Consider the following 125,493-nt stretch of genomic DNA (forward strand, 5'->3'; position numbering starts at 1 on the left):
AGAAAAACAAGGAAGAATTCAAGCAGGGGAATCAAGAAGACAATACCAATGAGCTGTAGTGAGGCAAGGAAAGTCTACAAGAGACAATCTGGCAAATGGAGTAGCTCCAAAACAGTTCTTAAAAACCCCTGGCTGATGGGAGAGGAGTGGAGTGGTAGCAGGTGTGAGTGCTGCTTCAGGAAATTGCCTTTAGCAAGGCAGGACTGAATTCCTGTCCTGGATCCAGCCTGGAAGTCCCACAATCTAAGGCATGGGTGGACTTGACTGACAGTACACCCCATTCAATGGGCACCTCCAGGCACCTTAGAAAGTGCCTCAGAGTGTTGTTGGTGGAAGTCCGTAATGAGGGTCGGACCCATGATGAACCTGGCAAGAACCCAGCTCCTCTCCTCAAGACCATACCCCTCCCAATTGACCAGGTACTGGAGTCCTCTGCCTCGGTGTCATACCTTCAGCAAGCTCCTGACAGTGAAGACCTCACCACCATCTGTGAACCTGAGAGGAGGGGGTTTGGAGGGTGGGGACAGGGAAAGTTGGGTGAATACGGCACATGGTTACAGGCAGAGACAGTCTTACAGAGCAGGGATTAAATTACCTTGGAAACAGGGAAAGGTCCTATGAACCTGGGAGCCAATTTGTGGGAGACCGTTTTGAGGGGCAAGTGGCAAGCATTACCCACTACCCCACCCAATAGATGGGAGCTCCCGAGTGGTGTGTCAGCTTGCTCTTTAAACCTCTTGATAGAATGTAGGAGCTTTTTCCTGGTCAATGCCCACATTCTCCTGCAGTGGTGCACAAACATCTGGGCAGAGGGCATGGTGATTTCTTGGACAGGGAAGAGTGGTGGCTGGTAACCCAGAGAGCACTGGAAGGGGGAAAAGACCTGTAACAGAGGTGGGTAAGGAGTTGTGAGTGTACTCTATCCAAGGAAGGGTCTTGCTCCAGGAGGCAGCATCCTTGGACACCATGCACCTGAGAGCCACTTCCAGCTCCTGGTTGGCCCATTCCATCTGTTCATTGGTCTGAGGGTGAAAACCTGAAGACAGACTGTGAGAAGCACCGATGAGTTTACAGAAAGCCTTCCAGAACTGGGAAGAGAACTGGGATCCATGGTCTGATACAATGTCTGAAGGGAGTCTGTGTAGGTGGAAAACATGGAGTATCAGCAATTCAGCGGTCTCCTTGGTGGTGGGAAGCTTGGGCAGAGGGATAAAGTGAACAGCTTTAGAAAAACAGTCAACAACAGTGAGGATACAAGTATTGCCACCTGAATTAGGGAGTCCTGTGATGAAATCCAAGGCCATGTGTGACCAGAGCTGGTGGGGAACAGGAAGGGGTCTCAGCAGGCCAGCAAGGGGTCTGTTGCCAGTCTTGTTCCTGGCACAGATGTTGCAAGCTGCCACAAACCTCTGGACATCCTCCTTGATGGATGGCCACCAAAAACATTGTCAGATGAGTGCCAGAGTCCAGGCTGCTCCTGGGTGGTACACCATTCTGGAACCATGACCCCACTGCAACACCTGTGCCTGCACAGAAACAAAAAGATGGTTAGGAGGTGCATTACTGGGCCCTGGGTCCTGCTCGTGGATCTTCGGGACCAGGGTTTCCACCTCTAACAGAGCAGCCCCCACCAGGCACCATGGAAGAAGGATGGTCTCAGGGGAGGTCGATTCCTCCTGGAGGGGAGAGAACATTCTGGACAAGGCATCAGGCTTACCATTCTTAGTGCCTGGATGGAAGGAAAGTGTGAACTTGAAGCAAGAAAAGAAGAGACCATCGGACCTGATGAGAATTGAGGTGCTTGGCAGTCCTGAGGTAGTCGAGGCTCTTGTGATCTGTCCATATGATGAAGGGAAAGTCTGATCCCTCCAACCAATGCCTCCATTCTTCCAAGGCCAGTTTAACAGCCAACAGTTCCCTATTGCCAACATCGTAGTTTCTCTCAGAGGGGGAAAGACAATGAGAGAAGGAGCAAGGGTGAAGCTTGTCATCACTAGCTGATCTTTGGGACAACATGGCCTCCACCCCTGACTCCAAAGCATCAACCTCAACCACAAACTGCCAGGACAGATCTGGAATGGTGAGTATAGGTACTGAGGTGAACCTTTGAGCTCAGAGAACACTTTCTTGGCCCCTTCCTCCCAGCTGAAAGGGACCTTGGTGGAAGTTAGAGCTGTGAGGGGCCCAGCCACCATACTAAAGTTCCTGATGAATTGCCTGTAGAAATCTGCAAACCCAAGAAACTGCTGGAGTTCTCACTGAGAGTACAGGGTGGGCCAGTGAGCAACTGGCTTGAGTATCAGGGGGTCCATCTGAATCCATGCAGGGGAGATAATGAAACCCAGAAAGGAGACAGAACTTCTATGGAACTCACATTTCTCAGCCTTAACAAAATTTTCCAGGAGTTGCTGAAGGACCTGCCTGATGTGGATATGGTGTTCATCAAGGGAGCAGGAAAAACAAAACATCGTCCAGATGAACAAAAACATTAAGGTAGTCCCTCAGGACATCATTAATGAGGGCCTGGAAAACCACAGGAGTGTTAGTCAGGCTGAACAGAACCACGAGATATTCGTAGTGGCCTAGGGGGGTGTTAAATGCCATCTTCCATTTGTCCCCTTCCCTGATCCTCACGAGGTGGCAAGCATTACGCAGGTCTAGCTTGGTGAAAATCTGGGCTCCCTGGAGTAACTCAAACACCATAGACATGAGAGGTAAGGGGTAACAGTTCTTGATGGGGAGGTCATTTAGCCCACAGCTAGGGCATAATTTTGGGTAGGGACGTGTCCCTACCAATATTCAGCCACTACTGTGTAATCAAGATCAATAAAACCGATGTCCTAACCTGAGCAATGATTAATGGTACACAAAGGGTTAAATGTAGGACACTGCTAATAATCCCCCTTCTAATGTAGATATTCTCTGATTAGCTACCTGTTTCTCACTAACTTACATGGTTGGCTATCCCAGCTGTCACTCCACCTGCTGTAAAAGCAGCACACTTCCCACACCAGCACAGAGAGTGATGGTGTAGGCCACTAGGGAATGCTCTGTAGGGAAGGCCAGTGGTTGAAGCTCAAGGGTTAGCGAGCATTGAGATAAAAATGATCTGCAGGTACCTGGTTCTCCGTCATATGGCTGTGAGGTGGGAAGTCTCGGCTCTCTGAAGAGGGCTGGAGCAGGAGGAGCGGTAGGTGGAGGGGGTTGTGTAGGAGCAGACATTACTTGAAGCAGTTGTAGCTGAGTGGCAAGAAGATTGAGGGTGTCAGAGATGGCAACAAGGTTTTGATTCACCTGTTGGATGTCCTGTTGGTGGGTCCCAAGGACAGCTCCCCATTTCTGCACCGCTGCTCTTAGCTGGGTGAAATCTGCTGGGTCCATGTTGGCCAGACTGTGCCGTCATGAATGGTGAGCTGAGGTGAAGTGAGGACCCAAGAGCAGACTCAGAAGACAGGCAACGTAAAGAGAAAACTTCTTTAATGAAGTAGATGGCAAAAAGGCAAAAGGTACAGTAGGGCTCAGGCAAAAATTGGTAGTCTAAAAACAGGCCAGGAGGTCAAAAACACAGGAGCAGGTAGACGCGATCAGGGACAAAAAAACAGGACAGAAAAACCTTCACAAAAAAACCCCCCAAAACTGATGAACACAGGGACAAGGGAAATCCAGGCAGAGGTAACAAAAGACACAATCCAAAAGAACAGGCAGGCAAAAACAGGGACAAAAAAAAAACAGACAGAAAAACTTGACAAAAACCAAGGAAAAATTCAGGCAGGGGAATCAAGAAGACACAATACCAATGAGCTGTAGCAAGGAAAGTCTATAAGAGACAGTCTGACAAATGGAGTAGCTCCAAACAGCTCTTAAAAAGCCCTGGCTGATGGGAGAGAAGTGGTAGCAGGTGTGGGAGTGCCACTTCAGGAAATGGCCTTCAGCAAGGCAGGACTGAATTCCTGTCCTGGATCCAGCCTGGAGCCGGCATGGAAGTCCCACAGTCTAAGGCATGGATGGACTGGACTGGACTGTGACGCTCTCGGGTTGCTTATCTCTGCTCATGGTCTATCATATCACTGCTGTGCTGATGACACTCAATTATTTCTCTCTTTTCCTCCTTCTGACACACAGGTCTCCACTCGCATCTCTGCTTGCCTGCATGACATCCAGAGCTGGATGGACAACCATCAACTGAAGCTCAACCCAGGCCAGATGGAGGTGATGTACATTCCTGCTCTATCTTCTCCGCCCTAGACTTTGCCATCTCCTTGGGGGACATCTCTATGTCACTTTCACCCAGTGCAAAGAACCTAATGGTGGTGTTCGATGACAGACTCTCCTCTTCAGCAAACATCACTGCTGTGGCCCGGATGTGCAGATTTCTTCTTTACAACATCCGAAGGATCTGCCCCTTCCTCACCACCTACTCTATTCAGCTCCTGGTCTAAGTGCTGATCCTCTCCCACTTGGACTACTGCAACTCTCTCCTTGCTACCCTTCCAGCATCTACCACCAGACCCCTGCAGCTCATCCAAAAACAATGCAGCCCACCTGGTTTACAACCACCCTTGCCCCTTCCACATTACCCCTCTGCCTTTCACTGGCTGCCTGTTGCGGCTCGCATCAAATTTAAGACATTGGTAATAGCTTACCAGGCGGTCAAGGGGTCAGGTCCAGCATACCTCCAGAGACTGATCTGACCCTACATGCCAGCCAGATCCCTATGCTCCACTGCTACTGATCACCTGGCCCCTCCTCCTCTCCTCTCCTCTCCTCTCCTCTCCTCTCCTGCCCAGCCCACTCAAGACTGCTGTCTGTCCTAATTCCCCATTGGTGGAATGAGCTTTCCATTGAAGTCAGAACTGCCAACTCCCTGACTACCTTCAAGTGCAGATTGAAGACCCACCTCTTCAGGCTGCACCTCTCCCTTGCTTTCCTGCCCACTGTGTAATCACATAGTGGTCTTGACCAACCCAGGCTGTGTACTATCAGCCTTGTCATGATGACTTAGTGTTGGGGTTCCATACCATCCCACTTGTTTCTGATTTGGGGTTGTACATTATAGACAGATGTGGACAAATTTGTTGGTACCCTTCATGAAAAAAGAACCCACAACTATTTCTGAAATAACTTGAAACTGGCAAAAGTTAATGGCATCCATCATTGTTTATTCCATGTTTAATACGAATCAGACTTTGCTTTTGATTTTTGATTCAACTGAATATTTTACATAACAAAATACAAAACAAATGAAAATGGCATGGACAAATATGATTGTACCCTTAACTTAATATGTTTTTTTTTTTTGCACAACCTTTAGCAGCAATCACTGCTAAAAAGTGATCTCTGTAGATTTCAATTAGACTTCTGCATCTGCCAACAGGTGGTTTGGCAAACTCTTCCTGAGCAAACTGCTCCAGCTGTCTCAGGTTTGAAGGGTGCCTTCTGCACACTGCATGTTTCAGCTCTTTCCAGACATATTTGATAAGATTCAGATCAGGGCTCATAGAAGGCCACTTCAGAAGAGTCTAATGATTTGTTTTTTGCCACTCTTGGGTGCATTTAGCTGTGTGTTTTGGGTCTTTATTCTGTTGGAGGACCTATGACCTGTGACTGAGACAGAGCTTTCTGACACTGGGTAGTATGTTTTGCTCCAGAATGCCTTGATAGTCTTGAGATTTCATTGTGCCCTGCACAGCTTCAAGACACACTGTGCAAGCTGCAGCAAAGCAGCCCTCAATCATAAACAAGCCTCCTCTGTCTTTCACAGTAGGCATGGTGTTCTTTTCTTTGAAATCTTAATTTTTTTCTTCTGTGGACATAGAGCTGATGTGACTTGCCAATAAGCAAGAGTTTTGCCTCATCTGTCCAAAGGACATGCTCCCAGAAGCATTACAGCTTATCAATATGCATTTTAGTAAATACCAGTCTGGCTTTTTTAAAAAGTTTTTTTTTCCAACAATGGAATCCTTCAACTGAGTCCACTGTCACTCAAAAACTGACAGATGGTGCAATCAAACATTGATGTACCTTGACCTTGGAGTTCAACTTTTATCTCTTTGGAAGTTGTCCTTGGTTCTTTGTCTATCATTGGCACAATCCTTTTGTACAATCTGTGGTCGATTTTTCCTTTTGCAGTCACGTCCAGGAAGGTTGGCTCCAGTCCCATCGAACTTAAACATCTTAATAATATTTGCAACTGGAGTCACAGGAGCATCAAGCTGCTTGGAGATGATCTTATAGTCTTTGCCTTTAACATGCTTATCTATAATTTTCTTTCTGATTTCTTCAGACAACTCTGTCCTTTGCTTTCTCTGGTCCATTTTCAATGTAGTGGACATGACGATACCAAATGGCAGAGTGATGACTTTTCTCTATTTAAATAGACTGAATGACTGATTACAAGATTGAAGACACCTGTGATACTAATTAAGATTAAACATTTAGTTTGAAATATCACTATAACCCAATTATTTATAATTTTTTCTAGGGGTACCAACAAATCTATCTAGGCTATTTTAGAATACTTTTGTAAAATAAATAATAAATCATTTCTGTTCACACTTTTTTTTTTTGCTTTACTCTTTGACATACCAAAGACATGCAAGTGTCCATGAGAAAATTGCTTTTTATTTCATCACATTTCAGGAGGAATAAAGTGTTGTTTCAATGAGCTGTAAGGGTATCAACAAATTTGTCTATGTCTTTATTGTTACAGACAATTACTGCAAGCTGGCCTAATGGTTAGTGTGTCCGCCTCCCAATTGGGAGCTTGTGGGTTCTACTTGTGGTTGGGTCATACCAAAGACCATCATAAAAATGGTACCTACTGCCATCTGGCAAGGCACGCTGCAATACAGATGCAAGTGGCGAGTCAAACTCTCACAGTTACCAGAGGACTAGCCCCCCACTGCAACCCTAGGTGAGAGGCCGAGGGCTATGGAAACAGAGATTGGTGCCATCCTATGCGCCTCAAGGACCTGGTTAGTACTGGGATGGGAAACTGCCTGGGAAGACCAGGTCCTGGCATGGAAAGGACTTATCTTACTATATTGTTGTAAAACCAACACAAAAATATTATGATAATTATTATATATTATATTACATATGTGGGGCACGGTGATGCAGTGGTTAGCACTGTCGGATCACAGCAAGAAGGTCCTGGGTTTGAGCCCAGCGGCTGGCGAGGGCCTTTCTGTGTGGAGTTTGCGTGTTCTCCCCGTGTCTGTGTGGGTTTCCTCTGGGTGCTCTGGTTTCCCCCACAGTCCGAAGACATGCAGGTTAGGTTAACTGGTGACTCTAAATTGACCGTAGGTGTGAATGTGAGTGTGAATGGTTGTCTGTGTCTATGTGTCAGCCCTGTGAGGACCTGGCGACTTGTCCAGGGTGTACCCCGCCTTTCACCCATAGTCAGCTGGGATAGGATCCAGCTTGCCCACAACCCTGCAGAGGATAAGCAGTTACAGATAATGGATGAATGGATGGATGGATATATTACATCTTATCAGGTTTATAAATGGCCAAAAAAAGGCATTCTTGCTTCAACAGAGACTGTGGTTCTTCTGAAATTTGCTTCTCAAGCAGAAATGTTAATCATTTTAGAATATTTTACTGAATCAGAAAGGAATGAAACAGTATTTCTAAATTAAAAGGCAGTGAGATATGTACATTATTTACATGCTGAGAATTTACATTTGCTCATTTCTGTGATTTCTGTGATTCGGCTGGAATTACTGATTGTCACTGTCAAAAAAAAAAGTGACGTCATGGCGCTGTTCTATGGTGACTCGGCATTACTCCCTGTTTTGTTTGTTTGTCTTGCGTTATTTTGTTTGTTCCTGGATCCCAGTTCTGGCATTGTCCAGTATGACAGATTTGCTCTACTTCATATCCGTGACAACATGCCCACTTTTCGGCCTGATCTCCCACTGGACTTTCAGCAACACAGGGAGCGGCAAAAGCAATTCTGGAAGCCTCGGAAGCGAGGTGCGAGAGGTGGCACACTTGTCCGGCTACGGCGCCGCATCCACCGCCCGGCTCTTCCAAGCTTGGTTCTCTCCAACGTCCGCTCCCTGGTGAATAAAATGGATGAACTTTCCCTGCTCACCCGCTCACAGAGAGACTTCAGGGATGCTGCTGGTATCTGCCTAACTGAAACCTGGCTCGATGGAAGTTTCCCAGACTCTTCGCTACAACTACCCGGCTTCTCTTTTCATCGTGCAGATCACACCACAAAATTCACTGAAACAACGCGGGGGTGGTGTTGGCTGCTACATCAACAGCAACTGGTGTACTGACTACAAGATCTTGTCACAAACCTGCACCCCAGAGTTGGAGTCTCTCACGGTGATATGCAAGCCCTTCTACTCTCCAAGAGAATGCTCTGCCATTGTCCTGATCATTGTTTACATCCCTCCCGACGCCTCTGCACCCTCTGCCTTGCAACAACTGGCGGATCATATAATGGAGGTGGAAAACAGCAACCCAGATGCGGCTATGATCGCGCTGGGTGATTTTAACCACGTCACCCTGAAAAAAGTCTTACCCAGATACAAACCCCACATCCACATCGCCACCAGGTTGGATAAAACACTGGATCAGTGTTATTCTCCAATCCCCAAGGCTTTTCATGCTGTGGCCAGGGCCCCCCTGGGTAAGTCCGACCACAACTCTATTCTCTTGATTCCCAAATACCGTCAAAAACTGAAGGTATCAAAACCAACTGTCAAACACTTTAAGTGCTGGTCCCCACAGGCCATAGAAACATTACAAGACTGCTTGGACTCCACTGTTTGGAGCAACTTCTGGTCTGACGGCCAGGATGATATTGACTCCTTCACTGATACTGTCACAGCCTACATCCAATTCTGTGAGAGTGTCTGCATTCCTGTGAGAACTGTGACTGTCTTTAATAACAGTAAGCCCTGGTTTAATAATGAACTAAGACTGCTCTGTAGGAAGAAACACTCTGCCTTCAAATGTGGTGACATGACTAATTACAAAAAATTGAAATATGATTTTCAGCGAGCTGTGGTGAATGCCAAAGCTTCCTATAAAGCTAAACTTGAAAAAAAATTACAGGCAAATGATATTAAAGGTGTCTGGCAAGGGCTGCAGGACATCACTGACTTTAAAACAAAACATCATGCTCCAGTCAGCGACCCAGCCCTCCCTGATAAGCTTAATAATTTTTACTGCCGCTTTGACGACGGTGTTCAGCTGCCTGCCCCCTGTTACAAAGAACAAGGTGGCCCTCCACCCACTGTTTTTGAACATGACATCAGAATTTTGTTGCGCCAGCAAAACACCAGGAAGGCATCTGGGCCTGATGGTGTGGCATCTGCTACACTTAGACACTGTGCTGACCAACTTACCCCTGTCCTCACTTGTATTTTCAACTGGTCTCTCCAACTTGCTATTGTGCCTGCCTGTTTCAAATCTGCTGTGATTATCCCAGTCCCAAAGAAACATAAAATCACTTGTCTTAATGACTATAGGCCTGTTGCCCTAACATCTGTCATTATGAAAATCTTTGAGCACCTGTCCCGCATTACCTTAGACCCCCAGCAATTTGCCTACAGAACAAATAGAAGCGTGGATGATGCAGTATCCCTCTGTTTGCACTCCATCCTCCAACATCTGGAATCGAAATGTACATATGCCCGTGTTCTCTTTGTTGATTTTAGCTCTGCGTTCAACACCATTGTACCTGTAAAGTTGATTAACACTCTGCAAGAGCTGGGTGTCAGTACATCACTTTGTAGATGGATTTTTAATTTTCTGTGATAGAAAGCAGGTTGTTAGAATTGGTGACTACTTTTCACAGCCCATGCTCCTAAACATCGGAGCACCACAAGGTTGTGTCTCATCTCCTCTGTTGTAGTCCCTATACACACATTTCTGTCAGTCTCACTCCAATTCAGTTTTGTTGTACAAGTTTGCAGATGATACATCAGTTGTTGGCCTCATCACAAACAAGGATGAATCTGACTACCGCAGGGAAGTGGACGAGCTGGTGGGTTGGTGTGATAGGAACAACCTGATTCTTAACATCTCTAAGACCAAGGAACTGGTCGTTGACTTTAGGAAAACCTCTGGCCCCCTCTCCACTCTCTCTATCAAGGGGGTGGAGGTGGAGAGGGTCACTCACTTCCAGTTCCTTGGGACTACTATTCATGAATCCTTATCATGGGACCTTAACACCAACATCAAGATCAGCAAAGCCCATCAGCGACTTCACTTCCTGTGGCAGCTCAGGAAGTTTAAAGTCAGTCAGACAGCCATGATTCATTTTTACAGAGCTACAATTGAAAGTGTTCTCACATTCTCCATCCTTGTCTGGTTCAGTAACACCACCTCATGGAACAAGACAAGGCTGGAAAGGGTTGTACGCAGAGCATCCAAAATCATAGGCGCCAACCTCCCCTCACTTTCCTCCCTCTTTTCATCGCGGTTAATTAGAAAGACAAGAAAAATCATAGTTGACCCCTCCCACCCAGCACACCATCTTTTTAATCTCCTCCCATCAGGAAGGAGATATAGAAGTTTGAGAACCTCAGCATCATGGTTTAGGGATAGCACATATCCATTAGTCATCAGACATCTGAACCTTCTCTGACTGCCATGATATGTAGCACTCTATATGCATGGTATGCACTTTACCATTGGAACACTCTAAGATGCACTTTATCACGCAACTTTAAATGCAACTTATTTTTAGCCATTATTGCTGTCCAATGACTACTGGGTACCCCACTACTGTTCACTGTCTTTGTCTGTTTTACCCATGGCTGTCTGCCCTTAGGTATGTGTTCTGTTTTTTTTTTTTTTTTTCATATGTATTTGATGTTGGGGATGTGCCAAAACAAATTCCTATCAACTGTGTTGACATGGCAATAAACTATTGAATCTTGAATCTTAATACTGTAACTATTTCATGTAAACTTTTACTTCCAGATTTCTCTGTAATTCATGCACATCGAGTAAGATGTTTTCTTATTCCGATAAAAAACAAGCACAATTCTTAATATACAGAATGAAATATAATTTATGCTGCAAAAAGACATTATAGTAAGTTTAAAAAATCTTATAGTATAAATACGATCAAACTTATCTATTTCCTAACAATAAACCAAATACAGTGTGAGTATTAAACCTATTTATACGTTACTAATTTCAAGCTTTTTTACTCCATTGGTAGATAATTTTGCTTTACAGAAATAAATGTTTATAATTAACAGTAGTATCAGACAGTAGAACAGAACTACAGTGTTCTAAGCTTGAAACAATAGTAATAATCTTATTTAATATTCTTTTGCAAGTTAGTAATCTTATCATGGGAAATGCAAGATAAACTTGGAGGATATACAAGATATTTTTATGATATGACTTGCAAATAAGGGTTTTTTTTGCATTTTAATGAGTTTGTATAAGAATGTAATTGAAAATGTTCTCTCTCTCTCTCTCTCTCTCTCTCTCTCTCCTCGCCTTGTTCTTGAGGACGGTTTGACGTAACAGTAGATTGAGGGGAACATGATGACCCTCAATCTGACAAGGACTTCAGCCATATCTTCAATTTTGTTGTATATTTGTGTTCAGCTCACTGACACTGGAGATACAGTGACATGTAATAAATGTCCATTAAGTCTGATGAATGAGAACTATCATAGGAGATAACTCATGGGAACAGTTCAGTATTTTCATCAAGCTGTATCAAGTATGCATACTACTTGGCCATATAATCGTGATATAATCATACTTTAACATCGTTTTGCCCACTTTTCAGGTTTCCTCACCTCTGACATGTGTGATCTAACAGAAAACATGACCTTTAAGACCTTTTCTTCATAGGAAGAGGTTTGAAAGCAAAAAATATATAGCCGCAAGTGGTGATGACGGGCCCTCGCACCTTTGGTGCTATCACCAGATTAACACAACATAAAAAAATTAAGAGTTAATTTTTTTTGGAAGCATACAAAATGCTTCCTGACATCAGTCAATTAACAACATGGCTAACGTGTCCTAACTGCAACACCCAACATGGTGACCCTTGTCTGGAGCTTATAAAGGAGAGTAAATTATTATGTTCAATTTTTCCCAGATACATCACACAACATACCCAAATCACTTGCTGAGATTTTTAGCAAACAAAAACAAATATTATTGTTAAATTTCCATGTGTGTGTGTGTCTTTAGACATGAACGTGAGTGTCATGAGTCTAATGAAAACGACAAAAAAAGGAGAACATTTTAACATATAAATCTGATTATGCTCAATGAATGCAGACACTGACACCTCATCTGGACACTTCACCTGTTCAGGTAACCTGCAGTAAGACCATAACCACTTTAATGTGCTGTGTAAATACGCATCTGATAAATTTATGATATTTCCATGTCTAATGGTAAAATGCACGTAATCTCATTTTCAGACATTGCCTTTACAGTCGAGTTTTAAACATTGGAAGTATCAGTTTTTGGATATCAACTACTTGGGCACGGTTTAGGTGTAAATCCTGTTGCTCAAATTCTAAACATTTTGTGCAACTGAACCCTTTGACCCTAACTAACACCTCTTCTGTGTGCCACATCATACTACATATCAAAAAGTCTAGATTCTCAACCATGCTTACGTCAGGCAGATCAAATTCTGCATTGTCGTCATCACTGCTGAACCTGATCCGGGCTTGAGTCAAGTCAAGTCAAGTTTATTTTTATAGCACTTTTAACAATAGACATTGTCTCAAAGCAGCTTTACATGACTTTAAACATGAGCTAATTTTATCTCTAATCTATTCCCAGTGAGCAAGCCTGAGGTGAACTACATTTGATTGGCTTGGCCAGAATTGCAGCAGTAGGGTGGCCGGTTCCTTTCTGCGCACTCACACACTCACATTCACACCTGGGGCAATTTAGAGTAGCCAGTTAACCTAACTGCATGCCTTTGGACTGTGGAGGAAACCAGAGTACCAGGAGGAAACCCACACAGACACGGGGAGAACATGCAAACTCCACATATACCCCTTTTCCACCAAATCAGTTCCAGGGCTGGTTCGGGGCCAGTGATGGTACTGGTTCACAACTCGTTCAACTTGAGAGCCAGCTGAGAACCAGTTTGCTTTTCCATAGCTTGCGGTGCTAAGGGAAGCCACGTCATTACGCCGCTGTATACGTCAGTTACGTTGTTGTATACGTCAGTTACGTCACTACGTTTGCATAAACCTTGGCGCGAATATCGAAGCAAAAACAACACGGAAGAAGCAGCAGCAGCAACAACAACAACAATAATAATAATAATGGATGACTTCGCGTTTGTACAGCTGCGGCTTCTCGTCGCTTAAAAATGCGATCTTTCGCGGTCTTGTTATTGTTGTTGGTCTTAACAACCCCCCCCGCTGCTGACGTAAGCAGTTCTTTCCTCTGGCCCGGCAAAGAGTTGGTGCTACCCTGGAACCGGTTTTTCTGGCCCCAGAGCCAGTTCTTTGTCAGTGGAAACAGAAAACCTGGTTCCAAACTAAGCACTGGCCCCGAACCAGCCCTGGAACTGCTTTGGTGGAAAAGGGGCAATAGAAAGGCCCTCGTCAGCCACTGGGCTCGAACCCAGGACCTTCTTGCTGAGGCAACAGGGCTAACCACTACACCATCCAAATTCTATATCAAAAAAATCAAAGTCTTCCCATGCCCTTAAGGTGCATTGGGTGGCGCCGATCTCTGCTTCTATAGCCCTCGGCCTCTTGCCTATAGCGCTAGGGTTAGAGTGGGGGGTGAGTCCTCTGGTAACTGCAAGAGTTTGATTTCCCACTCACATCTGTATTGCAGTATGCCTCGCCAGACACCAGTAGGTACCGTTTTTACAATGGTCTTTGGTATGACCTGACTGCAAGTAGAACCCATGATTTCCTGATCGAAAGGTGGGCACACTGACCACTAGGCCAGCTCGTGGTCAAATTCTATATATATATTTAATAAATTATCTAGTTTTTAGTAGCATGTATGGATACTTTAGATGTGTGTGGGAAAGATCATGAGTTTTTAATCATTATAAGCATCAGATTTTGTCTGTGGCTTTATGGTATGTAAGTCATAAAGCTCAATGTGTAAATATTTTGTGCAGTTTAAACTTCATGAGCTGGTTTTGAAAGCATTACTATCCTACTTATGAAGAATGTTGAAGATTTTGTAAATAAACTGTAATAGATGCAACTCATATGAGTTGAGTGCTGTAACCTGAAGAGAGAAAATGTAGCGTTTGAGACAGATCAGGACAGTTCGTCAACCTTCATCCCTGACAATCGTTAAATTAATACTGTACCACAAGGGGAGGGGGGCAGCCATGACCTGACGGTTAGAGAAGCAGCCTTGGGCCCAAAGACTCACCAGTTTGATTCCCAGGACTGTCAAGAAAAATGTGAGGGGAGTTGAGTGAATGAACAGCACTTTTCCTCTATCTGTATCAGTGCCCTTGAGCAAGGCATCGAACCCCCAACTGCTCCCCAGGTGCTGTAAGCATCACTGCCCACTGCTCTGGGTGTGTGTGTGTGTGTGTGTGCTCATTGCTCACGTGTGTGTTCACTGCTTCAGATAGGTTCAATGCAGAGGAGGAATTTCACTGTGCTTGAGTGTACATCTGAAAAATGAAGGCTTCTTCTTCTTCTTCTTCTTCTTCTTCTTCTTCTTCTTCTTCTTCAATTAACCAAGCTAACAAAATACAATACATATATGCTATGATATTTGATTATGTAATTAAAAACATATCAATTTATCCGTTTTACATTCCTATATATCAATTCTTTTTATCAACTGTTTTTAATTTAATTAAATAAACACTAATGATAACTAAAACTAGACAGATAAGGTGAGGCATCTGATGCGTAATGTACAGTGCAAGGCCAGAAGAAATGATACAAAAGGGTGATGCTCATAAAACACATTTTGCACCACTAAGAAACATATTTGGGTGGGGTTGGAGTTAATAAATATCACGAGCGCTCGAAGATCATCTTACCTGGTATGATCGTGCTCGATTCATTTCTACGATGGGCCCTTCTAGAGTAACTTTTGCACTTTTTCTGCTTTTTGCAAGCATCATAATACAAGCAACCTTCATCTACACGTCCCGGTAAGAGCCTTTAATATTTCTCTGATTTTCAATTTTTATTATTATAGACATTTATAGTGCAACTGTATAAATGTGTATGATTAATAATACTGTATGAATGAGATTTTTACTGAAAAATTTGAATGATGAAGGGGATAAAAAAGACTTCCAAAAATAATAATCTTTTACTAAGCTATCAATCTTCAGATTTATTAAATAAGGTCATTAAATTAAAAAAAAATTAGGTTTGGGAAAGAAGCTGAGAGTGGGTTATTTTTGGAAAATTGCTCAGAAATCTGTTTAAAAAAATGTCTGGAGTCCCATTTGCTCTATATACTTATTTATTTATTTTTTTGGATCTTAATTTAAATGCAGATCCATCTGAATAAATTACATTACATAAAAGCAATTTGTTATTGTACATACAATGAAATTTGTAATTTATTTTCATAAATTTAGTAAGTTATAAGCAATGAAATAACATTATAATGAAAATCATGTATGTTATTTATGTACTTTAGTTCTAGCAACTGGGTTTTGTTCTACAATTTAAAAAAGTCATTATAATGGTTTGTGATTAATATCAAATGCTTGAGTACTGAAACTTGCCCTGAGACTGAACACATATTGAACTGTGCTAGAATATCTAGTCATATTCCTTAACAGGCATCAATCAATCAATCAATCAATCAATCAATCAATCAATCAATCAATCAATCAATCAATCAATCAATCAATCAATCAATCAATCCAAATAATGATGTCTGCAATACAGAGTAGAAAAAGTGTTCGATGTGAAAATAGAGAAAAGTATCTAAAGATTTTTATAAAAAAGATGACCTGAGGTAAGTTTAAAGGTAGACTGACTTTCAGATTTTTCAAGTGTAGGTCATAAAAAGAATTTTCCCTGATACTCAATTATTTTTGTTCAGTGGACCAAAAGCTACTGAATTCGAATCACAGACTTCCGATTTTATTCATTTTTTAAAATAGAACAATTAATGAATTTATCTCCACGTGGCCCTAAATTCTCCGCTATTTTTCCTGCTTCACCATGACCTAATTCAAGATACTATGTCATGCATTATGTGGTGGGCTTTCCCTGTTCAGGCAAGGCATTGTGGGATACAAATTTGAAACAGGAGAGAAAAATGGAGGACGTGAGTGTGCGAATGAAACATGAAAGAGCGACTACAGTAACGGAAAGAAAGCGAGAAGAAAAGACGTTATGTTCTATACGAAGGAAAGGAAACGCAGGACCAAACTAATAAATATCGGTGGTCAGCGAGCACCTCGGTGTGATCAGCTGTTCGTTTAGCGACAGAATGATGGAACTGTCAGTGCACGCTCAAAAGTAAACCTGTAGATGGCAGTAATGCAACACTATGGATGCCAGCTGCCATAAAACCCAAAAGAAGAAGAAGAAGGTAAACCTGAGCACGTGCATATGGCCTTCCTCTGTCTGCTTGACTGTGCGAAGCGAGCGATTGCGTGAACATTACTTGCTTTAATCCCCTCAAATTAAATAACTTCCCAGCCACAGAATGGCCTGATATTTTGTGAGATATTAGAGAAATAAACAGATATCACAATCACCACATTTCAGACGGAACTAAATTTCACTGATTTTATGAAATCGAAAGGCCGTCTAGCTTTAAAAACTTACTAGTACTAGCTAGGTAGCTAATAACCAAGATGTTTTTACCTCATTTGTTGGTTTTTGCTAAGTAACACATGATGTCAAAAGCCATGGAACTATATATTTTAGGAATTTTGTCAAAACATGGATTGCATGTTAGAGGAAATATTCTTACCTGAAAATATAGTCCAAATCCAGAGTAGTTAAGTTGATGAGTAGTGAGTTTGTGAATCGATGAAGATTGAATAAATGTTGAACTGTAATGTAATGTAATATCTGCTCATATGTCTTTACAGCTTGGGACCCGTCAACAGTGAACAGGCCATGAGCCCAGAAGATATTATTGAAGAAAGGTCAGTGTTTTTCTGAGACTCTTTCATCGAAGCTATTCAATAACAAACTGGAAGCCGAGACAGAAATCCAATGTTATGTTGTCCATAATGTTTTTCTGTTACCATGACAACTGCCATGCCACAACACAGTAGGAATTCAACAAATCATCAATCAAATGATTTGTTTTTCATTGGATGAGCTGTAGCTACAGTATTTAATAATGAAATACATTAACTGGCTAAGTGGACGTGGTGGCTCATAAAAGACCAGAAGTTTACTCATGTACTGTGGTGCAAGATCAGTGCTTTGTAGGTCAATAGGAATATTTTGTAATCAATGTGAAATTTAATGCATTGTGGATAAGATTGGGATGATGGGGTCATATCTTGTGGTTCTAGTGGTAGGTATATCAGGTGAAAATTCAAATTCAGTCCAAATTGCTTGAAACTGCTCTCACTGAATCCAGAATTGAATGCAGAACAAGATATTTTAATTCTGTAAAAAGTATGTTTATCCGTTCTTGAGATATTACAAATCAAAGGTTGAAAAAACGGCTTAATTTTTAGAAAACTGGCATAATATTCTGTATGAGGATTACATGGTCCAAAATGGGCCTCATTTGCCAATGACATCAAATGTACGTATTTTCTTCATAGCTTTTTTATTTTTTAAGATATTTACATGGAAATTGGCAGGAACATAGACGGTTGTATACTGAATACAAAGTTTGAAAAATTAGTAAAAATGAATGATGCAAATTAGCATTTAATTAGTATTAATTATGAAAACGTTAAACCTCTACACTCAATAAAAAAGGAATAAAATATTATTTCTAATCTCCTTTTTGTGTTCTGTAGGCCGTTGTAGTTCTCAGTAGGGCCTACTAGTGTTTATATGAAAGAATATAAATGATTATTTCAATTAATATTCACAGCTTTCAAGGTGAATCTCGAAAAAACCGTCTGATCCACATCCAATAAACAATTCACATTGACTGAACTGAAATTGACCAACTACTAAGATCGCAATATTTTTCATCAAAACAACTCCAGTTATATTCTACAATAGTTATTCATTTATATGAATCAGTTTGATTTGAAAAAAATAAGTAGGTAAAGCTCTGAAAACTCACTTCAATGTCTCCCGTGAATCAGAACATCAAAACTAGCAGAGGGAAAATGCTGCTGAATCCTTCATCAGAAACAGTGAGAGTGAGAGAACATCCCTATAAAAGTGATCTGATTGATATTGACAAGTAATTCAGTGGGAAACTGATCAGAAGAAAAAGAGAGAGTCTGACCGCTTTCCCATGACTCAAAAAGAAAATCACTGGCAGTTTCCCGACGTCACGCGAGCAATTTTTACTCTGTTGTACCGACTTCAACCTGCCGTTACTCCCAAAGTACTGAACAGATCTTAACCAGATACATTTCTGTGGAAAGCAGAGATTATACAATTTTTAATGATCATATTCATGATAGAAAATATTCAAGAGTTAAGCAATGACAGATTTGGAAACTTAGATGAGCGTCTGCATGGAGAATTTTCACAGCACGGCGAGTGATCGTCTGATATGCCGACTGGTAAGGACTCTGCTGCTATGTATCAAATGATTTTGCATTACTGTGGCTTTGTACCTGTACTCTGCACAATGACAATAAAGTTGAATCTAATCTAATCTAATATTCATAAGAAAGACAACCTGAGAAGTTTAAAAACCTCATAGTACTAGCTAGATAGCTAATAACCCTGACATTTTATGTCATTTGGTTGTTTTAGCCAAGTAACAGATCATGTAAAAAGCCATGTAACTATATAACATCTGCTAGAAGGGGATTTTTGTAAGAACGTGTATTGCGTATTCGAGGAAATAGTCTTACTTGACAATGCAGTGCAAATCCAGAGTAGTTAACTTGTTGAATAGTGAGTTTGTGAATTGACAAAGAATGAATAAATGTTGAACTGTAATGTAATCTAATGTCTGTTCATATTTATTTACAGTTATAAACTTAAAAAAGAACGAGAGAAACAGGGCCCTCAAGACAGCTTTGAAGAAAGGTCAGTGTTCTTCTGAGACTCCTTCATCAAAGCTATTCATAAACAAACGGGAAGCCGAGACAGAAATCCAATGTCATGTTGGCCATCATGTTATTCTGTTACCATGACGATTACTCTGCCACACCACAGCACAGCAGGAATTCAACCAATCATCAGTCAAGTGATTTTTTTTTTCCATTGGAGATAAGCTGTGTGGCTACGATATTTAATAATGAAACAAAAAAAAAAAAAAGATTCCTCATGCTCCCTGAATCACTTTTTCACAATTTGGGTAAAATCTGGACTAATCACACCATGTGACCTTTTTTCATTGCTCCAGAGTCCAAACTTTATGCTTCCTGAAGCTTTTTCTTTTTTTCTGACAAAACAATCCAATCTCGAGTGATTTATTTATTTAACTAGTTAACTTCCCTTATCAAAAAGAAGTATACTTCAAGTTTATTTTATTAAGTATACTTAAGTAAAGTTAAAGTATATTTCCTTAAGTATACTTTTGTGTACCAAGTATACTGATATCAATGTACTTACAGTATACTTGTAAGTAAACTAATCTAATACTTCTTGGGACTAAATTGGCCGACTTTTAGTTTATAAAAAGTATACTTTAAGTCTAAGAGAAGTAAACTTTCAGTATACAACTAGTATTTTTATTGTGTACTGCAAGTATACCACAAGTAAACTTAGATACTAATAGTTTGCTAGTTCTATACTTGTAGTCCACTCTTTAGTTTACAAACACATACTTCATAGTGTACTGAAAATATACTATGAGTTTACTTGTTTTATACTTCTCACCCACTTTTTAGTTTACTAAAGTATACTTTGTACTATACTGGAAATATACTATTGGTTTACTTCTAGTCCACTTTTTCGTTTATAAAAGTATACTTTACAGCATATTGGAAATATACTATTAGTTGCTGGTTATATACATCAAGTCCACTTTTTAGTTTTGAAGTTTACTGCAATTACCCTTCTAGGTATACTATTAGTTTTCGAGTCCTATCCCTTACCTCATGCACACTACCAGCAGACAACTTAAGTGTTTTGTACCTTAAGTTACAATGAAGTTATAAAAGTAAGAATTCACAAAATAACAACAGATACTCAGGATTAAGAACATATTCATTTTCTTTAAAAATCAGAAATTGAAGCAATATTGTATCAAGTGCCAAAGTATAAAACATGGCAATGACAACTGAAATAGACATCCAAGCTCTAAAGATAAATAAATAAATAAATAAAAATTAATTATCCCACTCAGGAGAAATAAAAACAACAACAACAACAACAACAACAACCTTATATGGAACCACAGACATACCTAAGAGTCAACAATGCTGAAGCACAACTACAGTAGGATGCATCAGTTGCCCTCACTTTCATAAAATCTGATGCATTTTTGTTTGGGTGTTCCTTTTCACCAATAAAGACATCCTGTAAAATTTTTTGACCATATTCAAAAGTCTAATGGTGGCACCATGAGGTTCATTTTTTGCCAAAAAAATGCTTATTTTATGTTTTCGCGTAAGGTTTGAATCACAATGTTGGACTCCATTTATTGATTTCTTGTGGCCCAGAGATCATGTTAAGAACCTTTGCAAGGGATTGAGAAGCATTAATGTGATTCATAATACATTTGTATTGTTTAAAAGTAGTTGAACAATGATTCAATGAACAGCTAAAACTCAAACTGTGCTTGATAATATATTTAGAATATGGACTAAAAATGTGTATCTAAGATATTTGGTATACTCTATAAGGTGCCATAATGTTTCATGAAAAGTGATCGAAATTTTGTCATAAAAGTCATAAAATACAGTGGTGCTTGAAAGTTTGTGAACCCTTTAGAATTTTCTATATTTCTGCATAAATATGACCTAAAACATCATCAGATTTTCACACAAGTCCTAAAAGTAGATAAAGAGAACCCAGTTAAACAAATGAGACAAAAATATTATACTTGGTCATTTATTCATTGAGGAAAATGATCCAATATTACATATCTGTGAGTGGCAAAAGTATGTGAACCTTTGTTTTCAGTATCTGGTGTGACCCCCTTGTGCAGCAATAGCTGCAACTAAACGTTTCCGGTAACTGTTGATCAGTCCTGCACACCGGCTTGGAGGAATTTTAGCCCGTTCCTCCGTACAGAACAGCTTCAACTCTGGGATGTCGGTGGGTTTCCTCACATGAACTGCTTGCTTCAGGTCCTTCCACAACATTTCCATTGGATTAAGGTCAGGACTTTGACTTGGTTATTCCAAAACATTAACTTTATTCTTCTTTAACCATTCTTTGGTAGAACGACTTGTGTGCTTAGGGCCGTTGTCTTGCTGCATGACCCACCTTCTCTTGAGATTCAGTTCATGGACAGATGTCCTGACATTTTCCTTTAGAATTCGCTGGTATAATTTAGAATTCATTGTTCCATCAATAACGGCAAGCCGTCCTGGCCCAGATGCAGCAAAACAGGCCCAAACCATGATATTACCACCACCGTGTTTCACAGATGGGATAAGGTTCTTATGCTGGAATGCAGTGTTTTCCTTTCTCCAAACATAACACTTCTCATTTAAACCAAAAAGTTCTATTTTGGTCTCATCCGTCCACAAAACATTTTTCCAATAGCCTTCTGGCTTGTCCACATGATCTTTAGCAAACTGCAGATGAGTAGCAATGTTCTTTTTGGAGAGCAGTGGCTTTCTCCTTGCAACCCTGCCATGCACACCATTGTTGTTCAGTGTTCTCCTGATGGTGGACTCATGAACATTAACATTAGCCAATGTGAGAGAGGCCTTCAGTTGCTTAGAAGTTACCCTGGGGTCCTTTGTGACCTCGCTGACTATTACACGCCTTGCTCTTGGAGTGATCTTTGTTGGTCGACCACTCCTGGGGAGGGTAACAATAGTCTTGAATTTCCTCCATTTGTACACAACCTGTCTGACTGTGGATTGGTGGAGTCCAAACTCTTTAGAGATGGTTTTGTAACCTTTTCCAGCCTGATGAGCATCAACAACGCTTTTTCTGAGGTCCTCAGAAATCTCCTTTGTTCCTGCCATGATACACTTCCACAAACATGTTTTGTGAAGATCAGACTTTGATAGATCCCTGTTCTTTAAATAAAACAGGGTGCCCACTCATATGTACCTGATTGTCATCCCATTGATTGAAAACACCTGACTCTAATTTCACCTTCAAATTAACTGCTAATCCTAGAGGTTCACATACTTTTGCCACTCACAGATATGTAATATTGGATAATTTTCCTCAATAAATAAATGACCAAGTATGATATTTTTGTCTCATCTGTTTAACTGGGTTCTCTTTATCTACTTTTAGGACTTGTGTGAAAATCTGATGATGTTTTAGGTCATATTTATGCAGAAATATAGAAAATTCTAAAGGGTTCACAAACTTTCAAGCACCACTGTAGCAGCTTTTTCCATAACTTTGAAGCTCCTGGTGCCACCATTAAACTTTGGAATTTTGTCAAAATATTTCACCCAGTGTGTTTTCTTACCAAAAGGAACATAAAAACAAAAATGCATCATGATCGGAGGAACTTTTCATTTTTAGGGGGCAACTGATGCACCCTAAACTACAGGGCAAGTCCACTTAAACATAAGGCACACATATTTTAATACTTTATTACACTTTTGCTAAGTATATCTTGATCAAAAGTTTAAGTATAAACTTAATATACTTAGACTTTTCTCTATACTTTTCAGTATAAGCCAAGTATACTTATGTATAACTTTATTAAGTACATCTCTGATAAGTAAATAAAAAGTAAACTGAATGCACACTTGTATTTTTAATTTAAAAGAAGTATACTAGAAGCACACTTGAATAAACTTCTTTTCTTGTAAGGGTTGTTGAGTTGGTGAATTGACAAACTCTGACTAAATTTTGAACTGTGCTTTATTGTCTGCTCATATTTCTTTACAGTTATCCATCTACATTAGACAAAGAAAGGTCAGTGTTTTTCTCAGTCTCCTTTATCCATGCTATTTAAAAACAAACTGCAAGTCTGATGTTAAACAAGACATAAATCTGATGTCATGAAGCCAGGTCGTTTGATAACTGAAGTGAATTGTGTAAATTCAGACACTACTCTGATGTACAGTACTTAATCCAAATAATGAGGTGTGTGATTCATGGTAGAAAAAAAATGTGAAATTATAGAAAGCTATCTAATGAGTTTCATTAAAAGGCAGCCTGAGGTGGCGTTAAAAACTACTAGCGAGGTAGCTGATTACCGAGATGTGACCTCATTTTGTGTTCGCACATTAAGTAACACCTCGCGTGTCAAATATGAACATAAAACACAAGTAATATTCAAAAATTGATGAGACGTGTGTTGAACTGTGTTTTAATGTCTGCTTATATTTCTTTACAGGTCTGATTATGAATCTGATTATGATGTTTCATGATGTTTAATATCAAATTCTTGAGCAGTGAAACTTTCATTTGCATTTTTATGGTTAATGAATTTGAAATTGCTCACATTTCATTACCTCCGCCAGCTTTGTTGGAGGAGGTTATGTTTTTGCCTCCATTTGTTTGTCTGTTTCCAGTGTAACTCAAAAAGTAGTGAATAGATTTGGATGAAATCTGGAGGAAAGTTGAGCCATGGGCCAAGGAACAATTGATTAGATTTTGATGGAAAGCCAGATATGTATGTTGATCCAGCCTTCTTTTATTTTTTTATCTGTTCCCAATGTAACTCAAAAAGTAGTGAATGGATTTTGATAAAATTTGGAGGAACGGTGGGCCAAGGGCCAACTGGCTAGATTTTGATATAAGTCCTGATATGTACGTGGATCTAGGCTTTTTTTTTTGTCTGTTCCCAACGTAACTCAAAAAAGAGTGAATGGATTTGGAAGAACAGGTTTTGATGTTGATCCAGATCGATTTTTTTTTATCATCAAGATAACACGAAAAGTAGTGGATGGATTTTGACAAAATTTGGTGGAAAGTTGAGCCATGGGCCAAGGAACAGTTGATTAGATTTTTGCTGGAAATCCTGACATGTATGTGGATCCAGGCTTTTTTTTTAAATTTGTTCCCAATATAACTCAAAAAGTAGTGAACAGATTTGGATTAAATTTGGTGGACAGCTTTTGTATTATCCTACATTCAAGTGATTTGATTCTGATGCCGATCCAGATCAAGTTTTTTAATCACCAAGATAACTGAAAAAGTATTTGATGGATTTGGATGAAATTTGGTATGTAGCTTTGTCCTAACCCAGCTTCGAACTGGTTAACTTTTGGAACTGATCCATGGCTGTATCCAAAATCACTCACTCATTCACTACTCCCTTCTCACTATCTAGGGAATTCTATATAGAGGACTATATAGTGAGTTCATTGGTAAAATGAAAAACACTTTCAGATACTACTCCACCATGCCGTTATTTACATCATTACTGTCGCACAATTAAAACATACCAGATCAGTCAGCTGGTGGGTTTTCAAAATAATAAATACATGCATGTATTTTTGTGATAAATCCATATTATACTGAGCATATTTCCTACATTAATAAATATAAACTACTTTATGTCTGCTGCATCTTTCAATTCTTTTAAATCAAGGCTGAATCCTTTCTTTCTTCTTTGCCGCTGCCTTTTATTAAATCAAATTCGAGGCTATTGATTAATTCCTCAGTCTGCACTGTAACTTATTTTTGTATTTTATCTTTATTCTATTTTAGCTTATTTTCTATTCTCTTACTATTTTTAATTGTACTCGAATGTCCGTTTATAATGTGTTTCTTCCTCCGTCCGTTCACCCCAACACACTTTTTTTTCAGCACAACTGCAATGCGGGTGGCACGGTGGTGTAGTGGTTAGCGCTATCACCTCACAGCAAGAAGGTCCGGGTTCGAGCCCCGTGGCCGGCGAGGGCCTTTCTGTGCAGAGTTTGCATGTTCTCCCCGTGTCCGCGTGGGTTTCCTCCGGGTGCTCCGGTTTCCCCCACAGTCCAAAGACATGCAGGTTAGGTCAACTGGTGACTCTAAATTGACCGTAGGTGTGAATGTGAGTGTGAATGGTTGTCTGTGTCTATGTGTCAGCCCTGTGATGACCTGGCGACTTGTCCAGGGTGAACCCCGCCTTTTGCCCGTAGTCAGCTGGGATAGGCTCCAGCTTGCCTGCGACCCTGTAGAACAGGATAAAGCGGCTACAGATAATGAGATGAGATGAGACAACTGCAATGCATGATGGTATATATTGCTTGGTTAGTGCCCATTGGTTGCACACTACTTTTCATGGTGCATTGTGGGATATTATGAGTGCACTATATACTGTAGGGTGCAATAATTCTCACTATACATTTGGCCAGCACTACAAAATGGCGAACTCGCTATATAGTCCACCATAGAATGAGTAGTGAGTGATTTTGGACACAGGGTGTATCTTTTTAACACTGTAACAGGGTAAATATTGGTCAGATTTCACTGTAAAGGTGGTGAGTTGGTGATACTAGAAGGAAAAATGTCAAGTTTGATGATTCAAAAATATCAAAATGTTAATGCACATAAATATTGGTCTATGTATAATTTGGACCCCCGAATGATCAGTTTAAAATTGTATATTCAGGAGGTCTATAAATATATGCACCCACTCCCATATTAGTAAACATATGGATATTCGAATATGTGGCTTATCGGAGGTATGGACTCTACTGAGTGCCCTTCTAGTTACTACAGCATTTACAAAAAGGTGATTGATCCAATATTAAGGGGAGTATTTCATGAAATATAAAATAATAGCGATATTCAGCACTATTCATCATTTGACTCCACTTATCAGTTTATCACATACACTCAAAACAAAACCCTACAGTCTTTCACTACTTACGATGATGTAGATATTGCTGCCCTGTGACTGATTAAATGTTGAACTGTGCTCTAATGTCAGCTCCTATTTCGTTACAGCCTTCAAGGATATGAATACGGGTCAGTGTTTATCTGAGACTTTGAAAACAAACTGCAGAAATCAGATGTCATGTTATCCATCATGGTTTGCGATGAACATGAGGACTGCCGCAGCACCACAGCAGGAATTCAACCAACCATTAATCACATTAATTATGTTTTTCTTTGGACACAAGCTGTGTAGCTACAATATTTAATTGTACACATCTTAGCCAAAGCATCGACATCTACTGCGAGCGCAGGAATGCTAATCCGCCAGCTAGGAACATAAACGAGTCATGTAAATGCAGAGAGTTATATGATGTAATTAATCAAAATTATGTTCTTTGCGAAAATGTACTCTGTGAAAATATAGAAAGCCACCCAATGATTTTCGTTCAGAAAGACGACATGGAGTATTGCTATACAAACAGGCCACTTTTTCCATGGAATAAAAATATGTATTCTATTCCTGGCGGCACGGTGGTGTAGTGGTTAGCGCTGTCGCCTCACAGCAAGAAGGTCCTGGGTTCGAGCCCCGGGGCCGGCGAGGGCCTTTCTGTGCGGAGTTTGCATGTTCTCCCCGTGTCCGCGTGGGTTTCCTCCGGGTGCTCCGGTTTCCCCCACAGTCCAAAGACATGCAGGTTAGGTTAACTGGTGACTTTAAATTGAGCGTAGGTGTGAATGTGAGTGTGAATGGTTGTCTGTGTCTATGTGTCAGCCCTGTGATGACCTGGTGACTTGTCCAGGGTGTACCCCGCCTTTCGCCCGTAGTCAGCTGGGATAGGCTCCAGCTTGCCTGCGACCCTGTAGAAGGATAAAGCGGCTAGAGGTAATGAGATGAGATGAGATTCTATTCCCCTCTCATGGGTTTATTGATAGCATGCAATATTGTTAGCATGTCGCTTATCCTATGTGTATTACATCACTCTACACAGTGACGAATGAGCGTTGAATATGGCTTACGATACTGCATGGTTGTCAAGACAACATGACATCACACGTTGGAGACGTAAACCTTCCATGCTAGTGAGCAGCTGGGACAATTTGTAAATAAGCATGGCCGCCAGGTTTGCTTTGTTAAAGCAAGAAGCAGAAGATTTTGAGAGAATTTTGCCTGGCAGGTCGCTCTATTGTGTGTAGTTCTCAATGTTGATTTTAAAAGTAACCAAGTAAATTACACAGGGAAAAAAATTAATAATATTCAGCTTGACTGCACTAGCATTGGCCTTCGCTAACACTACACCAGCTGGACGGTAACTGGACTGCCGCACTAACAGCACCAAATCACGGGTAAGCTCGTGTTGGTCTTCGAGAATGCTGATATGAAGAGAGTATGTGTATAATAATAATAATAATAATAATAATATTGTCTAGCTTTTTTTCTTGGTCTATCAGATATATTCCATTCAGCTACTTGTCTACGACTTGTTCAGTATCATGCTAGCTGAATGGAATATATCTGATATACCATGTAAAAAAAATCCAGCCGATATTATTTAAATGTTACAAAACATATTACTAGCTAGGTAGTGTAGCTAATTACTGAGATGGCGTTACCTTGTTTGATAGTTTTAGCCAAGTATCAGGTAATGTAAAAAGTAGTGCTGTCAAGCGATTAAAATATTTAATCGCGATTAATGTCGCGACTGTCATAGTTAACTCGCGATTAATCGCAGTTTAATCGCACATTTTTGTCACATGAAAAAACATTGTAATTCTCTTATCAGCATAAAAAAGTGAATGGGCTTGCTCACCGTTCGAACTACGGGGGTACTCGGGGGATCCGAAATCCCCTGAAACAGACATGAGATCCCTTGAAAACATGATTTGGGAAATGTTGGATGGTCTCTAAAATATTGGCAAAATGATGTTTATTGACATAGCAATCGTGTGTAACGGGAAGCATTTGCATATCCGAAGTGAGCGCGCGATGGAGATCCGCGCTCTGAGACAAGCGCAAGCACCCCCCCAAGGGAAAAAAGGGACCCCCCGAAAATATCGGCATAGTTCGAACACTGGTTGTACCAATGTTTTTATTTTTATTTTTTTATTGCAGAGCATAACACGTTTTGTCACAGCCACTGCAAAGTCAGGCTGGAGCCGCCGATGGGAAAACGAAACCTAAGCCGAGCACCGTGGCTCTTCGGGGGAGGGCAGAGGACTCTGGCTGTGCGGGGCGCGGCATTACAGTCTAGCTGCTATCGTTTTTCTAAGCAAAGTCTCTGTTCCAAGTTCCTGGCAGTTTCAAAAGCTTATGAAAAACCTACATCATGTCACAGAGCGTTAATCTCGCGATAAAAAAATTATCGCAGTTAAAATTGAGTCAAGTTAACGCGTTAATAACGCGAGATTTTTGACAGCACTAGTAAAAAGCCATGCAACTACAAGGGATTTTTGCAAATAACACACAATGTGTTAAAGGAAACACTCTTACCTGACAAAACAGAAACCCCTGAGGAATTAATTTGTTGTGTACCGAGTTGATGAATCATGAACCAATTTTTCAGGGAAAATTCTGTGCCAACTTTACATCAGCTTTCATCCAAACGATTAAATAATATTGTCTGGCTTTTTTTTAATGGTATATCAGCTATATTCCATTCAGCTCGCATGATACTGAATGAGTCGAAGACGAGTAGCTGAATGGAATATATCTGATAGACCACGAAAAAAAGCCAGCCAATATTAATATTATTATACATGCACATTCCTTTTGGGTGTTCAACGTGTCTTTCTCTTTCAAAATTCTCTTAAAATCTTCTGTACTTTGTAACAAAGCAAACCTGGTGGCCATGTTTGTTTACAAGTTGTCACAGTCACTTGAGAGTGCGGAAGTTTTATGTCGCCGATGTGTAACGTCATGTTGTCTTGACAACCATGCAATATCATAAACCATATTCAGTGCTCATTCTCCACTGGGTAGAGTGACGTAATACATGTAGGATAAGTGATATGCTAACAATATCGCATGCTATCAAACCAAATGAATGACACCTGCTAGAAGGGAATAGAACACGTTTTTATTCCATGGAAAAAGTGTCCTGTTTGGATATTAATTGTATATATGAATGTGTAATATAAGCATTATTCAACAGTTGACTACTCAACAATTTAATACTTACTATTATGTACATATCGCCATGAGGCTTTTTAACTGTTGAACTGTGCTCTAATATCTGCTCATACTTCTGTCCAGGTATCCGTGTGATTCCGAAGAACAGAAAAAAAGGTCAGTGTTTTTCTGAGACTCCTTCATTGCAGCTATTCAAAAACAAACTGCAAGTCGAGACAGAAATCAGACGTCATGTTTTCCATCCTCTGTTACCATACGGACTGCGACGCCACAACAGGGAGTCAACCAATCAATAATTAAATCATTTTCTTTTATTGGATACAAGTTATGTAGCTACAATAATTAATAAGGCAAAATTTTAGCTAAAGCATCTACATCTGTTGAAGCTGTAAAGTGCAGGTTCGAAGGCAGAAACTGGAATTAGTAAGATAGCTAGCCAACTTTAAAGAATGATGTAAATTCAGAGACCGGTGTGATGTACAGTATTTAGTCCAAATACTGCATTGTGTGACACAGAGTTAAAAAAATGTAATAACTTTCATAAGAAAAACAACCTGAGGTGACTTTGTGTACATTTACAAATTTAATTCACTGTCATAGCATGGATATTATATCAATATATAAAAGTGACATGAGGCCATAATGACTTTGTAGAGTTCATTGATCCATGACTACTTCATAATTGAGGAAAACAGGCTTTTAATAATAATAATAATAATAATAATAATAATAATAATAATAAACTTGATAGTGTTTATATGTGTAAGGCTTTCTTGAATTTGGAAGATATTTAACTGTTATTCCACAAAATTGAGTCGTAAATGAGCTGATAGCTGACGAGGTGCGTAGCACCGAGTCATCTATAATCCATGTACGATGAAACTGAATAACGCTTTCATATTGCTGTTTGGGCTCATTTTTGCCTTTGACTTGAGCTTCCATCAGGAACTGAAATAATAAGAGTTTTTTTTTTTTTTATTGCTACAAGCTCATCTGGAATCTACAACAACTCAAGATCAGGAAGTTTGCATAAGATGGATGGAACACATCTTAAAAATCCATTGTCAGAAGTTTTTTTCATATATGACACTATCATGTTTTGCAACTAGAATCACTCAAAATAATAAAATATTCATGGTATATTTTTCATGAACGTGAAAAATCTAAGCCCTGTGATGACCTGGTGACTTGTCCAGGGTGTACCCTGCCTTTCGCCTGTAGTCAGCTGGGATAGGCTCCAGCTTGCCTGCGACCCTGTAGAACAGGATAAAGCGGCTACAGATAATGAGATGAGATGAGGTGAATAATCTAAACTGTACATGTGTGATATTTATCCTAATGCTAATTAGCTATACCTCATTTTTCCTAATTTCAACTAAGCTTTTCGTCTCTTGGTCAAAAAGGTTGAGACCTTAAAATGGGGTCACTGGCCCCCCCAAAAAAATGCTTAGTATTTTTTTTCTTTACCAAATAAATAATGCAAATTATTCTATCCACATTCATTGGATATGAACAATTGCATGCTCCGATTGACTACTCTACTACTAGGATATCAGCTCATATACCATGAGTAGAGAAAAACAAAATGGCAGAGCGTGTTACTGAAACAACCGAGGACGAAATAAAAACTCTACTCGAAAACAAAACCCCCCACAAATACAAAAAAATCAACAAAATATGGAATAAAAGTATTTGATGGTAAGAACGTATCTTTTGTTTTACAATAATTATTATTAACGCATTTTTCACAAATTGCTCCTGTCATTTTGCTGGTTTGTTTACATTCTAAGTGGGAATGATTTTGTCGAATCTCATCTCATCTCGGTTTCTCAAAATCCAGTGAATGTGGATAGAATAAAACAGTTATTCCACTCAATTTCATCATACATGGATTATCGCAAGTTGGTGCTACGCGCTTCGTCGGATATCAGCTCATGTACGACTCGACTTCGTGGAATAAATGTTAAATATGTTCCTCAGATCTGTGATGTATTTCGTATGAAAATTGTGAGTTTTTCAACATGAGAAGATAAACTTCATATCTTCAAGCCAATGTGTGATTTTCTTTTTATTATATCGACACATTCACAAACAAAAAGTCCCCATATTTATCAAAACAATTAATTGATTTCCTCACGGGTGACAGATAGAGATTTATGTCATGGTTTTGGTTCTGCATGTCCCGGATGGAGCTCGTATGAAAAATATGAGTATTTCCCAATAAAATACTCGTGTCCATATAATGTATATGGATATGTATATATGTGTGTATATATGTGTGTATATGTGTGTATATACACACCGATCATCCATAACAGGGTAGATTTCAGTACTTACTATTGCATACCTTTTGTCCTGAGATGGATTAAATCTTCATCTGTCCTCTAATGTTTACTTTTCCTTCTTTACAGAAGTGAAGCTAAAGAAGACATGGAAATGTCAGTATTTTTACTTCAATTCAATTCAATTCAATTTTCTTTGTACAGTGACTTTAACAATGGACATTTTCACTAGCAGGTCTACAGAAATAACTAAATTCTGTATATAAATTTTATGTATACTGTATGAATTTATAAATTTATCCTTAATAAGGAAGCCAGAGGCTGCGATGGTAAGGAAAAATTCCCTGAGACGGCATGAGGAACCTTGAGAGGAACTAGACTCAATAGTGAACCCATCCTCATCTGGGTGACACCAGATAGTGTGATTATAAATAACTTGCATCTATAGCTGCGTGCTATATGGTCAAAAAGTGCAGGAACTTCGTTATAGTTTTAACATTAAGTTTATTTTGATGGAGATTTGAGTGCAAAACTGTTCATAGCAATTGCAGTCCTAAAGAGAGAGAGAGAGAGAGAGAGAGAGAGAGAGAGAGAGAAGTCTTTAGCAAAAAGAAACTTGAGACTCTCCCACCCCACAGGCACATGATCGTGCCAATAGCCTCCTACCAGGGACCTGTCCACCACATGGCGGCTTATTCTTCTGCATGGACCCCACTGAAACAAAAGCAGTGGCCATTTGGCTGCCTGATGTCACTCAGGTTGGTCCAAATCTGCCTGAGCTTTGCTAATTTTCTCTGATGCTTTGTCTGGAATTTCATGGCTCCTATTACTGTTCTTACTTAGAAGACCCAGAACCTGTTCCACTGGACTTCAGAGATCCAAACGGTCTTTCAGGATCTGAAATGGCACCTCACCACTGTCCATTGTGCTCCACTTGCCTGATCCCAGTGCAAATAGTTAACTTTGATGCTTCTGATTTAGGGGTGGGGGCCATCCTTTCACAGCAGGGTAGTTCAGACCAGAAGCTCTGTTCTTGAATGACTCACCACTACAGAGCACAACTATGATATTGGGAATCGTAAGTTGCTAGCAATCAAGTTGACACTGAAGGAATAGAGGCACTGGTTGGAGGGATGAAACACGAGCTTTTGGTTTGGATGGACTGCAAGAACTTGGCATATATCCAAAATGGCAAACATCTCAAACCTGAATGGGCCAGGTGGGGCATATCTTTGTAACAGATTAAATGTCATTGTTTCCTCCTGGCTGGGGTCCAAGAATTTGAAGCTTTCAGGCAGTAAGATCCCTCTACTCCAGATTGAAACCCTAAACCTGATCTCCCAAGCTTGTGCATTGTGGCAGCAGTGCACTAGGAGATAGAGACTGCTGTCTCAGCGAGACCCAGGCAGGTGACCACCAGGGAAACTCTGTCCCTGCTGCAGTCAGAGCCAGGACCATGCAGTAGGGGGATGTCTGCGGTAAGAATACATATGATCCCCAGGACTTTTTAAATTGGAGACAAGCTATGCAGCTGCAGTATTTACTTATGTAAATTTTAACCAAAGCAATAAGCTGTGAAAGTGATGGTAAGAGGTCAGGGACTCTAGTTAGCCAGCGAGCTATCTTGCGTAAATGAATCTTGTAAATTCGGAGGCTATTCTGATGTAATTAATGTACATAATGTGTTGCGCAATTTGTTTCAACCAAATCCAGATTTAAATAAACAGTTATTCACAAAATTCATGTCAGGTCAAGATCACCTCAGTTTTATGTCATGTACACTACCGTTCAAAAGTTTGGGGTCACTTTGAAATGTCCTTATTTTTGAAAGAAAAGCACTGTTCTTTTCAATGAAGATCACTTTAAACTAATCAGAAATCCACTCTATACATTGCTAATGTGGTAAATGACTATTCTAGCTGCAAATGTCTGGTTTTTGGTGCAATATCTCCATAGGTGTATAGAGGCCCATTTCCAGCAACTCTCACTCCAGTGTTCTAATGGTACAATGTGTTTGCTCATTGCCTCAGAAGGCTAATGGATGATTAGAAAACCCTTGTACAATCATGTTAGCACAGCTGAAAACAGTTGAGCTCTTTAGAGAAGCTATAAAACTGACCTTCCTTTGAGCAGATTGAGTTTCTGGAGCATCACATTTGTGGGGTCGATTAAATGCTCAAAATGGCCAGAAAAATGTCTTGACTATATTTTCTATTCATTTTACAACTTATGGTGGGAAATAAAAGTGTGACTTTTCATGGAAAACACAAAATTGTCTGGGTGACCCCAAACTTTTGAACGGTAGTGTACGTTTGGATGTGAAGCACAGAAAACAGTCAGGAAAGCATGACGTCAGCTTTCATCCAAACAACTTGAGGGGATTTGTTCTAGAGTTGTAGAAAAATTGTCATTATGATGGTTATGTTTTATATCAATTTCTTGAGTAACTTGCATAAAACTTGCAGGTTCAGTTTTATGGTTAATTAATTTAAATTTGTTCAAATTTCATTACTATTGCTCAAAACAAACAAACAAACAAACAAACAAACAAAACCCCACAAAAAACCCACCTAATATTAAGGGGAACGTTTCATATATGAACGTAAAATATAAATAACGTTCAACAACTGGCTACACGTGTGTGTTAACCAATACATTTTGGAAAACAAAACAAACACAAAAATAATATTTCAAAATGTATAATAATAATAATAATAATAATAATAATAATTATTATTATTATTATTATTAATAGTAGTAGTAGTAGTAGCAATATTAGTATAAGTACATGGATGATTAGAGAAAATCACGTGCGCTGATTGGTCAAGAAATTCAGACTATTTCTCAATAATCACCTCGAGCGACTCGGCAAAATGGCGTCCAATCGCTTCGTCACCGTAAGTGAGGAAGAATTACAAATGATGAAAGAAAATGCTGTTCCTCAAAGCACTAAAGATGCTCCAAAGTTTGGTCTAAAACTATTCAAAGGGAAGGTGGGACTGGGATTTATTTTATTGATTTCAAAACAAAGTATTTTATGTGACTCGGCGTAGATCAGTGACACAAGTCTGCGCCACACAGTTATTACATTTACATGCTGCTTTTGAAGTCTGAAAAAAAAAATTAATACGATTTTTTAATTTTTAAAAAAATAATCAGCCGTGTATTTGTACTAAAACAATTATCTGCCTCAGGCTCAGTGAACATCGGTGAATAATAATCAAGACGAAGTCTTACAAATTCACCGATATTCACACCACCTTCGCAGAATAACTGTTAATTATTAATGCATGCTCTGAGACTTTTTAAGTATTAAACTGTGCTCTAATATCTGCTCATACATCTTTACAGAAATTCGTGTGAATCACAGGAGGAGGAAAGGTCAGTGTTTTTCTAAAATTCCTTTAATGAAGCTGTTCAAAAACAAACTGCAAGTCGAGACAGAAATCACGTCAGGTTGTCCATCTTGTTTTCTATCACCATCCGTTCTGCTGCACCACAGCAGGAATTCAACCAATCAGAAATCAAATGCATTGTTTTTATTCATGAAGCTACAAAATTTAATCATGCAAAATTTTAGCCAAAGCATCTATGAAAGTGTAGCAGGTGTGAGAGTAGAAACGAGCTGGTGAGCTACATTAAAGGTGCATAGTTACAACCTGCATACAGCACTGCGTCCATCTCTACACCCATTACTCTTACTTGAATTACTCATAAAGTCGTTGCTGCATAGATATGAAACACATATCAGAAGAAAGAGCACAACCGGATCTTTGGTCACATTTGAACATAACGAAGTAATCATGTTACGATAACAGATGCTTCACAATGTACCACATATCAAAATAAACAGCAGCGCTTTCTCTTTCCTGTGATACTGATTGTTTGTCTGAGCGACAGACTTTTTCAGATAATAATCCGGCCTTGAAATCACAGCAAATAAAACAATAGAACAATGACACTTATTTTCCAGTAGGGTCCCTTAAGTTGGTCCAGATAGCATTGCTTGGCACTGTAATTCAGTTTCCATACATGTCAACCTTTCGTCAATCAAATCTGTATAACCAACCTCCAAAATCCGTATTTCCCTTATAAAATCCGTATAAGATGCAAATTAAAATAATTTACCTAAAATTTGAATGATAATTAACAAATGATATATCCCAGTTACTTTTTATTCAATATTAATAACAATAAACCTTCAGAATGAATACAAAGCTCCAATGTTTGACAAAAACACAAAGTGTTTTCAGCATATTAGCCAGGAAAATCTGTTCGTAAAATTACGTTATAATGACCAAATAGAATGAAAAGTATTTTTCCAGTCTCACCTGTGAAAGGTAATCCCATGTGATCTCGTTTGGACGGTAAACCTGTTGGTACAGTTAAACGCAGCACATGAATGAGGCATCTTTATTCTCAGCTACTGTCTAGACGCTATACCAGAGACGGTTGAAGAATCTCCACTTTGCCACATCCAATATGGCGGCGAGGACGACGTATGATTCTACGCAGAAGGCGGCGTCTATGTTTATATGTCTATGACTTCCCGGTTGGCGGGATTCTCGCAATGCGGTGTGCGCATGATCAGTGGAACGAAGTCTCGCTACCACAAGATAATGCGCGATTTCATAAGACTCTTTACTGGCTGTCTGTGGTGTACAGTAAATGTTATGCGCTCTTTTATCATCGTGGGAATTAATTATAGCTCTAAATAAATATTGAAATTTTTTTAAAGAATCCGTATAACTTTATTTATACGCCCGTATACTACGTTTATTGAATCAAATCCGTATAAAATACGGACATTCCGTATAGGTTGACATGTATGAGTTTCTCCCAGTCAGTCTTTCTCTTTTCCCTTCTCCAAAAATCCAACACCTGGATTCCAGGTGTTTCTCCGAATTCCTTGTTGAACCTGTGTGTAGATTCAACTGCAAACTAGCTCTAGCTCTTTCCCACTTTAGATGAGGTTTTTTTTTTTTGCGTGTGTGTGTTTTCATGATATTTTTTGTGCATTCATGACTCAGTGGGTTTAACCACACAGTGACATCAAGTGCATGACTTATTCTTCTTTCATATTGAACTGAGGGCAGACTGACGACACGGTGACTCACTATCACCTCTTGAGGTACAAAGTGGTATTAGGGGATGGACAGTGCATCTTGTTTTGGAGCTCGCTAGGTAGCATGCTAACTTCAGGAGATATCTCTGTAACACCATACATAGACGTCTTTGACATAAGCCTCTACCAGTACAAGGTAGATTTTGGCCCTGAAGAAAGATTGTGGGAACCAGCTTAACACATTTCTGAACTCATTAAAGCCTTTTGGTGCCAGCATTCAGCCTCTGAGGGTCGAACTAGTCAGAAAAGCATAACATTTTTTTTTTTTTTTTGTCTGAACAACTATGGTTGATTTACCTGATATTAAGGGGATCATTTCAAATATATTTAAAATGCAATAATTTACTCCACTTAGTGTATATTTCAATACTTACCATTATGTAGAGATTACTAAATAATAAGATACTAAATGAACTTTGGACTGTGCTCGAACGTCTGGTCATATTTCTTTACAGTATTCTGTCTGCATCTAGTAAAGAAAGGTCTGTTTTTCTGCGACTCCTTCAATTCAATTTTCTTTGTACAGTGACTTTAACAACAGACATTTTCACAAAGCAGGTCTACAGAAATAACTAAATTCTGTATAAAAATTTTATGTATACTGTTTGAATTTATAAATTTATCCCTAATAAGGAAGACAGAGGCTGTGATGGTAGAGAAAAATTCCCTGCGACGGCATTAAGAAAGGTTGAGAGGAAACAGACTCAGAAAGGAACCCATCCTCATCTGGGTGACACCAGATAGTGCGATTATAAATGACTCATGTCAATAGCTGCGTGCTATATGGTCAAAAAGTGCAATTGTGTAACCAGGAACTTCGTTATAGTTTTAACATGGAGTCTATTTTGTTGAAGTTATCAAGTTGAAACAGTTACGTGAAACCTTAGTGAAATGTCTGTGAAATTCTTTGGTCTCACCCTGTCTGAAGGGCATTGTTCAAAATGGCTGATTTGAGTGCCTTTTCCTTTAAATGATAACGATCCACTGCTCACCTCACCCCACCCCCTTCCCCTCTTCCACTGGCCAATCAGGTAGCACTTTCCTCATGAATATTCATTCACAAAGGTAGTTCTCAAGCCATGAGTGGAGATACTGAGATGTGTACGTGGTATAATTCTAATGAGCTCCCCTTGTGACATAGAAAGGTGGAGCCAAATTTGCACAGCTTGTCCAGGCACATGCTTGCTGAAATAGGCAGGACTGGGTTATTTTATTTCAGAGTTTGTTGGTTGGTAGGCACTCCAGATACACAAATGTATGTGTACAAGCAGTTTTTATAATATGCCCCCTTTAAGAATGTTGTCCAAGCAGAGACTCCAGCAAGACTAGTTATGACAGTATAACAAAACGGAAGAGCCATAAGGTAACATGAGGGCGCCCTGGGATATAAAGCAGCCAGCCACTCCACCATCAACAAACCTAAGTGAAAGTGTGAGAGTAAGCACTGAGACCTGGTTGAGTCCCGAACACTACTGTTCCATAACCGTGGGGCTTTGAAAAGGCTCCACCCCCTGATGTAGCCTTCACTATATGAGGTACCAACAAATATCCTGCACCTTTTGATCTAAGTAGGCGTGGTGGGTCAGAAAAGACCAGAAGTTCACTCAGGTACTGTGGCACGAGATCTTTCAGTTCTTTACAGGTCAACAGTAGTATTTTATAATCGATGCAACATTTGATTGGGAGCCAATGCTGCGTGGATAAGACAGGAGTGATGTGGCCATATCTTCTAGTTCTAGTAAGGACTCTTGCTGATGCATTCTGGACTAACTGGAGCTTGTTTATGCACTTATTAGAACATCCAGACAGTAAGGCATTACAATAATCCAACCTAGAGGTAACAAAAGTATGAACTAGTTTTATTTTTGCATTATGCATCAACATTATATTTTTTATCCTGGCAATATTTCTGAGATGAAAGAAGGCTATCCTATTAATATTATTGAGATGAGTTTCAAATGAAAGACTGGAGTCAATAATCACACCAAGGTCTTTTACTGCTGCACATGATGAAACAGAAGGGTCATCCAGAGTTACTTTACCAACAGCAATAAATAACACCATTAAAGCTGTTCAAAGACAATCCATGAACCAAGATGGAAATCAGATGCCGTGTTGTCCATTGTGTTTTCCTATTACCATGAGGACTGCTGCTGCAGATGCTAAACAACGTGAAAAAATACAAACAAGAAAACTGTCACTACTTACTATTACATACCATTTACCCTGAGATGGATCAAATATTAATCTGTTGTCTAATGTCTGCCCATGCTTCTTTATAGCCCTGCACCTAAAGAAGAGAAAGGCAGGTCAGTGCTTTTCTCCTTTACTGAAGCTATTCAAAAACAAACTGCATAGATAGAAATTAGATGTCATGTCATCCATCATGTTTTTCTATTACCATGAGGACTACTGCAGCAGAGCAGGATGTCGAGCAGTCAATCATCAAATGTAGTGTGTTCATAGATCCAACCTGACTTGTTAAGTAAGGAAAATAACTGACAGAGTTACTATATATAAGAGTTTCTTGTTTTTAGAAGATATTTCTCACATTTTTGGCCAATGAATGCATTTTAAGGTGCATATGAATGCATTTTGGCCAATGAATGCATTCATTGATGCATAATTTTGTATTATGCATCAACATTATATTTTTTATCCTGGCAATATTTCTGAGATGAAAGAAGGCTATCCTATTAATATTATTGAGATGAGTTTCAAATGAAAGACTGGAGTCAATAATCACACCAAGGTCTTTTACTGCTGCACATGATGAAGCAGAAGGGTCATCCAGAGTTACTTTACCAACAGCAATAAATAACATCATTAAAGCTGTTCAAAAACAATCCATGAACCAAGATGGAAATCAGATGCCGTGTTGTCCATTGTGTTTTCCTATTACCATGAGGACTGCTGCTGCAGATGCTAAACAACGTGAAAAAATACAAACAAGAAAACTGTCACTACTTACTATTACATACCATTTATCCTGAGATGGATCAAATATTAATCTGTTGTCTAATGTCTGCCCATGCTTCTTTATAGCCCTGCACCTAAAGAAGAGAAAGACAGGTCAGTGCTTTTCTCCTTTATTGAAGCTATTCAAAAACAAACTGCATAGATAGAAATTAGATGTCATGTCATCCATCATGTTTTTCTATTACCATGAGGACTACTGCAGCAGAGCAGGATGTCGAGCAGTCAATCATCAAATGTAGTGTGTTCATAGATCCAAACTGACTTGTTAAGTAAGGAAAATAACTGACAGAGTTACTATATATAAGAGTTTCTTGTTTTTAGAAGATATTTCTCACATTTTTGGCCAGTGAATGCATTTTAAGGTCTCAAAATTCTTCAAGAAAAAAAAGAGAACTTTAATGGGCATTAGTAGGGCATTAGGATAATTAGAATGCTGCAGTAGGGCACACACTTAAGGTTATTAACATTCCTAAAAATATAAAGATTATCACTGAAAAGAAAGTTTAAAGAGAGTTTGGTACTACAGTTTTATTAAAATGAAATAAAAAGAGACTGAACAGAGCGTTACTACATAGAGATCAAGATTAATTTGCTTTCTTTTTGTTTCTGTTCAGTATTTACCTGCTGACTGTGACCTCCCAGATTGTAGGGGGCACCACTGAGACGTTGTGTGTCCTGGTCAGACCCTTTGCAAATGTTTCTGTGGAAGTAAACTTGAACTATAACAAAAAAAGTCTCAGTGTTCTGAAGAAAGCGAATATACAGGAAGAATACTACAGCTGCGTCCAGTTCAAGGTCAGACTCCTCATAATGACATCATCATGGTATCATCTTCAAGATGCAGTCTGTAGTTGGGGGTGAACAAGCTGTTCATTGTGTTTCTAACTTTTTCTTATTCTTGTGCATCATAATCTTCCTCTCAGTCTTCTTAATAGCTAAGGTGTCAATGGCAGTCCATAGAACCATATAGTTTTGAAATGTTTTGAAATTTGGCACACTGATTGGATCCAGTCCCCCCATTATTTTCACCAAGTTTCATGTTTGCACCGTGAGTACTGTAATACCACCAATGGGTCAAACTTGTAGGTGTCACTTTAGAACTGTATACATGATTTTTAAAAGTGAGGTACCATTGGATTCCTTGGCTCAAGCCGAGTTTGGTGCACCCCATGGTGTCAATTTTTGCCATATTGGATTTTCTGCCATATTGGATTTTCTGAAAAAGTTTCAAAAGTTTTCACAGGCCACAAAGTTTGTCCAATTTTCAACAGATTTTGTGCATGTGCTGTTCAGACCAAGCCTCACAAAACTTGTGATATGCATTTTTCATTTTCACCACCAAAACAGAAAGTGAGGTCATGTCTTAGCAACTCTTTGATGTATCAAGACCAAACTTGGTACACAAACTCAGAAAAAAAAAATCAAAAGCACATTTTTGCATCATAAGTGTTGATGTATTTACCTTAACAAAGGTGATTTTTGTGACAGGTGATACTTTGGGAGATTTCAAAAAGGAAACATGACAACCTGTTGTACTGTTACTCCTCCTCCTCGTGCTACTACTACTAATAATGATAATATATTAGATGTAAAATAAGTAAATGGTTTCATTAAATAGATGTTCATACAAACGTTTGGAATTATTATTATCCATCCATCCATCCATTATCTGTAGCCGCTTATCCTGTTCTACAGGGTTGCAGGCAAGCTGGAGCCTATCCCAGCTGACTATGGGCGAAAGGCGGGGTTCACCCTGGACAAGTCGCCAGGTCATCACAGGGCTGACACATAGACACAGACAACCATTCACACTCACACTCACACCTACGCTCAATTTAGAGTCACCAGTTAACCTAACCTGCATGTCTTTGGACTGTGGGGGAAACCGGAGCACCCGGAGGAAACCCACGCGGACACGGGGAGAACATGCAAACTCCGCACAGAAAGGCCCTCGCTGGCCACGGGGCTCGAACCCAGAACCTTCTTGCTGTGAGGCGACAGTGCTAACCACTACACCACCGTGCCACCCCTATTATTATTATTATTATTATTATTATTATTATTATCATCATCATCATCTCATCCGGCCAACAGGTTTATGCCATTGTGTGTTGTTTGTTGTCCATCATCCACAATTCATGAAAATTGCTTCTTCTCTCTCAGTTCTTCACTGATTTTAATTCTTTCTGGCATGAAGGTAGGTCTGCCTGGGGTGCATATAGATTCTACCCAAATTTGCATAATTGCAATTAATATTTTAGATATGGAGTAATTAAGCCCTAACAAGCAGTTTCCACACAAATCACTTCTCTCTCAATTCTTCGCTGATTTTGATTCTTTCTGGCATGAAGGTAGGGGAACCTAGGGTGCATATAACTTCTACCCAGATTTGCTTCATTACAATTATTAATGAAGTCATGGACTAATTAAGCCTTAATGAGCAGTTCAACAAAAATCGCTTCTTCGTGGTCAATTCCTTGCCGTTTTGGATTCTTTCTGGTAAATAGGTTGGTATTCCTAGGGTGGATATCGCTTCTATATATAGCTTGTATATAGTGTATAGAGCTTACAACATTTATTGTGCACAGTGGCCCACTTTAGATAGTTCCTTCTGGACTAGAGGGTCCAGAATGAACTACGCCATCATTGACAGTCTCATTTTTGTTATTATTATTATTAGTAGTAGTAGTAGGAGGAGGAGGAGTTACTCATGAACCACCATTGTGTTTTGTCGTATTGTTTTTATCAGGTTCCTGTCGTAACCATGAAGGTGGTTGCATCCTTTGATATTCAGATAAAACAGTTAACAAAAACCCAGAGCAACTCAACCCAGATCCTCATCGTACCTCCAGCATCCCTGATCATCATTCACACAGACAAACCCATCTACAAACCAGGAGAAAATGGTAAGAATCCCTAAGCACTTTTCCACACTTCCTGCTTTCCTTAGTTCTTGCCCCAGCACCACCCTGACCATGTCTCTAATCACCACGCACATGTTCCATTTTTGTTTCATATCTTTGCCTTGTAATATAACAAGAAGTATATACTGTGTGCCATGCTTTTATAGAGAAATAATCCATTGCAGTGTGGTGTAAGCTTCACAGCGTTACTTTCACCACCACAAAACTGATTATTTCCCCACAACATTCCTCGTATATCACAGCAATCTGCCAACAATTATAATTTATTTGTTCAGAAAAGACATGCCTGTAATATTTGGTGAAGAGGTAAAAGTGCAGGATGCAAAAGTATGGCAAATGCAAGTGCAGTACAGTATCATTGTCACCATTCCAGGAATGGGTGAAAACACAAGCAGGCAGAGACAATCTCGGATAATTCATGATAATCAAAGCAGAAAAGGGACGCGAGGTCAAAATCAGGAAGACAAACAAGAAACAGGAGATGAGGAAAACAAGGGAACATGGGTAAACTGGGAAAAAACAAGGAGGGAAACTGAGGCTTCCATGGGGGAAGCCATGGCCTAAAGGTTAGAGAAGCAGCTTTGGGACCAAATGGTTGCTGGTTCAATTCCCTAGACCAGCAAGAGTGGCTGAAGTGCCCTTGAGTAAGGCACAGCTAACCTCCAACTGCTCCCCAGGCTGCTCTGGGTGTGTTATACGTCGCTCTGGATAACAGCATCTGCTAAATGCCTGTAGTATAAGAAGGAATCATGGAAAAAAAGGCTTGGACTTAATGGACGTAAAGCACTCTAAATCTTTCATCAGCCCACTGCAGGGAGAAGGCCTCCCCAAGTTGGTGCTGAAGATGTCTATCTTGTGCTGATGCGATCCACTTGTTATTAATGAGCTTTTTGAGTTCATCACTCCATCTGAGTTTCTGCCTTCCCTTTTGACTTGAGCCCAACCAAGGTCTCCATTCTGTGACATATTTAGTCCACCTATTGTCAGATGTTCTTGCACAGTGGCCAGCCCATCTCCACTTCTTTCTACATAAAAAGTGGACATTTGCTGGACACTCGGGGAAAGGAGGAGAATAGTATTGGAAGGGTGGCTTTCTTTGTTATAAGACTTTACCCTGAGACAAAGAAACAGACAGGATTAAATTGATAAACTGATCAGAAGGTAACTGAAAACAGATAAACACAAGAACAACACACAAGAGAAACACAACCAATGACAAGACAGGGATGGAGAAATGACTCGAAGTGAAACAAAACGAACACAGATGGTGATAAAATCAAAACAAAAGACACAGAAGCGTGCTCACACTGGAATATCTCATGCAATTTCCCCAGTGCATGCTGAGTTGGAATTCCACGACAATGTCTTACATCATCAGACTTTTTTTATCCAGCTATACAACCCCAATTCCAAAAAAGTTGGGACACTGTGTAAAACATAAATAAAAACAGAATGTGAAAATTTGCAAATCTTTGGACCCGTTTACTTTTTCGTTCATTCATTATTCTATTTTGGAAGTCACATGAGAAATGAAAAAGGACTCGTTTATGAATTTTTACACTTGTGTATGACTTGTGAAATGGAATCCAGAGCCATGTTTTGATGTATTTTTAGTTATTGAAAATGAGTCATTGAACAGCAGAAAAAGGGAAAAAACAATTTTGAAAAATGCCATTCTGAATTGCGTTTTAGTTTATTTAGAACTTAGGTTTTGGGTGACCTGGAAGCCTAAGCTTGTGGGCGGGTTGGGAGCGTTATGATTTGTTTATTCTCATCCGCGTGACGTCTTTGGAGGCATATTTCAAAAATAGTTGCAATTTTGTGTGTTGACATGTCTTCTTCACGTAGATTCACCCATTTAGGGCCTTTGAAGAGCATGTACTGCATAGCATCCATGATCCATGAATTCGCTGGAGGTCGATCTATCGTCGTCATCGTGTGTTGTAAGTGAGACATGAGTGAGCGCGAGCCAGGCGGTGTAATTTACTTCCGGGTGAAATATAGGATCAGTCAAATGAAATTCAATAAAGGAATAAATGAATATTACAAAATAAGAAAATGATCAGAAATGTTGTCCACTTTTCTAATACTACTATTTGATGATGACAATACATTTCAAAAACAAAATAGAGCCATTTCTGCTTGTATTGTTTTAAATAAAACACCAAGCTGCACCCTTTTTTAACTTTCATCTTTCATTCCAAAATAGAATAATGAATGAATGAAAAAGTACACGGACCTCTTGGAAACCCAATATTTCATTGTAAATAATGCACATAATTTGATAATTACATATCAAATGTTGAAACTGATAAATTTAATTGTTTTTTGAAAAATATATGCTCATTTTGAATTTGATGTCAGCAACACGTTTCAGTAAAGCTGGGACAGGGGCGTGCTGACCGCTGTGTTGCATCACCTCTACTTTTATAACAACACTCTGTAAACATTTGGGAACTGTTGTTTATATAAAACTGCTGTTATATAAAAATAAAAAAAAAACTACTCATGAATACCTTCTGACCAATCAGAATCCAGAATGCAACAGCTTCATCTCTTGCATGTGTCACTTTCCTCACTTCCTAGTTCCCTTTATTCTCCCAATCCTCCAGCCTTTCTCGCCTTGTTTGTATTTTTATGGTTATATTAGTATGTGTCAGTGTTTTAACCTGATTTGTCACATGACCATCTGCCTTTAATGACCAGTTACTCTGTAAATTATTTCAGCATGTGTTAAAATCAAATCAGATTTGAAATGCAACAAAATTATAGATATAATACACATAATTTTTCCCCCCGCAGTGAAGTTCCGCATCGTCTCTCTGGATATCGATTTCTTCACCTACAATCAGACGGTTTGTACACTTTCATCAGTTGATCACCTTGAAAATACAGGAGCACTTTCTTTGAAGACGTTAAAGAACCAAAGTCTAGATATATAATTTGCAAATTGATAAAATTGCTTTGTAAGTATTATTAACACAACAATTTTACAAATATTATTATACACTGCTTGGGAATTTAAACTATTTGTGGCTGTTATTTAATGATTATTCCATGAAATCAAGTCGTACATGAGCTGATAGCCAATGAGGCGCGTAGCACCGAGTTGTCTATAATCCATGTACGACGAGATTGAGTGGAATAACTGTTTTATTCTCTCTACAGTCACTGGATTTCTAGAAACAGAGCATTTTTATTTTTATTTTTTGCAAATTCGATAAATAAAAACTTTATACAAAACGTCCAACAAAATCATTTCCGCTTAGAGTGTCAACAAACTGGCGAAATGACAGGAGCAATTTGTGAAAAATGTGATAATAATAATAATTGTTGAAAAAAAAATAATAAAAGAGATTAATTTGTATTTTCTCTTCTAACATTAATTACATTACACAAATTGGAAAAGAATGACGTATTCACAGATTTCTGCACACAGATAAGAAATTCAACCCAACAGGTGTACAATGGAACAAGAAAAAAGTTCATATTTAATAAAACCTTACATAATTTAACAGATGAATTAAAGTCTAGTGGATGAACAGGTTCCTCGGTGAAAAATCAAAATGAGAATTCATGGTCGGAATGGGCGGCACGGTGGTGTAGTGGTTAGCGCTGTCGCCTCACAGCAAGAAGGTCCGGGTTTGAGCCCCGTGGCCGGCGAGGGCCTTTCTGTGTGGAGTTTGCATGTTCTCCCCGTGTCCGCGTGGGTTTCCTCCGGGTGCTCCGGTTTCCCCCACAGTCCAAAGACATGCAGGTTAGGTTAACTGGTGACTCTAAATTGAGCGTAGGTGTGAATGTGAGTGTGAATGGTTGTCTGTGTCTATGTGTCAGCCCTGTGATGACCTGGCGACTTGTCCAGGGTGTACCCCGCCTTTCACCCGTAGTCAGCTGGGATAGGCTCCAGCTTGCCTGCGACCCTGTAGAACAGGATAAAGCGGCTACAGATAATGAGATGAGATGTTCTTACCATCAAATACTTTCATTCCATATTTTATTGCTTTTTTCGAGTAGAGTTTTTATTGCGTCCTCGGTTGGTTCAGCAACACGCTCCGCCATTTTGTTTTTCTCTACTCACGGTATATGAGCTGATATCCTAGTAGTAGAGTAGCCAATCCAAGCACGCGATTGCTCATATCCAGTGAATATGAATAGAATACATACAGCTATATATTGTTGGGTCTGTAAAGAAACTTTTCTTTATCTGGAAGAAAATGTCATTATTTGAAATAATTATAGATATAATAAACTTTCAGCTTTAATTGAAGTTGTTTAACAAAAAAAATGAATATTGCATTAATGTTTGGATTATTTTTTTTTAGTGAGCCTATGCTCATGGTAGCCTCAGATTCCTGATGTTACTAACATACCCTCACTGTATGTTTAACATGATTATCAGAGCTCTTTTTTTCTTCTTTTTCAGTTTCCAACAATAGTAGTGAAGGTAATGTTCCATGTGAAAGATTCAACACTTACTGTCTGGGCTCTTTTGACATGCTTTGCCTTTAAAATAACATTTCATCTGAAACTCTTATGTTCTTATTTTAAGGTCTTGGGGATGACAGTATAAACATTCAAACGTTATTTGTTCATAAATAATTATTTTTACTTTCATGACCATATTTTACGACTGTGATGCAAGAGCAGTGTGTATAATTAATTAATTAATTAATTAATCATTTTTTAATTTCAGGACCCAAGCTCGAACCGCATCGGTCAGTGGCTGAACATCTCCACAAACAGCGGTTTTGTGGATCTGTCATATCCCCTAAACTCTGGGGCCACAAAAGGAGTTTATGACATCATCGTTACGGACAAGAACAACAACGAGGTCACACAATCCTTTGAAGTCAAGCACTACGGTCAGGCCCAGTTTATTAATGTCCTGAGAATAACAAATACAGTATATCTAATCTATATTTTACTGATAGTATTATGGATGGATTACTACTGATAAAATCTACAAGTTATTTGACGTGATTATTTTTATATAACTCTGAATACAATGTTTCTGACATAAATATGAATTTTAAAAATGGATGATTAAAATATTCATGACAGTATTTCACCTAAGGTTACGCTTTGTGTAGGTCAGATAGATAGATAGATAGATAGATAGATAGATAGATAGATAGATAGATACTTTATTGACTAAAACATTGCAGCCATTTGCTGAATTACAATTAAGTTAACAAATGCATAAAAATGAAAAATGATATTAAAAAAATTTTAATTATTGATTTAAAATTTGAAATTTAAAATTTAACTAGAATTGAAATATTAAAATGTAAATGCAAAGTTAATTATAAAACTATTCTTAGGATGTTCAGTCTTGCAAGGCGGGCAAACAAAATATTGTTGCACGTTTAGCAAAAAATGTAAAAAACTGAGCATGAATTAAAAAAAAGCTTCTTTAGCTTATTTTTCTTTAAAATCACCAATTCTAACTATTCTTTAATAACATTGCTCTGTGTGTTTATTTATTTATTTATCTATTTATTTATTTATTTGCTAGTCCCAACACAGTAAAAAAAAAAATCAGTCTCGATGGGGTTTATCAGATACAAAACTTTGACAAAATATGTACCTTATACATACATACTCAGATTCTTGATAATTCCTGACCATCAGGTTATTTAAATGTAATATAATATTAAAAATTGTGCCCTTTAAGTGGACCCTTTTGTCAGTGGTTATGATGATATTATAGGCTGCACAGATTTTGCTTTAGGATTCTTTGGTTACTAAAAGGTTCCTTGTTTCTTGGAAACCTCTGTGAAAGAGAAATCATTTGTTGTAAGATGATTGATTTGTTGAACCCTAAGGGACAAACTGAAGCAGGCTGTAGGGTTCTAGACATAACTCTTGTTTCTAAGAACATATTCTGACCTTACCTACAAACATTATGTACTTTCACATAAATGGTTCACACTGGAGGATCTAAGACTCTGATACATACCAGAACAACTGCCAAGAAATGGTGCTTGGACCCCTTTGATTGCTACACATTACACAATAATAGATAGAAGCAAGTAATAATTTCACATCTTTCTGTTATCATGAAAATATCTTGCGAGATAACAGCAGCTGTATTTTCACACCGTGTTCCACCATTTGTTACAGTTCAACCTAAATTTGAAGTTACAGTCCATCTTCCTCCAATCATAACCATCCTGGACACAGAATTCACAATTAAAGTGTGTGCACAGTGAGTGTTCACTTCATAATAATGTTCTGTTTTAACGCTCCAGACTTGGGTTTTTCTAACAGTACATTTAACATATCTCATCCCACCCAGGATAATGTCTGAACTGTAAATCTGATATTTAACAGTTATTCCACGAAATCGAGTCGTACATGAGCTGATAGCCAATGAGGCGCGTAGCACAGAGTTGTTTATAAGTCATGTATGACGAGATTGAGTGGAATAACTGTTTTATTCGATCCACATTCACTGGATTTTGAGAAACAGAGCATTTTTATTTTTATTTTTTACAAATTCGATAAAAAAAAAACTTTATACAAAATGTCCAACAAAATCATTTCTGCTGAGAATGTAAACAAACCGGTGAAATGACAGGAGCAATTTGTGAAAAATGCAATAATAATAATTCTTGAAAAATAAAATATATGTTTTTACCATCAAATACTTTTATTCCATGTTTTGTTGCTTTTTTGGTATTTTTTTGGGTTTTGTTTTCAAGTAGAGTTTTTATTTCATCCTTGGTTGTTTCAGCAACATGCACCACCATTTTCTTCTTCTTCTTCTTCTTTCGAGTTTTTTTTGGGGGTTGGCAAACCAACTTAAAGGTGCATTACTGCCACCGACTGGGTTGGAGTGTGGATTCGGTTTCTGTTTCTTTTAAATACTTGATAAAGTAATATATCTGACTTGATGCACTCCGCCATTTTGTTTTTCTCTACTCATGGTATATGAGCTGATAGCCTTGTAGTAGAGTAGCCAATCAGAACGCGTAATTGCTCATATCCAGTGAATGTGGACAGAATAATTCTCATTATTTAAAACCAAGCTCCAAAACTTTATGTTGGAAAAGTAATTTTTGGGTTGCTTCACTGAAACATTTTTAAAATTAGCCATTTTAACCCAAATGTATGCCAGTATAAAGCTACACAATCAATATTTCATAACTTTTTTTTCTTTCAATTTTCTGCAGTTATATATACGGGAGGCCAGTGAATGCATTAGTGAGGGCCACCGCATGCCAGAAATCTTCTGGAAAGGAACAAGATATCTGCAAGAAAGTTTCCATGGCGGTTAGTCATCTTATACTTTCCATGTACCTTGAACATACAATAGAAAAGTGTGAGCACTTCTAGAGTGTCTTTATACTTAAAAAAAAAAAGGCACAACAATCATACCGTCATAACAGCATGATCCATTCGAACAGGACCAAAACCTTAGTGATATTCCTGTACTCATTACCCGACACACCTCCATATGGAAAACTAATCCAGTTCAAAAATAATACAAAACAACAATAAAGCAGTCATTTATAACCACGCCAGCAAGACCAGGATAAACCGAGTGATTGTGATGAGTTTTTCTTTGCGTAGTATTTCTTTGAGTAGGATTTCTTGCTTGCCTTCTAGTCGTTGTTGCTCACTTTTTCATTAGATAAAATATTTTTGCTTTAGACTGACAAGACAGGCTGTGGAGAAAAGGTCTTAACATTGAGTGACTATGTATTTGGCAATTCACGCTATGAACCGTCGATTAAAGCTGAGGCTGAAGTGGAAGAAGACGGCAGTGGTAAGAGCTTATCAGTATCGAGCTGCTCATATTAATGCTATTCTTATTATGTGAATAAACATTTTGTTATTTTTCATTGAAATTTTTATTATTAGTGCTTTTTAAGAATTGTTTTGAAGGCTAATATATCCTCACCGGCCACTTTAATAGGAATTTGTTGATTGTAAGATTCCTGTTCTTGGCTGCAGGAGTGGAACCCAGTGTGTTCTTCTGTTCTACTGTTGCATGCTGAGATGCTTTTCTGCTCACCACGGTTGTAAAGAGTGATTATATGCGTTACTATATCCTTCCTGGACAAAAAGCTCGAACCACCTTGAATGTGGCCATTTTCCTCTGACCCTCTCTTATCAACAAGGCATTTGTTTTTTCCACCCACAGAACTGTCGCTCACTCATTCGATGTTTTTTGTTTTTGGCACCATTCTGTGTAAACTCTAGAGATTGTTGTGTGTGAAAACCCCAGGAGGAGATCAGCAGTTTCTGAAATACTCAAACCATCTGGCTCAAACCAACACCCATACCACAGTGAAAGAAAGTCACACTTCACTGTGAGATCACAATTTTTCCTGTTCTGATGTTTGAACATTGTGAACATTAACTGAAGCGCTTGATTTGTATCTGTGCGGTTTGATCCATCAAGGGATCGGATGATTAGAGAACTGCAGAGTATATATATGGGTGTTCCTAATAAAGTGGCCGGTCAGTGTACGTAGTTAACAAATAATGGAAGTTTATAGCTCCCAGTGTCGGCACAGTGCTGTTCATAGCTTTCACACCTCCATCTCAAAGGAAAATCAGTTTTTTTTTCACCTGTAAAATGTCTGAAGGTGGAATTGTGTTTAATGTTGCCTACTAGATTAGATTAGAATAGATAGGACTTTATTGATCCCTGTGGGTGGGTTCCCTCAGGGAAATTAAAAAAAAAAAAGTACAAATGCTGTTACAATATCTTCTGAGGTGGTGCATGTGTGTATCGAAGGCATGTTTCCGTTACCTGTTATCTACATTTGCTTCTTAGCTCCATTTTAACCGTCACTGTACTTTAGGTTTGTGTTAACACTGTGTTTATCCTGTAGGCGTGATCGTGACCGGTTCAATCAGCTCTGTAATAACATCTGATGTCCTCATACTTTCATTTGAGGATTCACCAAGAATATTTAAGCCTGGAATGACATATGAAGGAAGGGTAATTATGTTGTTGACCATTAAAATAAATTAATGGCTAACAAGAACTTGTTGTTACCTTGCAAGTCAAAGGAAGTGCTAATCTTAACCTCAATATAAGATCATTTTCTTAAAAACTAGCCAAGTTTCCAACATCAACAATTTAATGTTATGAACAGTAATAAATGACTATGCTACCAGAGGTGGACAAAGTTCCCAACGTCATTACTTAAGTCAAAGTCCAGATCCCGCTGGCCAAATGTTACTCCAATACAAGTGAAAGTTGGACAGTCAAATTTTTACTGAAAGTGCACCTGACAGCAAAATTATGTTCTAAAATAGGTTTCTGTAGTAAAACTACAAACACCACTGATCTCTTTCATGATAGAGCTAACCACCAACAGACCGAAACTCTTTGTGCGCAGCTGCATTAATCTGGCCAAGCACCAAGCCACTGTCAGTGGCCGCCATATTTGCCGTGACGTCACATGCAGAACGACTGCTCGGCCTTCAAGGCAGCTATGGCCGACAAAACAGAGCGATTTTCTGACCAATCTTCAGAAACTGAGGCCCTTTTTGAGGTTGACACTGGACATGTCGGATTACATGAAGACGAAGCAGTGGGCGGCATTTTGCCTTATCGTTTTGAGCCATATCTGGATGATTTGCCTGCAGAAGGCAAGATTTCCGACTTGGATACAGAATACATGTGAATAATACCTCAGACTTCATTCAATCTGTAATTTGTGACAATATAACAGGATTACTATATATAATAAATATTTTGGAGTATCTTTCATTATATTTTCGTGACCAAAGGCTCTGTATACAGTTCAGTAAAGTTGGAAAGATATTGGCAGATTCGAACTTCCGGGATCAATAACTCTGAAGTGAAACGTTGTTAAAACACAAAACACGCATATTTTCAACCGTAGTAAGATAGACAACGAGCTACAACCTAACTTTCATCAAAACGAGCCATCCTTGGAGCCACACCAACAACATTAGTGTTTACGAGCAGCCGGCTGTGAGAGCAGCGCGCAACACCGAAAAGAGACATTACAAAAAATATTCAATAACTTCACTATGATACAGTGTAGTGTCACCAAACTCACTACACACTTCATTGGTCTCCTACAGATTACACTACAACACTTGGCTTGAAAGAAAGGCATAATTTTCATAATTTCTGGGAATTTTTAATAGGAATATTAATCAATAACTTCACTATGATACAAGTGTTGTCGTGTAATCTGTAGGAGATCAATGACATGTGTAGTGAGTTTGGTGACACTACACTGTATCATAGTGAAGTTATTGATTAATATTCCCATTAAAAATTCCCAGAAATTATGACAAATGCATTATTTGTCCAAATAAGTGTTGTAGTGTAATCTGTAGAGCAGGGGTGGGCAATTATTTTTTCCATGGGGCCACATGAGAAACAGAAAATTTTGTGGAGGGCCGGACCAAAAGGCTGAACTAAATTCTGCATAATATTAATTGTATTTCTTTATATAAAGCAGTAAATAACATTGTTTTTACAAGCTGCTAAGACTGGTAAGAGTATGGAAGAAACGAGGTTGCCTTACAAAAAATGTCATTTATTCAATCAAATTTCCCAAAACAATGGTTAACAAAATGTGAACATTTGTACCATTTTTTTCAGTCACATTCGCTCCAAAACACAATAAAGACATCACAATATTGTCTTTCTACTCCAAATATCAAGCAAGATACATCATATTATAATAATGATGCCCACATTTGCAGTCTAATCACAGTGAGAGAAATCTAGTTTGTTCAGTGAGAGAAATCTCGTCTCTGTTGGTCTTTAACGAGTGCATCAAAGTCAGGCTGAATGTCTGAGGTGGAGATGCGAAGCACAGCTGACAGATGATCATCGGTGAGAGAGGATCTATACCTGGATTTGTTAAACTTCATCACTGAAAACACCGATTCGGTGTAGGTATCAGATCTACAGATCGGCTCGGGCTCCGGCGCCTGCTGGTGATGTCACACTATGTGATTGGCTGGACCGTTTGAAGGATGACGTACAAGTTTGTGGTTGGTCTGGACAAATTACGGAAGTAGTTATCGCGGGATTAGGTTTCGTGGGATTTCATGTCATGTTCATGTCGCGCGCATTGCGTTTTTGTTGAAGACAACTTCAAAATAAAAGCAATGCACATTCAGTCCATGCATGAGGTAAAATTAGAAAATACGTTTATTTTGTAATTTCTAATTAACCTTACGCAGGCCGGTCAGAATGAACCAAAGGGCCGGATGCGGCCCGCTGGCCGTAAAATGCCCAGGTCTGGTGTAGGAGGTCAATGAAGTGTGTAGTGAGTTTGGTGACACTACACTGTATCATAGTGAAGTTATTGAATATTTTTTGTAATGTTTCTTTTCGGTGTTGCGCGCTGCTCTCACAGCCGGCTGCTCGTAAACACTAATGTTGTTGGTGTGGCTCCAAGGATGGCTCGTTTTGATGAAAGTTAGGTTGTAGCTCATTGTCTATCTTACTACGGTTGAAAATATGCATGTTTTGTGTTTTAACAACGTTTCACTTAAGACTTATTGATCCTGGAAGTTCGAATCTGCCAATAACTTTACTGAACTCTGTATACTATAATATTATGTACATGTGAATAAAACCTCAGACTTCGTTCAATCTGATCATGTTCATGAAATTCCTACTTTACGCTAATATCGTCGGTGATTGGACATTTTAGATGATAGACTGATTTTATACACAAAGCTATCCTGACATCATTTCCTCCCAAGATACGGTCTGTTTTCAAATGAAAATATAATTTTGTTGTTATAAATATTGATACACAAACAGTTCTGGTGTCCGGCGCACTTGTTTTGCCCACTCTTCATGTCTGATGGGATCCTTGGGAAAGGTGTACAGACTATACCCGGCTTCCCTGGTGTTGGAGCAAAACCCAGCCACACAATGAGCAGGCATATTCACCAAAATAAATGACTCAGATGCAAAAAATATTCACTTGCAAAAGCACTGGTGAACAACGAGAAGCTGAGAAAATGTCTGTCAGCGGTTCTGCATGTGACGTCATATCCGCCTTCTTCCTCAGCTGTGGGTTGGCTCGCCATGATATTGATTTATCTGCGTGGCGGGCCATTCAAAACCATGTTTCTTACTATTCTGTCGTGCGATGTGTGAAGTAAATCTGTCATTTTATTCAACTCAATATGGCAGAAATTAACAAATTAACATGTTTTTTGCTGTCAGGTGCACTTGAAGTTAAAGTACTGAAGTACTCGCTTTTAAAAATACTTAAGTATTAAAAGCACATTTTCTGTCAACGCATCGTTCTATTATTGCCACAGCGCTTACAAAACCTAATGCTGTTACCAAAGACAGAAATGTGAATTCACAAAATGAACACGTGCCGTGCCATCATGGTGGTTTAACAGTAAGCTAGCTAGTCAGTGAAACTCGACCTGACATGCTAGCAAACTCTTTTCAAACTCGAAATCATGTTGGGTAGCTAACGCTACTAGAAAAGAAAGATTTCTACATTCTGTTTATTTGGCAAGATTATGCTAAACATATTTCTGAAAGGACTTCAGATAAGTTAGCATTATTCATGTTAGCGTAACTCCATGTTTACATGCTAACTAACAGTGTCCAAGTTAACTAGCTATGTGTTAACGTTAGCGGTGGACAAGGTGATGGCAACTTGGCGGGCAAATCCATAGAAAGTCATTTGACTAACCAGACTGCACACTGTAGCTATTGCAACATTATCGCTAGCTCTAAAAGCACAGACAACTTTGTTGCACGCTTTCTCTTGGAATAAAATGCTTACAGACCTCAGTATGCTTCCGCAGGTTGGATGGTGAGTTTTTGTAGGCTGTGATGTGGTTCGTTTTCAGCAAACATTTAAAATGAAACGAATCTTTAATCCTTTCAGAACACTGAAACATGTGTTCTACGAGGTCACGTGATATTCATTATCCGCCATTTTGGACGGCAAGGCCGCGCATAGAACTTAGATGAACCCGTTCTAATTATCAAGTGTGTGGGAGTAGATCTTTCGAGAATGGTTATATCTTGTTCAGCATTTGGTGTAATCTTCTAATTCAATACTCCGAGTACATCTGTTAAGTTGATTTTTGGATTGAATGATAACTGCATACTTAGAAACTAGACAGTCTCTAACGTTTAAAATGGCTATGCCGAGCCCTACTACCCTGGCCTAGTCTATGACAATGTTTTATCTTTTTGGCTCATATATGCCTTTGAAAGGCCAATCCATAGTAGGGATGGCGAAAACTAAAAAAAATCTTGACCGACCACCGAGCCTCATTAGCCAGTTAAAGTCGGTTAACCTATGAGTTTAAACAGGGATGCAAACGGCGGATGCGCCTTTTTCACGGCTGAAACGCGCAGATCCGATGTTTTTCTTTAGGGGGGCGTTGGAGTGTCTGAATAATTTCATCAGAGTAAATTCTGTATTAAAATTACTAAATAAGCAAATGCCTTACAGTCCATGAAAAATAGGAAGTATGAGAAGAAAACTGCCCACGTTTTCGCGGAAGCTGCGCAGATTTTCTGTTTTTCAGACAAAAACATACATATTTACAACCCTGTCATTATCTGGAACCGAGTTTAAATTTCGAACATTCTTAAGATAAAACGTCCTGCATAGTCTCTTTATGATAAACGTCTTAATGCCACTTACCCGTGAGGTTATCAGGTAGACATTCTTCTTCGGAACCTTCCAGAGGTATAGTTGGGATACCCATCCCGCAACAAAATATTTATAAGCTTCCAGGCTCTTGTAAGCTTTGAGGGCTTTGCCAGTGTAACACGATTCACGATTAACGAGAAAATTGTAAATGTCGTGGTAGGCCAGATCGGGCAAATCGCCGGCACCGCAGCTCCGAATTTCCCTGAACAAGGATTGCGGCAAGTTGTACGGATCTGCAATCCCCAACCTGGAACACTTTTCCACGTAACGCTGCCTCACGTCACCTTCAAGATGCTGAACAAACTTAGACAAGTAATCCCGCGATGTAGATGGGGTATTTTCCGAATTTTCTTGGGGATTACTGCCTGGATCCATTACGCTCGCGCAAGGTAAACTATCCTGATGCCGTCCAATATGCCGGAGTGGGCGGAGTACACACGTGCAAGTCACATGACTGCACATCCTCTATAGAACCATGAGTGCGTGCGTTCCCCAGAAGAACCGCCTCCTTCCATTCTGCCATCAACTGATCGTGTTAAATAACGCTGCTGAGAAATCACTGAACTTGATTTTATACAGTCTATGGACGTGACGTGACCCGAGTGATTACTGATAGACTGTCTCAGTGTCACCTGTGAAAAAAAAATCACGTTTTAGAAAAGAAAAGAAAAGAAAAAAGCATCCACTTTCAAACCTGCTTCATGGTAACGAGTAATGAGGACCTTGATAGAAATGTAGTGGAGTGAAAAGTACAATATTTGTCTTTCAAATGTAGTGAAGTTAAAGTCATAAGTTTCCAAAAAAATAATACTCATGTAAAGTACAGATATTCAAAAAGTGTACTTAAGTACAGAACTCAAGTAAATGTACTTTGTTACTGTCCACCTCTGTTTGCTACCTAGCAAGCTAACATCAAGAAAGCTATTTTACTCAGGAATTAAATCCAGTACACCAGTGTCTATTTATTACTTTAATAATTAAAAGCCTTATTTAGTGCGAAGTCGAGGTCATTCTCTTCTTTCTATTACAGGATAATTAATTTGATGTTGTTGTTTCTGACATTGCCCTCTGATCTTCCTGTCCTTCTTCATTAGGTTAAAGTGACCAGCCCAGACTCCACTCTTATGAAAAATAAACAAGTGACTGTAACTGTAACTTATGGTGATAATAAAAAAAAAATCCTTAAGCTGGTGACAAATTACAAAGGCATCGCAAAAATTTCCCTCGACACAAACCCATGGGGTCTGAATCAAGTCTTTCTTCATGTAGGTGAAGTCTATTTTCTTCTTTTCTTTTTTTCCCCTTTTGAAAAAAAATTTCATATATACATACCCACCCACTGCTTAGCAATTTTTTTGACAGTGGAATTTCTCTATTTTTTTTAAGATCATCATAATATGTATTAATAACATGTTGATTTTGTAGGTCATGTCCACCATAAAAGTCCATATGAGTGAGTTGTTACTATAGAAACAATAACATAACATGTTAGGATAAATGGGCGGCACGGTGGTGTAGTGGTTAGCGCTGTCAACTCTCAGCAAGAAGGTCCGGGTTCGAGCCCCGTGGCCGGCGAAGGTTTCCTCCGGGTGCTCCGGTTTCCCCCACAGTCCAAAGACATGCAGGTTAGGTTAACTGGTGGCTCTAAATTGAGCGTAGGTGTGAATGTGAATGGTTGTTTGTCTCTGTGTGTCAGCCTTGCAATGATCAGGTGACTTGTCCCCGCCTCTCACCCATAGTCAGGCTCCAGTTTACCTGCAGCCCTGTGCAGGATAAGCAGCTATGGATAATGGATGGATTAAGACGACCACATTAACCTAAAATGCGATATGTTACAGCCGGGATTAGTGTTAAAGCTGTGTACAAAATGAATAAACACAGCTCCACCCCCCCATTATACTATCGCTGTTACTTTTACACTTTTTGTTTATCAATTCCATAATTATATTGTTTAATTCCTTCACTTTGTCTCAGATAATTTTTCCTCTATTATTATCATAGTACTGCTCAAATTTTAAATTTGACTTATTTTTCATATATTTCCAATATTTAGTTTTATAAGTTTAACAATTAGTATTTAGGATTTTTTTTAACATTAGTAGAGTGTGTATATTTAGCTTTTATATCAGGTGAAGAACCATATTTGTGGAAACTCTGATATTATTATTATTATTATCTCATCTCATTATCTGTAGCCGCTTTATCCTGTTCTACAGGGTCGCAGGCAAGCTGGAGCCTATCCCAGCTGACTACGGGCGAAAGGCGGGGTTCACCCTGGACAAGTCGCCAGGTCATCACAGGGCTGACACATAGACACAGACAACCATTCACACTCACATTCACACCTACGGTCAATTTAGAGTCACCAGTTAACCTAACCTGCATGTCTTTGGACTGTGGGGGAAACCGGAGCACCCGGAGGAAACCCACGCGGACACGGGGAGAACATGCAAACTCCGCACAGAAAGACCCTCGCCGGCCACGGGGCTCGAACCTAGACCTTCTTGCTGTGAGGCGACAGCGCTAACCACTACACCACCGTGCCGCCTATTATTATTATTATTATTATTATTATTATTAATAAACACATTGAGTGGATTTGAGAATTCAACCACATAAAGTAAAATTAACCAAGATGAGTATAATGTATATGATGGGTTTTAAAATAAATTTAAAAAATGACTAGATAATAAATAAATGTAGATTTTGACTGAAATAATGATGTAATAAAACCCTGTGTGTGGTGCTGTTGTGATAGACTCGGATGATATCTCGACCGTGTGAATGTTAGATTTGTTTCTAGTGCTGAAAGACATAACGATAACACTAGAAACAAGTCTAATGCTCACATGGTTGAAATCTCATCTCAGTCTGGTTACACACCCTTCAAATATTCTGCTGCTAAATTTTTCACCAGTCTGTATTTTATAGTTAGAGACTCTAAGTGTGTTAAATCATTTTGCTGAAACTCTTGGTTATGTATATCACTAAAAATGCCATTAATGTCATGTAATGTAATGAAATCTCTTTCCCTGGAGCTTCTCTCTGGTCCAAAGAGTCGCATTCAGCTAAATAATTTACAGAAACAAATGTGATTGGAAAAACCACAGAACAAGCTCATTTTTAAAGGTACTTTTCAGTACAGTATATATATTTTTTTCCAAGTACTCCAATCTAAGCTACTACAATACTTTGCTGGGACAGGCAGCTGAAAAGCAGATGTAGAGTCATTCTGTTCTGTTGAAGATCTTCAACTTTCTGTTGAAGATTATATGGAAAAAAATCTTCGATGGAAATCATCGTTGCTTTATTTTTGTTTTTCTTCATTGTTTCTTTTACATAGGTACAGTATGAAATGGATAAATCAAGTTCTGTATACCAGAAGAAGTACTACCCCACAGCTGACCTCGTCCTTCAGCCGTTCTCCTCCAAGACCAAGAGTTTTATTGAACTGAAGAGCTGCAGTAAGGTTTGGAGCTGTGGGAAAAACTCCATCGTCCAGGTTCAGTACATGATAGAGAAGAGTGAGCTCCCGTCAGAGCAGAAGCCCTTGGCCTTCTACTACATGGTGTGTTTGGCTTTCATGATAACATGGGATCATAATCAAGAAACATTGCAGAATGAAAAATACTTCCACTGTATTAATTTAAGTGATGGTTATACAAGTATAACTCAAAATGAGTGAATGAGTACTTACTCAAAAACCTATACTTTATATGCTTTCTTTTTTCCATTTAGAAGTACTTTTTATAAATTTCAAACATCATTACTAATTTTTTTCCTTTTACCCAGTGCATTACAATTCATGCATCTTCATTTTCTTAAAAAATTGTTTAGGTCATGAGTAAAGGACATTTGGTTCACGAAGGAAGTATCCTAGAAACCATAAACCCTGAAAGAGGTACATTAATGTCACGCCATCCATAAACTCCAAACTCCACACAACTTATACAACAAATGTAGTTTTCTCATGAAAAGTGATGGAAACCATTATATTATATTAGCTATGTAGCTGATATTTTTATTGGGGTGTGTTGTAAAGTTTTTTTTTTTTAATTCCTGTCCCACTTATATGGACCCATAGATGGATCTGCCTTGGTCGTTGATGTACTGACAGTCTTAATATAGTTCTGTTTTGGAACAGAATGCCAGGGCACCCTGGTGATTACTCTGCAGAAGACGCTAAAGTTGTCCCCAGTTGCTCAGGTGGTCGTGTACACAGTCCTTCCCAGTGGTGAGGTCGTGGCAGGCAGCAGGAACTTTGCAAGTCAGCTGTGTTTGGATAACAAGGTCAGAAATCAACCCTCAGAGGTCTTTGCCTATTTTTGACTGAGAGAGAGAGAGAGAGAGAGAGAGAGAGAGAGAGAGAGAGGCACAAGTGTTTTACTGAGAGATACAGCACTTGTATTTTTCATCCGAGCTCCATCCATCCGGGACATGGAGAACCAAAACCATGACATAAATCTCTATCTGTCACTTGTGAGGAAATCGATGAGTGAGTTGTTTTAATAAATATGGGGACTTTTTGTTTGTGAATGTGGCGATATAATAAAAAGAAAATCACACATTGGCTTGATGATATGAAGTTTATCTTCTCATGTTGAAAAACTCTCATTTTTCATATGAAATAGATCACGGATCCGAGTGACATATTTAAGTAATATTGGGTGGCTTTTTTTCATGGTATATCAGATATATTCCATTCAGCTAGCATGACACTGAACAAGTCAAAAACGAGGGGCTGAATGGAATATATCTGATAGACCAAGAAAAAAAGCCATTATTATTATTATTATTATTATTATTATTATTATTATCCATACACATTCCTTTTGGGTGTTCAACGCGTCTTTCTCTTTCAAAATTCTCTCAAAATCTTACGTATTTTGTAACAAAGCAAACCTGGCAGCCATGTTTTTTTACAAATTGTTACAGTCGCTCAGTCATTAGCACGGAAGTTTTACGTCTCCGACGTGTGACGTCATGTTGTCTTGACAACCATACAATATCGTAAACCATATTCAACGTTCATTCTCCATTGGGTAGAGTGACATAATACACATAGGATAAGCAATATGCTAACAATATTGCATGCTATCGAACCAAATGAATGAAACCCACTAGAAGGGAATGTGTCCTGTATGTATATTTCCTGATATTTCACTCTGATGACATCACTCCCAGTGTTTTACTGCTGATTAGACACGCGTTGTCACAATGGCGAACCGGTTCAAAATTAAAATTCTTTTAATTAACTTGTGTATTTTTTTTTTGTGTGTGGATGTGTCCATAGAATATCAAGAACATTACACTTCTTACACTTCTTTATCTCTCTCTCTCTCTCTCTCTCTCTCTCTCTCTCTCTCATATATAATACACACACACACACACACACACACACACACACACACACACACACACACACACACTATACAGTTACTGGCGCCCCTTTAATAATAAGGGTTGGTGAAGTCGCTTCATCTCACACTGAAAAAACAATGAAAAAAATTCCAACCTTTAATTGAAATAAATTTATTCAGAAAGCAAATCTCTCACCAAGAAGTAATTATTTTCAGCAAAAAACACATGTGTCGCAATTACAGGTCTTGGCTGATTTAATTAATGCTTGATTAAGAAAGCAAGAAATTCCATCAATGAACTTTTGACAAGACACGCCTGTTTCTGAACTCTTTTTTGTTTCCCACATAATTCCATATATGTTCCATGCGTTATTTCATAGTTTTGATTTCTTTAGCATTGTTCTACAATAGAGAAAATAGTCCAAATACAGAAAAAGCTATGAATGAGTAGGGGTATACAAACTTTTGACTTGTTTTTATACATACATAATATGTAACATACACATGTTTTGCGCCTTCACCATCACTGGCTGAATCTCATCTGCCTTTGCACTTTGTTTTTTCTCATTTAACATCACAACCAGCCGTCACTGTGAATTCTTAAAAAATAAAATAAAAAGGTCTTAAATTTACCTTGATGATATCTACAGATCCCCCGTCCTGAATGACAAATAAAATGTTGGAATTGTTTTTGATAAATGAACACTTCTTGGTCTAACCTCAGGCTTTATTTATTTACTTATTTACTCGTGATTTATTTTTATTTTGTTTTGGTCTTTCAGGTGTTTGTAGAACTTCAACCTTCTACGCAGATTCCTGGTGGTAACGCAACACTGACGCTGACAGCTGTTCCATATTCGCTGTGTTCAGTGAAGGCGATCGATCAGAGTTTGCTGCTGCTGCACCCAGAGAAAGACGTCAGCCTCGAGTCTGTACGTTCAAACTGACAAAATGTCCTTGCGTTCACTCATACAGCTCATTTACAGTCTGTAACCAGGCGTAAAATGTATGTTTTCAAAAATATTTGGTACTGGTCCACTGTATCTGGATGGGTCCTGAGCTAAAGCGGGTCTGTATTTTATCTTTTGCTTTAACAATTACAATACACTTAAATATGTTTTTGTCTTTGCTTTCTGCCACAAATTCCCACTACACTTACTTTCCATCTAAGTGCATTCGAAAAGAGACTTGATGTTTTATAATCTTTGTTAGGGCCGCTGACAGCTTTGGCTGGGCCCGGGACAAAATGCTCTGAATGGGCCCCCCCCTGGGCCACCCCCCACACACACACCTCTCTTATCCCCAGTGTTGGGCACGTTACTTTCAAAAAGTAATTAGTTATAGTTACTTTTCCCAAAAAGTAACTGAGTTAGTAACGGAGTTACTTTGTCATAAAAGTAACTAATTACCAGGGAAAGTAATTATTCCGTTACATTTTGTTCCCCCTCAAAAAAAAATCAAATTCAATTAGTGTAATCATAATAAAAGTGAATGTTAAATGTGTTTAATGACTGAAATGGACACTTAACAGAACCAATTAGTAACGTTATCTACACTATATTAATATTTTTGTGGGACAATGTGAGATAAGACATCTATCAAATTTAATATATTTTTGTAGTTATTAAAATTGTTACTAATTACTGGCCACTGACGAGGACAAACGCTTTGTTCCTCGACATAATGTGCATTGCACGTAGACATTTTTGCCTTTTATTTCAAGTAATGAAAAGTCCTGGCTGTATTTCCAGTGTGAAAGCGCAGTGCTGGGCTGACCGCTCACCATCGCTGGGTCTTCTGATTGAAAGTGTGCGCAGTAGTGCAGTAGGCGTGGCCTACCTACGTATGTTGTCCAAATCTACTCTGATTGGCTTATTATGCCGTTGTCTCACATCTCCCCGCCCCACACTAAAGCAGAGTAAAGAAAGGCTGAACGAGCAGCGTGCCAGATGAGAACAGCTTTAATAAAGTAACGCATAGTATTTTATTGTAAGTAATGGGAACGGCGTTATAACGATGTAAAAAGTAATTAGTTAGATTACTCGTTACTAAAAAAAGTAATGCCGTTTATTTCTAACGCCATTATTCCCATCACTGCTTATCCCAGTCTCTACTCACTCCAACCCTTAAAATGACAGGTATTCAAAAACCATTCAACCGGTCAACAACCATTTCATTTTAGCATTTCAACATTTTTACAGTTTTAACATTTCCTTAGGGCCCTGTCACACTATAGCGTTTTGTTCGACGTTTGGTTGCGTTTTTAAAAATTTGAGAAACGCCGGGGAACGTCGACGTTCTTCAAATTAAGTTTCTAGGTCAACGATGTTGTAACGTTCTTGTAACGCTTGGGTAACGCTCAGCCAACGTTCCCTCAGTGTCAGGCGACGTTTGTGGTCCAAAATAGCAGCAAAACCTAGCGTTCTCATAGCGTCCACAGCGCTTTGATAGCGTTATCATAGCATTTGGGTAGCGTCTGCCTTGCGTCCAGGTAATGTTCTGGACGTTACACAGACGCTGGAAAAATTCAGAACGCTGACAGACGTTAGAAAGATGTTGAAAGAGCGTTACATGAGCGTTAAGAACGCTCGGCGAACGCTGACGAACGCTGAAAAACGTTGGCGACACGCTGGACAGACGTTCGATGGACGTTACACAGGCGTTAGGCAAGCGTTACCCAAGTGCTAGGCACGCGCTGGACACTCGACCCTGATGGGCCGGCGTCCGCCTAGCGTCCAGGGAACGTCCTGACTTTCGAGTAACGTTCGAGTAACGCCCGCAAACTTTCGTGTAACGTTCCTCTAACGTGTAAGTAGCGTTTTGATAGAACGTCCTGAATTTTTGTGCACACCCAAAACTATTTTTCACCCTCAGCGTTCGCCGACGTCCCTCGACGTTCCCCAACGTTTGCCGACGCTCGTCTAACTTTCTTGTAACTTTTTTCTAACGTTCTCGACGTTCCTCTGCGTTTCGCAACACGTTACTCGAACGCTGGTGAGAACGTCGTAGTGTGACAGGGCCCTTAGTCTGCAACTATTCAGGTGCGAAATGCAATGCGCCGGACTTTTGTTGTGCGTGCGTGCGTACTGTGGCACGCACGCTGATTGTCGAAGCGCTATGATCGAACGATGTCGTTTTTTCCCCCTTAATCAAAGAGTCAGACCAAACCATTTTTGCATTAGGGGTGGTAGGGGGTTCTTGACGCCTTTTTCAAAGACAATAAAGGCAAAAGATCTAGAAATCATTTACTGAATGCAAATATAGCACATTTCTCCCCCAAATCAACACATTTTGAAATTAAATAAAATAATCGCAACTTCATGAGAGCCCAGTTCTGGGCCCCCCCCCCATTCCTGGGCCCGGGACAACATACCCGTTTGTCCCCCCCTGTCGGCGGACCTGATCTTTGCAGAAAACTATTTTTTATTCCGTTTTATTTTTTCAAGGATGTGTTGTTTAATTTTTTTTCAAGATTGAATACTATTTTTGCATCCATTGTGAAATAGAAATGACTATATTATCAATACATCCCTAGTTGACAGTCAAAATATTCAGTTCAATATCAGTATTCAGTAATATTCAATAATATTTAAACTCTTTATACAGGAAATTAGAGGTGCATTTGCAAAAGCGTTCACTATTTATTTCAAATATCTCATTACTTTATAAGAAATGCTGTCCTCAGAAAAAGGAGGCATTAGAAGAGTTTCTTAAATGTTTATTTTATTTTGTTATTTTAGTTTGTTAAACATTTTAGCATAATTACCTTGCTTATTGCGAGCAATATCAGAAATCAGTAGATGCTGATTGTACGATTCGAATTCTGTATTGCATTCAAAACCTTAAATCAACCTGTCAGACAAATATCCAAATATATTTAACAGTTATTCCACGAAATCGAGTCGTACATGAGCTGATAGCCGACGAGACCTGTAGCACTGAGTTGTCTATAATCCATGTACGACGAGTTTGAGTGGAATAACTGTTTTATTCTATCCACAGTCACTGGATTTTGAGAAACCGAGCATTTTTATTTTTTGCAAATTCGATAAATAAAAACTTGATACAAAACGTCCTGACAAAATAATTTCTGCTGAGAATGTAAACAAACCGGTGAAATGACAGGAGCAATTTGTGAAAAATGCGATAATCATCATAATAATTCTTGAAAAAAATTCTTACCATCAAATATTTTTATTTCATATTTTGTTGCTTTTTTTTGTATTTTTTGGGGTTTTGTTATCAAGTAGAGTTTTTATTTCGTCCTGGATTGGTTCAGCAACACGCTCTGCCATTTTGTTTTTCTCTATTCATGGTATATGAGCTGATATCCTAGTAGTAGAGTAGCCAATCAGAGTGCACGATTGCTCATATCCAGTGAATGTGGAGAGAATAATCCCACATAATGTAGCTTAAAATGCTAATCAAAAGCAAAGTACGATGCTGACATTTAAATGCTTTTTTTTTTTTTAAATCAGATTAAATATGCATCCTGTTGGTAATTATTAATAGTGTTGGGGATCAGAGAGATCACAATGCCAGTACTTCTGAAGAATGATGTCACACTCCATTATTCCAGGTGCTCGACATGCTGCTTGTCCAGCAATCATCAGGCTATATGTTCAACTTCACTGAAGATGATCCATGTTGGACGACCTCATCCACCCTGAATACCGCATCATCAAAATCAAATCTGATTCCTTCTTTTCCAAACTTTGGAAAAGTGGATATTTACCACATCTTTAAAGTAAGCCATCATTCATCCATCATAAAAGTACACTCGTGCACATTCTAATAAATTATTGTTTCTATACTTATTGAATTGTAGGGTCGATGCTTTCCATAATCGAAGCCTAACGATAAATGGAATAGAAGTGTGTTGCTATTTAACAAAGAAAACAGTATAATCAGTGATTTTTTTTAAAGAAGACATTAATTGAACATTTATAGAAGGAGTTTTCAGAAATCTTCAGGACAGACAGGAGTTTAGATACATTTTGTTTATCAGTCACATGACAAGTTGTGTTCTTGTCTCGTTAACGTCAAGAGAGAGAAAAAAGAGAGGATAGTGAGGGAATGACAGTTGATAGCTGATATAATGTCAGTAAGAACAGGAACTGAATTGTTTCACAGACAATCCACAACAGTAAATATAATTATTAATGGATAAAAAGCACACAGATTCATTCTTTAATGAATTAAGAGGAATAAAACACCAGGAAATGTGCTGTTATTGGAAAATAATCAACTTCAGGGGAAAAGTACCTCTGCTTTATCACCACACTGTTGTTAATTATCTTCCTCAAACAGCAGGATATGGTGCATTTATTTTGGAGTTATTCATCACTCACAGTGCTTTTGTTGTGGCCAGTTCCACATATCATTCATCTCTTTACAGTACAATCAAGAGCCTCGTTCAGTAATATTCTTGTGCAATATTCTTGTATACAGACAGACCTAGACGTGTAGTTATTGCACAACATGATTTTATGATAATAACAGAAACCTGGTTTTAAAAAATTGGCCAGATGTGAAAATGTTTTTGCACATGCAAAAATGATTTAGTGTTCCCTTTTTCTCAGTATATTGGAGTTAAAACCCTCACCAATCTAGACATAAGGAACTCTTCACAATGTACAGACATGGTGAATGGTAAGTGATTTTCCCCGGTCACATGTTCTTTTTGACTTGATATGTGTAAAGGTCAGTTCCATCAGTATCATACTCGCCAACTCTACCGATTCACACAGGAGTCTACTGATTTTGACAGGTGAATCCCACCTACTGATTTTAGTTCTACAACCCCGATTCCAAAAAAGTTGGGACAAAGTACAAATTGTAAATAAAAACAGAATGCAATGATGTGGAAGTTTCAAAATTCCATATTTTATTCAGAATAGAACATAGATGACATATCAAATGTTTAAACTGAGAAAATGTATCATTTAAAGAGAAAAATTAGGTGATTTTAAATTTCATGACAACAACACATCTCAAAAAAGTTGGGACAAGGCCATGTTTCCCACTGTGAGACATCCCCTTTTCTCTTTACAACAGTCTGTAAACGTCTGTGGACTGAGGAGACAAGTTGCTCAAGTTTAGGGATAGGAATGTTAACCCATTCTTGTCTAATGTAGGATTCTAGTTGCTCAACTGTCTTAGGTCTTTTTTGTCGTATCTTTCGTTTTATGATGCGCCAAATGTTTTCTATGGGTGAAAGATCTGGACTGCAGGCTGGCCAGTTCAGTACCCGGACCCTTCTTCTACGCAGCCATGATGCTGTAATTGATGCAGTATGTGGTTTGGCATTGTCATGTTGGAAAATGCAAGGTCTTCCCTGAAAGAGACGTCGTCTGGATGGGAGCATATGTTGCTCTAGAACCTGGATATACCTTTCAGCATTGATGGTGTCTTTCCAGATGTGTAAGCTGCCCATGCCACACGCACTAATGCAACCCCATACCATCAGAGATGCAGGCTTCTGAACTGAGCGCTAATAACAACTTGGGTCGTCCTTCTCCTCTTTAGTCCGAATGACACGGCGTCCCTGATTTCCATAAAGAACTTCACATTTTGATTCGTCTGACCACAGAACAGTTTTCCACTTTGCCACAGTCCATTTTAAATGAGCCTTGGCCCAGAGAAGACGTCTGCGCTTCTGGATCGTGTTTAGATACGGCGTCTTCTTTGAACTATAGAGTTTTAGCTGGCAATGGCGGATGGCACGGTGAATTGTGTTCACAGATAATGTTCTCTGGAAATATTCCTGAGCCCATTTTGTGATTTCCAATACAGAAGCATGCCTGTATGTGATGCAGTGCCGTCTAAGGGCCCGAAGATCACAGGCACCCAGTATGGTTTTCCGGCCTTGACCCTTACGCACAGAGATTCTTCCAGATTCTCTGAATCTTTTGATGATATTATGCACTGTAGATGATGATATGTTCAAACTCTTTGCAATTTTACACTGTCGAACTCCTTTCTGATATTGCTCCACTATTTGTCGGCGCAGAATTAGGGGGATTGGTGATCCTCTTCCCATCTTTACTTCTGAGAGCCGCTGCCACTCCAAGATGCTCTTTTTATACCCAGTCATGTTAATGACCTATTGCCAATTGACCTAATGAGTTGCAATTTGGTCCTCCAGCTGTTCCTTTTTTGTACCTTTAACTTTTCCAGCCTCTTATTGCCCCTGTCCCAACTTTTTTGAGATGTGTTGCTGTCATGAAATTTCAAATGAGCCAATATTTGGCATGAAATTTCAAAATGTCTCACTTTTGACATTTGATATGTTGTCTATGTTCTATTGTGAATACAATATCAGTTTTTGAGATTTGTAAATTATTGCATTCCGTTTTTATTTACAATTTGTACTTTGTCCCAACTTTTTTGGAATCGGGGTTGTAAAAACTACCACATTAACACTGTTGGATTTGCTCTTCAAATCTCGCTTCAGCTATTTTCAGTACAGGGACTACAAGTCTACAGCCTCAAAAAGTCATATGAAGTGAAATGAAGCCAAGCACCAGTGGAATGGCACGATAATGATAAGGATGTTGAATCTAAATTGTATCGCTCTATCCTATCACAACATTCCATTAGCTCTTGTTATGGTTCTAGCCAATCAGCAATGAGCTCACATATTACAACAAATTGCACCAGTATTTATGTGTAAAAACCATCCACTCTGGTGATCACGAACAATCAAAACCCCAAAGAAAAAAAAAGATTTGCTATGACAACAAGTTCAAGACGACTTGGTCATCGGATCGTTCAGCATCAAAGCATCGAGGTGAGGAGCAGCGTTCTGTGACGTATAGTATGTCAGTTAGGGTTATGACTGTGAAAGTGTTTTCAAAATTTCTACTTTCCTGATGTTGCATTTGGTGAACTTTTTACTCATATATTACTTTTTTGAAGTTATTTTTATTGGGTCATGCAAAAACCTCCCACACCCAACATCACCTCACTTTTGATAAATACATGTATATTAAATAAATAAATCATGATTATAAAATAAATTCATTGAAAGATGTGTAAAGTACTTTTATATAACAATAAATTGCTTAACAATTGTTATAATAATATAATTGTTAATTAATACAAATTATTATTAAATTTGTATTAATTAACAATTATAATTATTATTACAACAATTGTTAAGCAATTTATTGTTATATGTATAAAAGTACTTTACACATCTTTCAATGAATTTATTTTATAATCATGATTTATTTATTTAATATACATGTATTTATCAAAAGTGAGGTGATGTTGGGTGCGGGAGGTTTTTGCATGACCCAATAAAAATAACTTCAAAAAAGTAATATATGAGTAAAAGTTCACCAAATGCAACATCAGGAAAGTAGAAATTTTGAAAACACTTTCACAGTCATAACCATAATGTCAGTCCAATTTTCCGATCAATTTTCTTCAAATATGGCACTCAGAATTCGGGAGAGTGCACCGTTTTACATTTTTTCAAAATTTCCCAGGGGGGCATGACTCCAGACCCCCCATAGAAGGACACAACTGCATCACACAATCTGATCTACCGTTGTTAATTCTCAGGGGGTTGGCAAGTATGCAATATCTAAACACTGACACTGTTATTATTCTTTAAGCTGTCTACCACACTATATTGGAGTTGAAATTAAATAATAAACATGAGCTCAAAGGCATGCCTTTTTGTTTTGTTTTTTTAACAAACTAATTTGAAAACTAACATAATTGTAGGGCGGCACGGTGGTGTAGTGGTTAGCACTGTCATCTCACAGCAAGAAGGTTCTGGGTTTAAGCCCAGTGGCTGACAAGGGTCTTTCTGTGTGGAGTTTGCATGTTCTCCCTGTGTCCGTGTGGGTTTCCTCCGGGTGCTCCGGTTTCCCCCACAGTCCAAAGACATGCAGGTTAGGATAATTGGTGACTCTGAATTGACCGTAGGTGTGAATGGTTGTGTCTCTTGATGTGTCAGCCCTGCGATGATCTGGCGACTTGTCCAGGGTGTACCCCGCCTCTCACCCATAGTTAGCTGGGACAGGCTCCAGCTTGCCCATGACCTTGCACAGGATAAGTGGTTATGGATAATGGATGGATGGATGGATGGATGGATGGATGGATGGATGGATGGATGGAGCATAATCATAAATAAAACTGCCTGAAGCCTGGAACTCACAAACGCTAAGGTGACCAGATTTATGAGAAGAAAATCGGGGACATTTTTGGTTTGGCAGTGAAAATATCATTAAAACAGCTAATGTTTTCATCTTTGTAATAAAAAGGGGGGAGGGGGAATTCTGGTTTTCATATATTTTGATCATGCATTGCATAAAAAGTAGGATTTTCCTCACTGAGTGTGCTGTAGGCCGATTCTACAACTGCTTTAGGTTCACATTAATTAAAAACAATGTGAAAATCTCTGGTCTGGGTACACAGTTTAGATTTATAGACTCTTAAATTGTAGGCTTGCCGAAATAGATGTTTTAGACCCATGAAAGTAAATATATTAAATGAATTACCATATATGCCACTAGTAATGGACAATGTATTTAAAATAGTGCTGTCAAGCGATTAAAATATTTAATCGCGATTAATGTCGCGACTGTCATAGTTAACTCGCGATTAATCGCAATTTAATCGCACATTTTTGTCACATGAAAAACCACTGTAATTCTCTTATCAGCATAAAAAAGTGAATGAGCTTGCTCACTGTTCGAACTACGGGGGTACATGGGGGATCCGAGATCCCCTGAAACAGACATGAGATCCCTTGAAAACATGATTTGGGAAATGCTGGGGGGTCTCTAAAATATTGGCAAAATGATGTTTATTGACATAGCAATCGTGTGTAACGGGAAGCATTTGCATATCCGAAGTGAGCGCGCGATGGAGAGCCGGGCTCTGAGACAAGTGCAAGCACCCCCCAAGGGACCCCCCCCCCCCGAAAATATCAGCATAGTTCGAACACTGGTTGTACCAATGTTTTTTTTTTTTATTGCAGAGCATAACACGTCTTGTCACAGCCACTGCGAAGTGGGGCTGGAGCCGCCAATGGGAAAACGAAACCTAAGCCGAGCACCGTGGCTCTTCGGGGGAGGGCAGAGGACTCTGGCTGTGCGGGGCGTGGCATCATGTCACAGAGCATTAATCTCGTGATAAAAAAATTATCGCCGTTAAAATTGAGTCAAGTTAACGCGTTAATAACGCGACATTTTTGACAGCACTAATTTAAAAATATACAAAACACACAACACAAATAAACAGTTTATATCAATCCAGGCAATTTCAAGGTATGTTATTATTATTATTATTATTATTATTATTATTATTGAGGATACAAATGATTCCCAATCTCCCATAGCCTAAATTGTAGCCATAGCTGAACTGACGACCTCGCCTAAATGAGTAGCCTTAATGAAAATGCATAGTCCACTACACATCACGACAAATTATACAAATTACTGACACTTTGGTAAAATTACCATGAGCCTACAGCTTTACAGAGCCAGCTACTCTGTGGGATAACACACCAATTTGTGTGTGAGTTAGCTTATACCGTTGAACTGTAACAATTTTACCTCAGCTGGATTTCTGTTACAGCAACGCTACATCTAGCAACAACTTCAGCTGACTGACTGGTGCTGCGCTGAGCTTTCTCCTGCTAGCATTAGCCACAGTAGGCTATGGTTTATTCGGTCAACCGCTACATCTCAATACAGTGTGACAAGCAATGTTATGTCATACACCACATCGCAAAATGTAGCTTACACATTTAAAGGCTAAAAAACATAGATGACAAACAATGCCACTCAAGCCTACAAGAAAAGACGATGGTTCACCTGTCCAGGAGCGGATGAAGCGATCTGTCAAAGCTGAATGAGTGACTTAGTTTAGGCAAAGATTCTAGCACTCCACTAAAAAGTTGTTCCTCAGCTCCACCAATCAAAATACTGTAAAGGCTATCACCAGAGGTGTTCTAGAATACCTCTGCTATCAGCCTGAGCCTGTCTTAAAGTGATCCACAAAACAATACACGAGGTGTCTGCTGAAATCTGGTCGATGTTTCGGTCTGTTTTTTTTCGGGTCTGTCGATCATGGTTAAAAACTGTGACATTTCCGGGGACAACTCAAGCCGGGGACAGGCCACCAAAAATAGGGACGGTTCCCAGAAAATGGGGATGTCTGGTCACCCTACTGTACCAGACACTGGGTTCCTTCAATTATGATGCTCTGCCAGACTTTTTCTGCAGCCGTCTTCACTTCCTGCTTGTTCTTGAGGTGTTTTATCTTCAATTTTACCTTCAGCAAGTGAAATGCATCCAGTCAGGTGATTGATGTGGCCATAGCAGAACATCCCACTTCCTTTTCTTAAAAAAGTCTTGGGTTGTTTTTGAAGTATGCTCTGGATTGTTGTCCGTCTCCAATATGAAATACTGTTCAATGAGTTTTAAATCATTTGGCTGCATGTGAGCAGATAATATCGCCCTATACACTTCAGAATTCATCCTGCTGCTTTATCCAACAGTCATATCATCAACAAATACAAAGGAAACCATTAAACTGGCAGCCGTATGCGCCCACACCATAGGATGAGTTGGTATGCTTTGGATCATGGGCAGTTTCTTCCCTTCTCCATACTCTTCTTTTCCCATCATTCTGGTATAAGATGATGTTTGTCTCATTTGCCCAGAGTATTTTGTTCCCAAAGTGATTTTTAGATGTTTTTGGCAAACTCTAATCTGACCAGTGGTTTGCATCTTCTTGTAAACCCTCTGTATTTACTCTGGTGAAGCCTTCTCTTGATTCTTGACTTTGGATGTTCTTGTTCTGGTCAACTGTTACGGAGTTTTCCTTGTTGAGGTAAAGAAATCTTCTCTCATCCACTATAGTTGTTTTCCATTGTCTTCCAGGCTTTTTTAATGTCCCTGAACTCACCAGTGCATTCTTTCTTTTTACAAAAGGTAAAAATAATTGATTTGGCCACACCTAATGATGTTGCTGTCTCTCTGATAGGTTTGTTTTGATTTTTCAGCCTAATGATAGTTTGCTTCATTGCCAGTGACAGCTCTTTGGACTTCATATCATGAGCTAACAGAAATACAATGGTGCTTGAAAGTTTGTGAACCCTTTAGAATTTTCTATATTTCTGCATAAATATGACCTAAAACAACATCAGATTTTCACACAAGTCCTAAAAGTAGATAAAGAGAACCCAGTTAAACAAATGAGACAAACATATTATACTTGGTCATTTATTTATTGAGGAAAATGATCCAATATTACATATCTGTGAGTGGCAAAAGTGTGTGAACCTTTGCTTTCAGTATCTGGTGTGACCCCCTTGTGCAGCAATAACTGCAAACATTTCCGGCAACTGTTGATCAGTCCTGCACACCGGCTTGGAGGAATTTTAGCCCGTTCCTCCGTACAGAACAGCTTCAACTCTGGGATGTTGGTGGGTTTCCTCACATGAACTGCTCACTTCAGGTCCTTCCTCAACATTTCCATTGGATTAAGGTCAGGACTTTGACTTGGCCATTCCAAAACATTCACTTTATTCTTCTTTAACCATTCTTTGATAGAACGACTTGTGTGCTTAGGGTCATTGTCTTGCTGCATGACCCACCTTCTCTTGAGATTCAGTTCATGGACAGATGTCCTGACATTTTCCTTTAGAATTCACTGGTATTCCTTTAGAATTCGCATGGCATTGTTCCATCAATGATGGCAAGCCGTCCTGGCCCAGATGCAGAAAAATAGGCCCAAACCATGATACTACCACCAGCATGTTTCACAGATGGGATAAGGAATGCTGGAATGCAGTGTTTTCCTTTCTCCAAACATAACGCTTCTCATTTAAACCAAAAAGTTCTATTTTGGTCTCATCCATCCACAAAACATTTTTCCAATAGTCTTCTGGCTTGTCCCCATGATCTTTAGCAAACTGCAGATGAGCAGCAATATTCTTTCTGGAGAGCAGTGGCTTTCTCCTTGCAACCCTGCCATGCACACCATTGTTGTTCAGTGTTCTCCTGATGGTGGACTCATGAACATTCACATTAGCCAATGTGAGAGAGGCCTTCAGTTGCTTAGAAGTTACCCTGGGGTCCTTTGTGACTTCACCAATTATTACACGCCTTGCTCTTGGAGTGATCTTTGTTGGTCGACCACTCCTGGAGAGGGTAACGATGGTCTTGAATTTCCTCCATTTGTACACAATCTGTCTGACTGTGGATCGGTGGAGTCCAAACTCTTTAGAGATGGTTTTGTAACCTTTTCCAGTCTGATGAGCATCAACAACGCCTTTTCTGAGGTCCTCAGAAATCTCCTTTGTTTGTGCCATGATACACTTCCACAAACATGTGTTGTGAAGATCAGACTTTGATAGAGCCCTGTTCTTTAAATAAAACAGGGTGCCCACTCACACCTGATTGTCATCCCACTGATTGAAAACACCTGACTCTAATTTCACCCTCAAATTAACTGCTAATCCTAGAGGTTCACATACTTTTGCCACTCACAGATATGCAATATTGGATCATTTTCCTCAATAAATAAATGACCAAGTATAATATTTTTGTCTCATTTGTTTAACTGGGTTCTCTTTATCTACTTTTAGGACTTGTGTGAAAATCTGATGTTTTAGGCCATATTTATGCAGAAATATAGAAAATTCCAAAGGGTTCATAAACTTTCAAGCACCACTATAAATTATAAATGCAAATACCACACTTGAAATAAATTCTAGATCTTTTATCCTGCTAACTTGCAAGTGAAATAATGAGGTAATGATACACCTGGCTAAGAAACTGCTGAGCAGGGAGACCACATCTATAAAGAGCTGCAAGTCTCACACTGTTCACCCATTTTGAACATAAATCCCCTCAATATCTCACATAATTATTATTTTTTTATTTAAACTCCAATATACTGCCATAGACAGTTAAATAACAACTTCATCAATGTCCAAAAACTTATGATCCTGTCTGTATGTTGCAGCCAAGAAGGAGAGCTTCACTGAACAACCCACTTCAGTTGGCCAATCAGCCAATATGATCCACAGACACTTCCTTGATACATGGATTTGGGATCTTGTGACAGTTAGGTGTGCATGGTTTTGTATGTTTGTTTTTTATTTTTATTTTTTTTTCAGTCTGTGTTGTCGAATCAATATTATTTCTTCTACAGCTTCTCTGGAAAGATGACCATTAATAAAACAGTCCTGGACCCCCTCACTACATGGCAAGCTGGCGCATTTTGTACATCGCCTGCTGGATTCGGAGTCGCCCCGAAAGCTGAGCTCACTGCCTTCCGACCTTTTATTGTGAGCATCACCATGCCAAGCTCCGTCATTTACGGAGAAGTGTTCACACTCAAAGCCACTGTCTTCAACTACCTCCAAAAGTGTATCATGGTGAGTGAACATGTTTGAGCTAATTATATTTTCTGAAACCAAATATTTATTTCCTCACATGCAGTATGTGTACTATTACGTCACAACATTAAGAACATGACGTTCAGACGGGTTCCGATTTCCTTAAAGGTTTCAATACAGGTTTGCCAGCTTAACTTTGTTACTATGTTTAGGTTAGTATATTTCAAACATGTTAAAAAATGTGTGTGCATATATGGGTCCATCTCAGAAACTGCTCTCTCATTTGGGACATTATGGTCAAAAAATAAATTTTCTAATTTTACTGGGTTTTTTTTTGCATTGACCTAACACTCAATGTTTCTTTTATCATGTTTAATAAGAATAAAGATAGCATCTTGCTTTATCTGGCCTCCACTGTGGAACATTTTTTTGATTACAATCCAAATGCTTTTGTAAAATTGATTTACATATAAAATAACGACATCATGAAGAATTAAAGCCCCTCCTTCAAAGATGAGTGAAATATTGAATAAATTTCCTCTTTTTGATTGCTTGGGTTAAAAATGCCAAGTTATGATGACTGAATTGATTATTCACTTAAATATGAATAATATGATGGATTTCGGGTATTTGATATGGCAAAATAGGACACGATGGAAAAATCAAGAACACACCGGAAAGATGAAAATAACAGCGGTGGTAAAAGAACAGCGACTGTACCAGCTGAAGGTTGTGCAGGTCTCTGCTGAGGTGCGCGAGCAACGGGACATCACTACTGCACTGGACGGAGCGCGAGGCGGGGCGGGGCAAAATGACTGGCTGTAGATTTTATCAAAAGTTCGATCTAAATTGACCATGGTTGCAAAATATTGGCCAAAAATACGCAAACACTACGAAATATGAAAGTAAGATGAAAAAGAAACAAACATTCTATTGCCTTATACTGCAAGACTAAAACAAAATAAAACTGTCAAAACTCACCTTTTCAGTGACAACGTCCGAACAGATCACCCGCGTAACAGAAAGACTGCAAATGGAAGCACGATCAACTTCTAACTGTTGGAGTGGAAAATTCCATTCTACACATGCAAATTGTTAATGTGTGTCCTTCCCCGCACAATAACACGCTACGGTAAAAAATAGACCACAACTCATTTTATAGCTCAAAAATTCATATAAGACCAGCTACCATCGTAACATATTCTGTAAGAAACATATTCTATACCTAACTTTCAGCTTTTGTTTTAAAAAACAAAATCGCAGATTTATAACTAAATTTTTATATGGCGTAGTGATTTTAAGTTACTACTTTTGGTGAGGTAGTGATCTCGACCCTGAGGCTTTCTGTTTAGATCAAAACACAGGATTGTATTGGTTTTGGGTATGCGGAAAATGGAGTTACAATGGTGATCAAATATTTTGCATGATGTTTTATTACAGTTATGATTATTCTGTGAGCGCACCAATCCTAAGGTGTATAAAGTTACAACCAATCCTTAGGTGTAAAGTAGTATATTTACTGGGGTACCCCTACAGTACCCAGTTTCTGAGACATATATCCCATTCTCTAATTGTGGGTACATTTCAACCGTTGACTCTGTTAGTCATTGTCCACTATGTTATTGTTAAACTGGGCAATCCATTAACAGAATTGATAACAGAGTTGACATTTTCTCCCATTTTGTGTCTTAATTCCACATGCTAACCTCAAACTAGCCACCACATGGCATGTATAAAAACAGAATTTTATGGATTTTATGGATTTTTAAAAAAATGAGAGATCCACTCTAATATCATAACAGATTTGATGAATAATTAATCTACTGTTGGTATATCCTCAACATTTGTTCAGATTAATGAGAGAATAAACATACCTCACTGCCTTTCTGAAGTTTCCTGCCAGAGGAAGTGACATCACTCGGTGCAAGTGTCATGTGTATTATTAAGTCTGTGGATTTTATGCAGTTTTAGAACAGAGTTAACAGAGCTTATGTCCCTGAGGGAACCCACCCAAAGGGATCAATAAAGTTTTATCTAATCTAATCTAATATATATATAAAATAGAGTAATAAAATACATTTTATTCCTGAAATTTTACACAATACAGAAAATAGACTTTCTCTGCAACTGATTTTATAACAATTAATAGAATAAGCCCCAAAAACAGATTGTGAGACTGAATCACTTCCTGTTTATTCAAGTTGAATGTATGAAGTCAGTAGTCAGTAGTTGAAGACCGCCAATAATGTGGGGGGAAGGAGTCATTTAGTTAAAGGTAGACTGCCTTTCAGATTTTTCAAGTTTAGGTCATAAAAAGAATTTTCCCCGACACTCAATTATTTTTGTTTCGTGACCAAAAGCTACTGAATTCGAATCACAAAATTTCGATTTTATTAGTCTTTTTAAATAGAACAATACATGAATTTAGGGCTACATGGGCCTAAATTCGCCACTATTTTTTTCCTGCTTCACCATGACCCAATTCAAGATACTATGTCATGCATCATGTGGTGGACTTTCCCCATTTGCACAAGGCATTGTGGGATACAAATTTGAAATGGGACAGAAAAATGGAGGACGTGAGTGTGCGAATGAAACGTGAAAGAGCGACTACAGTAACGGAAAGCGAGAAGAAAAGATGTTATATTATGTACGAAGGAAAGGAAATGCAGGACCAAACTAATAAATATGGGCGCTCAGCGAGCACCTCGGTGTGATCAGCTGTTCGTTTAGCGACAGAATGATGGAACTGTCAGTGCACGCTCAAAGGTAAACCTGTAGATGGCAGTAATGCAACACTGTGGATGCCAGCTGATGTAAAACCCAAAAGAAAAAGAAGGTAAACCTGCGCATGCGCACACGGACTTCCTCTGTCTGCTTGACTGCGCGAAGCGAGCGATTTCATGCACATTATTTGCTTTAATCCCCTCAAATTAAATAACTTCCCAGACACAGAATGGCCTGATATTTTGTGAGATATTACAGAAATAAACAGATATCACAATCACCACATTTCAGATGGAATTAAATTTCACCGATTTTATGAAATCAAAAGGCTATCTAGCTTTAATGAGCATGTGTGTGGTGTGAACGTGAGTTGCAGTTTGAGGCACGCCATTGCACCCTCCGAGCCAACAACCAATTACATTTCACCATTGTTTCCAGTGACCAATCACTGATCAACATACTGCAGTTATTCTGAGCAGCACACTTGTCTTCAGAAAATCTTCATCAAGATGGCTCCCTGAACATTTAAAGTAGTTTATTACCTTGTGACAGTTCGTATGGGTGGGTGGAGCACAGAAGGACGGCAGGCCAGAACTGAGTTCACCAAACTCTTTTTATTTTCACTTTTCAGTGCAAACTTTGACTCTCCCAGCCACACACGCACGCACACACACAAGTCGTCTGGTTGGGGAGAGAGCCCCCTCTGCTCTCGCTCTCTCTCCTTAAATAGAGCGCAGTCACTGGGGAAGACACACAAACACATTAATTAACATAAGGTGCAGTGATTCTGCCACTTACCTTCCCTGACTCCGCCCTCCGGTCACAGACCGATGCTTGACCACGCCCCCGCTGCCACATACCCCCACCGCCCGACTCAGGCCGGGCGGCTGTCCAGCCTGCGGGCGACTCCCCCCGCCCCCCCTTGACGGGAGAGGAAGTCTGCTACGACCATCTGCGCCCCCGGCCTGTGGATCACCTTGAAGTTAAAGGGTTGGAGTGCCAGATACCAACTGGTGATCCACGTGTTGGCATCCTTCATGCGGTGGAGCCACTGGAGGGGCGCGTGGTCCAAACAGAGGGTGAAAGGGCGTCCCAGCAGGTAGTAACGGAGGGCGAGGACTGCCCACTTGATTGCTAAGCACTCTTTTTCAATGGTGCTGTAGCGCCCCTCACGCACCGACAGCTTTCTACTGATGTACAACACTGGGCGGTCCTCCCCCTCCACCTCCTGGGACAAAACAGCCCCCAGCCCTCTGTCCGACGCATCCGTCTGTAACATAAAGGGGAGAGAAAAGTCAGGGGAGTGTAAAAGTGGCCCCCCGCACAGTGCAGCCTTTACCTCAGAAAAAGCCCGCTGGCATTGCTTCGTCCACTGGACCGGATCTGGTGCCCCCTTTTTAGTCAGATCAGTCAGCGGGCTGGTGACATCCGAATAATTAGGTATAAACCTACAATAATAGTCAGTCAGCCCCAGGAACTGTCTCACCCCCTTTTTGGTCTTGGGCCTCGGGCAGGCCGCAATTGCTGCGGTCTTGTTAATTTGGGGACGCACCTGCCCGTTGCCCAAGTGGAAGCCCAGATACCATACTTCCACCCACCCAATCGCACACTTCTTCGGGTTGGCTGTGAGACCAGCTCGCCTCAGCGGCCTAAGGACGGCCCTCAGATGTTGGAGGTGCCTCGGCCAGTCATTACTATAGATAATGATGTCGTCGAGGTAGGCGGCCGCATAGGTGGCATGGGGGCGGAGGACCCTATCCATCAGCCGCTGAAACGTAGCGGGCGCCCCAAACAGCCCAAAAGGAAATGTGACAAATTGGTGTAAGCTGAACGGTGTGGAAAAGGCCGTTTTTTCTCGGGATAATGGAGTCAAGGGGATCTGCCAATAACCCTTTGTTAAATCCAGTGTCGAGTAAAAGCGAGCCGTGCCTAGTCGATCGAGCAACTCATCAATACGAGGCATTGGGTACGCGTCGAATTTAGACACCGCTTTGACTTTTCTATAGTCTACACAGAACCGGACCGACCCGTCAGCCTTGGGTACCAAGACCACCTGGCTGCTCCAGTCACTGTGGGACTCCTCGATGATGCCCATTTCGAGCATGGCCTCGAGTTCTTCCCGAACCACTTTTTTCTTGTGTTCGGGTAGCCTGTAAGGGTGGCTATGCACTACCACCCCCGGGGGCGTCTCAATGTGGTGCTCTATGAGGTTGGTGCGGCCGGGCAGGGGCAAGAACACGTCCGAAAACTCGGTCTGCAACTGGGCAACCTCTGCGAGTTGGGTTGGGGAGAGGTGGTCTCCACAGGGGACCGGAGAGGTACATGATGCCAATGTACCTTTTTGAATCTCCGGCCCTAGCTCCGCCTTCTCCGGAACCACCGACACCAACGCCATGGGGACCTCCTCATTCCAGAGTTTGAGCAGATTGAGGTGGTAAATCTGTAGCGCCCCACACCTGTCTGTTCACCTCACCTCATAATCGACGTCCCCGACTTGCCGTGTGACCTCAAAGGGTCCTTGCCACTTGGCACCTAATTTGGAGCTCGATGCGGGCAACAGTACGAGTACTTTATCTCCCAGTGCGAACTCTCTAAGGCACGTACCCTTGTCGTACAGGCGGGTTTGTCGTTTTTGGGCCTGCCGCAAATTCTCCTGGGTTAGGTGGGTGAGTGTGTGGAGTTTTGCGCGCAGGTCAATAACGTATTGGATTTCATTTTTACTTGGTGAAGGTCCCTCCTCCCAATTTTCCCGCAGCACATCTAGAATGCCACGCGGCTTACGCCCATCTAACAATTCAAATGGGGAGAACCCCGTGGAGGCTTTGGGGACCTCTCGCACTGCAAATAGCAAGGGTTCGAGTCATTTATCCCAATTATGTACGTCCTCACTTACGAATTTTTTAATTATATTCTTGAGGGTGCGATTGAACCGTTCAACTAAACCGTTCGTTTGTGGGTGATACACGCTGGTGCGGATCGGCTTAATCCCTAATAACCCATACAGTTCGTTCAGTGTACATGACATAAACGAGGTGCCTTGGTCAGTCAGAATCTCTTTCGGGATTCCAACTCGGGAGATGACGCGGAAGAGCGCTTCTGCAATATTGCGTGCTGAGATATTGCAAAGAGGCACTGCTTCCGGGTATCATGTTGCATAGTCCACCAGAACTAATATAAAGTGGTACCCTCATGTTGACCGATCTAATGGCCCGATGAGATCCATCCCAATCCTTTCGAATGGGGTCTCGATTAATGGGAGAGGGCGCAAAGGCGCTTTTGGAATGGCCGCTGGATTTACTAACTGGCATTCACGGCACGCTGTACACCACTTATGGACATCGCTGCGAATCCCTGGCCAATAGAACTGGGCCATTATTCGGGCTAGTGTTTTATCCTGCCCTAAGTGTCCAGCCATGGGATTAAAGTGAGCCGCCTGGAATACCAATTCCCGGTGGCTCTTCGGAATCAAAAGCTGCATGACTCGCTCTTTAGTCTGAGTGTCCTGCGTCACTCGGTATAATCTATCCTTCATAATTGCGAAGTAGGGGAAGGACAGGGTGGCATTTGGCTGGAGCGTTTGACCATCGATTACTCTCACTTGGTCAAACGCATGCCGCATAGTCTCGTCTCGTGACTGCTTTAATGGAAAATCCGCGAGGGATTCCCCAATAGAGAGAGGAGGAGCCGGCGGCTCCTCACTCTGATGCGGAGATGACGTAGACAGCTCTGTGACAGCTGCTCCCACCAACGCGACACCCGGACCTCCCCCTACTAAACTATGGCAGGACCCACTCTTCACTAGATGACTCATTAATTCCCCAAATCCCGGCCAATCCGTCCCCAAAATTATCGAGTGGGTAAGGCAAGGATTAACCGCCGCCTTTACTATAAATTTTTTCCCTCGAAAAAAATGTGGACTGACACTAAAGGGTAGTTGTGAACATCCCCGTGCACACACAACACCTTCACCAATTGTGCTCCCCCCAATGCCTCGTCTTGCACCAGGTTTTGGTGGATTGAGGTCTGATTACAACCAGAATCCACCAACGCCTGATATGTATTCCCTTGGATACTCACCGGTATGCAATACGCTCCGGCCCAATCGAGGATGGCTCCTGGCACGTCGGGGATCCGAACCACCGCGCCCACCTCCATTACCGAGCACTGCTGTTGGAGGTGGCCCGGCTCCCCACAGCACCAGCAAACCGGCCCGGGCTTCCTCTCTTCACTAGTGCTCTGGGGCTCACTCACCTGAGGGGGGGGAGAGACAGACACAGATGGGAGAAACGGGAGGGCACCGTGGGTGCGGCAGGCCGGCTGGGGTGGCGCCGGCCCCTGCCTCCGCGGTGGGGTAATGGGGTGAGGAGGAGACACAAGAGGAGAGAGAGAGAGAGAGAGAGAGAGAGGAGAGGAGAGAAGAGGTTGTCTGCTGTCCTGCCGTTGGGACAGCTGCCAAATGGTCCTCCGCCAGCTCAATTGCCTGATCCAGTGACGCCAGGCGGTGGCACTGGACCCACTCTGCGGCTCCTGCTGGTAAACGCGTGATGAACTGCTCCAGTACCACCTGGTCGATGATTCCCTCAGCGTCGCAGTTGTCGGCCCTCAACCACTGCCAGCAGGCGTCCCGGAGTTGCTGGCCAAACACGAACGGCCGGCCGACTTCCTCCAAGCCCAAACCGCGGAAGCACTGACGTTGTTGCTCGGGGGTGCGCCCCACACGCTGGAGGACAGCCCGGCGAAGGTCCGCGTAGGCCAGCCAGCGGTCAGCGGGGAGCTGTAGCGCGGCCAGCTGCGCCTCTCCCGTTAGCAGGGGGAGGAGGCGCGCCGTGCGCTGTTCCAGCGGCCACCCCGAGGTCTCTGCTACCTGCTCAAAGAGTGTGAGGAAGGCCTCGGGGTCGTCCTCCGGGCCCATCTTTGTTAGGGTGACGGGGGAAGGGCCCGCGGCGGTGGAGTTGGTGGACCCCGCCGACGCGAGGAGGTGCCGGAACGCCCGACGATCTTCCTGTTGCACCAGCACCAGGGCCTCGAACCGTTGTTCTTGCTCCTTTTGGAGGGTGAGCAGCACCTGGTGCTGGCTCTGTTGGGCCATGGTGAGGGCGTGGGTCAGGTCTGCGAAGGGGGAGGACTCCATGGAGCTGTTCTCTTCCGTGCTCGGTCCCAGGTTTCAGCACCACTGTGACAGTTCGTATGGGTGGGTGGAGCACAGAAGGACGGCAGGCCAGAACTGAGTTCACCAAACTCTTTTTATTTTTACTTTTCAGTGCAAACTTTGACTCTCTCAGCCACACACGCACACACACAAGTCGTCTGGTTGGGGAGAGAGCCCCCTCTGCTCTCGCTGTCTCTCCTTAAATAGGGCGCGGTCACTGGGGAAGACACACAAACACATTAATTAACATCAGGTGCAGTGATTCTGCCACTTACCTTCCCTGACTCTGCCCTCCGGTCACAGACCGACGCTTGACCACGCCCCCGCTGCCACAGACCTCATCTGGTGAATTCTAGTGACCTTTGAACATGGATTAGTTACTTTTCTTCAAAAAGAGTATTAACACTAATCACACAGCATTTCCTTGAATAATCATCAACCACGGAAAACCTGGTTTACTTTTCAGATAGCTAATGGAATGAAAACTTTGTGTATTAAAGGTAAACGTGACTTTGGACAAGCCAGAAAATTTCACAGCACAAGGCTGTAATGGTTGCTCTTACACACAATGTCTGTGCTCTGAAGAAACCTGGACCTTCTCTTGGATCATCACACCACTGACTCTGGGTACGTGAACCTTCTTTTCCAAAAACAATTTCCTCTTTGTTAAAAAAAAGCCATTTTAAATTTTATAACAACAGACATTTTAGATTTTAGTAAGAGGAAATTCTGGTTATTATTTGACAGAGCCCTTTAAAATTATATATAAGTTTTGATTCCCCAAAATGTTGCCACAAATTAGGAAGCAGACAATTGTCTTGTATGTCTTGTACGCTGTAGCATTAACTTTTCCCTTCACTGGAACAAAGCCTGTTCCAGCCTGACAATGCCCTTGTGCATAAATCCCTGCAGCCATGTTCTAAAATCAAGTGGAAACCCATCCCAGAAAAGTGGAGACTTAGAATTGCAAAGTGGGAACATATGACTGCCCACTATCCAATACTATTACCATATTAATGCTCATGGTTTTGAAATGAGACAATCAGGTGTTTTTGACCACATACGGTATATACACCATTGCAGTCAGAGGTTTACATTCACAGACATGAATGTCGTGTGATATTGGACTTTCAGTTATTTCTTTGAACTGTTCTTTTTCTGTGGCAGAAATGATTGTACAACATACATCTTTAATAGAAAACAAAAAACAAGAGTTTGGTGGACAGGTTTTAATTTATGCTGGATTTTCTGAAATCAGCACAGGGTGAAAATTATACAAGCAGGGTCAACAAATTGCATATGTCCACTTATATTATTAATTCAGTGGTGCTGAAAATTCCTGAATATTTTTTAACTTGCCAAGGCTAAGACCTCTTAACTTCCTGTTAAGGATGATGATTGACTACAGCTGGCAGCTTCTCTGTGCACAACATAAAAAGGGTTTGTTTGAGAGCACTCATTGGATTGACCAACACACAGTGCAATGGGAAAGTCCCAGGAGCTCAGTGCAGATCTGAGAAAGAGGATCATAGATTTACACACTCAAGAATGTGTTTTGAAGCCATTTCTGAACAACTGCAGATTCCAAGATGATCAGTTCAAACAATTGTACATAAGTACAAGTTATTGAGAGGTGGCGCCACTTTGCCAAGCCATTTTGCTGGAAGAAGACCCAAGTTGTCTCCCTCAGCTTGAAGAAAATGGTTCGGATGGTCAGGAACCACCAAGACACAGGCTTGCCATGAGCTGAAAGTTTCTGGAACACTGTCTACAGTCAAGTGAACTTTACATTGCCATCCAATGAAACACCTGGAAGCTGCCATCCAAGAAAGAAGCACCTGCTCCAAAATCCACAACTTCAAACTCGACTAAAGTTTGCAGCTGACCACATGGACAAAAAAAACCCTTCTGGAGGAATATGATCAGACGAGATAAAGGTTGAGATGTTTGACCACAGTAACCAGAGGTACAGAGGAACACTGTACCAACTGTTAAGCATGGTGGTGGTAGCATCATGCTCTGGGGCTGTTTTGCTGCCAGTGGAACTGGTTCATTGCACAAATTGGATGAAATAATGAAGAACTATCTCAGAATTATTCAACATAACCTCAAACCATCAGAACTCTGGACACAATTGGGTTTTCCAACAGGACAATGACCCCAAATACACATCAAAGCTGATTGTGGAATGGATAAAGCAGGCCAAAAAAAAAATCCTGACCTCAACCCTGTCAAAAGTATGTGGACTGTGCTTAAAGGTTTCGTCTGTACCAACAAGCACACAAATATAATTGAACTGTGGCAAGAAGAGATGTCAAATATCCAACCAGAATTCTGCCAGAAGCTTGTTGATGGAGAACAAAAGCGTCTGGGCAAAGTGAAACTTGCTAAGGGACATTTAACCAAATATTAGATGACTGTATGTAAAATTTTGTACTTGTATGTGTAATTTTGACTCAATCTTGATTTCAGAAAACCCAAAACAAATAATTTGTGCACCATGACGTTCATGTCCCTCTATGTAAATTTCTGACCACAGGTGTATATACATATGCCACATGTAATTAAAGTGCATTATCTTCATATTACCTGAAGTAATCTTTATCATCTCATCTCATTATCTGTAGCCGCTTTATCCTGTTCTACAGGGTCACAGGCAAGCTGGATCCTATCCCAGCTGACTACGGGCGAAAGGCGGGGTACACCCTGGACAAGTCGCCAGGTCATCACAGGGCTGACACATAGACACAGACAACCATTCACACTCACATTCACACCTACGCTCAATTTAGTCACACCAGTTAACCTAACCTGCATGTCTTTGGACTTATAGAATTATACACAATATACTTACATGATTATAGTAACGTGAGCACAGGCATATTATAGTGGGGATTAAATAACACCATGGTTTCTCTCTTAAACACGTTCAAGATTAGCTGTGATTTTTTTTTTTGCAGCATTACAAAAGTCCACTTTTTTTCTTGCTGAATTGTAGATTTTGAAAAGGGGATTAATAGCAGGTTTGTTATTAAGAATAAACAGTACTCTCTCTCTCTGTGTTACAGGGGATGTGAGCATCAGGGTGAAAGCAGAGGCCATCAAGTCATCGAGTCTGTGTAGGAAGAATAAAGTTGTTGTACCAGAGAAAGGACACATCCATTCAGTTGTTAACACACTGCTAGTGAAGGTGATTTCATTACCACTACTACTACGACTACTACTAATAATAATACATTTTGCAGCCAGAGACCATGGACAAGACACATTAGATTCAAGATCTCATGATTGATAAGTTTAATAATTTTGGAGTTATGAAGGTTTTTAGTAAATCCACTTTAATTCAAGTGAACAGTCAAAGAGACTAATAATAACTAAGAACTCAAGAAACACAAATTCACAAAAATCTGGGACCTCTGAGGTGTGACCTATACACACAAGCTTTTAATAAATGGACAATTACTTAAGCGGCTGCAAAACCCAGCTCTGAACATGAGGAACATTAATAGTGTAAAAGAGGCAGTGGAGTTTGGCAGCCCCCTGGGTGTCTGAGCAGCACTGTTTAGGATTTGCTCTACTCACCACCATGGAGGAAAGGGCTAGAAAAGGTGCCCCAAACATAACCTGCTTCTTCTTCTTCCTGCTTCACCTCACCTTGACCAGCACACCACAGCTGGCGGGATCCTGCTCAGCAGTTGAAATACAACAAATAAGAAAATAAATAATGTATTGAAGGTACTCAACCTTGGCACATGGAATGTGCACACTCTCTACTGGGGGCTGGACTTCCCAGCATTAACACTCTCCTGCAGAAAGCCCAAGCCACATGGACTGGCCATATTGTCAGGATGCCAGACAGTCAACTGCCCAAACAGTTGTTGCATGGAGAGCTGTGCTAAGGCAAGTGCTCACCTGGGGGGCAGAAGAAACCAGTGTTGTAGTTGAGCCACTCAACTTTGAGTCTGAGTCCAGTCTCGAGTCCCCAGTGTTCAAGTGTGAGTCAAGTCCAAGTCATTACAGAAAATTTTGAGTTGAGTGCAAGTTGAGTCCACTATTGATCCAAGGCAAGTCCAAGAACAAGACACCAACTGCACCATTTGACAGTGGCTGTTGCTGCCTTTATGTGAAACTGTCTCTGCTATTGTGTTGGAATAATGTTACTGCTTGACTTCCCCATTTTAGTTAATACACTACAGATAAAATGCTTGTTCATCGCTCAGCAAACCCCACTATCAGTTGTTGGCTGTCCATTGATGATTGCTTCATTAGGATACGCAGAAACGCAGATGGGCCACGAGGCCCACGCCAGAGTGTCAGAGCCGTCCTCAGGGCTGGCATGAATGGCCTGGCTAAGCCGCCACGGAATGCCTGGCCTTGTGAGCTTTTGTATGCTATTCTTCTCTCCTAATAAAGCGCCTTGCACAGTAAGGTAAGACAATCGATGTCGTGCCCCCATTGTGTTGTCTCTCTCGACCTCCAGACCTGATGCCAAGTGGTGCACAAAAGTGCCACAGACCTGATGGGTATAGAAGTTGCCCCACAGTAACAAATGACTTGCCAGGCAATGCCATCCATTGGCCATTTAAGTGGCTCTTCCGCATGTCATCTGGTGGTCTGCCATTGACCCTATTTGGTTCATCTGCCACATTGCACCAAAAAGTGCCCTGCTGCCAGCCCCTTATTGGTGATGTACTATTTAACCCATAGCTGGAACCCAGGCAGGTGCTACCACTCTGGGTCAGAGTGGACCTGGGAGCAATGGTGATGAAGGGGTAACTCCACTTTCCGCAATACTTCAGTCCTCCCAGACCTGAGACTCACCACCAGTTGCAGTTTAAAGTCATATCCAGGACTAAAAGAATAGAATAGAATAGAATAGAATAGAATAGAATAACTTATGATAGAATAGAATATGACAAGATAGTGTACATTAAGATAGAAATAGAGAATAGAATGGTCACAGAACAGAAGAGAACATGACAAAATAATATAGGATAGAATAGACAATTAGGACCCAAGTCTGAGTCATCGGTTCTCACATCCAAGTCACGTCACGAGTCCTTAAAATTAGGGCACAAGTCGGACTTGAGTCCGAGTCCTGGACACAAGTACTACAAGCCTGGAAGAAACGCTTCAAGGACAATCTTAAAGTGTCCCTCAAAACCCTAGAAATCGATCTCAAATCCTGGGAGTTGCTTGCTCAGGATCGTCAAGCATGGCGAGCAAAACTCACCAGTGGTGCATGTGCAGCAGAGATGAAATGCATCGCTGAGGCCCAGAAGAAACAAGCTGTGCTGAAGGCTCAAACTATTGCCACCCCCACTACAGCACCTACCCACATGTGCCCGACATGTGGGTGTACCTTCAAAGCCCAGATTGGCTTCATCAGTCACCACTTGATCCACAACTGCCACCCACCAAATTGAACCCATGGTCATCTTCGACCCCGAAGGACGAACATCATCATCATCAAATACTGATGTGACTTTTGAACATAAGTTGCAACCATTTTATTGATGCTGTAATTGTGATTATCATTGCATTTTTATTCTGCTGCCATTTTCAGGCTGATGGAACCAAACAGTATAAAAGTTACAATGAGCATCTCTGCACATCAGGTCAGAGACACACCTTATTCATTCACCACATTTATACACACCTGATACCTTAGAATAAAGAGTTTTTGGACAAAAAGCACCTTTTAATTTTGATTGTTGATTATCAATCAGTTCTGTTGGCTTTGGGCTGGAAATGAATTTTAGAGGAAGGTGGATCTCCTGGAACAGGTTTCAGGGCCTTTGCCAGGGCAGGGATCTGTAATTCAGTCTTGGAATTTCAGTCCAATACAGTTCGTGATTTCAGTGCTCAAAAATAACTATCAGGTGGAAGTAGGGGACACAGCAGTGGCTCTGTACAGTTTGTACCAACTTTTTTCCTTGCTTCTCTGTCTCTGTTAAGTTTGTCTCTGTCTCTGTTAAAAGCTGCGCTTAAGAAGACGGTCTCCTTAACCCTGCCTGATCTAGTCGTGGGTGGTTCAGCTATGGGCTCAGTCTCTGTGCTGGGTGAGTCAGAGAACTTCATAGCATTTCATTAGTTTAGATAGTTTTTGGTCGATACAGTGTCCTCCATGATTGACCCCTTCACCCACGCCACCACAACATTGTAAAACTTAGTAAAAAGGGTGAGAAAAAAATCCATCTTTTAGTGATGTCGCTTCATCTCACACTGAAAAAATAAGAAAATTCCAACATTAATTGAAATAAATTTATTCAGAGAAAAAAGATCCCTCATCAAGAAATAATTATGTACAACAAAAACACATGTGCCACTATTATTGGCACCCCTGGAAATTATTGTAAACACAATGTAACTGAAGCATGTTTACCATTTAAATTGTACAGGTTTGGAGTGTGTAGGAAATTTCAAGCTGTAATCCATGACTTCCTGATTAACTGCAGAACAAATGAGGTGACACAGAGGCCAAATTCCCTTCATCATCCATCAACATGGGAAAGATAAGAGAACACACAAAGATTCAAGATGTTTATTAGTCATATACACAATAACAGACACAGCGGTTTATTATTGGGTAATGAAATTCTTATTTTGCAACTGCCCAACCAAACTATGCTTACCAATATAAAAAGAAATGTGTGTGTATATATATATATAATACGAAATATTAAATATAAAAGTGCATATGGAATGCAAAATATAAAAGTAGAATGAAAAACAAAGAACATTTAAAAAAAAAGAGGCAAACAAACAATGTGCAAACATAGAGGTAGATATACTGTGCAATGTCTTGTGCAAAATTGCTAATATAGAGGTAGATGGTGATTATAATCCGTGGTTCAAAAGCCTGATGGAAATATAGAGGTAGATGGTGATTATAATCCGTGGTTCAAAAGCCTGATGGCCTGGGGGTAAAAACTGTTTGTCAGTCTAGTAGTCCTTGCTTTCACACTCCTGTAGCATCTGCCAGATGGTAGGAGCGTGAATAGTCTGTGTTGTGGGTGTGTTTGGTCCCTGATGATGCTCTGTGCCCTTTTTGTGACCCGGGTGTTGTAAATGTCCTGTAGTGGGGGGAGGACAGCTCCACAGATGAACTGTGTCATTTTAATGACACGCTGGAGAGCCTTTCTGTCCTGAGTTGTGCAGTTCCCCTACCACACAGTGATGGAATTTGTCAGGACACTCTCCATTGTGCACCTGTAGAAGTTGCTGAGGAGTTTGGTGGACAGTCCAAATTTCCTCAGCTTCCTCAGGAAGAAGAGTCTCTGTTGAGCCTTCTTGATGGTCTGCTGTGTGTTGTGTGTCCAGGTGAGATCTTCACTGATGTGAGTTCCGAGGAATTTAAATGTTTTCACCCTCTCCACCTGTGTCCCGTTGATGTGCAGCGAGGTGTGCTGGTCTCTCCTCCTCTTCCTCGGGTCAGTAATCATCTCCTTGGTCTTAGCATTCAAGGAGAGGTTATTTTCCCAGCACCAGGAGACCAGCTGAGCCACCTCCTCCCTGTAGGCTCTCTCATCTCCGCCTGTGATCAGCCCAATGACAGTGGTGTCGTCAGCGAACTTGATGATGGAAGTGTTACTCTGGGTGGGGCTGCAGTCGTAGGTGAAGAGGGTGTACAGGAGTGGACTGAGCACACAGCCTTGGGGTGTCCCTGTGCTCACTGTCTTGGTGCTGGATGAGGGAGAAGTGTGTTGACATTTGTGAGTCAGGGAATGGTTATAAAAAATAGCTACTTGTCTGAAAATATCCATTTCTACTGTTAGGGCAATTAAAAATAAAAACGTGGACACCAATTGGAACTGGTACAAACTCTCCTGGAAGAGGATCCAAATTTATTTTGGCCCCACGTACAGTGACGAGGGTAAGAGAGGCAAAAAAAAAAAAAAAAAATCCCCAAGGATCGCTGTTGGTGAATTACAAGAAAAAGCAAAATCTTGGGGTTTCTGAGTCTCCAAAACCACCATCAGACTCCACCTCCATGCCAACAGATTATTTGGAAGGTTTCAGAAAAAAAGCCTTTTCTGTCAGTTAACCACAAACATAAGCACCTGAAGTTTGCAAAATGCTACAACAACTTTGACTGGAACTGTATTCTCTGGTCTGATGGAACAAAAGTGGAGCTTTTTGGCAATAAACACTCGAGGTGGGTTTGGGGTAAAAAGAAGGATGGCTATAAAGAAAAGAACCCCATCCCAACTGTAAAATATGGTGGAAGTTCTGTGATGTTTTGGGGCTGTTTTTCCTCCAAAGACCCTGAAACCATGTTAGGGTACATAACATCATGGACTCCATGAAATACCAGAACATTTTAAATCAGAATTTGGCTACCTGCCAGGAAACTAAAACTGGGTCATCATTTGATCTTCCAGCAGGACAATCATCCAAAGCATATGTCCAAATCAACACAAAAAATGGTTCACTGAGCACAGAATCAAGCTTCTGCCATGGCCATTTCAGTCCCCTGAGCTGAACCCCAGTGAAAACCTGTGGGCGGAGCTAAAGAGGAGAGAGCATAAGAGAGGGTCGAGGGCCCTGGATGATCTGGAGAGATTGTGTAAAGAGGAATGGGCTCAGATGCCCTGCTCTGTATCTCCAACCTTATAAAATGCTATAGGAGAGACTCATCATCATCATCATCATCATCAGGTCGAGTTTCCTCGGGAGCAAGTTGATATGGCTTGCCACGATGGTCTGTGGAGCATTAGAGATCTTATTTCTTTGGCCGTCTGTGTGTTGGTGTCTCTCCTGAGTTGGTCCACATAGGAGAGCTTTTGCCCACCCTGAGGAGCCCGACCATGATTGGGTTCCCAGAGTACTAGGTTGTGTGCCATTAGATCTTTGTGGCGCACACAGTGCCCAGCCAGCTTGAGTCTTCTTGCTCTTAACTTGCAAGATATTGGTGGTAGGGCCCCATAAAGGATCTTATTTGGGACACAATCTTGCCAGGAGACACCCAGGATCTTTCTAATCATGCGAGTATAGCATCTGAAACAGCACTGAGGAGAGACTCAGTGCTGTTTTACTAGCAAAGGGGGTTGTACAGAGTATTAAGTGCAGAGGTGCCAATAATAGTGGCACAAGTGTTTTTTTTTTTAATAGTGATTTCTTCGGCGGCACGGTGGTGTAGTGGTTAGCGCTGTCGCCTCACAGCAAGAAGGTCCGGGTTCGATCCCCGTGGCCAGCGAGAGCCTTTCTGTGTGGAGTTTGCATGTTATCCCCGTGTCCGTGTGGGTTTCCTCCGGGTGCTCCGGTTTCCCCCACAGTCCAAAGACATGCAGGTTAGGTTAACTGGTGACTCTAAATTGACCGTAGGTGTGAATGTGAGTGTGAATGGTTGTCTGTGTCTATGTGTCAGCCCTGTGATGACCTGGCGACTTGTCCAGGGTGAACCCGGCCTTTCGCCCATAGTCAGCTGGGATAGGCTCCAGCTTGCCTGCGACCCTGTAGAACAGGATAAAGCGGCTAGAGATAATGAGATGAGATGAAATTTATTTCAATTAAAGGTTGAATTTTTCTCATTTTTTTAATGTGAGATGAAGCGATTTCACCAAAAGGTGGATTTTTTTCGAAATCTTTTTCACTAAACTTTACAAGGGGGCAGTAATCATGGAGAGGGGTCTGTCTCAGAAACTGGGTACTGTGGGGGAACCCCACTAAATATACTCTCAGTCAATAAACTATACGGTTTTGAATGGTGATGTTCGTTTTAATTTGAAATGAAATGATGAAAGAAATAATACAGATAAAACTAAATCTTTGATGTGAATACTCTATTCAGAATTTGGCAAAAATTCTGCAGATTTGTGGAAAAATGGCGACTTGATCTGGGACATGATAAATGGTTGACTACATCGCATTCCCTTAAAAAGGTTGTAGTCCACTGAAAAGTCTACAGTTACAGTGCCTTGCAAAAGTATTCATACCCCTTGAACTTTTTCACATTTTTCCACCTTACAACCACGAACTTAAACGTTTTTTATTGAGATTTTATGTCATAGACCAACATAGAGTAGCACATAATTGTGAAGTGCAACGAAAATGATAAATGGTCTTCAAAATTTTAAACAAATAAAAATCTGAAAAATGTGATGTGCTTTCGTATTCAGCCCCCCTGCGTCAATACTTTGTAGAGCCACCTTTTGCTGCAATTACAGCTTCAAGTCTTTTGTGGTATGTCTCTACCAGCTTTGCACATCTAGACACTGAAATTTTTGCCCATTTTTCTTTGCAAAATAGCTCAAGCTCAGCCAGATTGGATGGAGAGTGTCTGTGAACAGCAATTTTCAAGTCTTGCCACAGATGCTCAATGGGATTTAGGTCTGGGCTTTGACTGGGCCATTCTAACACATGAATTTGATCTAAACCATTCCATTGTAGCTCTGGCTGTATGTTTAGGGTCATTGTCTTGCTGGAAGGTGAATCTCCTTCCCAGTCTCAAGTCTTTTGCAGCCTCCAACAGGTTTTCTTCCAGGATTGCCTTGTATTTAGCTCCATCCATCTTCCCATCAACTCTGACCAGCTTCCCTGTCCCTGCTGAAGAAAAGCATCCCCATAGCATGATGCTGCCACCACCATGTTTCACAGTGGGGATGGTGTGTGCAGGGTGATGAGCAGTGTTAGTTTTCCGCCATACATAGCGTTTTGCATTTAGGCCAAAAAGTTCAACTTTGGTCTCATCTGACCAAAGCACCTTCTTCCACATGTTTGCTGTGTCCCCTACATGGCTTCTTATGCCTGTCTTTCAACAATGGCTTTCTTCTTGCCACTCTTCCAAAAAGGCCAGATTTGTGGAGTGTACGACTTATAGTTGTCCTGTGCACAGATTGTCCCACCTGAGCTGTGGATTTCTGCAGCTCCTCCAGAGTGATCATGGGCCTCTTGGCTGCTTCTCTGACCAGTGATCTCCTTGCTCGCTCTGTCAGTTTAGGTGGACGGCCATGTCTTGGTAGCTTTGCAGTTGTGCCATACTTTTTCCATTTTTGAATGATGGACTGAACAGTGCTTCTTGAGATGTTCAGAGCTTGGGATATTTTTTTATAACCTAACCCTGCTTTAAACTTCTCCAGAACTTTATCCCTGACCTGTCTGGTGAGTTCTTTGGTCTTCATGATGCTGTTTGTTCTTCAGTGTTCTCTAACAAACCACTGAGGCCTTCACAGAACAAGTGTATTTATGCTGAGAGTAAATTACACACAGTAGGACTCTATTAACTAATTAGATGACTTCTGAAGGCAGTTGATTGCACTGGATTGTATTTAGAGGTATCAGAGTACAGGGGGCTGAATACTAATGCACACCACATTTTTCAGATTTTTATTTGTTTGAAATTTTGAAGACCATTTATCATTTTCGTTTCACTTCACAATTCTGTGCTACTCTGTGTTGGTCTATCACATAAAATCTCAATAAAAAACTTTTAAGTTTGTGGTTGTAAGGTGGAAAAATGTGAAAAAGTTCAAGGGGTATGAATACTTTTGCAAGACACTGTATCACTAATTGTATTTTAAGTTGTAACTTTATACACCTTAGGATTGGTGCGCTCACAGAATAATCATAACCGTAATAAAACATCATGCAAAATATTTGATTACAATTGTAACTCCATTTTCCGCAAACCCCAAACCAATACGATCGTGTGTTTTGATCTAAACGGAAAGCCTCAGGGTCGAGATCACTACCTCACCAAAAGTAGTAACTTAAAATCACTATGCCATATAAAAATTTAGTTATAAATCTTCGATTTTGTTTTTTAAAATGAAAGCTGAAAGTTAGGTATAGAATATGTTTCTTACAGAATATGTTACGATGGTAGCTGGTCTTGTATGAATTTCTGAGCTATAAAATGAGTTGTGGTCTATTTTTTACCGTAGCGTGTTATTTGTGTGCGGGGAAGGACAACATTAACAATTTGCATGTGTAGAATGGAATTGTCCACTCCAACAGTTAGAAGTTGATCGTGCTTCCATTTGCGGTCTTTCTGTTACGCGGGTGATCTGTTCGGACGTTGTCACTGAAAAGGTGAGTTTTGACAGTTTTATTTTGTTTTAGTCTTGCAGTATAAGGCAATAGAATGTTTCTTTTCATCTTACTTTCATATTTCGTAGTGTTTGCGTATTTTTGGCCAATATTTTTCAACCATGGTCAATTTAGATCGAACTTTTGATAGAATCTACGGCCAGTCATTTTGCCCCGCCCCCGCCTTGTGCTCCGTCCGGTGCGGTAGTGATGTCCCGTTGCTCGCGCACCGCAGCAGAGACCCGCGCGACCTTCAGCCGGTACAGTCGCTGTTCTTTTCCCACCGCCGTTATTCTCATCTTTCCGGTGTGTTCTTGATTTTTCCATTGTGTCCTATTTCGCCATATCAAATACCCAAAATCCATCATATTATTCATATTTAAGTGAATAATCAATTCAGTCATCATAACTTGGCATTTTTAACCCAAGCAATCAAAAAGAGGAAATTTATTCAATATTTCACTCATCTGTGAAGGAGGGGCTTTAATTCTTCATGATGTAATTATTTTATATGTAAATCAATTTTACAAAAGCGTTTGAATTGTAATCAAAAAAATGTTCCACAGTGGAGGCCAGATAAAGCAAGATACTATCTTTATTCTTATTAAACATGACAAAAGAAACATTGAGTGTTAGGTCAATGCAAAAAAAAAAAGGACAATTAGAAAATTTATTTTTTGACCATAATGTCCCAAATGAGAGAGCAGTTTCTGAGACGGACCCAGGGCCCTGTATATGGCATCAAGCCAAGTTTATATATGAGGCAAATAGTTTGTGATGATTGCTTGATAGAGTGAACATTAATGTGAATGAAAAGAAAAACAAAATGTAACTTTTACTATTTTGTTCATGATTTTTTTTTCTTGGAACACTTAGCTTTGAAATTAAAACCTTCAGTCAAATGAAAAGCATATGACTTTTTAAAGTTACTCCAGAGACACAAATCAAAAGGACCGCAAACCCTTTTTTTATTGCATGGTATGCACAATATTATCATGTGATGTTTATAATGCTACTTATCACAATCCAATCACAACTAATGAAAAATGAAAGAAAATATTGCTAACATTGTTTCTCTGCAGGAGATCTGATGGGCCGAGCTGTAAAGAACCTGGCGAGTCTCCTGGCGATGCCGTACGGCTGTGGAGAGCAGAACATGCTGCGCTTCGCCCCCAATATCTTCATCCTGGACTACCTGGAGAGCACCAAACAGCTCACACCTGAGATCAGGAGCAAAGCTGAGAACTTCCTCTTGAACGGTGATGACACTTTACAAGACATAACGTCTCTGTAGATTTGAGGATTAGAGAAAATTCACAAAATGAAAGCTAAGGCAATTTATAAATGTCCAGATGAGGAGCTGGGATAATGTACAGTATTTTAACATTTTATTGTTAAGTATTAAAAAAAATTTGCATAACTCACTTTTTTTGGTTTCTCATCTCCTGCACAGGATATCAGAGCCAACTGGGCTACAAACACACTGATGGCTCTTACAGTGCTTTTGGGATGGAGGATGAATCAGGCAACACATGGTGAGTTGTGTGTGTGTGTCTCAAGTCAAGTAAATTTTATTTATTTAGCACTTTTAACAGTAGACATTGCTATAAAGCATCTTTACAGAAAAAAATATCAGGTGGAAATAGGGGACTTTTATCTCTAATGGAGTCTGAGGAGAAGGTGGTGAGGAAAAACACCCTGAGCTGACATGAGGAAGAAGTCTTTAGTGGAACTAAACTCCAAAGGGAACTCATCCTCATCTGGGTGATAACAGATAGCATGATTATAAATAACTCACTTTTATAACTGTATCCTATATGATCACAAAGTGCAATTTTGTAACCAGGAAGTTCATTATAGTTTTGACATGAAATCTATTTTGTTGAAGCTATCAAATGTTCACTGTAGTGTTGTAGTCGAGTCACTAAACCTCGACTCTGAGTCCAGTCTTGAGTCCCCAGTGTTCAAGTCCGAGTCATTACAGAAAATTTAGAGTTGAGTCCAGTATCGATCCGAGTCGAGCCCGAGAACAAGACTCCACCCGCACCATTTGACTATGTCTGTTGCTGCCTTTATGTGAAAGTGTCTCTGCTGCTGTGTTGGACTAACGTTACTGCTCGACTGCCCCATTTTAGTTAACAGGCTACAGATAAAAAGCTTGTTCATCGCTCAGCAAGCCCCGCCCACTATCAGCAGAGCAAATAACATGAGAGAGGGTTAACACTGGCTAGTTCATCGCTCAGCAAGCCCCGCCCACTATCAACAGAGCAATAAACATAGCCTGTCACTTCCTTCTCTGGGTGGAGTCTTACCAAATGATGATTGAAATTCGAGTTTGTCCCTGTTGTCTCCTCAATATTTATTACCCCCCGCCCAAATGAAGTTTAGCAGGGGATATAGAAACGGATTCCGGCCGTCCATCTGGTCACGTTTTTGTTTCCGGGCCATATCTTTAAAACTACTGAAGATATCGTCATGAAACTTTGTATACATATCAAGCAACATGCGAACTGGTGCCTTTTGTTTTTTTGGATTTTTGAAAAAAGGTATTTTTAAAATTTTTACATAAAAATAGATTTTGACTTAGTTTCTAAGAGCAATGTTGGTTTCCGGAGCATATATCCAAAACTATTCATGATACGAATTTGAAACTTGGTATACATGTTAACAAGGTGATGTAGATGTGCCTTTTCATACTAAGAAATTTGAGAAATTCTAATTTTTCATGTTTCCATGGAAACAATTTCAGACTCAGTCTTTCAGGTTAGTCTTAGGGGTCGGTTTTGTTTCCGGAGCAGAACTTGAAAACTATGATTGGTTTGGTCTTGAAAGTTGGTATCTGTGTTGATTAAGTCATGTATATGTCCCTTTTGATACTAAGAAATGTGAGAAATGTTAATGTTTAGCTCCCCTGGACCAAAGATCCGGTGGGTTTATGCCATGGGCTGCTGAGGTCAGTGTAAAGAGGTCGGGTTGGTTTCCTGCAGCAGAACTTGAAAAATGTCACAAATAATACCTTGAAACTTGGGGTATAGTTGGTATATAGGGTGTGGGATATAGATAACTGTCGTCTTGTTCTTCTACATATGGAACACATAGCAGTGCATTTTCTTCCCACTGCATGAGAAGTCTGTATAAGCAAAGCAGACAATCCAAGGGGCGTCTCTCCAGGCATTTTAGCACCATTAACATTAGTTTATTCCTGAGCATGGCATATGAACAGGTGAATGTGCATTCTCTTGCACAAAATTAGTATAAAAAAATTAATGTAGGTATAAATGTCTTATGCCAAATTATTGTGGCATGTTACAAAAAATAAAGAAAAAATTTGAGTCCTCGTCTCCAATTTATGAGTCTGAATGCAGTTAATGCACGAGTCCAAGTCCAAGTCATCAGTGTCCAAGTCAAGTCACGAGTCCTTAAAATTAGGGCATGAGTCGGACTCGAGTGCTACAAGTCTGGTTCACTGATGGAAACTTGAGTGTAAAACTTCATGACAACTGCAGTCCTAAAGTTATCATGTAACAAGGTGCATATATTATTGCTAAGACATATTTCAAATGAAATGAGATAATGATCTGAGGTAGTTTCAGACTGTGGAAGTGTGACTGTACTTTCTATATTTAATCCAAATATTAGTATTAGATCGAGAGTATGACCACCATTATGAGAAGGTCCTATGATGTTGTGATTAACCCATACTGAATACAGAATGGACACAAATGCAGTGTTCAGAGAGCCTTCTGGGTTAACAAAGGGAATAAAGTCTCCAACAATTAAGGCTTTGTCTAAAGAAACAATCAGGTTTGAGAGTGAAATCCTCAAATTCAGAAGGAAATTCAGAATAATGATCTCCGGGGGTCTGTAAATAATAATTAGCAGAATTAACTAGGTAGACTTATTTTTTTGTTGCTACACATATGTTAGTATGAAGAACTTCAAACATATTGAATTTATGTCTAGATTTTTGTGTGCCACCTCAATAATCATTATAAACTAGAAAGTACATTCTCTGAAGAGAAATGCAATGTATTGTGCAGGATGCAGCAGAGCTTTAACATTGTTTGTGTGTGTGTGATGGGTGAGTTGGCCTGAGGTGCCATATAAAGTTTAGTGGATATGTGGTGAAGTGTTACTGAGCAGAACTCTAGTCATTTGAACCAGGTCAAAAATTAATGGAAGTGAAAGGGGAAAAAGGGATGTGTGAAATCCGAGGAAAAGATGAGCACATCTCTGATGAAGGGAGAGATATGTGGGGGGACTTGGCCTGAGGCATCATGTGAAGTTTCATGAAATTTGGTCACTCAGTTAAAAAAACTGACAGAGTGAAAGTTTTTCTCCCAAAACTCCATTCATTTTAAATGCAGGCAAAAATGAATGGAAGTGAATGGAGGGAAAATGGATCAGTGAAAAGAAAGGAAAAGAAGAGTGCGGGTCAAAACCAATTGCATGTATGTGTCAGGGGACTTGGCCTGAGGCGTTACATTAAGTTTGGTGGGTCTCCAATGAAGTGTGTCTGAGCAGGAAGACTTGAAACAGGAGTCCCATTCATTCTCCATGGGAAAAAAAAATGACAGAAAAACAAGAATGAGAGAATGGGTGCGTTGATCCAAAAGCTGTATACAAGCACACCATTCCCCATCAGACCACATGGTTTAAATTTGGTTTGGGGTCTCTATCTCAAAAACTGTGGGAGAAGAAATGGGCCAAAAATCTGACAGAAAAATAATAAGAACAATAGTGCATAGTGCAATACTAATACCTGCAACACCACCTCCTTTGCCAGTTAGACGAGGCTGGTGTATATAATTGTATCCAGGAGTTCATGAATCTACATATTTATTTGGTTTAATCCACTTTTCTGTTAAACACAATACATAAGCACTTTAGATGAAAGAGACTTAATAGTCCTAGCTTAAGGTCAAAAGTGCTGGCTGTACATTCAGTTCTTGATGCAGTGCTCTTTATGCACAGAAATTCTTCCACATTCCTTGAATCGTTTAATGATATTATACACCATAGAGGGTGAAATATCCAAATCCTTTACTATCTTTCTTTGAGGAACATTGTTTTGAAACATTTCAATAACTCTCTCATGCACTTGTTGATAAGATGAAGATCCTTGGCCCATCTTTACTCCTCAAACACTAGTCCTTTCCTGGATACTGATCTCATCTCATTATCTCTAGCCGCTTTATCCTGTTCTACAGGGTCGCAGGTGAGCTGGAGCCTATCCCAGCTGACTATGGGCGAAAGGCGGGGTACACCCTGGACAAGTCGCCAGGTCATCACAGGGCTGACACATAGACACAGACAACCATTCACACTCACATTCACACCTACGGTCAATTTAGAGTCACCAGTTAACCTAACCTGCATGTCTTTGGACTGTGGGGGAAACCGGAGCACCCGGAGGAAACCCACGCGGACACGGGGAGAACGTGCAAACTCCGCACAGAAAGGCCCTCGCCAGCCACGGGGCTCAAACTCGGACCTTCTTGCTGTGAGGCAACAGCGCTAACCACTACACCACCCTCTGGATACTAATTTTATACCAAATCATGATGGTTGTTATCACCTGTTTTAAATTGCATCATTATTTCATTATTTTACCTCATTACTAGCCCTAAATTGTCCCTGTCCCAACTTTTTTTGGTATGTGTTGCAGGTCTGAAACACAGGAATGGATGTAGACTAACAGATATAAAAAGAGCCCTAAGTATTTTTTAACCTTCCAAATAAAGACTGTGATTCTGACTTGTTATCTGGATCTGCTGTGTTTGTGTTCTCAGGCTGACCGCATTCGTGATGAAGTCTTTTGGACGTGCGAAGCGATATATCTATATAGATCAGGTGCATGTGGATCAGGCAAAGACCTGGCTCGGTCGACAGCAGCAGGATAACGGATGTTTTGCCTCAGTGGGACAACTCCTCCACACCGACATGAAGGTCAGGAGAGCAGCCTGAGTCCAATATCATGTACTGTTAGAGAAAATAATTAACATAATAATTCTCTCTCTCTCTCTCTCTCTCTCTCTCTCTCAGGGAGGAGTGAATAATGAGGTGACCCTCACAGCATATGTCACGTCTGCAATGCTAGAACTCAATTATACAGTGAAAGTAAGTAATATAATTGCACTCAAGATCATTAAATGTTGGACTATCACAGATGTTACCAGTGTTGCGCAAGTTCACACTTAAAAAGGAGTTTGCTCAAAATTCACTTCACACACATTAAAATGAATTCATTCATGTTCATAGTTCACACTCCCAAAAACATTCAAAGTCAAAGTCCTTCCCATGCCAGGACCTGGTCTTCCCAGGCAGTCTCCTGACCCAGTACTAAACAGGCCCTTAAAGTGCCATTCCACCATTGGATGTATTCTTTGGCATAAAATACAATATATTTTGACAACATATATAAATGGTATCACTAGATAGAGAAATCTTTTAGCTTCAAAATGATATCTCATCTTATCTCATTGTCTCTAGCCGCTTTATCCTGTTCTACAGGGTCGCAGGCAAGCTGGAGCCTATCCCAGCTGACTACGGGCGAAAGGCGGGGTACACCCTGGACAAGTCGCCAGGTCATCACAGGGCTGACACATAGACACAGACAACCATTCACACTCACATTCACACCTACGGTCAATTTAGAGTCACCAGTTAACCTAACCTGCATGTCTTTGGACTGTGGGGGAAACCGGAGCACCCAGAGGAAACCCACGCGGACACGGGGAGAACATGCAAACTCCACACAGAAAGGCCCTCGCCAGCCACGGGGCTCGAACCCAGACATTCTTGCTGTGAGGCGACGGCGCTAACCACTACACCACCGTGCCGCCCCAAAATGATATATCAAACATAATTTTTTGACAACGACAAGTATATTAATTTTGCGACCAAAGTCACCTACCCTTTTAATTTCCGCGCGTGATGTCATCGGCAGGTTCCCCTTCTTGTGTACCACGTGACGTGTGACGTGGCACATATTATCAGCAATGGTGGATAGAACGTGATAAAAATAATACCAATAAATCTAGCTAATACCAATAAATCTAGCTAACTGAAAGATTAACTCAAAATTTTTCGCAATTTTTTTGGCCCCCATATACGAGGAGAAATGACTCTCTTACTTTGGGGGTTTCCTGGTCTAAAAATAAACCAACACGTGGTACACAAGAAGGGGAACCTGCCGATGACATCACGTTTCACTACCGCGCGGAAATTAAAAGGGTAGGTGACTTTGGTTGCAAAATTAATATACTTGTCGTTGTCAAAAAATTATGTTTGATCAGTGTTGGGCACGTTACTTTCAAAAAGTAATGATTTATAGTTACTAGTTACTTTTCCCAAAAAGTAACTGAGTTAGTAACGGAGTTACTTTGTGATAAAAGTAACTAATTACCAGGGAAAGTAATTATTCCGTTACATTTTGTTCCCCCTCAAAAAAAAAAATCAAATTCAATTAGTGTAATCATAATAAAAGTGAATGTTAAATGTGTTTAATGACTGAAATGGACACTTACCAGAACCAGTTAGTAATGTTATCTACACTATATTAATATTTTTGTGGGACAATGTGAGATAAGACATCTATCAAATTTAATATATTGTAGTTATTAAAATTATGTTACTAATTACTGGCCACTGACGAGGACAAACGCTTTGTTCCTCGACATAATGTGCATTGCACGTAGACATTTTTGCCTTTTATTTCAAGTAATGAAAAGTCCTGGCTGTATTTCCAATGTGAAAGCGCAGTGCTGGGCTGACCGCTCGCCATCGCTGTGTCTTCTCATTGAAAGTGTGCGCAGTGCAGTAGGCGTGGCCTACCTACGTATGCTGTCAAAATCTACTCTGATTGGCTTACTATGCCGTTGTCTCGCATCTCCCCGCCCCACACTAAAGCAGAGGAAAGAAAGGCTGAACGAGCAGCGTGCCAGATGAGAACAGCTTTAATAAAGTAACGCATAGTATTTTATTGTAAGTAACGTGAACGGCATTATAACGATGTAAAAAGTAATTAGTTAGATTACTCGTTACTAAAAAAAGTAACGCCGTTAGTAACGCCGTTTATTTCTAACGCCGTTATTCCCATCACTGTGTTTGATATATCATTTTGAAGCTAAAAGATTTCTCTGTCTAGTCATGTTGTCATAAAATATATTGTATTTTATGCCAAAGAATACATCCAATGGTGGAATGGCACTTTAAGGCAATGGGCAGCGCTGATCTCTGTTTCTATAGCCCTCAGCCTCTTGCCTATACAGCTAGGGTTACAGTGGGGGGTGGGTCCTCTGGTAACTGCGAGAGTTTGACTCCCCACTCACATCTGTATTGCACCATGCCTTGCCAGATGGCAGTAGGTACCGTTTTTATGATGGTCTTTGGTATGACCCAACTGCGAGTGGAATCTCCTGGTTGAGAGGCAAACACGCTAACCACTAGGCCAACTCGCCGTCCCAAAAGCGTTAATTTCTTCTAATTTTTTTTAATGAGCTGCTCTAAATCCATAGTGTTTTTTTTTTTTTAAATCAGCAATTAAAAACCAAATTTCACCTACCATTAGAAAGCTCTTGGAATCTCCTTTATTGATACAAGCAAATCAGTAGTGTCATGACCAGCACATTGGAGTACATCACTGTCAGACAACACTGGTCAAGACAAGGAACACGTGAGAAAAATGAGACAGTCATGTAATAATTCAAGGTATGATCCTGAGACATCGTAATACATCTTATTTCATATCATAATATGAAAGTTAAATTTTTGTCTATTATCACTACTTCTGAATGAGCGACATTCAAGTTCATTAGTTCCAAACTGATTCATTCAGTTCGCTGTTGAACAAAAATGTAAACATGTTCAACGAACAGTGCTTATTTAGCATGTTCCTGTTACAAAGGTGAAGAAACAATGATAAGCATACACTGCAGGGATTTTACAGTAAAGACAATAATTCTAAAACAACACATTCACTGAAGACATTAATTGGTGTTTTAAGTCTGATTTTGATATTTTACATAACTTATTATCCAAAAATTCTAACATGCTGGCTAAATACCATCAACATTAGCAAACTTTCAGTAGCTGTCATTGCTCAGGGAAAGTCTAAAATCAGTTTGCAGATGTGTGAAAATAAAGATTCAAAACCATAGTTGAGAATTCTTCTGACAATGCAATTTGAAACGAGCAACATTTTTGGTTACATGCAAATTCTGAGATTTAAAGACACTTGTTTGCCTCTCAGTAAGGAATTACAAAATCTGAATTTGTTATTCTATGTATTGCAGGATCCTATAGTGAAAAACGGTGTTACATGCCTGAAGAATGTGTATAATCAGGTGAAGTCCATCTATGCCAAAGCTCTCCTCTTCTACACCTTCAGCCTTGCTAAAGATCAGGGGATGACTGACACATTCATCGAAGACTTGGATGTAGAGGCCATGATATCAGGTTTGAAAAAAATGCCAATCTCTCAGAGAAAACAGACATAACACTCTCTGACAGCTCAAAGCTTAAAGTGGAGTACAAGTGGATGCTCGATTTTAGTACATCAGAATGTGATTTTGATTTTTTATATGTTGCAGTTTATTTTCAGACAACTTAGGTTGGCCAAGAAGCTGTAAAAATGAATCAACAGCTGTTCACACAGAGTCTCCATTTTAGATAAATTTGTGTTGCCATTTGTTGGAGAATGGTGTTTTCAGTCTTGTTGGTGTTGGCTGGTGTCTGTTTGTTTCACAGGTGGACAAAGTTGGTGTTTGCTGGTCAGTGTTGGTGTGTTAAAGATTGCTGCTGTTGGAGAATGTCAGTGTTGATGTGTTGATGGTGTTGCTTGGCATTTGTTGGTGAACATTTTGAAGTAAAGACTGTTCTAGTGTGATGAAATAAAGAGAATAGAGAATGTGGGTGGTGCTTCATTGTTGGTGATTGGAGAGTGTAGTCTGTTAGTGTTGGGGGATGCTTCATGGGAGGTTGTTGGTATTTGAGAATTTTGGTGGTTGTTTTAGTGGAGAATATTGGTGTCTAAATGGAAAACATTGCACTGTGCTCATGACTGTAATCTTTTAGTCTGGCTAACGCGACTTCAAAGCTCTGTGAGCATTTGGTCTGGCAAAGATATTAAGCCCAACCGTTTCCCAAAGTGCGTGGTTGACCCGCCTCCCTGAAATGCCTCAGTTTGCTACTGGTCGAAGCCAGAAAAGGCTGTGACAAAGCTTAAACCAATCACATCACTCTTTCCTCTGACGTATGTGACGCGACGGGGCTAACTGGTAGATTAAACTCTTACTGAAGCCGGTCGGGAGCAAGGCGAAAACGTCCTTCCTTTCAATAAATACCTCCAGGGCTGCTCTTTGCTCCGTTTTCAATGAGAACTTGCTCCATGTTCGTAATGTTTCTAGTGAATGAAGCGCTTCTGGCATAGATTCTGTAAACAATCTATGGCTTCCGGTCGCAGTTCTACTATGTCACTGCCTTGAACACACCTCTACCCAGGGCCGTTGGAGATGCTCAAAGTTGATTGGCTCCCGATTTTTCGGGAGCTTGGAAGAGCTGTAGATAGCTTGCCTGGCCAGACTAAGCTCGCAACAGGCCCTCGTGTTGCGTCACGCTTAGGATGGGCGGGCCCGGGCTAGTAATCTTTTGAGAATGTTGGGGTTTTTTTAATGTGTGCTGGTAAATAAAATCCTGTTTGTGTTTAATTGAGAATCTTGGTCTTGTCTGTTGGTTGTGGATTTCTTGTTGGTTGGAATTGTGCAGTCATGCTATTTTCGAAAAGCTGATATTCCAGAATTTTGGTGTTGGGTGTTTGACATGATTTTGAATTGTGTTGGTGAATGTGTGTAACTGCTGGAGAATGTTGGTGTACAGTGGTGCTTGAAAGTTTGTGAACCCTTTAGAATTTTCAATATTTCTGCATAAATATGACCTAAAACATCATCAGATTTTCACAGAAGTCCTAAAAGTAGATAAAGAGAACCCAGTTAAACAAATGAGACAAAAATATTATACTTGGTCATTTATTTATTGTGGAAAATGATCCAATATTACATATCTGTGAGTGGCAAAAGTATGTGAACCTTTGCTTTCAGTATCTGGTGTGACCCCCTTGTGCAGCAATAACTGCAACTAAACGTTTGTGGTAACTGTTGATCAGTCCTGCACACTGGCTTGGAGGAATTTTAGCCTATTCCTCCGTACAGAACAGCTTCAACTCTGGGATGTTGGTGGGTTTCCTCACATGAACTGCTCGCTTCAGGTCCTTCCACAACATTTTGATTGGATTAAGGTCAGGACTTTGACTTGGCCATTCCAAAACATTAACTTTATTCTTCTTTAACCATTCTTTGGTAGAACGACTTGTGTGCTTAGGGTCGTTGTCTTGCTGCATGACCCACCTTCTCTTGAGATTCAGTTCATGGACAGATGTCCTGACATTTTCCTTTAGAATTCGCTGGGATAATTCAGAATTCATTGTTCCATCAATGATGGCAAGCCATCCTTGCCCAGATGCAGCCAAACAGGCCCAAACCATGATACTACCACCACCATGTTTCACAGAAGGGATAAGGTTCTTATGCTGGAATACAGTGTTTTCCTTTCTCCAAACATAACGCTTCTCATTTCAACCAAAAAGTTCTATTTTGGTCTCATCCGTCCACAAAACATTTTTCCAATAGCCTTCTGGCTTGTCCATGTGATCTTTAGCAAACTGCAGACGAGCAGCAATGTTCTTTTTGGAGAGCAGTGGCTTTCTCCTTGCAACCCTGCCATGCACACCATTGTTGTTCAGTGTTCTCCTGATGGTGGACTCATAAATATTAACATTAGCCAATGTGAGAGAGGCCTTCAGTTGCTTAGAAGTGACCCTGGGGTCCTTTGTCACCTCGCCGACTATTACATGCCTTGCTCTTGGAGTGATCTTTGTTGGTCGACCACTCCTGGGGAGGGTAACATTGGTCTTGAATTTCTTCCATTTGTACACAATCTGTCTGAATGTGGATTGGTGGAGTCCAAACTCTTTAGAGATGGTTTTGTAACCTTTTCCAGCCTGATGAGCATCAACAACACTTTTTCTGAGGTCCTCAGAAACCTCCTTTGTTCATGCCATGATACACTTCCACAAACATGTGTTGTGAAGCTCAGACTTTGATAGATCCCTGTTCTTGAAATAAAACAGGGTGCCCACTCACACCTGACTGTCATCCCATTGATTGAAAACACCTGACTCTAATCTCACCTTCAAATTAACTGCTAATCCTAGAGGTTCACATACTTTTGCCACTCACAGATATGTAATATTGGATCATTTTCCTCAATAAATAAATGACCAAGTATAATATTTTTGTCTCATTTGTTTAACTGGGTTCTCTTTATCTACTTTTAGGACTTGTGTGAAAATCTGATGATGTTTTAGCTCATATTTATGCAGAAATATCGAAAATTCTAAAGGGTTCACAAACTTTCAAGCACCACTGTATATTATGGATTTTTGGTGCTATTTGAAGAACTGTAGGTCAATTATTTGAGTATGTGTAATATTTCCCTCAGGTCGTATGAGATACTGGAGCAGAGCCAAAAATGGGTCAGTGACAGACTCTTTGGATGTGGAGATGACAGCATATGTGCTTCTGGGTCTGGTGTGCACATCCCGTCTGTCTAAATTTGATCTGAATTATGCTTCCGCCATCGTCGAATGGCTTACTCAGCAGCAGAACGCCTTTGGGGGCTTTGCGTCTACACAGGTACAAATCTTTAATACTTCAACTGCATAATTTTCAGAGTGATCACCTTTCCAAAATTTAACTTTATGCCTTTCATTAAAAAAAGATATAACTGTTACACCCTGCAAGCTGCATGCTAAAATAACCTGCTTATTATTTCACAACTGCTATTTTAAAAAAAATTACAGTGGATGAGACTTTTTTTTTTACATTGTAGTGCATGGAACTATGAAATGAAAGGAACAACTGGACTTACCGTATATTCTTCATAAATTTATTCTCATACTGAAACTGCTAGTGCATCACAATTTCTAGATTGCAATTTTTACATGCTGTTTCATTAAGCATTTAGTTTTGAGGGATATTTTGAATTTACACCAGAGAAATACAAATTATATTGTAAGTTCAAATGTAAACAAACAAAAACAATACTATTGTTATTCTTTAATTTTATTCTTAGTATTGTGCAATGCACAATTTTGACCTGCACTTTTCTTTTCCTTTCTTTTTGCCAATCCCTTCCCCCCATTCACTTCCATTCATTTTTGGCCCCACTGACAATGAATGGAGTTTCGGGAGAAAAACTTTGACGCTTTGTCAATTTTTTTGAACCAAGTGACCAAACTTCATGAAACTTCACATGATGCCTCAGGCCAAGTCCCCACATGTATCCATCCCCTCATCCGAGACCTGCACTCATCTTTTCCACACATCCCTTTTTTCCCCTTTCACTTCCATTCATTTTTGACCCAATTCAAATAAATAGAGGTTTGCTCAGTAACATTCACCACACATCCACCAAACTTCATATGGCACCTCAGGCCAACTCACCCATCACACACACAATTTCTCTCTCTCTCTTTCTCTCACTCACACACACACACACACACACACACACACACACACACACACACACACACACACACACACACACAAGCTGTTAAAGCTCTGCTGCATCTTGCAAAATACACCAAAATTTCTCTTCAGAGAATGTACTTTCTAATTTAACTTTGTAATCCCTGCACCACTCACATTTATCAATATGCTACAGCTATACAGATGTTGCTTGGGTGACATCCTGCTCCATTTTAGTCACTCTTAATTGCATTTCCCTGCCTTGTATCCAGTATGCTCCTCTTCTGTGTAAATCCAGCATTATGACTCCTAAATAGACACTTGACCTAAGATTTTATTCATAATCATTGTCATGGTTATATTTTAACATGGTAACAGAGCATGAGGAGCAGTGATTTAGAACTCTGATTGTATTTACGTTAGAAACATCCTGATATAAGGAAATAACTTATCTGTCTTACTAGTAACTATTAATGACTAACCAATCTACCAGTCAATAAAACATAATATAATAGCTCCAAAATATTACCCAGGTTTTCAAACATTGATGTCCAAAATGATTGAAAATATATATTTTTTCACAAATATAAGTTTTTAACAAATACAATGGTTTCTGTTTGAAGTTAAATGATGTCTCCTTAAAAAAAGCGAGAGAATGTACAGTATGTTTAGAAAGTTTAGAAAGAAATATACAAAATGTACTGTGTCTGTCACTGCCATCCATGTTGGATTGGGAAAAGCAACATTTATTGGAGGAATAAAAATCAAGATACTGGTGTTTGTATAATATAAAACTATAGTGATTTGAAGGTGTGTGTGTATATATAATACATATGTAAGGTTATATCTGATATATTTTTAAAAACAGCCACATATTAATGGTCTACAAGTCTAGACTGTACATTAAAGGGTTAACTTTGTTCTCTTTATTTTCTTTCCCATCATCCAGGACACTGTTGTGGCTCTTAACGCTCTGGCGAAATACAGTAAAGTGCACTACAAACCAGCAGGAAATATTAGTGTTGCTATAGCATCATCATCAGGGCTGATTACCTCATTTACAGTCACTCAGAGTAACAGGTTGCTGTATCAGGAGAGTCAGCTGAAGGAGGTTCCTGGAGATTACAGAATCAAAGTAAAAGGGAAAGGCTGTGTGTACGTGCAGGTCTGTAGATCACCAATTCACACTTTACTTCCTCACCTCAATTATTTTATTAATTAAGCAGATTCTCAGAGGGTCAGTCTGGTGAATGAATTGTGCTAATAATGTGTTTTATTTACTTCTAGTTCACTTTGCAATATTACATCCCTCCTCCTCCTGATCGCTCTTCATTCAGCATCTCGGCCTCAGCGTCTGGAAACTGCAAGGTCCCAAATCCATCTCTGAATGTGACCATTACTGTCATGTGAGCTCTACTGCACCTCCATAATCTACAAGATAGGAAACAAGAACAAATTCTCTCTCTTAATGTACTGTATGCGGTGGAACCGATTGTGTTATTGTGTATAAAGTCTATTAAAGTTATTTCATCAAAGCCATAATTATAATTGAGTTTACATGCCTTTAGGGCAAAATAAAGACAAAGAAATGTAATTGAATTCATTTTCCTTATCCATCCATTAAAAATGTGTATTTGTTGAAGTATGTGACACAACTTGGAATATACTGTATGTAACACATTGGAAAAGTGGTGCCATGAGCACCAACAGCACAGCTAGAACTACTGATTAGTTAAATACACGGTACCAATTAAATGTTTGGACACACCTTCTAATACAATAGTTTTTCTTTATTTTTATTAATTAAAAGTCACTTTGTGTCTTAAAGTAATGATGGATGTCGTTTCTCTTTACCTAGTTGTTCAGTTCTTGACATAATATGTATGGGTTACTACAGTTGTGGTGTGGAATCAGGCTATTTACTGTATTTTTATTATTTACTGTTTGATCTCAAACGCATTAAGAAACTCATCCACTATTTACTTTTTAACGAGACACACCTGTTAATTGAAAAGCATTCCAGGTGACGACCTCATGAAGCTGGTTAAGATAATGCCAGTAGTGTGCAAAGCGTCATCGAGGTAAACACTGGATACTTTAAAGAATCTGAAATATGAAACAAATTTAGTTTTTTAATTTTTTTTGTTGACCAGACAATTCCATATATATTCCATACATTATTTCATAGTTTTGATGTCTTCAGTTTTGTTCTACAATGTAGAAAATAGTCAAAATACAGAAACACCTATGAATGAGTAGAGTAGGGGTGTACAAACTTTTGACTGGTACTGTTTATCTATGAAAGTGTCATGATATAAAAGTTGAGTTCTCATTTATTTTAGTTACATCTTTAAATAATAAGCATAATGCGAGGATAATGTTGGATTAATTTTTCAAAACTTCCAGAAATTTCTTTTTCGAAAGCTGAGGTGATTGTATGGTATATGAACTGTGTTACTCAGTTACTTCAGAACAAATAAAGAGAATGTGAAAGATTAATGATCTTTTAATTTCAGGTATACCGGTCAGCGTGAGGATACCAACATGGTGGTCATTGAGGTCAAGCCTCTTTCTGGATTCAGGGTGGACTTGAACTCTGTGCAGCTCATGAACAGCAAATCAAAGGTAACATAAACCTTTAACTGGAAGCAGAAAGTGTGTACTGTACACTGATCTAAAGATTTATATACACTTATTCAGAATAATGTGTTTCAGGGAAAATCTGATGAGCCATAGTGAAACTAAATCAAATGCCTTTTTAAACATCACCATATGGATGGATCAGTTTTTATTCAGATTATTTTTTATTCCAGTCCACTGACGGAGTTGTGAAACGTGTGGATGAAATTGAGGGGACTGTAAACATCTACCTGAATAAAGTAAGAAAATGCACACACACACACACACACACACACACACACACACACACACACACACACAATTTAAAAAATGAACACATACCACTGTGTGATTGTTGAACACTTCATTAACCCTTATGGTCAGGTCAATTTGAATTTAAACCAGAAGAGTACGAAACATTTTCTTCATGTTCATCACACATATATAAAAAAGTTGGGACGCTGTGTAAAACAAATAAAAACAGAATGTGATGATGATTTGCAAATCACGGAACCCTTGTATTTCATTGAAAATATTACAAATACAACATATTAAATTTTGAAATTTTATTGTTATTTGAAAAACACATGTTCATTTGATGCCAGCAACATGTTTCAAAAAGTTCAGACAGGGGCGTGTTTACCATGGTGTTGCATCACCTCTACTTTTAACAACACTCTGTAAACGTTTGGAAACTGAGGAGACCAATTGCTGTCGTTTTGAAAGCAAAATGTTATCCTATTCTTGCCCAATTATAAAACTTCAGTTTCTCAACAGTTTGGGGTCTCCTTTACTGTATTTTGCACTTCATAATGCACCAAATATTTTCAATGGGAGAGAGGTCTGGACTGTAGGCAGGCCAGTTTAGCAAGCACCCTGACTCTCTTACTACAGAGCCATGTGATTGTAATACGTGCAGAATGTGGTTTGTCATTGCCTTGCTGAAATAAGCAATGATGAAAGCCATCATCTAGATGGTAGCAGGTTGCTCCAAAACCTGGATATATCATTCAGCATTAATGATGCCTTCCCAGATGTCCAAGCTACCCATGTCATGTGCACTAATGGCCCCTCATACCATCACAGACACTGGCTTTTGAACTGTGCACTGATAACAAGCTGGAGGGTTCCTCTCCTCTAGCCTGGAGGATGTGGTGTTCATGATTTTCAAAACGAATTTCAAATTTTGATTCGTCAGACCTCGGGACAGTTTTCCGCTTTGCTTCAGTCCATCGTACAAGAGCTCCGACCCAGAGAAAGTGGTGGTGTTTCTGGATATTGTTTATATCTGGTTTTAACTTGCATTTGTGGATGCAGTAATTAAGTGTTTTCACAGACGATGGTTTTCTGAAGTGTTCCTGAGTCCATACAACGATTTCCACTACAGACACGTGTCTGATTTTAATGCAGTGTCTCCCCAGGGCTCAGATGATGGGGCATCCAATGTTGGGTTTCGTCCTTGTCCCTTGCATAGAGATTTCTCCTTATTCTCTGAATCTTTTAATGATATTATGTACCATAGATGATATGATGGGTGGCACGGTGGTGTAGTGGTTAGCGCTGTCACCTCACAGCAAGAAGGTCCGGGTTCGAGCCCCGTGGCCGGCGAGGGCCTTTCTGTGCGGAGTTTGCATGTTCTCCCCGTGTCCGCGTGGGTTTCCTCCGGGTGCTCCGGTTTCCCCCACAGTCCAAAGACATGCAGGTTAGGTTAACTGGTGACTCTAAATTGAGCGTAGGTGTGAATGTGAGTGTGAATGGTTGTCTGTGTCTATGTGTCAGCCCTGTGATGACCTGGCGACTTGTCCAGGGTGTACCCCGCCTTTCGCCCGTAGTCAGCTGGGATAGGCTCCAGCTTGCCTGCGACCCTGTAGAACAGGATAAAGTGGCTAGAGATAATGAGATGAGATGATATGATACTCAAATTCTTCGCAATTTTACACTGAGGAACATTATTCTTAAGTTGTTGCACTATTTGCCATGCAGTCTTTCACAAAGCGATGAATCGCTCCTCATCTTTACTTCTGAGAGACTCCACCTCTCTGGGATGTCCTTTTTATACCCAGTCAAGACTATAACCTGTTGGTAATTAACCTAATTATTTTTTTCCCAACATTGCACAATTTTTCTCGTCTTTTGTTTCCTCTGTCCTGAGTTTTTTGAAGTGTGTTGCTGGCACTGAAGTCAAAATGAGCATATATTAAAAAAACCCAAAACAAAAATAACCCAATAAATTCTCAGTTTCAACATTTGATATGTTGCTTTGTACGATTTTAAATGAAATATAGGATTTGCATGATTTGGAACTCATCACATTCTGTTCTTATTAGGTTGTTGTTATTTTGAGAGTAATTAAGTTCAGTGTTACTCTCTTTGGAAAAAAAAAGGTTTCTAGCTTCCTAAAAGGGTTATAATTTGGAACTATTATTGATAGCGAAACATTGTTGTATGGGTTCTACTTAAAATGGTTACATTCCCACAAAAGGCTAAAGTCGAGAGACTCCCCCCCCCCCCCCCCCCCCCCCATCTGTCCCTCTGAGTTACATGTTGATCCTGGGATTGAGATGCTGGCCTCTTCTGCCCCTCGGACCTGCTTGATCCATCCTGGTGCCCTGTGTCTGGTCGGAGTTTTATCGCCCCACTCCTGTGAAGGACGGCCCCATGAGGACAGTTGAGGGTTATACCTGTTAAAACTGTTAATATTATAGTCAGGCTGTCTGTTGTTGCCCAAATGAGGATGGGTTCCCTTTTGAGTCTGGTTCCTCTCGAGGTTTCTTCCTCATGTCGTCTGAGGGAGTTTTTCCTTGCCACCGTCGCCACAGGCTTGCTCATTGGGGATAGATTAGGGATAAAATTAGCTCATGTTTTAAGTCGTTCAAATTCTGTAAAGCTGCTTTGCGACAATGTTTATTGTTAAAAGCGCTGTACAAATAAACTTGATTTGATTTGATTTGATTAAAGTCTCCTCAGGGCTCAGATGATGGGGCATCTGAATGAATGCAAGAAAGATTATGGGATGATGCTGTTGGTGGTGGAAAAGAGATGGACAGGAGGTCAGATATATGGTTGAAGGTTGTATTATCTTTCCACAAACAACATGACTGGCGTTCACAAACAGTAATTACAACACACAAAACCAGGACAACAGAGAAACGATGGTTAAGTATGTAACCGCAGTTCTATGAATTTCAGATGACTGCCAGTGGCGGTGCTTTAAGCACCTGGATGTCCATCACGTGTATGTGTGGGTTGAGTGTTTGTATCAACAAAGTCACCTGTGACCTGGGTGGCATATGCCCCCTGCCCCGGCACTAAAGGCACATTCACCCAGGAAGTGACCGCTTGGCAATCTTCTCGCAGTATTCCGAATTACTGCCAAGCTCTGGCGGTCATCTGAAATTCATAGAACCATGGTTACATATGTAACCGTTCTTCTGTTTCATTTCTACTGACCACCAGAGGCAGTGCTTTAAGCACCTGGATGACTAATCCCAACAAGGTCACGAGGAAGACCTACTTACCCCTTTAAGAGAGCTGTGAAGGAGTAGGAAGAATGGCTGTTGCCACTGAGTTGTGAAAGACCACATTAACCCTATAGAATCTTGCAAATGTGCAGGCTGATGTCCATGATGCAGCTGCACATGTATCTGAAAGAGGAATCCCTCATGTGCTGATAACACGTTAAATAAGATGGCTTTTATTTATTGCACTCCATTCTCTTGCAATGACATGCAGCGGTATTGGTATATTGTGGTATCTTGTTATAAAAATTGAAACAGGTGATGTGGATTCATTTAACCGAAAATAAACAATTTTGTTTAATATTTGTTTGTTTTAGCTGTCAAAAAAAGTGAAGAGGATGTACACCTTGACAATCATACAGGAACTTTCAGTGGCGTACCTGAAACCTGCTTTTGCAAGGGTTTACGACTACTATGAGATCAGTATGCAATCTAAACTTTTTTATAAACCAGTAAAATCTCTATATTTAGCTGTCCAAAGCAATCATACACACAGCTCAGAGTGTATCTGTGTCTTGTTTCTTATGAGAACTAAAGCCTATTTTTCTGTTTGTTTGTTTTTTCTTCTAAAGGTGAGAAAGCTGCAACTGAGTACACCTACCCATGTGGATATAGCTGAGAGTTTGTAGAGGATCTGAGCAAGAGCCCAGCGCAAGAGCTTATTTCTCCAATTTCACTTATTTTTATGGGACTCCTTCGGGTAGCTTAGAGTAATCAACATGTCCAAAAAAAAAAACAAACCCTTTCCCCTTTCCATTTCACAAAACTTCAGTAACTAATTAATAGTATGTTTGAGTTTTCCCTCTCGTCTTTTCATCATGCTCAACTTCAATAATTGAGATATATTTGTTATTAAGAAAGGACCTATTTCTTTCTAATATATAATATTTAATCTACTTTATAAATCATTTATAGATGTAATGTTACATCACAAGACCGTTTATATGAGGTGCTGACAAAAAATGTAGATACAAAATCATCAGCCAAATCAGGATAATTTTTTTTTATGAACCTGGAAGATGACAAATTACTAAAAGTAATTGCACGAATAAATGAAACATGATTTGTTTGCTTTTACTGATGAAACAGTAGACTCTGAATGTAGCATTTCCATTGAAAATCCATATACACTACCGTTCAAAAGTTTGGGGTCACTTTGAAATGTCCTTATTTCTGAAAGAAAAGCACTGTTCTTTTCAATGAAGATCACTTTAAACTAATCAGAAATCCACTCTATACATTGCTAATGTGGTAAATGACTATTCTAGCTGCAAATGTCTGGTTTTTGGTGCAATATCTCCATAGGTGTATAGAGGCCCATTTCCAGCAACTCTCACTCCAGTGTTCTAATGGTACAATGTGTTTGCTCATTGCCTCAGAAGGCTAATGGATGATTAGAAAACCCTTGTACAATCATGTTAGCACAGCTGAAAACAGTTTTAGTGGGGCTGTTAAGCTCTTATTATCAGAAGAATTGTGCACAAAATGAAAAAAGCATGAAACTTTCAGAGTTTGTTCTTGAAGGCATAAGCTTTAATTTGAGACGTGGAGGCATTCTCAGTTTGACCTCTGGGGTCAGCTAGAGGTCATTGACCTCCATGATGGCACATTTCTATGCATGAAATTAGAAAAGGCTGTATTTTAACACCTAAATGTGATGTAAATATAAAATAAATGTGTTTTTCCATGTTACTGGGCATGAAAAAATCATATATAATACTGATATTCCTCTTAGGGGTAACTTCAGGGGTCAGGTAGAGGTCATTGACCTTTGAAATTTGAAGTTTCTATGCATGACATTCTAGACGGGTGTATCTTAGGATCTAAATGTGATAGAAATGTGAAATTAATGTGTATTTCCTTGTTTCTGACCATGAGAAACCCATTTTTAATACTGGTATTACTCTTACAGGTCATCTCTGGGGTCAGCTAGAGGTCACTGATCTCCAGCATAATGCATATCTATGCACGAAATTAGAAACGGGTGTATCTTAGGTTCTAAATGTGATAGAAATGTAAACTAAATGTGTATTTCCATGTTTCTGGCCATGATAAACTAATTTCTAATACTGATATCATTTTTATAAGTCACCTCTGAGGTCAGCTAGAGGTCACTGACCTCCACGATAATGCATTTCTAAGCATGAAATTAGAAACAATCTATCTTTGGATTAAAATGTGAAATACTGTAAATGTAAAGTAAATATATGATTCCATGTTTCTGGACATGACACAACTCATTTCTGATAAGTAAAACATCTCCAGTGGTCACAAACTATGTCAGAAGCTGAACACAGTTGCCCCATTTCCATTGATAATTTCAAAGTGAGTAATGTTTTGGAGCATTTGCTCTCATTTGCAGTAGAGTTGAAGAATACAGTATATTGATTTTTATATAGATTTATCAAAATGTGGGATGTTTCCCAACCTTGCCTGTTCTCCATGATGTTGACCTCTCAGAATGATATCAGTATCAAAAATGGGTTTCTCATGTACAGAATCATAGAAATACAAATTTAGTTTACATTTCTATCACATTTAGAACCTGAGGTACACCCGTTTCTAATTTTATGCATAGAAATGCATTATGCTGGAGGTCAGTGACCTCTAGCTGACCCCAGAGATGACCTGTAAGAGTAATATCCATATCAAAAATGGGTTTCTCATGGTCAGAAACAAGGAAATACACATTAACTTCACATTTCTGTCACATTTAGATCCTAAGATACACCCTTCTAGAATTTCATGCATAGAAACTTCAAATTTCAAAGGTCAATGACCTCTACCTGACCCCTGAAGTTACACCTAAGAGGAATATCAGTATTATATGTGATTTTTTCATGTCCAGGCACATGGAAAAACACATTTATTTTACATTTACATCACATTTAGATGTTAAGATACAGCCTTTTCTAATTTCATGCATAGAAATGTGATATCATGGAGGTCAATGACCTCTAGCTGACCCCAGAGGTCAAACTGAGAATGCCTCCACGTCTCAAATTAAAGCTTATGCCTTCAAGAACAAACCCTGAAAGTTTCATGCTTTTTTCATTTTGTGCACAATTGTTATGCTTAACAGGCCCACTATTTAGCTCTTTAGAGAAGCTATAAAACTGACCTTCCTTTGAGCAGATTGAGTTTCTGGAGCATCACATTTGTGGGGTCGATTAAATGCTCAAAATGGCCAGAAAAATGTCTTGACTATATTTTCTATTCATTTTACAACTTATGGTGGTAAATAAAAGTGTGACTTTTCATGGAAAACACAAAATTGTCTGGGTGACCCCAAACTTTTGAACGGTAGTGTATTTTTCTTTAAGTACTAATCATCTTTAGCTTCTCTGTGTTTCTTGATTTTTCTCCACAAGGTGGATGCTGATTGAATCACAATCACATTCTGTATATCAATGTTTGCTTAAAAATGCCCCCAAATGATAATTTAGCTCAAGAACATTACATTGTGGCACCCAAATAAAGATTTAAATAGAAATATCCAAAGGTGGCATTAGAAATCAACAAGTTGTTTTTATCTCAGAATCATCATTTTTTTCCAAATACGTATTTTTTTCGTTGAACATATGGCCATCATCCTAAAATGTGGCCATAAGAGACCATTAAATTATTTGCATTAATTGACTTCTTCATGTTATTTTTAAAATTAATCTAAATCAATTATGGTGTACAATTAAAAACTGAATACTGTGGAAAGTTTGAATGTGTGTTGGTTTTTTTTCTTATTTTCATTTCAACCTCCTGCATGCCCCTCAATGTTCACCAACAGATTTCTGAAATAAGATTCAAAGTAATTCAGAAGCAACCCCCCCCCCACATACACAAAGGAAGGGTGTTTAGCCACGCCCATTTTTAAACCCCACTGATAAAAACTTCCCCACTCTGTTGATTGATTATTACCTCACCCGCTATGGACTAGACTCAAGAAATGGCTTTCAGACATGTTTATGCTTATTCCAGAGGGAAAGTGCGTTCCACTGAGCTCTAGCGCCGGGCCATTTCCGGGAAATAAGAGTTCGGGTCATGGCGACAGCGTGTGTGTGTCAGCCTCGGTTCAGAGGTTTCAGTTTCCAAAACTTTAAGAATAGAATAATATAAAGTACAAACACTTGGTATATTTTACTTCTGTGATTTTTAAATTGTTCATTTTTGGATTACGCTTCATTTTTGTGGCTACTGCCTCATAGAGTAAATATATATATGCTATATTTACTGGATGGACATGAGATCAGAAAACTATTTTATTTATAAGCCATGTGTACCCATAGGGGACCATTTTTTTTCCACAATATCTTCCTTCATATTCATCATAAGTGCTACCGAACGAGGTTTGTTTTGCCTGCCAACACTTGTCTTTTTTCTTTTTTGCTGAAATGAGAATTAAATGATGTTTTTGTGATGTATGTGTCAGTTATTAGTTATAGCATATGTGATTGAGGCTAGTAGCATTTTTAAAAGAAATTTTAAAAACTGTTTATTATAAACAGAATAATGTGATTATTCCATCCATCCATTATCTCTAGCCGCTTATCCTGTGGAGGGTCGCAGGCGAGCTGGAGCCTATCCCAGTTGACTACGGGCGAGAGGTGGGGTACACTCTGGACAAGTTGTCAGGTCATCACAGGGCTGACACAGAGAGACAAACAACCATTCACACTCACATTCACACCTACGCTCAATTTAGAGTCACCAGTTAACCTAACCTGCATGTCTTTGGACTGTGGGGGAAACCGGAGCACCCGGAGGAAACCCATGCAGACACGGGGAGAACATGCAAACTCCACACAGAAAGGCCCCTGTCAGCCACTGGGCTTGAACCCAGGACCTTCTTGCTGTGAGGTGACAGTGCTAACCACTACACCACCATGCCGCCCCTAATGTGGTTATTTTGACTTATAAATTTAAAAATAATGCCAAATTATCTTTTGACCAGAGTATCTATTTAGTTTTGCTCCAGAAGTGAGACTTACTTGAGCAAAATAAAGGCTGAAGCCAAGACAAAAGTGACAGCTGCAAATGTTTCGGTGTCCATCTTTGCGGTGTCTGTCTTCCTAGCAACAGATTTGCTCTTATCTGATTGGTTGCTGCCAATCGTCTGTTGCCTTAATTAGCTGCCCTGTGTCTCACCTGGTTGCCTGTTGCCAACAGCATCGCCCAGCAACGTTGCCCAAAATGTTGCCCCGTGTATCATCACCTTAAGACATGCCAAAACAAGGGAAATCCTTTCACACAGACCCCCTTCCAGATGATCAAATTGCTGAGAAGTAAAAAACACAACCTCTTTTAAGATAAGTTTTTATTGTCATTGTCGCTTTTCCAAAGGTACAACGAAATTGAAGGTGCTGTTGACTCATTATGAGTTATAAAAAAGAAGGAAAAAAAGGGGGAGAACAAATAAAGTATAAAAATAAATAGTAAAGTATACAGAGTTGCACTGGTAAAGTAGTATAAACAGAAATCTATTGTATGGTTCTATATGTACACGGATTGCACTTAAAATAGTACAAACAGAATTGTTTTGGTTCTGTATGTACATAGATTGCACTGATAACAAAATATATACACCCATATATATATAAAATCAGGGCTTTACATTAGCACCCGCCCACCCGCCAAATGCGGGTAAAATTGGGCTTTGGCGGGGAATGACTTTAGCCCCACTAGCCACTTTGGCGGGTGGTTTATTCTGTGGTATGACAATATATTTTAATTGTAGGTTTCTCTGAAGGCATCTGATATAATAAACGCATTGCAATGTAATATTACACGTCGACAACTCCCATGAGCCCCTGCATAAACATTCTGACAACATGTTAGAATTGTTTAGAACGTTCGTTAACGGCTCAGATAAAATCAGTGATGCGGTAACCTGCGGTTAATGAACGAAGCAACAAAGTTGCTGATGACTGACAAGAGCACTACATGGCGGCACATAGCTGGAGTTTCAAACCCTGCTGCTGAGGGGAAAAGGGGCAGAGATGATCAGGGCCGGAGCAGCATTTTAAAATCACCGAGGTCCGTGATGCGCAAAGCGCGTGCCCAAACATTTCCGCCATATTTAAATGAGAGGGTGAATTACACATCACACAAGAGATCTATTCCTGAAATTACTCTTAATGGTGTTTGAACTGAATATCATCAGTTTTGAAAAACAAAAATCCTGTATGTGGCAAGAGTAAGAATAATTGAAGCGTGTTTAATGGTTTGATCTGACCCAAGCAATGAGGACAAACACTCTTAAAACGAATGTGTTGGAAATCAACACATATTTTGTGCAAGTTTAATTTCAACAAGAGTTGTGTTATATTTCAGAAATGTTTAACACCAAAATTGCACAAATAACAAATAATGTGTTAAAATGAACAAAAGTTCTGTTGTCCTAATCTGGACATAGAGATGTGTTAAAAAACAACGCAAGTTGTGTTATTTTCAACACGTGTTTTAAGAGTGAAAGATCCCCTAACCATGTAGCCTATGGAACTGAGATACATTAACAATCATCTGGCATCCGTTACACCGACACACAAAATCATTCTGGGAAAAAAAATCAGTCTACACCACCATGTTTTAGGCAAAGTTATCCAAGGCAAACACAAGTTGAAACTTTCCACTCTATTGCTTTGGCTTATCGAATGATTTATTTTTAAAATCACAAACAAGGCAGGCTACAACTGCGCTGCTGCACATGTAGTCCAGAGTAAACCTGAAAAGCAAACCCCATCTGCTTAGAGAGTCATATGAGCTCCTCTTGAGCTCCTCTTGAGCCTCTTTCAAGATATTGAATATAGGGTTTTGATGGCGCATCCTATATGGAAAGCTACTAGAGGCAAAACATGGCCACGTTCACATTACACCACAGGTTCCTGAATGTGGTCCTGGAATGCACCGTTTTCCCCTGGTTCAGCTATAATCAGCTAATTGACTAATTATACAACAGTTCGGTAATATACAGACTCACTAATTTGATTGGCTGAGCAGCGTTCCATTAGTGCCTATGTTTAGTATAACCGAACTGGGACGTTACCCCCTTTCAACCCACAGAGAACAGATTCTGTTCTTGTTCAAAGAATCCTGAATGGAATTGGTTCAAGAACCTGTTCCCTGTTGGTCGAAAAGGCGTACCTACTCATTCGTAAGTTTTTTGTTTTTTTTTGTAGGCTGTAGCCACGATGTCATCATGTTGTCAGAATCAGTGTAACGCATCTCTCATAACCCAGGACAGAACAGTACCGTTGTGTGTGTGTGTGTGTGTGTGTGTATTATTTCCCAGCTGGGGGAGTCCATATCGTGAAATACCGTGACCGAGGTCTTGAAAATACTGACTGAGGCCTCTGGGCCGAGGTCACAGTATTTCACGATACGGACCGACAAGCTGGGAAATAATATATTTATTTTTTCATCTCATCTCATCTCATCTCATCTCATCTCATTATCTCTAGCCGCTTTATCCTGTTCTACAGGGTCGCAGGCAAGCTGGAGCCTATCCCAGCTGAGTTCGAAAATGTAAATTTAACAGCTTCATGAAAGTGCGCTGATGGTTACCATAGAAACCCCATGTCTCCTGCACTGCATTCAGGGGCGGAGCTAAGGGTTGGCGGGGGTTGGGGGCGTGGCCACCCCAGGGCCAGACAATAAAATTTATAAAACCGATATGTCCCACGAAATGTTAGTTCCGCCCGCTGGATTTTTGTTCCGCCTATTTGGTTTCTGCGGGGATGCATATTACCGTAGCGCACAAACATTTTGCGCATTCAAGCGGCAGGTGGTATCAGATAGTCATGCTCTACTCCGACAACACAACAACTTACGAACTACGTGAACGTGCGATTAATTTGGGATGTAAGTTATTCATCTCTTATACTCTCTTCAAGTTTTCTCACTTTGTAGACATACAGTTACCATTCTGTCCTCAGACGATTCAGAGTTTCCAGAAATCTCCTGAGTTTCCAGAAATTTCCACTTTGCCCGGGGTTTTCGAAAGTATCCATTTTCAGTGACTGAAACCTTCGTTGACATGTAAATGCCACCGTATAGATAAATGTGTCTTTATAGATATCCGGCTACAGTGGGATTTGTGCTGTGTGCACACATAGACAGATAGAAAGCAAAACGTCGGTGGTTTTCGATTGTACGACTCAAAAGAGAAAATCACGTCGGCAAGTTAGCTGTCTGTGAATCACTTTGCTCACTCTAACCGCAGAATACAACTTTTAAAGTTAATGTTTGTCTGTTACATGAAAATATAGAGATGTTGTGTGTTACTGGTGGGAGTACACATTGATTAATAATCGTCACACTTATACATACACAACACTCATGCATTCTCTCAACACACACACTCTCCCCCTCCCCCTCTCTCAACACACACACTCTCCCCCTACCCCTCTCTCTCACACACACACACACACACACACACACACACACACACACACACACACACACACACACTCCCCGTACCCCTCTCATGTACCACATTTCTATATTTACATGTAACACACTCACTTATACACAACACTTATGTACTCAACACACTGTCTATCTCACTCTCACACACTCTCACACACACAATTTGTGCACTACATTTCTATATTTACATGTAACATTCATACACTCTCAACACAGACACACAACTCATGCACTAAATTTTTATATTTAAATGTAACACATGCACTGTCTTAACTCTCTCTCTCTCACTCATATATGAACACATACTTCACTCTCTTAACACACACTATGTCTTTCTCTCACCCACTATAAGATACAACTCATACACTCTCTTACACACATCCTCTCTTACACACACACACACCACTCATGCATGATGCACTACATTTCTATATTTACATGTAACACACTCACTGGTATACACAACATTCGTGCACTCTCAACACACACACACACCACTCATGCACTCTGAACACACACTCACCCACACACCACCCATGCACTACATTTCTATATTCACGTATAACACACACACAACACTCATGCACTCTGAACACACTCTCTCTCTCACACACACAACTTATGCACTTCATCTTTGTATTTACATGTAACATATCTTCACACACACACACACACACACACACACACACACACACACACACACACACACACACACACACACACAAAAAAAAAAAAAAATTCGTATACTACAGCTCATCTATATCTACATGCAGTGCACATACTTTCCCTCCCTCTCTCTCTCACACACACCACTCATGCACTACACCTCATCTATGTCATGTGTTCCATCAGTGTAACACTTTCACTCACTCACACTCACACAAACACATTTTGTAACTCAACACATTTAGTTTGTACAGTACTTACAACGGGCAATATCACAACATGTTGTAAGTGTTTACATACGTATGTTGTATGTATGAGTTAAGTGTACAAGTATTTTCCTTTTCCTGAGCAAAGCACTCTTTATTCAAGCCTGACTAATATCCTTACTACTTCCCAGGTGCCTGGGACAGGTGATCTTTTAGTTTTTACTTTTGCATTTTAGTAGTGATCGTTAAAATCCTGATGCTTAACTAGAGTAAACAAGTTGGATGGTTTCTTTGTTTTGCAGATGCTTTATGTTACATAACTAAATTTAATACATTATTTCTGACCTCTTGGCTCACATGGGTTTTGTTCATGAGTTAGGCACCAGATATGCCACCAGATACATCAGAATACAGGAAATCATATCTATCTAATTCAAAATTTCCCGGGGGAGGACCCCCGTAACCCCCTCCCCTTTATTTAGTCACAGCATGGCCACCCCTTGTATATCTTTGGCCCCCCTTTGGCCACCCCATGTAAAAAATCCTGGCTACGCCACTGACTGCGTTCCTCCCCCGAGTCGCGCGTGTGCTCATTCACTTTTGTGTTCTTGGTCTCAGAGCTGTGCGCACCAAACAGACACAGAATCAACGTTTAACATCATTAACAATGCACTTTTTACGGAGACGTTTTAATGTTATTCTTTATTTTTTTATCCAGTTGAATATTTAGCATACAAATGTATTTTCAGCTCTT

At 39.9% G+C, this 125,493-nt stretch overlaps 1 protein-coding gene across 1 annotated transcript; it reads left to right on the forward strand.

Annotated features, from left to right (window-relative positions):
• The first annotated feature begins 7,892 nt into the window (after positions 1-7,892).
• LOC132892685 (alpha-2-macroglobulin-P-like) lies at positions 7,893-116,065 on the forward strand. The gene is made up of 36 exons (XM_060930997.1): positions 7,893-8,066; positions 8,215-9,597; positions 9,875-10,443; positions 17,024-17,080; positions 40,119-40,299; positions 42,254-42,410; positions 45,231-45,283; positions 46,852-46,872; positions 47,122-47,290; positions 48,552-48,636; positions 49,604-49,703; positions 50,085-50,199; positions 51,275-51,384; positions 59,430-59,654; positions 59,924-59,987; positions 60,231-60,376; positions 62,229-62,378; positions 67,029-67,098; positions 75,442-75,547; positions 75,631-75,856; positions 84,194-84,320; positions 86,762-86,883; positions 89,260-89,311; positions 89,675-89,755; positions 96,806-96,982; positions 97,177-97,258; positions 101,516-101,672; positions 101,769-101,843; positions 105,020-105,182; positions 108,282-108,475; positions 110,259-110,474; positions 110,597-110,715; positions 111,826-111,934; positions 112,123-112,188; positions 115,764-115,869; positions 116,019-116,065. The coding sequence occupies exons 1-36, from the start codon at positions 7,893-7,895 to the stop codon at positions 116,063-116,065; spliced, it is 6,054 nt and encodes a 2,017-aa protein (XP_060786980.1).
• Positions 116,066-125,493: the final 9,428 nt, after the last annotated feature.

This window comes from Neoarius graeffei, chromosome 10, assembly GCF_027579695.1.
Source record: "Neoarius graeffei isolate fNeoGra1 chromosome 10, fNeoGra1.pri, whole genome shotgun sequence".
Taxonomy (NCBI): domain Eukaryota; kingdom Metazoa; phylum Chordata; class Actinopteri; order Siluriformes; family Ariidae; genus Neoarius; species Neoarius graeffei.

Excerpts from the sequence above, each read along its gene's own strand:
- LOC132892685 (XM_060930997.1), top strand. The coding sequence starts at position 7,893 with ATGCCCACTTTTCGGCCTGATCTCCCACTGGACTTTCAGCAACACAGG. Across the intron at positions 97,259-101,515 it reads GATGAATCAGGCAACACATG|GCTGACCGCATTCGTGATGA; the intron begins GTGAGTTGTGTG and ends TTGTGTTCTCAG. Across the intron at positions 101,844-105,019 it reads AACTCAATTATACAGTGAAA|GATCCTATAGTGAAAAACGG; the intron begins GTAAGTAATATA and ends TATGTATTGCAG.